Below are 130,434 nucleotides of genomic sequence, written 5' to 3'. Positions count from 1 at the left end.
CAGCTCTCTGGTCTTGGCCATTGTGGAGAGGTTGGAGTCTGTTTGATTGAGTGTGTGGACAGGTGTCTTTTATACAGGTAACGAGTTCAAACAGGTGCAGTTAATACAGGTAATGAGTGGAGAACAGGAGGGCTTCTTAAAGAAAAACTAACAGGTCTGTGAGAGCCGGAATTCTTACTGGTTGGTAGGTGATCAAATACTTATGTCATGCAATAAAATGCAAATTAATTACTTAAAAATCATACAATGTGATTTTCTGGATTTTTGTTTTAGATTCCGTCTCTCACAGTTGAAGTGTACCTATGATAAAAATGACAGACCTCTACATGCTTTGTAAGTAGGAAAACCTGCAAAATCGGCAGTGTATCAAATACTTGTTCTCCCCACTGTATATGTATTGTATCAAATGGTAGGTTACAGTAGCCTGCAATTGTAACATAACAGTTTAACTTTAGTCCGTCCCCTCGCGCGAACCAGGGACCCTCTGCACACATCAACAACAGTCACCCACGAAGCATTGTTACCCATCGCTCCACAAAGGCCGCGGCCCTTGCAGAGCAAGGGGAACCACTACTTCAAGGTCTCAGAGCAAGTGACGTCACCGATTGAAAGGCTATTAGCGCACACCACCGCTAACTAGCTAGCCATTTCACATCCGTTACACAATAGCATATAAATTACTAGCTTACTTGATGGCCAATATATGCAAATGTAACCTATCATTCTCCACTTTCAATGTAATTTTCATTGTGGACTTTTGACCACAGCACAAGCACACGAGGGAGTAACTTCCATTCCAAATTTCTACTCACGCAGTGCTCCAAACCCCAGAACTGTGCATGAGTAAAACTCTTCACTAGATACTGTTAAGAAAAGTCTACATTAGATTTTACTTTAAACCACCTCTGAGAGAAACGCCTAAAGTCGTTTTCCAATGCTTTGTTCCCGTTCTATCAGTTCTAGTGCTTTAATATGTTTTATGGAAACAGAGTGTCTCCATAATGACCAATCTAAATAGCCTACCTGCAACTTGTAAAAAGTTGTCACAACGTGCATTCTCAGCTCCAGCACTCTCTCAACCAGTGCTCTCAACACACACACATGCACAAATCTTGTTGCTGTGATTGCACACTGTGGTATTTCACCCAATAGATATGGAAGTTTATCAAAATTGGATTTGTTTTCGAATTCTTTGTGGGTCTGTGTAATCTAATATGGTCATACATTTGGCAGGAGGTTAGGAAGTGCAGCTGCTGTAGGCCCTCCTTGGTTAGGGACAGAAGCAGCAGATCATCAGCAATTAGTAGACATTTGACTTCAGATTTCAGTAGGATGAGGTCAGGTGCTGCAGACTGTTCTAGTGCCCTCGCTAATTCGTTGATATATATGTTGAAGAGGGAGGGGCTTAAGCTGCATCCCTGTCTCACCTCACGGCCCTGTAGAAATAAATGTGTGGTTTTTGCCAGTTTTAACCGCACACTTGTTGTTTGTGTACATGGATTTTAGAATGTCATATGTTTTTTCCCCAACACCACTTTCCATCAATTTGTATAGCAGACCCTCATGCCACATTGAGTCAAAAGTTTTTTTGAAGTCAACAAAGCATGAGATGACTTTGCCTTTGTTTTGGTTTGTTTGTTTGTCATTAGGGTGTGCAGGGTGAATACATCGTCTGTCGTATGGTAATTTTGTAAAAAGCCAATTTGACATTTGCTCAGTACATTGTTTTCACTGAGGAAATGTACAAGTCTGCTGTTAATGCAGAGAATTTTCCCAAGGTTGCTGTTGATGCACATTCCACGGTAGTTATTGGGGTCAAATTTGTCTCCACTTTTGTGGATTTGGGTTATCAGTCCTTGGTTCCAAATATTGGGGAAGATGCCAGAGCTGAGGATGATGTTAAAGAGTTTAAGTATAGCTAATTGGAATTTGTGGTCTGTATATTTTAGCATTTCATATAGGATACCATCAACAGCACAGGCCTTTTTGTGTTGGAGGGTTTGTATTTTGTCCTGTAGTTCATTCAATGTAATTGGAGAATGCAGTCAGTTCTGGTAGTCTTCAATAGCTGATTCTAAGATTTGTAACTGATCATGTATGTTTTTGCTGTTTGTGCTTTGTTATAGAGCCAAAATCATTGGAAAAGTAGTTCATCCACATCTCCATTTTGGATAGATAACTCTGTGTTGTTTGTTTGGTGTTCCAATTTTCCCAGAAGTGGTTAAATTCTATGGATTCTTCAATTACATTGAGCTGATTTCTGAAATGCTGTTCCTTATTTTTCCGTAGTGTATTTCTGTATTGTTTTAGTGATTCACCATAGTGAAGGCGTAGGCTCAGGTTTTCTGGGTCTCTATGTTTTTGGTTGGATAGGTCTCTCAATTTTTTTCTTAGGTTTTTGCATTCTTCATCAAACCATTTGTCATTGTTGTTAATTGTCTTAGGTTATCTGCTTGAATTTTTTTTATTTGATAGGTCAAATATACCGTTAAGGCTTTCTACTGCCAAGTTTACATCTTCACTATTACAGTGAAATGTTTTGTCCAGGAAGTTGTCTAAAAGGGATTGAATTTGTTGTTGCCAAATAGTTTTTTGGTAGACTTCTACAGTCCTTTCTATAGCATTTCTTTATATTGTGCAGTTCCTTTGGCTTTGATGCCTCATGATTGAGCATAGCTCTGCTCAGGTAGACTGTAATTTTGCTGTGATCTGATAGGGGTGTCAGTGGGCTGAATGAACGCTCTGAGAGACTCTGGGTTGAGGTCTGTGATAAAGTAATCTACAGTACGGCTGCCAAGCGATGAGCTGTAGGTGTAACTACCATAGGAGTCTCCTTTAAGCTTTCCATTGACTATGTACAGACCCAGCATGTGACAGAGCTGCAGGAGTTGTGACCAATTGGTTGTTTTGTCATAGTTGTGTCTAGGGGGGTATATTTGGGAGGGAATACTGTCACCTCCAGGTTGGTGTTTGTCCCTCTGTGTGCCGAGAGTGTCAGGTTCTCTTCCAGTTCTGGCATTTAGGTCGCCAAAGACTAGTACATGTCCCTGGGCCTGGAATTGGTTGATCGCCCCCTCTAGGATGGAGAAGCTGTTATCGTTAAAGTATGGGTATTATATAGGGGGTATAGGTAGCACAAATTAGGACATTTTCTCAGTTGAGATCATTTACTTATTAATTTCTAGCCAGATGTAAATTGTTCCTGTTTTGACAAATGTAATACCGGGTTAGGTCTGTTCTATACCAAATTAGCACACCACCTGAGCATACCCCCCCTGAGCAGTGGTGTCTAAAATACTTCAGTAAAGTACAGTTACCCCCAAAAACTTTGGGGTAACTGTACTTTTCATATTTGACAACTTTTGTTTTTACTCTAAAGAAAATAATGTACTTTTTACTGCATTTCCCCTGACATCCAAAAGTACTTGTTACATTTCGAAAGCTTAGCAGGATAGAAAAATTGTCAAATTCACACACTTATCAAGAGAACATCCCTGGTCATCTCTACAGAGTCTGAGCTGGAGGACTCACTAAATACAAGTGCATTGTTTGTAAATTATGTCAGAGTTGGATTGTACACCTGGATATCAGATTTGTATTTTTGTGTCGTCTGGTTTGGAATGTGAAATTATAAATACTTTTACTTTGTAATTTAACTAGGCAAGTCAGTGAAGAACAAATTCTTATTTTACAAGGATGGCCTACCCTGGTCAAACCCTCTCCTAACACGGACGACGCTGGGGCAATTGTGCACCGCCCTATGGGACTCCCGATCACGGCCGGTTGTGATATAGCCTAGGATCGAACCAGGGTCTGTCGTGACGCCTCTAGCACTGAGATGCAGTGCCTGAGACTGCTGCGCCACTCGGGAGCCCCAAGTGTATATAACTATTACATATACTTTTGATAATTAAAGTACAGTTGAAGTCGGAAGTTTACATACACCTTAGCCAAATACATTTAAACTCAGTTTTTCACAATTCCTGACATTTAAACCTAGTAAAAGAATTCCCTGTCTTAGGTCACTTAGGATCACCACTTTATTTTAAGAATGTGAAATGTCAGAAAAATAGTAGAGAATGATTTATTTCTTTCATCACATTCCCAGTGGGTCAGAAGTTTACATAGACTCAATTAGTATTTGGTAGCATTGCCTTTATATTGTTTAACTTGAGTCAATCGTTTCGGGTAGCCTTCCACAAGCTTCCCACAATGAGTCAGGTTTGTAGGCCTCCTAACTCGCACAAGCTTTTTCAGTTCTGCCCACACATTTTCTATGGGATTGAGGTCAGTGCTTTGTGATGCCCACTCCAATACCTTTGACTTTGTTGTCCTTAAGCCATTTTGCCACAACTTTGAAAGTATGCTTGGGGGTCATTGTCCATTTGGAAGACCCATTTGCGACCAAGCTTTAACTTCCTGACTGATGTCTTGAGATGTTGCTTCAATATATCCACATAATTTTGCTTCCTCACTTCTATTTGGTGAAGTGCCCCAGTCCCTCCTGCAGCAAAGCACCCCCACAACATGATGCTGCCACCCCCGTGCTTCACGGTTGGGATGGTGTTCTTCGGCTTGCAAGCCATCCCCCTTTTTCCTCCAAATATAACGATGGTCATTATGACCAAACAGTTCTATTTTTGTTTCATCAGACCAGAGGACATTTCTCCAAAAAGTGCAATCTTTGTCCCCATTTAAAAAAAATATTTCACCAGGTAGGCTAGTTGAGAACAAGTTCTCATTTACAACTGCGACCTGGCCAAGATAAAGCAAAGTAGTTCGACACATACAACAACACAGATGTGCAGTTGCAAACCGTAGTCAGGCTTTTTTATGGTGGTTTTGGAGCAGTGGCTTATTCCTTGCTGAGCGGCCTTTCAGGTTATGTCGATATAGGACTCGTTTTACTGTGGATATACTTTTGTACCTGTTTCCTCCAGCATCTTCACAAGGTCCTTTGCTGTTGTTTAGGGATTCATTTGCACTTTTCGCACAAAAGTATGTTCATCTCTAGGAGACAGAACACGTCACCTTCCTGAGTGGTATGACAGCTGCATGGTCCCATGGTGTTTATACTTGCGTACTACTGTTTGTACAGATGAACGTGGTATCTTCAGGCGTTTGGAAATTGCTCCCAAGGATGAACCAGACTTGTGTAGGTCTACAATTGTTTTTCTGAGGTCTTGGCTGATTTCTTTTGATTTTCCCATGATGTCAAGCAAAGAGACACTGAGTTTGAAGGTAAGCCTTGAAATACATCCACAGGTACACCTCCAATTGACTCAAATGATGTCAATTAGCCTATCAGAAGCTTCTAAACCCAGGACACAATTTTCTGGAATTTTTCAAGCTGTTTATTAAAAGGCACAGTCAACTTTGTGTATGTAAACTTCTGACCCACTGGATTTGTGATACCATGAATTATAAGTGAAATAATCTGTCTGTAAACATTTGTTGGAAAAATTACTTGTATCATGCACAAAGTAGATGTCCGAACCAACTTGCCAAAACTATAGTTTGTTAACAAGAAATTTGTGGAGTTTTAATGACTCCAACCTAAGTGTATGTAAACTTCCGACTTCAACTGTATATTTAAAACCAAATACTTTTACTTAAGTTTTTACTGGGTGACTTTCACTTTTACTTGAGTCATTTTCTATTATGGTATCTTTACTTTTACTCAAGTATGACAATTGGGTACTTTTTCCACCACTGCCCCTGAGTCTCTTCCCTGTTTTACACCTGGTAGTTTGGTGGATGGGACTACCAGCTCTCTGTAACCTAGAGGGCAACCAATGGGTCCGTCTCCTCTATACCATGTTTCTTGTAGGATGACAATGTCTGTATTTCCAATTTCTTTGATGAAGTCTGGGTTCCTGCTCTTTAGGCCAAAGGCAGATGACCTCAGACCTTGTATATTCCAGGATGAGATAGTAAAAGCTTTGTGTTCCATTGTGTCTAGTGTTGTTTTCGTGTGGTTTAGGCCCGCACCATTACAGTAGGTGTGAGCAGAGCATGTTGAGCATCTGATACATACCTCTTAGGTCGTAGGATGGGGGGGTGCATTAGTGGGGGTTGGGCCTGTGGCTCTGCTCATGGCCTGGGCATATGTGTGGCTGGTCCTTGCTGCAGGGCGGGGGGCATGGGGTGGCAGAAGGGGCATAGGTCTGATCTGGGGGGCCTATATATGGTGTGGCCAGCGTTTGTTTGGGGTGGTCTCAGCTGGTTGGGGTGTGGCTTGTGAAGCTACGGTCTGGGTACAGGTCCTCTTGGCGTGGGTTCTCACGGTGGAGGTCCTTCGGGAGGGGGTCTCGCTGGTCTGGGCGGGGTGTCTGTTGCTTCTGTGTGAGGTTCCGGGTGTTGCGGTTGAGGGTGATGTCCTTCAGGGTCCTGGCAAAAGTTGGGATTGCAGCCTTGTAGAGGTGGACCTGGTCGTAAAGACTGTTCAAGTCCAGGGTGGAATGGTGGGCCAGGTAGACATTAGGTTTTGAGGCACAGTCCCGAGAAATGCTTGCGTTCACCCGCTGTGTGGTGGCAAGGTGAATGTCTTTTCGTGGTAGCAGGGTGGAGATAACTGCTTGTGTGTTGGGGAAAGTGAAAGAATCTTTTTTAATCACTCCCTTGAGTGCTGTGGCCACCCTTTCTTGCTGTGCCCTCAGGTTGTTTGTGCCTTTGTGAATTATAAATGTGGCTGGGGGACCCTAGTCTGTCCTCTGACATCTCCAAGGCATGCCTAGTGTTTGTCCTCTGACATCTCCAGGGCATGCCTAGTGTTTGTCCTCTGACATCTCCAGGGCATGCCTAGTGTTTGGGCACCAGGGTTTAGCCACTTTGTGTTTGGGAAAAAGTTTATTCTCTTGAATGTATTTGCCATTTGAATCAATGAGGAGCACAATTTCTGGCTTTTGTGTGTCCTCAGTGGATGTGTGGAGGTTGTCAAGAGAGCAATGAGGGGAGCTGAGAAGGGGGCAGTTAGGAGGGGGTGGGGTCTGTTGGGTTGGTGGGTCCTGTGTTGTCTGTCCCATTGTGGTGTTGATGTTCTGGTCCGGGTCTGAGGTGGGCTGTTTTGCTGGCTACTCTGGGGGAGTGTCCTGCTCTCTGTCACACCTCAGCTTTCTCACCCCCTCCTTCACTGCTGTTATCTGTCCCATGTGTTCCTCTTCCTCCACTGTTGTTATCTGTTCCATGTGTTCCTCTTCCTCCACCTTCAGTGCTGTTATCTGTCCCATGTGTTCCTCTTCCTCCACGTTCACTGCTGTTATCTGTCCCATGTGTTCCTCTTCCTCCACCTTCAGTGCTGTTATCTGTCCCATGTGTTCCTCTTCCTCCACCTTCAGTGCTGTTATCTATGCCATGTCTTCCTCTCTCTCCTCAAATTCTCTCACCTCAGTTTGGAGTGCAGCCAGCCGTCCATCTCCACCTTCCGGGTCTTGTTGTTGGGGGGGGGGGGGGGGGGTTGTTGTTGTGCTGGTCTGTTCTGTCTGGATTGTTTAGACTAGCTCTCTTAGATCCACCATTTCCCTCTCCAGCTCTGTGAAATTATCCCTCACTGTTGGAGGAGCAGTGCAGTTGTGGGACCTGGGTATGTTCAGTGCTTGGGAGGGGGTGACTATCCTCGTCTGCAGGACAGTTTTGAAGAGGTGTGATCAGACTGACTCAGGACGGGGGAGTTGTCACAGAGAGAGAGCTTTTCCTGCTGTGCTCTCTCTCTGCTCCCGTAAAAGTCCTGCTGGCACTGCTAGAGGATGCCTGGCACCATTACTGTCCCAGACTTGTATATGTTGACAGAGGTTGTTTAGATTTCCTCAATGTCTAGTATTCTGAGTTTCCACACTGGGCCAGTACCCGCTCTTGACATAGGGGTAGTGTGCTCTTATAGCACTGTGCCATGCCAGGGAATGGTTTGTGTGGAAAATTAAGTTGCTTATGTTCCCTTCTTTGTAGCAGTCCGCAAATAGTTTCTCAGGATTGTCCTTGAGCTTCTTTTTGTACTTATTCCATGTGTAACGGATGTGAAATGGCTAGCTAGTTAGCGGGTACGCGCTAGTAGCGTTTCAATCAGTTACGTCACTTGCTCTGAGACTTAAGTAGGGTTTCCCCTTGCTCTGCAAGGGCCGCGGCTTTTGTGGAGCGATGGGTAACGACGCTTCGTGGGTGACTGTTGTTGATGTGTGCAGAGGGTCCCTGGTTCGCGCCCGTGTCGGGGCGAGGGGACGACGTAAAGTTATACTGTTACATTGGTGCCGTGACCCGGATCACTGGTTGCTGCGGAAAAGGAGGAGGTTGAAAGGGGGGTGAGTGTAACGGATGTGAAATGGCTAGCTAGTTAGCGGGTACGCGCTAGTAGCGTTTCAATCAGTTACGTCACTTGCTCTGAGACTTAAGTAGGGTTTCCCCTTGCTCTGCAAGGGCCGCGGCTTTTGTGGAGCGATGGGTAACGACGCTTCGTGGGTGACTGTTGTTGATGTGTGCAGAGGGTCCCTGGTTCGCGCCCGTGTCGGGGCGAGGGGACGACGTAAAGTTATACTGTTACACATGCAGTGTTATTTTTAATATCCAAGGGGTACTGTACTGTGATGACATCTGCACAGGGATACACCATGACACAGGGGGCTTTAAAAGCATCTGCATTTGGGTGTGGGAGGTTGGCAGCAGTTTCACATTGTTAGGCTCAAGAGTTCACACATCTCATTTCACACTTCAGTGCCAATTGAAGTTGCAGCCAGGTCTGTTCTGTCCTAGCAGCTTGGTAGCTTAGTTGCCTTACTTACTAAGCTTAATATAAAACAAAATTACCTGGAGATAAGGCTTTTACTTTTTGGCTTCAGAAGTAAGTTCAGACTGAACATTACTCACTCAGTTCTTCTGTTGGATGGTATTTCCAGGTTTCCGCTGTGTTTCTTCTGCAGGTTTTGGTTTGTAAAAAAAAAAAATCGTGATAGTAAGAATCCATTCAGGTAATTTTGTCCAAAAATCAAAGTTTTAAGTATGGCATTTTTTAGGTTTTACTGTAGAGGATAGTTTCCTGTATAAGTCATTGTGATTTTTTGTTGTTGAAGTTTATCTCCTGAAAAACTCAGGAGCCAATGAGCTCTCTCTCATTCACTCAGTAACAGCCTGGTCATTGCCTGATAGTCAGCAGCAAGTCACAGTGAAATATATATCTATATTTTTAAAGGAAAATGTCATGGTGGCAGTGGTACATTTTCGAAAGTAGCCCAAAAACCTGCCTCCCGCGACCAATACATTTTCACCCACGACATCGTTTTCAAAGTAGCCCAATTTGCAAGAAAACCACAAACATGGCAACACTGAAGCCCTCTATAGATGGGTTAGCGGACGTCGTCACGAAAACGATGTGCGCGCTTCCATGGGGCAGAAGTCAACAAGTTGTTATGATTCTGGATGGCCAAATTGCTTGGAAGAATAACCCTTAAGAAAAAAGATTGCATTCAGAGTATAACTGCAGTACACAAAAAATACTATGTCCAAAATAACACTTTTTTATTTTTATTACTGCAGTACTTTTGCAGTGTAACTGCAGTTACAGTGCAGTCTACCTAAAGTTCAACTGCAGTACACTGCAGTTATTCTGCATCCAAAATACCAGGCAACTGCAGTTACTGTACTTTTATCTTTTTTTGTAAGGGAAGAAAGTACCATGTGGGGTATAGTAAGTGTCTCGTTTCAGGTTGTTCTTGATACCATGTCTTGTTTTGAGGTGTTTTGACTGATTTCATGTCAATAGGGCAAACATTTCTAGCTAGCTAACCAACAACTGTAACGACATATTGGACACAAGTGGTCAATATGCAAATGTATGTTTTAAATAAACATTTGAGATTAAATATAGCTTACATGTTTATAAATTATGTAAGCCAATCCTGTCTGTTTAGACCCATAGTTGTACATGCATTGGTTTTGTTGCTAAACAACCAAGCAGTCTATATAAACCACAGCCCTCTGCAAACACACCTTCTCTGATGTTGTTTTCAAGGCAGTACTTATTTAAAGTAGGTAAGAATATCATGTTACCATTGGTGTATGGAACGGAGAGTTAGGATGACATCACCCTGTCCCCTTAATAATCCTGCCTCCTGAATCCAAGTGTTTGACATGGGGGAGGGAACCAGAAACTATGATCAAACTTTGTCAATGTAAAAGCAACAGTAATTTTTCATACTTGTTATCATACAGTAATTTGATCGGGTTTCATCCAAATATCATGACTGACACTTCATGACCTTAAAAATATGTCCAACATTTTTGTTCAATAGTCCCAAAATATGACATCTATAAAATACATAATGATGCTTATCTGGACCTCTGTCTATTTCCATACCATGGACCACTTTTTGTTGATTATTCACTGAAGAATTAGAGGGAAAAGAAGCCTACAATTGTACATAAACACGTAATTTCTTTATTCAGCCCGATATGGGTTACACTAGATGAAAAAAAAAAGATAATCTAAGAGAACTACTTCCCTTTATGGAGTTAATGACATTTCCAAATCAGCTTTTGACCCTCACCAGACCGCTTCAAACATCAGTTGTTGCATTTACGAGAAGAACACAGCATAATCAAATGCTACGATTGACCTGAGGTTTCCTTTTCAAAACAAACAAAAAAAACTTTTTTCCCTCAGCAGTCATCTCATTTGTTTTTCCACCAAAATATATGGAATGTTTTGGAAAGGTAGGTGAAAAGAATGTTTGGAAAGACAAGTGGCAATCCACCATTTCATGTTCTCTCGAACTGCAACAAAAATGGAAAAAAAGAAAACAAAAACAAATCCTAGGTTTCTGCTCCTGGGGTGTCAGACATGCAGGGAGAAAGGGGTTGAGAAAACACTCCTTTGCTCACTATGTTAGTAAGAGGCGCAGAAAAACAACACTTCCCCTTGTGTTGTGGTGCTTATTTCTCTGCTTCTCTATCATCTCCAACAAACAGAAATCCAGAACTCGTTGCTGTACAGCAGGTAAACTAGCCCTAGCTTGTACAGTATGTGAGCGCTTAAACGCCTGTAAGTCAATTTTGGAAACGAATACATAAGGTTGGCAGTCATACAGAGACAGGAAAGAGGTGTCAGAGGGGTCTTTCTCCCCCACCTTTTTCTTACATTTTCAGAGTTCAAATGTGTTTATATTACGTTTTACACAAAAAAATTTTGCTTCTGCAATATAAAAAATAACTAATTTCATGCTGTTTTAACATCAGCCAATATTTGTTACTTGACAGAGCCCTCTTTCTTGGCTTTTGTGAAAATCTTTTTCTTACAGTACATGGTTACCATCTGCGCATGTGCTTTTACAGTTAAAATATAAACTCAGCAAAAAAAAGAAATGTCCCCTTTTCAGGACCCTGTCTTTCAAAGATAATTTGTAAAAATCCAAATAACTTCACAGATCTTCATTGTAAAGGGTTTAAACACTGTTTCCCATGCTTGTTCAATGAACCACAAACAATTAATGAACATGCACCTGTGGAACGGTCGTTAAGACACTAACAGCTTACAGACGGTAGGCAATTAAGGTCACAGTTATGGAAACTTAGGACACTAAAGAGGCCTTTCTACTGACACCAAAAGAAAGATGCCCAGGGTTCCTGCTCATCTGCATGAATGTGCCTTGGGCATGCTGCAAGGAGGCATGAGGACTGCAGATGTGGCCGGGGCAATAAATTGCAATGTCCGTACTGTGAGACGCCTATGACAGCGCTACAGGGAGACAGGACGGACAGCTCATCGTCCTCGCAGTGGCAGACCACGTGTAACAACACCTGCACAGGATCGGTACCACCGAACATCACACCTGCGGGGCAGGTACAGGATGGCAACAACAACTGCCCGAGTTACACCAGGAACGCACAATCCCTCCATCAGTGCTCAGACTGTCCGCAATAGGCTGAGAGAGGCTGGACTGAGGGCTTGTAGGCCTGTTGTAAGGCAGGTCCTCACCAGACACCACCGGCAACAACGTCGCCTATGGGCACAAACCCACCGTCGCTGGACCAGACAGGACTGGCAAAAAGTGCTCTTCACTGACGAGTCGCGGTTTTGTCTCCCAGGGGTGATGGTCAGATTCTCGTTTATCGTCGAAGGAATGAGCGTTACACCGAGGCCTGTACTCTGGAGCGGGATTGATTTGGAGGTGGAGGGTCCGTCATGGTCTGGGGCGGTGTGTCACAGCATCATCGGACTGAGCTTGTTGTCATTGCAGGCAATCTCAACGCTGTGCTTTACAGGGAAGACATCCTCCTCCCTCATGTGGTACCCTTCCTGCGGGCTCATCCTGACATGACCCTCCAGCATGACAATGCCACCAGCCATACTGCTCGTTCTGTGCGTGATTTCCTGCAAGACAGGAATGTCAGTATTCTGCCATGGCCAGTGAAGAGCCCGGATCTCAATCCCATTGAGCATGTCTGGGACCTGTTGGATCGGAGAGTGAGGGCTAGGACCGTCCCCCCCAGAAATGGCCGGGAACATGCAGGTGCCTTGGTGGAAGAGTGGGGTAACATCTCACAGCAAGAACTGGCAAATCTGGTGCAGTCCATGAGGAGGAAATGCACTGCAGTACTTAATGCAGCTGGTGGCCACATCAAATAGTGACTGTTAGTTTTGATTTTGACCCCCCCCCCCCCCTTTGTTCAGGGACACATTATTCCATTTCTGTTAGTCACATGTCTGTGGAACTTGTTCAGTTTATGTCTCAGTTGTTGAATCTCGTTATGTTCATACAAATATTTACACGTGTTACGTTTTCTGAAAATAAACGCAGTTGACAGTGAGAGGATGTTTCTTTTTTTGCTGAGTTTATATTAATTTATCATTAAATAGTATACCTCTTGCACGGTCTTGCATGCATTGGGGGAGCATTTCGGCAAGCTATACAAGAAGGAGAAGCATGTGGACGGATTTGCTAAGGCTGTGGAATCCGGGCCGAGTCCAGACACTCTTTTGGTCCACCTGTAAATGGATGGCCTTTTTACCATTTCAACCAGGTCAGTCCAGAAGATGATTGATTCTCCAGTGTGTTTTTTAATGAGTGTGTGTGTGTGTTCCTTTACTCAGTTTCTCCAAGGAACTGCTGAGATTACTGAAGCTTTGTTCCAAGCTTCCGTTGTCTGTTTCTGGAGGATAAGCAGACATTCAAACCATTACTACACATGTAAACATGATTAAAAACATCAACTCTATTTGGAGTCACACAGATTCCCACCTAATGTGGTTATTAAAATATGTCCCTTACCTCGCCTCTGACCTGGTCACTGTGTACTCGAACCAAAGGATGTTGGGGATCAGGCTCGTGTCCCGCACCAGAAAGAACTCTGATATCGGCCTGTCAGCAGTCAAGGATGGCGAGAGAGGTGGGACAAAATAAAAAATGGAGACACACTGAGAAAGGGAAAAGTACACAACAGATAATCAAGATGAACACATCAGTAGCTACAGTATACGCTGCCCAAATCTGTGCCAGGCTCTGATGGTTCACTTCTTGCTAAGCCTGTGTGCCCCCTGAGAGGTGTCCCTGTTCTTTACCATGCTGCTATCTTGGGGAATAGCGGTGTCAGCACCTCCTGTGTGAAGAAGAACCAGACTACTCCTATGGTGCTACCGGCCACTCCCCCATAGAAGACCTGACTCCAAGTGTGGTACAACAGGTACACCCTGCGAAAAAGGTACATTGAGCATTTTTTAAATAAAAATTGTGCAATTCTTGTATTTTGATAATTACGGTACAGTTATTAACAGCTAAATGGTTAAGAGTTGGGACCAAATTGACAAATGTGTCATGGTCTAAAAATACATAAAAATCTAGATAAATTAGACTTAGACTATTTTTTTACACTGGGTCTCTCCCTCCCCTCCCTCACCTGCTGTATGACACTGATAAGGCCACGCCCAACAAGGTGATGGACAGTATGTGTCTCCACAGCAGCTCCACACACCGAGCGTTGTTCGTTTGATGCATTCTAGACACAGGGGGCAAAGTGCGTCAGCCGACATCAAATGTTATGTATGGTTACAATGCATAATTATTATTATTATTTAAATAAATGTAGTCTGGGAGAGAATGGTAAGTCACCTCAAATAAAGGAAAAGAAAGAAGTAAACAACAAAAAACCAGATGAACTGGGAATGACTGGAGGGCATCCCATACTCTGTTGTCAGGGTTGTGTGCGCTCCTGGGAAAAGATACAGAAGAACAGGGTTTAACCACACGCTATAACAATCACAAATAGAACAGGGTTTAACCACATGCTATGACATTAATAACAAATATTTATGGGCATTTTTGTCCATCAAAAGCTGAAATTAGTCAAACTCGTGACGGTTAATGTCAGAGATGCCTACGTTAGAAATGCCTTCAACAAGCTGCCACCCATAGTATTGTTGTTTTGTGTATATATTGTATATTTTAACACTATCATATTAAGTGTTTTGCTAGTTTGGGATTTTACCATTTGATAATTATATGATTGATGTGAAGATTATAAATTGGTGTACAATTCGGTCTATGACTGAAAGAAACTAATAAAACCTACAACGTTAAATCGACTGACAACTGAGAATGCTCCCCGTTCTCTCCACTGTGACCCATACAAAAGCGATTGGCTCATTTGTTTTTGACTAATACAAAATCTGTGTCTGGCTGCATCCTGGAAGCATGAACTTAGTAATGCTGTGTACCATTTCTGCATTCTGTCTTGCCTACAGTATGAACTTATGTTACCATTGTTGGGTTCTGAGAATATGAAATATACTTATTCATGTTACTGAGAGAGTGCTGAGGTTTAGAGGGTCTACACCAGAAGTTAATGGTTATAGGAGGAAGGTATATAGTGTGTGCAACTCAGCTTGAAATGTGTTGAGTGCAGGGAAGCGATTACATGTGGCAGGCATTGATAAGGGGAGAGAGCCATGGATTAGTGATGGGGGGGGGGGGGGGTTGAGGTCAAGTCACCTTAAGGGAGAAAGAAGTTTATGGCTCGTATCACACTAGTGAGGAGACTCAGTCTATGAGGAACGGTTAAATATCAGTGCGTGTGAAATGTTTTTGTCTAATGCAGCTGTATTGACCCTCTGGGCAGAATAAACTTGTTTAAGCTTTCATAGTGTGTTTTACTCTGAGAATTAACACAATACACCTACTGTATATTTGATGCACAGACAGACACTGTATTGGCATTATTTGTATGTGTACAGTGCATTCAGAAAGTTCAGACCCCTCAACTTTTTCCACATTTTGTAACGTTACAGCCTTATTCGATTTTTCTTTTTAATAAGGCTGTAAAGTAACACATGTGGAAAAAGTCGAGGGGTCTGAATACTTTCCGAATGTACTGTATGAATGTACTGGGTCACTATAGTAAGTGAATTGTCGCTTTCCTCACCTTCACATGGGCGGGGCTCCCGTAGAATATGCTTCAGCAGCCAATTCACACCTTCGTTCAGGACGAGCCCCCCGAAGGAAGAGATCTAGGGATGAGGAATGGGAAAAGGATTATGTGTGATCATATGCCTTAGTCCACCATGTGTATGAATACAGCTTTTAGATATTTTCTTACAGAAATGTAACTTGCAACATCAGCCTATTCTTTACTATTAATGGGCAATAGACCAATGATAATCTCATCTATATGACCTTGCACAAGCATTTCTTTATGTACAGTGCCTTGCAAAAGTATTCACCCCCCTTGCCATTTTTCCTATTTTGTTGCATTACAACCTGTAATTTGAATGGGTTTTTACTTGGATTTCATGTAATTGACAAACACAAAATAGCCCAAATTGGTGAAGTGAAATTTTAAAAATAACTTGTTTAAAAAAATGTAAATTAAAAAAATATATATGGAAAACTGGTGCATGCATATGTATTCACCCCCTTTGTTATGAAGCCTCTAAATAAGATCTGGTGCAAACAATTACCTTCAGAAGTCACATAATTAGTTAAAGTCCACCTGTGTGCAATCTAAGTGTCACATGATCTGAGTATATATACACACACCTGTTCTGAAAGTCCCCAGAGTCTGCCACACCACTAAGCAAGGGACACCACCTAGCACCACCTACCACTATGAAGACCAAGGAACTCTCCAAACAGGTCAGGGACAACGTTTTGGAGAAGTACGGATCAGGGTTGGGTTATAAAAAAAATCAGAAACTGAACATCCCACGGAGCACCATGAAATCCATTTTTTTTAAATGGAAAGAATATGGCACCACAACAAACCTGCCAAGAGAGGGCCGCCCACGAAATCTCACAGACCAGGCAAGGAGGGCATGAATCAGAGGCAACAAAGAGACCAAAGATAACGCTGAAGGAGCTGCAAAGCGCCACAGCGGAGATCGGAGGTCAGGGACAACGTTAGGACCACTTTAAGCCGTACACTCCACAGAGCTGGGCTTTACGGAAGAGTGGCCAGAAAAAAATAAGCAAACACATTTGGTGTTCTCCAAAAGGAATGTGGGAGACTCCCCAAACATATGGAAGAATGTACTCTGGTCAGATGAGACTAAAATTGAGCTTTTTGGCCATCAAGGAAGACGCTATGTCTGGCGCAAACTCAACACCTCTCATCACCCCGAGAACACCATCTCCACAGTGATGCATGGTGGTGGCAGCAGCATCATGCTGTGGGGATGTTTTTCCATCGGCAGGGACTGGGAAACTGGTCAGAATTGAACAAATGATGGATGGCGCTAAATACAGGGAAATTCTTGAGGGAAACCTGTTTCAGTCTTCCAGAGATTCGAGACTGGGACGGAGGTTCACCTTCCAGCAGGACAATGACCCTAAGCATACTGCTAAAGCAACACTCGAGTGGTTTAAGGGGAAACATTTAAATGTCTTGGAATGGCCTAGTCAAAGCCCAGACCTCAATCCAATTGAGAATCTGTGGTATGACTTAAAGATTGTTGTACACCAGCATAACCCATCCAACCTGAAGGAGCTGGAGCAGTTTTGCCTTAAAGAATGGACAAAAATCCCAGTGGCTAGATGTGCCAAGCTTATAGAGACATGCCCCAAGAGACTTGCAGCTGTAATTGCTGCAAAAGGTGGCTCTACAACGTATTGACTTTGGGGGGGGGTTGATTAGTTATGCACGCTCAAGTTCCGTTTTTTTGTCTTATTTCTTGTTTGTTTCACAATAAAAAATATTTTGCATCTTCAAAGTGGTAGGCATGTTGTGTAAATCAAATGATATTATAATTCCAGGTTGTAAGGCAACAAAATAGGAAAAATGCCAAGGGGTATGAACACTTTCGCAAGCCACTGTATGGCTTAGCGTGTGTCATGTGTCAGTGTGACACGTGTCCTGTCCTCATTTAGTGATCCAGCAGGGAGTTGGGTAACCCCGTATGGGGCAAGGATCAGGGTTACATTACTTACCGTGTGCAGTTCACGCTTGAACACTACGAGGGTGACAAAGCCTATGAGGATCGCTATGGGCAGCAGGCTGGTGTAGGCCAACACTTGTCCAGTCAGATCACCTTTGAGAACAACCAACAAGAAATTCTTAAACACAAACCCCTCGCAGGAAAATGTGAACATTCATTGGAACTTCCATCAGGGCAGTGCCTTCAGGAAAGTATTCAGATTTCTTGACTTTTTCCGAATTTTGTTACGTTACAGCCTTAATCTACACACAATACCCCAGACATTTTTGCTAACTTAGAAAAATAACACTTAAATATCACATTTACAGAAATATTCAGACCCTTTACTCAGTACTTTGTTGAAGCACCATTAGCAGCAATTACTGCCTTGACTCTTCTTGGATATAATGCTACAAACTTGGCACATAGGAGCAAGCTTTGCGGGTACTATTTAATGAAGCTGCCAGTTGAGGCCTTGTGAGGTACCCGTTTCTCAAACAAGACATTAATGTATTTGTCTCTTTCTATTCTGGTTAGAGACAGTTTACGCTGTTCTGTGAAGGGAGTAGTACACAGTGTTGTACAAGATCTTCAGTTTCTTGGCAATTTCTCGATTGGAATAGCCTTCTCAGATCAAGAATAAACTGACGAGTTTCAGAAGATAGTTAATTGTTTCTGGCCATTTTGAGCCTGTAATCAAAACCACAAATGCTGATGCTCCAGATACTCAACAAGTCTAAAGAAGGACAGTTTTATTGTTCTATAAATCAGGACAAGTTTTCAGCTGTGCTAACATAATTGCAAAAGGGTTTTCTAATGATCAATTAGCCTTTTAAAACGATAAACTTGGATTAGCTAACACAACGTGCTATTGGAACACAGGAAAAAAATAAAACCGTTTCCAGCTACAATAGTTATTTACAACATTAACAATGTCTACACTGTATTTCTGATCAACTCGATTTTATTTTAAAATGGACAAAAACAACTTGCTTTTCTTTCAAAAACAAGGCCATTTCTAAGTGGCCCCAAACTTTTGAACGGTAGTGTATATGGATGAATTATAAAGCCACGTACATTTAACAGTTAGGCTATTGATTATAGACCTAATTAAGTTGTGGTTTGCGCTCTCAATTTTCTTAGACAATTAGGGTAAGCCCTATTTGCACGGGACTAGTATTACTAGAGAACGTTGGTTATGTAATTATTACCCCAGAATGACTTATTCCAGAGGATGATTCGGACAGGATTCGTTTTTTCCAAACTGCCCCCTGTAGGTATTTTTTTCCCTTCCAAATAAATTGACCATTATGACCGATGCCTGGAGTTTTTTTTCCCATAGGCGGGAATAAGTCCAGGCGATAACAGCGCTACACTGATAACTAGAGCTTGGTTCCCACAATTCTAAACCATCTTTGGTATAGTGTCGCCATAATATTTGAATTGAGCAAGTATGATCATAATCATTAGGATTTTTTAGCGATCCGTAGTAGACATCCTAAATGCCCCCCAGCCTTCAGATGTGAGCTAAACAGTGCACTTGAGATGTGTTTTAAGGCTTTATGCGAAAGTGAATGTATATTTTCTAAACGTTTAGGCCAGTTGTACGCTGCTTGGCAATATATTAACAGCAAGGCTTATATTAAATAGGCACAATATTTTTTACTTATGGATTTGTCAATATATAATTCATACGAACAAAACATTTTAACAAAATAATTCACTGTGAAAGTTGATACATGTAGGCTATGCGCAGCACTTCATTAAATGTATCGAATCAGTTATTGTTTTCTTGCTCAAACCATGATTAACACCTGTCAAACTCAGACATTTCTCTCAAAACACATGGATGTCGATTCGCACGCGACTAGAGTTATTAGAGGACCTTGGAGTTCGCCAAAAAACAGGTTATTCTGGCTGGAATTGTTACTCTGCACAAATTACTGACATGGCAGATTCGGACGGGACTCAAATTATAGATGTGTTTTGTGCTTGTGCACATAATTACATTCATTACCCGACCACCCCCAGTAAAACGAATCCCTTCCGAATAGGGTTTAAGGCAATGGCTGTTTCATTGTCTCTGCTGCTCTCAATATGCAGGTTAATTTTGCTATTATGCACATGGCAACATAGTGAAAGGCGCCAATTCTACGGCGCACCCTAGATTGTTTCAGTACAGTGGACAGCGACCATATCCAACGCGGGAGAAAACGCATTTGTTCTAAAAAATCATATTTGATTTATTAGTGTTGCACCATTATCTTTACATAATATAACCATATACAATCAGTATCACATGTCTTCGAGTGATTGTGCCATCCGCAATGGATTAGTCTACTGAGACATACGCGAATCAGACAGGTAGGTGTTTTGTTCATCATGGAAAAAAATAAAATGCGACTGCTCAACTAAAGAAATCTCAGTCAACCAACAGCCTTTCGACCAAACAATCGGCGAGTAGACTAAATGGGGTATGTTTTTGGGCAACCTGACCAAATTCACATAGAAATGTGTTATCTGTCTTTCTCATTGAAAGCAAGTCTAAGATACAGTAGATATGTTCTATTTGAGCCATTTCTATGCTTCCTGTTTTGTACTCCAACTTCAAAGAGCTGAAAATACAATATTTTCGTCAATGGAAAATATATTTCCCAGCGGTTTAGATGGAACAATGATTCAATGTACTTGCTTGTTTTGTCACAAACTGAAATTAGGCAAACTATTAACATTTTTGCAACCAGGAAATGCTGGAGCGATTTCTGCGTAGCACATCTTCACGGTTGGTGGAAAATTCTGTGCTATATTAAACAGTACCAAACCTGTAACTCTCCAGTAATGGATACTAAAAATACATAGTAAACTCAGTCTCAGGTGTTAGAATCTGTAGTTAGCATCAAGCAGAAGTTAGTATCAATGTGATAACTGATTATTGAGTTAATATTCAAACACCATAAAGGTAGTTAGCTAAATTGTATGATGAGATACTTTTTTAATCGTTACCCACGTTCCATTAAAATGGGTGATGGTTGGTGTACTGGGTAGTTGGCAAGTTGGCAAGTTATCTAAACCAGCTAACTAGTTAACGTGAAGATGTTCGTAAAATGTATTACACATCAATTTGCGTGATAAATGTAACACGAACCACAAAAGTTTAGTCAATGTTTGAGGCTTGGAAGGCATAACGTTAGCTGGCCAACTACACTACACAGCTACCTTCGCTAGCTACCTTACGGTCTCACAATCAAAACGAGTTGGCTATACTGGGCCAGTAGTCAAGTAGCAAACAAAGATATATTCTAACGAATACATTTCATTATGGGCATGGGTTGTATATGACCATTTTTAAAATGCAACACTTCAATGTAGCAATGAAAGCTCGAGCTAGTTAGCTTGTCATTGTGGTCAACTGCGCATGCGGAACTGTCACACAATTTGGCAGTTCATGTTCGGAGCTGTGTATACGCTTTTTCCAGGTCTCACTATTTGGCAGTTCCCGTCGGTCGTGCCCAGTCAATTGCAAATCATCCCAAGATCTCTTTTAGATTACCAAAGCGTCAAGCATCTATCAGACGAATGTAAGCGAATAATAACGCTTAAATACACTTACCAGCAGGGAACTCTATGTGGGTTAGCGATATCGACCGCCATCGAAATGGTACCGAGCACTGTTCTTCCGACGCCATTTTTCCCGGACACCGGTGACGAATCAGAATGTAATACGTAAATCCGTCCAACCAATAGGATACACGGTCCCTTCCATGAAAATCATCCATTCACAAGAGTAGATCCCATGAAAAAAATATGTATGGCTAATCAGAATGAGTTTTTCCCCAGAAAGGAGCTTTATTACAGACATAAATACTCCTCCGTTTCATCAGCTGTCCAGGTGGCTGGTCTCAGATGATCCAGCAGGTGAAGAAGCCAGATGTGGAGGTCCTGGGCTGGCGTGCTTTAGACTTGGTCTGCGGTTGGACATACTGCACAATTATCTAAAACGACATTGGAGGCAATTATGGTAGAGAAATTAACATTAAATTATTTGGCAACAGCTCCGTTGGCCATTCTTGCAGTCAGCATGCCAATTGCAGGCTTCCTCAAAACTTGAGACATCTGCACATTTTTGAGTGGCCTTTTATTAATCCCCAACCCAATGTGCACCTGTGTAATGATCATGCTGTTTAATCAGCCTCTTGTCAGGTGGATGAATTATCTTAGCAAAGGAGAAATGCTTGCTAACAAGCATGTAAACAAATTTGTGCACAATATTTAAGAGAAATACACCTTTTGTGCATATGTAAAATGTCTGTGATTTTATTTCAGCTCATGAAACATGGGACCAATACTTCACACGTTGCATTTATATTTTTGTTCAGTATATTTAGCTACTGTCCACATCACCAACTAACTAGAATGGTCCAAACACATCAGGCCAGTCGTGAAGAGGGCATGACGAAGCCTATTCCCCCTCAGGAAACTAAAAAGATTTGGCATGGGTCCTCAGATCCTCAAAAGGTTCTACAGCTGCAACATCGAGAGCATCCTGACTGGTTGCATCACTGCCTGGTACGGCAATTGCTCAGTCTCCGACCGCAAGGCACTACAGTGGGTAGTGCGTACGGCCCAGTACATCACTGGGGCTAAACTGCCTGCCATCCAGGACCTCTACACCAGGCGGCGTCAGAGGAAGGCCCTAAAAATTGTCAAAGACCCCAGCCATAGACTGTTCTCTCTACTACCGCATGGCAAGCAGTACCGGAGTGCCAAGTCTAGGACAAAAGGGCTTCTCAACTGTTTTTATCCCCAAGCCGTAAGACTCCTGAACAGGTAATCAAATGGCTACCCGGACTATTTGCATTGTGTGCCCCCCCAACCCCTCTTTTACATTGCTGCTACTCTCTGTTTATCATATATGCAGTCACTTTGACCATATCTACATGTACATACTACCTCAATTAGCCTGACTAACCAGTGTCTGTATGTAGCCTCGCTACTGTTATTGTCTTTTTTACTGTTTCTATTTCTTTACTTACCTATTGTTCACCTAATACCTTTTTTGCACTGTTGGTTAGAGTCTAAGTAAGCATTTCACTGTAAGGTCTCTACACCTGTTGTATTCGGCACACATGACAAACTTTGATATCCTTAAAATGTCTGACCCCATACTTTAATGTACAGTACAAAAGGCTATCGCAAAGAAATGTGGAAGTAGAATTGCCATTCACACTTGACTAATGTCTTGAGGGATCTCTTAGGTGATGCAATGCCAAAATCCAAAGACAGTCACAACTTTCATTTGATAGGGAAAAGTCTAATTGATACATATTTTAATAAGAAAAAACAAAAAATATGCAGATTCTAAAACGTTCAGTTTGTGCTGGCATTGTAATTTCACAACAATAAAAGACACAAAAGGCATGAATAGGACACTTGTAGTGTACAACAAGTAATTTCATACTTAAACGTCTTACTCAGTTTTCTCCTTTGGCCATTTTGAAATCATAAACCTACTAATGTCTCAATGCAGACTTTAAAGAGATTGAATAAGCAAAGAGTTAACTGGCCTGTCTCATCAGCTTACATAAGAGTTCCTACAGCTGAATTTTGAAGTTGAAGTATAATCCATACAGTAGAGTAAACAGTATTAAGCAGTTGATCGTTCACTAAATCTGCGTTGACATTTTCCTAGTTTTGATACCACAATTACTGGTAATTAAGATTATTAATTGATAATTAAAAGGAAGTCACAGGGCATCTAATGCAATCCAACACTATGCTGACTGATGGGACACATTAACAAGACGCAAACAGCAGTACAGGTATGACGAGAGTCCACATGCAAAGGCTGCTGAGGATAGTGCGATTCTGATACTACATATAGATCTATTGTTGGTTCAACCGAGAAGGAAAAGTAAACTAATCTCACAACCCAAAGGCCACCATTTGGGTATCTGAGCAGTAACGCATAACTATTGCATTAATCTCCCATTGGGATGTGATAAGTATTGATCGATTCATATACATTTCATAGTAATTGGAGCATAGGAGAACCCAAAATAGGCAGGACAGTTTTCATTTGTCACTCAATTGATTCGAGTAACGCAATAGAAATATCTGATTCAAATCTAGGTCAGAGAGAACTTGCCCAAATTAGACCAACAAATCACATGTACAAAAACCAAGAATTCAATCTAATACATTGTCTGGCACAATGTCTGCCAATCTTACAATGGGTATTCAATAATGCCATTTCTAGGGAAAAAGCCTCAACCTTGCTATCATTTACACATGTTAAATATATCCAATAACATCAGTACTTTTCATTGCGCAATAACATTTTAAAACTAGGCCTACCAATGACCTATGCCTCAACCGCGCTATCCAACTATTGATTAAAAAAATAAAGGGTTAAGAGCGTTTACATTTATTTTTCCAATAAAGTGCAAAGGAAGGATCTTTCATGTGCCAAAAAAAAAGACAGTTTCAACTCTACTGGTTACTAGAAAAGCTCCAAAAACAGTAATAGGTAATTTTAAGTTAGGCTTCAAGTTTGATATAACAGAAAGGACTTTTATTTAACCGTTCTTTTACCAGGCAAGTTGACTGAGACCACATTCTCATTTACAGCAAAGATCCGGGGAAGAAGAGGGGGGATGAATGAGCCAATTGGAAGCCTGGAATCCAAAGTGATATGCTCCGTTTCATCATCGTTTCACTTCACCAATATACACTACATGCTCGAACATCTCATTCCAACCGAGGACAGACTATTTTTACGCACTTTAGCACTCGCCGGACCCGTTCTGTGAGCTTGTGTGGCCTACTGCTTCTCGGCTGAGCAGTTGTTGCTCCTAGACATTTCCACTCCACAATAACAGCACTTGCAATTGACCAGGGCAGCTCGAGCAGGGCAGAAATCTGACGAACTGACTTGTTGAAAAGGTGGCATCCTAGTAGAGTGCCACATTGAAAGTCACGGAGCTCTTCCGTATGGGCCATTCTACTGCCAATTTTTGTCTATGGAGATTGCATGGCTGTGTGCTCGATTTTATACACCGGTTAGCAACGAGTGTGGTTAAAATAGCCAAATCCACTAATTTGAAGGTGTGTCCACATACTTTTGTATATGGATTTCACAGTTTGGATTCCAGGCTAACAAGACAGCCCCAAAGCCGATTCTGAATACACAGCTGCAATATACTGAACTCTTATATCAAGATCACAATAACCGCATACTATACCACAAAATTTGAATGTACATTGACAATCCCCATTTCAACAAAATGTGTGACAGAGCACAGTACAAGGTAGCTGTGAATTCAAACATGTAAAGTAGTATCGCTCCTGTCTTTTGTTGAGAGCAGAGGGCATGTGGGAATATTAGTAGTGGGAAGCGCTATTCAGAAACAATGCTTTTCTCAAAAACAGCAGAAATGTACTGGATAGACCACATCTCATCCTGCTCCGTTAGGTGCGGTACATACCGGTATCACTGTTTCTTACAGACAAAGCGTGATTACAGACAATAAGAATTTCACTCGATCGGAAACTCACACTCATGCACACACACCCAACTCGACAACAATCATCAGAACTGACAAAGCAGTTCATGATATCCTACACCACCATTCAAAAGTTTGGGGTCACTTAGAAATGTCCTCATTTTTTTGTCCATTAAAATAACATTAATTTGATCAGAAATACAGTGTAGACATTGTTAATGTTGTAAATGACTATTGTAGCTGGAAACAGCCAATTTTTAATGGAATATCTACATAGGCGTACAGAGGCCCATTATCAGCAACTGCTGTGTTTCAATGGCAATCCAAGTTTATAATTTTAAAAGGCTAATTGGTCATTAAAAAACCCGTTAGCGGCCTCCCGGGTGGCGCAGTGGTCTAAGGCACTGCATCGCTGTGCCACCAGAGACTCTGGGTTCGAGCCCAGGCTCTGTCACAGCCGGCCGCGACCGGGAGGTCCATGGGGCGACGCACAATTGGCCTAGGGTCGTCTGGGTTAGGGAGGGTTTTGCCGGTAGGGATATCCTTGTCTCATCGCGCACTAGCGACTCCTGTGGCGGGCTGGGCGCAGTGCACGCTGACCAGGTCGCTAGGTGTACGGTGTTTCCTCCGACACATTGGTGCGGCTGGCTTCCGGGTTGGATGCGCGCTGTGTTTAAGAAGCAGTGCAGCTTGGTTGGGTTGTGTTTCGGGAGGACGCATGGCTCTCGACCTTCGTCTCTCCCGAGCCCGTACGTGAGTTGTAGCGATGAGACAAGACAGTAACGACTAATAATTGGATACCACGAAATTGGGGAGCAAAAGGGGTAAAAAAATTTATAATAACTTTAGCAATTATGTTAGCACAGCTGAAAACTTGTCCTGATTAAAGAAGCAATAAAACTGACCTTCTTTAGACTAGTTGAGTATCTGGAGCATCAGCATTTGTGGGTTCGATTACTGATTTTGGTCAGAAACAAAGATGGCCAGAAACAAAGAACTTTATTCTGAAACTCGTCAGCCTATTCTTGTTCTGAGAAATGAAGGCTATTCCAATCGAGAAATTGGAATAGCCCTGTACTACTCCCACAGAACAGCACAAACTATCTCTAACCAGAATAGAAAGAGTGGGAGGCCCCGGTGCACAACTGAGCAAGAGGACAAGTACATTAGTGTCTAGTTTGAGAAACAGACGCTGCACAAGTCCTCAACTGGCAGCTTCATTAAATAGTACCCGCAAAACACCAGTCTCAACGTCAACAGTGTAGAGGCGACTCCGGGATGCTGGCCTTCTAGGCAGTGGCAAAGAAAAAGCCATATCTCAGACTGGCCAATAAAAATAAAAGATTAAGATGGGCAAAAGAACACAGACACTGAACAGAGGAACTCTACCGAGAAGGCCAGCATCACGGAGTCGCCTCTTCACTGTTGAGCCTGTAATCTAACCCACAAATGCTGATGCTCCAGATATTCAACTAGTCTAAAGGCCAGTTTTATTCCTTCTTTAAATCATAACAGTTTTAAGCTGTGCTAACATAATTGCAAAAGGGTTTTTCTAATGATCAATTAGCCTTTTAAAATAATTAACTTGGATTAGCTAACAACATGCCATTGGAACACAGGAGTGATGGTTGCTGATAATGGGCCTCTGTACACCTATGTAGATATTCCAATAAAAAACTGCCGTTTCCAGCTACAATAGTCATTTACAACATTAATGTCTACACTGTATTTCTGATCAATTTGATGTTATTTTAATGGAAACAAAAAAGGACATTAAGTGACCCCAAACTTTTGAAAGGTAGTGTATTTCCTGTTCTCCAAGCATAACCTAAATTCAGCCTGCATTGTCACACGTCAGTTTGTCACAGAGGTATATGCTACAGTATATTATTAGGATTTCTGGGGTGGTATCCCCCTGCTTGGCATCTTTTTTTACCCCCACAGTACCTCGATACTGACCATTTCAAGTATGAGGACAAGATAGGAATATCGGTGCACTTTTTCTGTACATACAAGTTGATGACTGTTCAATGCCCTGCCTGACCTTACGTACAGTATTAGACATTTGTATTACACAGTCTCTTAAATGAATAGGCGCTTTTTTTCATCAATACGGCGCCTAACACGATTGGAATAAATACGATAAATGAAATGGATGATCAATCAATGGATAGAGGAGACGGAAGCAACGAGTCCTGCAGCAGACTATGACATCACGTCTCAGGGCACGCCTTCAAATTGGCCAAGGGTGTCGGGATAATAAAGAGGGGATCGGTTCGGATCCCCTCCCTCAGAACACACACTTACAGTACATCCATTACATAGACACAACAAACATTTTCTTGCCGGTTGGTTGTTGGTTCTTCACACATTGGGAAAAAGGGATTACTAGTATTGACTGATATACAACTCAGATGATAAAATGTAAGGGGAGAGCTAGAACAAAAACATCCCTCTTTCACATAAGGTCCAACACAAGTAGGGTTCTGTTCGATTGGTGGCTGTTATGTTTAGGGTGCAGTACCACAGACTGACTGGGTGATGCTGCAGTTCAAGCATGTGAAGAACAACCCTCCTAAATCTTGCCTGTTAAGTCCGGCTTTGACCATTCCAGCTAAGTCAGATACAGGGTCATATTCATTATGCCACACAGTAGCAAACCACTTTCTAACTGAAAATGAAAATCAATGTTCTTATTGGACAAATTCATGTAGTACCTCCCCGTTTCATAACATCCCTAATGAACTCTACCCATGTCTCAGTGGTGGTTGGAGGGGCTGGGGCCCGGTTCTGTGTCTCCTTGGGGTAGAGTTCCATTGGGCTCCAGCAGGCTGTCAATGCCCAGGTAGCCCAGCAGGATGTCACTGCGGCGGTGGGACAGGCTCAGGATGTCCTCGGCTAACGATTGGGCCGAGGTGAAGCGCACCTTGTCGTGGTCAAACATATCTTTCAGGTACTGCACTATTTGTTGCTGGGGAAGGAGAAGAGAAAAGGAGAAATAAGCCAATACTGAGTTCAGTACATTGGTGAGGAATGTCCTCATAAGAGATGTCATTTTGCAGATTTATTTAAGAAAAATCTAACTTCTTTTTCCACATTAATTTCCCTCCTGAAAATCTCTGTCGAATTTAGGTAGACTGGGTAGGTCACTCGGTAGACTGTCTACAGGGATTATGATATTTGAGAGATTAAGGCATCGTAGAGATCAGCGTGATTAAACTGGTGATGTAAGGTAAAAAGGACAGACGGAAGGCAGGACGCCGACAGAGACACACACACGTGGAAAAAAAGTAAATTAGTAGAAATTAAAAAAGTGGTGACGTGTGACCTCTAAATACTGCTAGTAGTAAATTGGAGACAAAAAGTTAGGGTTAAAATTCTCACTTTGAAGATGGTGCACACCTCACTGAGGTGCTGTCGCGGCCCCAGGAAGCCAAAGGCCAGTACGGGGCTGACCTGTTCTGATATGGCGTAGAAGTGGGAGATGAAGCCGTCTGGAACCATCAACAGACGCCGCTTGGCCTTCAGAACGGACCAGCACGCAGTAGCCAGAGCCTGAGAAACACACACAAAGTATGGTTTATTACATTTTAACCAATGGTATAGTTGCAGTGAATGCAATAGACCCTGTTTTTCATGTCTGCCTGTGTAACTATATTTATGCTGTGTAATGCTTGTTGTGTTTGTATTGCAGTTGTAACAGCTAGTATCACAAGATCATGTTGACTATAGGATTGTTGGTGTCTGTCTCACCGTCTCCTTGAAGCTGTCAGAGAGCCAACGGTTCCTGAGCACTGCCACAACGGACGAGGGCGGGCTCTCCAGGTCATCAAAGGCATCCATCAGGATGAAGTCCAGCACGATGTCAAAGAAGTTCATAACCACCACCTGGTAAAGGTCATAGATCATACGAGGTCAGGAGCTTTAAAACACAAATAGGTCATATATTCATCAGGGCACACCATAGAAAAACAAGTGTTTTTCTTACTGGTAGAAGAAAAAAATGGTAGTCTACCTGTATCAGTCTGTTTGGTTTGCAATGAATATGGCCCAGCTTCAAGCCACATGTAAAATGTGAGAGTTCATGAGTTGTCAGGCACTAAAGTCAGTCTATCCAGAATGATTTATAGACACTGATTCTTCCTACAATACCTTAAAAGAATCACCAGAATCTCTACAAACACTTTAATTCATGTTTGGGGAAAAAAAGAAAAAGGAAAATAGTGTCTCACCCCTCGCCCCTCCAGTTCCATCCTGCTGACTGGCCAGGTCTCCTCTCTCTGGGTGTAGAGAAGCATGTCCTCATAGGTTTCCAGGAAGGCTTTGGGACTCTACAGGTGAAACAGGAACACAACCAACTCAATAAAAAAGCCAATCAGAGGAGTTCATTACAAAGTAACATGTTCATAGAGAAGAAGAGTGTTGGTGAGGAGCAGTCTGTCCGGTGTACGGTCTGTCCGGTGTACGGTCTGTCCGGTGTACGGTGGGAATGAAAGAACTTACAGCAAAAAAAAACAAAAAACATGTCAACGGACAATAAAGTTACATTGTATTGTCTAGGTTAGTGTTGCCACCTTGTTTGCCTTGGTCATGAGTCCTGTGATCATCTGCTTGCCGGTCTCCATGAAGAACGTCCGGTGAATTTCATCCAGCAACAAAACCTGTCAAAACAACAACAGCCACTGAGGACTTCAGCAAAGATGACCCATCTTAGTCACATCAAATCCATAGAGACATTATCCATATACAGTTGAAGTCGGAAGTTTACATACACTTAGGTTGGGGTCATTAAAACTCGTTTTTCAACCACTCCACAAATTTCTTGTTAACCTGTTAGTGAATAGGGGGCACTATTTTCACTTTGGGAAAAAATCGTGCCCAAATTAAACGGCCTCGTACTCTGTTCTAGATCATACAATATGCATATTATTATTACTATTGGATAGAAAACACTCTGAAGTTTCTAAAACGGTTTGAATTATATCTGTGAGTAAAACAGAACTAATTTGGCAGCAAACTTCCAAACAGGAAGTGAAAATTCTGAAAATGGGGCTCTGTGTCAGCGCCTGCCTATTCAACTGGCTTATATTTATGGATCTGTATGCACTTCATACGCCTTCCACTAGATGTCAACAGGCAGTAGAATGTTGAATGGGGTGTCTAGCTTGATGTGAGACTGAATGAGAGCTTGGAGTGACAGGTCCGCTCTATTGGCAGTATTCAACTGCGCACCAGGGAACCTCACATTGTCTTCTGAAATGCGTTACGTATACACGACGAAATGCTCCGGCTCGGATTTTATTGGACACATATGAGAAAAACATCAAAGTTGGATTTTCAACCGAGTTTGACCAGTTTATTGGGACTTTTGGAATGTTTCGTTCCATGCGCTAAAAGTTCTTGGACATGTGCCCTCCACATGGCTAGCCAAAGTTGCTAATTCGACAGAAGAAATGGACATTCTAAAACAAAACAACGATTTATTCTGGAACTAGGACTCCTTGCACAACATTCTGATGGAAGATCATCAAAAGTAAGAGAATATTTATGATGTTATTTCGTATTTTTGTGGTTTGTGTTGGCTCCAACAAGGCGGAGAATTGTTGGGCGCTGTCTCACAATATTGCATGCTGTACGTTGTACTAAAGTTATTTTTTTAAATCTAACACAGCGGTTGCATTAACAACCAGTGTATCTTTCATTTGCTGCACAACATGTATTTTTTAGTAAAGTTTATGAGTAGTTTTTTGGTTAGATTACGTGACTGTCCAAAATATCTCCGGACAATTTGGTGCATTATGGCTACGTATTCACAATGTAAAACCACGATTTGTACCTCTAAATATGCACATTTTCGAACAAAACATAAATGTATTGTATAACATGATGTTATAAGACTGTCATCTGATGAAGTTGTTCAAAGGTTAGTGATTAATTTTCTATTTGTGGGTTTTGTGAAAGCTATGTTGGCGGTGAATAAATGGCGTTGTGTGTTTGGCTATTGTGGTGAGCTAATATAAATATATATTTTGTCTTCGCTGTAAAACATTTTAAAAATCGGACATGTTGGCTGGATTCACAAGATGTTTATCTTTCATTTGCTGTATTGGACTTGTTAATGTGTGGAAGTTAAATATTTCTAAAAAATATTTTTGAATTTCGCGCGCTGCGAAGCGGAATGTTGTGGGTGTTCCGCTAGCGGAACCCCGGGGCGAGAAAGGTTAACTAACTATAGTTTTGGCAAGTTGGTTAGGACATCTACTTTGTGCATGACAAGTCATTTTTCCAACAATTGTTTACAGACAGATTATTTCACTATCACAATTCCAGTGGGTCAGAAGTTTACATACAAAGTTGACTGTGCCTTTAAACAGCTTGGAAGATTCCAGAAAATGTCATGGCTTTAGAAGCTTCTAATAGGCTAATTGACATCGCTTTAGTCAATTGGAGGTGCACCTGTGGATGCATTTCAAGACCTACCTTCTAACTCTAAAAAAAATCTAAAGAAATCAGCCAAGACCTCAGGAACAAAATTGTAGACCTCCACAAGTCTGTTTCATCCTTGGGAGCAATTTCCAAATGCCTGAAGGTACCACGTTCATCTGTACAAACAATAGTACGCAAGTATAAACACCATGGGACCACGCAGCAGTCATACCGCTCAGGAAGGAGACACGTTCTGTCTCCTAGAGATGAACGTACTTTGGTGCGTTAAGTGCAAATCAATCCCAGAACAACAGCAAAGGACCTTGTGAAGAAGCCGGAGGAAACAGGTACAAAAGTATCTATATCCACAGTAAAACGAGTCCTATATCGACATAACCTGAAAGGCCGCTCAGCAAGGAAGAAGCCACTGCTCCAAAACCGCCATAAAAAAGCCAGACTACTGTTTGCAACTGCACATGGGGACAAAGATCGTACTTTTTGGAGAAATGTCCTCTGGTCTGATGAAACAAAAATAGAACTTTTTGGCCATAATGACTATCGTTATGTTTGGAGGAAAAAGTGGGATGCTTGCAAGCCGAAGAACACCATCCCAACCGTGGAGCACGGGGGTGGCAGCATCATGTTGTGGGGGTGCTTTGCTGCAGGAGGGACTGGTGCACTTCACAAAATAGATGGCATCATGAGGGAGGACAATTATGTGGATATATTGAAGCAACATCTCAAGACATCAGTCAGGAGGTTAAAACTTGGTCACAAATGGGTCTTCCAAATAGACAATGACCCCAAGCATACTTCCAAAGTTGTGGCAAAATGGCTTAAGGACAACAAAGTCAAGGTATTGGAGTGGCCATAACAAAGCCCTGACCTCAATCCCATTGAAAATCTGTGGGCAAAACTGGAAAAGTGTGTGCGAGCAAGGTGGCCTACAAACCTGACTCAGTTACACCAGCTCTGTCAGGAGGAATGGGCCAAAATTCACCCAACTTATACCCGAAACAATTTAAAGGCAACGCTACCAAATACTAATTGAGTGTATGTAAACTTCTGACCCACTGGGAATGCGATGAAAGAAAGAAATAATTCTCTACTATTATTCTGACATTTCACATTCTTAACATAAAGTGGTGATCCTAACTGACCTAAAACAGGGAATTTTTACTCGGATTAAATGTCAGGAATTGTGAAAAACTGAGTTTAAATGTATTTGGCTAAGGTGTATGTAAACTTCCGACTTCAACTGTACCAATAAGTCATCTTCAGTAAGGATTTCAGACCTGGAAGGCTTGTCTCACACAGTGGAGCTTGGCTAGGAAGTCTTGGTCGCCGTAGCATTCTAGCAGCTCAGTTCTGAGGGACGGAAAGGGGGAAAAAGATGGAAATCAGAAATGCGAAGTTATCAGTTCATTTAACGGAAATATGGTTGTGAGTAAAACTAAACAAATAGTAGTATTTATTTTCTTCCAAATACTTAGAGCTGATTGATCTTCGCTGGCGCAATGGAATCTATGGAATAATCCAAAAAGTACAAACCCCAAACCTCTCCCATCTGGCACTCAATCAAGCGCTCAAAAAAATACTGCTACAATTTTTTTTATTTTTTTTACCCCCTTTTCTCCACAATTTTCGTGGTATCCAATCGCTAGTAATTACTATCTTGTCTCATCGCTACAACTCCCGTACGGGCTCGGGAGAGACGAAGGTCGAAAGCCATGCGTCCTCCGAAGCACAACCCAACCAAGCCGCACTGCTTCTTAACACAGCGCGCCTCCAACCCGGAAGCCAGCCGCACCAATGTGTCTGAGGAAACACCGTGCACCTGGCCCCCTTGGTTAGCGCGCACTGCACCCAGCCCGCCACAGGAGTCGCTGGAGCGCGATGAGACAAGGATATCCCTACCGGCCAAACCCTCCCTAAACCGGACGACGCTAGGCCAATTTTGGACCTCCCGGTCGCGGCCGGCTGCGACAGAGCCTGGGCGCGAACCCAGAGACTCTGGTGGCGCAGCGATGCAGTGCCCTAGACCACTGCGCCACCCGGGAGGCCCAATACTGCTACTATTTTAACCCAGGTCCAGTACTTAGCTAGTCCTTACCGGAGCTCTCGACAGGGCACGCTGCCGTCCTGGACCAGTGACAAAGCCTCGTCGTAAAGAGCAGCGGGCCTCAGAGGCTGACACACCTCCAGAGACAGGTTGTCAAACAGCTGCAGAGTAAAGAGGGAGAGGCACAATGCTCAAGATCATAATAGGATACATGGTAGTCATATGAGAGAGATTGTGTGTGTGCGGGAGAGAGAATACGTGCGTGATAGGGTGAGTGAATGAGAGAGAAACTAACTTCTGCCGCTGAGAAGAAGGAATCGTCAGAAGTGATAGTAGTGGCGTCGTCTTCACACATTCTACTCTCCAAGTTTGGCAGGATGAGTGTTCCCTCACTCTCTGACAGGACGACAAAGCAAACAGTCTGAGCCACAACACAAGGACTATGTAAGCCAAATTACCCATTATGGATAAATGCTAAAGCTACTGTCAACATATTTGCACTAGCTGCATGCTAATAAAAACAACAAAAATCAACAGATTTGCACTATCGTAGCATGTCAATTACCAAAGTCTGCCAGCAGGCTATCTGGGGGAATGGTGGCGCCAAAGTCCTCCTGTAGGTGGTAGGCCCTGTGCAGGAGGGTCTCCAGCTTCTCGGCAAAGACCTTGTTATGCGACTCAGACTGAAACCATGAAAACAAACAAATCACTACATTAGATGATGAATTCAAAATCACAGTGGCCCACCTGGGCTGGAGTTGCCCATCCTTTCTCTGAATCTTTAAGGAAATAGAGGCTGGTGGAGGAAGAAATCCGATGGGCTCATTCAATTCCACTCTAGCAATTACAATGAGCCCGCCCTCCGATTTTTTTATGTAATGTTAGGTGGATTTGTGAGTGCTGCTTGCTCTTGACCAGGGCTCAGTTGAGAATGAGATGCATATCTCAATGGGACTCACCTGGTTAAATAAAGGATAAATAAAAGTGTACCGTACCGTTGAGTGCGCGATAGTTCTGTGGCATACCGTGGGCAGGTTGGGGCAGGCCGCTGCCCCCTCCAGGGCTAGGCTGGTACTGGCTTTGGAGGCATTGGAGTGGGTGCGATGCCGGATGTTCAGGGCCTGCTCCCACTTCTGAAGGGCCTCCTCAAACAGCTCCATGCCTGGGGGAGGGAAGAGATGTGATCAGGACAACATAGAACATCTGGGATTTTGGCTAAGGGATAGGTCAGTTTCAATAATACACTGCTCAAAAAAATAAAGGGAACACTTAAACAACACAATGTAACTCCAAGTCAATCACACTTCTGTGAAATCAAACTGTCCACTTAGGAAGCAACACTGATTGACAATACATTTCACATGCTGTTGTGCAAATGGAATAGACAAAAGGTGGAAATTATAGGCAATTAGCAAGACACCCCCAATAAAGGACTGATTCTGCAGGTGGTGACCACAGACCACTTCTCAGTTCCTATGCTTCCTGGCTGATGTTTTGGTCACTTTTGAATGCTGGCGGTGCTCTCACTCTAGTGGTAGCATGAGACGGAGTCTACAACCCACACAAGTGGCTCAGGTAGTGCAGCTCATCCAGGATGGCACATCAATGCGAGCTGTGGCAAGAAGGTTTGCTGTGTCTGTCAGCGTAGTGTCCAGAGCATGGAGGCGCTACCAGGAGACAGGCCAGTACATCAGGAGATGTGGAGGAGGCCGTAGGAGGGCAACAACCCAGCAGCAGGACCGCTACCTCCGCCTTTGTGCAAGGTGGAGCACTGCCTGAGCCCTGCAAAATGACCTCCAGCAGGCCACAAATGTGCATGTGTCAGCATATGGTCTCACAAGGGCTCTGAGGATCTCATCTAGGGTCTGTTCCTATTCCTTACCCTTTCCACCAAAGTGTGCAGTGCACTTGTAAAGCCGATGCTTAAATCAATCCAGTGTTTCTTTACATGCATGAGTGGGAGAGAGTGATTGTACATAAGGGGAAAATACAGTAGGGAGAATGGAACACAACCACAGCTTAATGCCAGTCCTTAGTATTATGATTCATCGTAAAATGACAGGATGAGTAATGCTATCCTGCCAGGTTGGTTTGATAATGACATCTACGTGGTGGGAGGCCACCCAGGTGTTTGGTTGTCGAGGAAAGATAACTGAGTCTAGCTGAATTACAGAGATGTCTTTGTCCAGGTGTTAATGGAAAAACTAACAGTGCAAGAAATACAGCATAGTCAGATGCTCTATATCAATGTCCCACTTCTATTCTTCCTCTACCAAGGGTCCTCATAACCCCTTTCATTGAGCCAAACAGTTATTTTGAATGTCAAATAAGAACTAATTCCACTTTCAGAAATACTTTTCCCCATTGGTGGGCGGGTAGCCTACATTAGAGTTTAGAGTGTTGGGCCAGTAACTGAAAAGTTTCTCGTTCGAATGCATGAGCCGACAAGGTGAAGAATCTGCCCTTGAGCAAAGCACGTAACACTATTTCTCCAATAAGTCGTTCTCGATAAGAGCGTCTGCTAAATGACAAAAATTTTTAAAAGCACACCAAACACTGTCTCAGTTTGCTATGTACAGTCCCCTTCGCTGAATCTTTGAGGGAATCCATGAAGGGGTATTATTACCAGTGATGTACAGGTTCTCTGCGTTTGCGTCCCCCATGGCTCCCGACTCCTCCTCCACAGGCTCTGCCTCCCAGGGAGTCGACGGATTGGCCGACTGGTTCGGAGAAGTCGGGACTCGCATCTGTGACAACAAAAAGACATTAACAAATTGAAATCTTGAGGGGCCATGGACCACAAGGATCTAAAAAGAGTTAAGTGAGGTAAAGGATCCACTGAAGAAGAGTGAAATCAGAATGAACTATGTTAAAATGCTCTTCAAAGACTATAGCTCAGCGTTCAACACTGTAGTTCCCTCCAAGTTCCTCACCAAGCTAGGGACCCTGGGACTGAACACCTTCCTCTGCAACTTCCTGAGAGGCCGGGCCCAGGGTGTGAGTGTCGGCAACAATACATCCGCCACGTGAACCCTCAACACAGGGGCCCCTTAGGGGCGTGTGCATAGTCCCCTCCTGTACTCCCTGTTCACCCACGACTGCGTGGCCATGCACGACTCCAACATCATCATTAAGTTTGCAGACGACACAACGGTGGTAGGCCTGATCACCAACAAGACAGCCTACAGGGAGGAGCTCAGAGACTTAGCAGTGTGGTGCCAGGACAACGACCTCTCCCTCAATGTCAGTAACACCAAGAAGCTGATCGTGGACTAAAGGAGAAAGGGGAGAGTACGCCCCCATCCACATCACTGGGGCTGAGCTCCCTGCCATCCAGGACCTCTATATCAGGCGGAGAAAGGCCCGAAAAATTGCCAAAGACAACAGCCACCCAAGCCATAGACTGTTCACTCTATCATCTGGCACCTGATCATCAACTCTCGGACCAACAGGCTCCGAGACAGCTTCTACCCCCAATGCATAAATCTTCTTAGACATAAGATTGCTAAATAGTCAATTAAAAATGGTTACCCGGGCTATCTACACTGACCCTACACACACGTCATTGACACTCCCACACATACTTATATTCACACACACTGACACACAATTTTACACATAATTTGCTGAGTCTACTCTGTTCTTTATTTTACTCTAATTATGTTCTATCCTGATGCCTAGTCACGTTACCATGCCTTCATGTACATATTTACCTCAAATACCTCTGCACACTGATCTGGTACTCCTTTGGAAAGTATTCAGACGCCTTGACTTTTTACACATTTTGTTATGTTACAGCCTTATTCTAAAATTAAATAAAAATCTCAGCAATCTACACATAATGACAAAGCAGGTTTAGAAATTTTTTAAAATGTATATACAGTGGGGAGAACAAGTATTTGATACACTGCCGATTTTGCAGGTTTTCCTACTTACAAAGCATGTAGAGGTCTGTAATTTTTATCATAGGTACACTTCAACTGTGAGAGACGGAATCTAAAACAAAAATCCAGAAAATCACATTGTATGATTTTTAAGTAATTAATTTGTATTTTATTGCATGACATAAGTATTTGATACATCAGAAAAGCAGAACTTAATATTTGGTACAGAAACCTTTGTTTGCAATTACAGAGATCATACGTTTCCTGTAGTTCTTGACCAGGTTTGCACACACTGCAGCAGGGATTTTGGCCCACTCCTCCATACAGACCGTCTCCAGATCCTTCAGGTTTCGGGGCTGTCGCTGGGCAATACGGACTTTCAGCTCCCTCCAAAGATTTTCTATTGGGTTCAGGTCTGGAGACTGGCTAGGCCACTCCAGGACCTTGAGATGCTTCTTACGGAGCCACTCCTTAGTTGCCATGGCTGTGTGCTTCGTGTCGTTGTCATGCTGGAAGACCCAGCCACGACCCATCTTCAATGCTCTTACTGAGGGAAGGAGGTTGTTGGCCAAGATCTCGCGATACATGGCCCCATCCATCCTCCCCTCAATACGGTGCAGTCTTCCTGTCCCCTTTGCAGAAAAGCATCCCCAAAGAATGATGTTTCCACCTCCATGCTTCACGGTTGGGATGGTGTTCTTGGGGTTGTACTCATCCTTCTTCTTCTTCCAAACACGGCGAGTGGAGTTTAGACCAAAAAGCTCTATTTTTGTCTCATCAGACCACATGACCTTCTCCCATTCCTCCTCTGGATCATCCAGATGGTCATTGGCAAACTTCAGACGGGCCTGGACATGCGCTGGCTTGAGCAGGGGGACCTTGCGTGCGCTGCAGGATTTTAATCCATGACGGCGTAGTGTGTTACTAATGGTTTTCTTTTGAGACTGTGGTCCCAGCTCTCTTCAGGTCATTGACCAGGTCCTGCCGTGTAGTTCTGGGCTGATCCCTCACCTTCCTCGTGATCATTGATGCCCCACGAAGTGAGATCTTGCATGGAGCCCCAGACCGAGGGTGATAGACCGTCATCTTGAACTTCTTCCATTTTCTAATAATTGCGCCAACAGTTGTTGCCTTCTCACCAAGCTGCTTGCCTATTGTCCTGTAGCCCATCCCAGCCTTGTGCAGGTCTACAATTTAATCGCTGATGTCCTTACACAGCTCTCTGGTCTTGGCCATTGTGGAGAGGTTGGAGTCTGTTTGATTGAGTGTGTGGACAGGTGTCTTTTATACAGGTAACGAGTTCAAACAGGTGCAGTTAATACAGGCAATGAGTGGAGAACAGGAGGGCTTCTTAAAGAAAAACTAATAGGTCTGTGAGAGCCGGAATTCTTACTGGTTGGTAGGTGATCAAATACTTATGTCATGCAATAAAATGCTAATTAATTACTTAAAAAATCATACAATGTGATTTTCTGGATTTTTAGATTCCGTCTCTCACAGTTGAAGTGTACCTATGATAAAAATTACAGACCTCTACATGCTTTGTAAGTAGGAAAATCGGCAGTGTATCAAATACTTGTTCTCCCCACTGTATATATATATTTCATATTTGCTATGAAACTTGAAATTGAGAGCAGGTGCATCCTGTTTCCATTGATCATCCTTGAGATGTTTCTACAACTCCACCTGTGGTAAATTCAATTATTTGGACATGATTTGGAAAGGCACACACCTGACTATATAAGGTCCAACAGTTGACAGTGCATGTCAGAGCAAAAACCAAGCCATGAGGTCAAAGGAATTGTCCGTAGAGCTCCGAGACAGGATTGTGACAAGGCACAGATCTGGGGAAGGGTACCAAAAAAAGTTCTGCAACATTGAAGGTCCCCAAGAACACAGTGGCCATATCATTCTTAAATGGAAGAAGTTTGGAACCACCAAGACTCTTCCTAGAGCTGGCCGCCCGGCCAAACTGAGCAATCGGGGGAGAAGGGCCTTGGTCAGGGAGGTGACCAAGAACCCGATGGTCACTGACAGAGCTCCAGAGTTCCTCTGGAGATGTTGTCCTTCTGGAAGGTTCTCCATCTATGCAGCACTCCACCAATCAGGCCTTCATGGTAGAGTGGCCAAACGGAAGCCACTCCTCAGTAAAAGGCACATGACAGCCCGCTTGGAGTTTGCCAAAAGGCACCTAAAGACTCTCAGACCATGAGAAACAAGTTTGTCTGGTCTAATGAAACCAAAATTAAACGATTTGGCCTGAATGCCAAGCATCGCATCTGGAGGTAACCTGGCACCATCCCTATGGTGAAGCATGGTGGTGGCAGCATCATGCTGTGGGGGTGTTTTTCACCAGCAGGGACTGGGAGACTAGTCAGGATCGAGGCAAAGATTAATGGAGCAAAGATCCATGATGAAAACCTGCTTCGGAGTGCTCAGGACCTCAGACTGGAGGCAAAGGTTCACCTTCCAACAGGACAACGACCCTAAGCACACAGCCAAGACAACGCAGGAGTGGCTTCGGGACAAGTCTCTGAATGCCCAGCCAGAGCCCGGACTTGAACCCAATCTAACATCTGGAGAGACCTGAAAATAGCTGTGGAGCGACACTCCATCAAACCTGACAGCACTTGAGAGGATCAATACAGGTGTGCCAAGCTTGTAGCGTCATACCCAAGAACTCTCGATGCTGTCATCACTGCCAAAGGTGCTTCAACAAAGTACCGAGTAAAGGGTCTGAATACTTATGTAAAATGTGTTATTTCAGTTTTTAAACCAGTTTTTGCTTTGTCATTATGGGGTATTGTGTGTAGATTGAAGGGGGGAAAAAACAATTTAATAATTATAGAATAAGGCTGTAACATAACAAAATGTGGAAAAGGGGTCTGAATGCTTTCCCGAATGTACTGTATATAGCACCACATTGATCTGGTACTTACTGTATATAGCTCCACTCTTGTATTTTATTCCTTGTGTTACTATTGTTACTATTTTTTAATTAGTATTATTAAACTCTGCATCGTTGGGAAGGGCTTGTAAGAAAGCATTTTACTAAAGTCTACACCAGTTATAGTCGGCGCATATGAAAAATGTTTCATTTGAGTGATAGAAAGTAAGGAGAGTCAAACGTACAGAGGCTATGCTGTGGGAGGAGCTTGAGTGTTTGCTGGGAGCCAGTGAAGAGATGCCGCTCATGGTTTCGTTGCTCCGTGTGCTGGGGCTCATCATCTGTCGCCCGGGAAACGGACCACCTGGGACGGAAACGAGGCTGTTAGCTAACACTTCTATCAAAAAGGCATTTTGATCACATTAATAACTGGTATTCTAACCGTGATCATGCTGAAACAGCTTTCACATACAGTATCCACACAGCCTTATGGAAACACCAGCGTGTCAACGAGCCAACTTACTTGACTTCATCCGTTTTACTTCCTTGAGGTCAATCAGCCAACCAACAAACACATCAACAAAATGATGAGCCAATTCCACAGCCTGATTGAAACCACCAGTAATCACATTGAAGGGAAACTCACCTCTCCTCAGAGATGACGGTCTCCCTGACCGGATCAACGCCTCTGGTATTCCCACCTGCTTCTGCTCATCTTTCGCAGCGGTTGCCTGTTTCCTTTTCCTGCCGCGTCTCTTCATGTGGTGGGCGGTGAGGGCCAGGGCTACACTCCCCAGAGCTGTGGCGAACAGCACCTTCTTCAGACTGGGAGAAAGCTTCAGCTGAGAGAATATGGACTGACAGGAAAAGAGATTGGGTGAATGGTCACAACAAGCTAAAACAACTTGAAGCATACATGCTTATGTATCAAACATGTATCTTCTGTGTGTCAAATATGGGGGGGAGATTGCAAATAACAGTTACTTGCTAATAAAGAACAAACTTATGCTGTTTTTTGGGCAACATTATTTGCAATGTTTTAGGAGCAGATTCTTACAAACATATTCAATAGTGTACTTGAAAGTGTCTTGGGGAACATTGTTTACCTGCCCAAAGGTGGAGTAGAGAAACACGGGGATCTCGGCCACAGTCATGGCCAAGGCCTGGGCGATGGACATCCCTTCTGCTCTTCTGATTGACATTTAAGTAGAATGCCCACAGAGCCTCCAACAACCCCTTTACATCAACCTCCTAAGGGGCTTCCTTCTCTGTTCTGCTCTGAGACCAGCCAGCCAGCCAGCACAGTGCCTGGTCGTAATTGGGCAGTGGTCAGCCACTTCTGAGTCTGGGTGGGTCCCTCTGGTCCAGCTTCAGACTGTAGCCGCAACCAGTGTACCGGAGTCCTGTCCACACTGGTTTTGGTGCCCCGTCTCTCTTCTTCACTTATCCAAAGGCACCATGTTTCTCGATCCGTGCAAACCTAGGGGGAATGTGAATTGTTGTCATCATTGCTACAATGAAGTGATATCGATCAGTGATAGCTAAATCTGACTACTACACAAATATGTAATGAACTGAAATTAACTGTGACATAACATCGTCTCAGGCTATATAATGTAACACCCCAAAAGCATCGAGAACAGAGTGAAGTAGACACACAGGCATTGCACAGGCCACCACGACAGCTGCAGTTACACTCCTAGCTAGCTAGCTAACGTTAGTTACTAGCTAGCTAGCTAACGTTAGTTACTAGCCAGCATAGCATCAAAGAAGCACGACCAACTAAATATGAGTAGACTTCCTCTAGAAGTTAAACATGTTTAACGTTATTTTTTACTTTGACCAAATATTAACTTAGAGAGACAGCCTAGCGCCAAAGTAGCATTAGCATCATGCTAGCTGACAAGCCGTTCCTGCAGGTTCACAACTTTCAAGGGTTATCATATTTGACAATAAGCTTTGTAACATCAAAGGTCTCTTCGGTTTTGGCTGCGAATGGAATATTACAAACCTGTCCTGATTGCTGACCAACCCCACTAGCCGAACATGCTAGTTAGCCAGCTAGGAACTTTGATTCGCGCACTGACAGCTACTGCTAGCTTCAATCCGGCCTGGCTGTCAGATCACTCAGTCAACGGTCTCCGATGGACTACTAAAAGCTGTCTAACCGTTTATTCAAGAGATTGCTAACCCTTTTATGGATAAAAAAAAAAAAAAAAGATACCTAACACAATAATTCATAGAATAACTACATCCAAAAGCTACTAATGCACATTGCGCATCCAAAGAGCTGTAGAAGGACATTCAGCGCCGCATTTCACACACTACTGTGATATTTGCTTCAGGGCGGACACATTTGTAATTGATACCATGGAAGACCAATGTCTGTTGAGTATATGCGGGCGCGTTCCTGTTGTGGTCAATCACAATTGAGGAAGGAGGAGGGTGTACATTGGATATCCAATCGTATCAAAGATTGGGGCCTCACTCTTGCTTGTTCCATGGCAAAAGTTAGGTGAAAAGTCAAAACGTTTCATCCAAAAATGTATCAATAGCATTAAAGTAATCACATGTTTAGCATAGGTTTTGTGCACACAATTGTGTTGTCAGAGTTGGATCTTTGCATAAAAAGCTATTTTTGTTTTATGTCTTGTGAGATAAGTATCTACTCCTGTCTTAAGTGTAGTGTATGGACATAAATTGTTCCCAGTGCTGGTGTTCGTATTGGTGGTGGTGGGTTTTGACTAGATGGGATAACGGCAGTTTATGTCAGAATTAACCAGAATAGAGAGCAATAGTAATGCCATATTCATCAGATGGGATAACGGCAGTTTATGTCAGAATTAACCAGAATAGAGAGCAATAGTAATGACATATTCATCAGCTAACGTTGCTTTTTGTGAATTTTGAAGCATTTATGTCGTTTTTTTTAAAGCACATAAAAGACATCATAATTCATAAAGATCATGCTAACTGACTAATATTATCTCATATAACAAAACGTATGAGATATCCTAAACCTGCGTTAACCTTATTTTCGGCGTTTATCCCCAACCCCTATTCTTTCCGCATTCATTTTCTCCATTGGAATGGCTGAACGAACCAGAAGTAACTAATTTCCTTTTTTTAGGAAATTACATGCTGGCGAGTGCTATTGACATTTCGGAGCAGGTTAGGAAAACTTACTCCGCAGGTTAGGATAATTAACGTAGCAGGTTAGGATAATTAGGTTAGGGTTAGCGTTGGTTAAAATGCTACAAATGTTAGTGATGCTTATGCTGCAACCAAGAAAGATAATGTGCCTGCTGCTCATTTATTTAATTAGGCAAGTCAGTTAAGAACAAATTCGTACTTACAATGACGACCTACCCAGGGTAGCTCGCAGCTCTATGGGTCTCCCAATCACGGCCGGATGTAATACAGCCTGGATTTGAACCAGGTACTGTAGTGTCTCCTCTTGCACTGAGATGCAGTGCTTTAGACCGCTGCGCCACTCGGGAGTATGATGAAAGGGATGTCTTGAAGAGTATGCCCCTAACACTGTAATACCTCTTAATTATAACTAGTTCAAGTCAATGATTGTACCACGCATCTGTGCTTATAAAAATTCGTTTTTTTGCCTTTTTATATATAATTCTGCAAGTCAACTCTAATAAAGGATAGAAATAATGAGGTTTTCCATAATATTAACTTTTAGAGGGGGATATATGCTTTTAAATCATTATATTACTGCATTGTATTCGTTACATTTTTCATTCACTGAAATATCTTTCCAGTAATAAAATGTGTCCAATATGACGTACACCATCAGGAAATAAGCTATTCAGGTTCTGTTCACTGACGGAACATAATATGAGTAACACCATCACTCACAATAAGGAAAATACTAGGTTAGTTAGCTTAACATGTATCTTCTTATTCCATGTTAACGTATTATAATAATTACAGACAGTCGGTTATTGGTTTGGTCAACGTTTCTGTTAATTGATGTCCTTTTTGGCACTGAATTAGCTGCCACCATGTTATGGCAAAATATTGGTCATGATGATAGTTAACGTTAACTAGCTTGCTAACGCGGTTCGATTGGTTATCATGTCAGTCATTTCGACCGATGCGCACTGAAGTTAACCCCCTACACTGGTTTTAAATGTGCTATTGATTAAACATCAGTTGTCAAATTAACGGTAGACGTTTTTATTCAACAGGTGAGATACCCAACTTATTTCCCACCAATTGTGATGAAATCCATCAGGGGCGGGGCCAGAGGTCTCTAATGGATATGAAGTCTCAGGTAAACATGACATCTTGTTTCATACTCCTCATCATTATTACAGTAACATTTACTTCCTATGCACACTGACTACAGTTTTTTTAGCCTGTTCATCTGATGTCCACAGAGGTTCCACTGGATTTGTCTAGTTATTGTAACACTGTCAGTGTTGTTATGGTACGTCCACATGACCAAATCAGATGGGTCCAACAGCATGGTCAACATTGGTCTCCAAGGATACCTCAGGATCACCCCTGGCAGGAGGGATCAGGTGAGCTGTTGATTTGCAGAGGTCTGCTTTGTGTTTTGCAACAGAGAATTAAAATTGGCATTTCTATTGGTCAAGCCCAGGTAAGTCCCTCCCTGTTTCATTATATTTTATTTTTTTGGTGCCAATTGAACACAACCCATGCCTTGTTCCACTTGCGAACACCTTCAGCTAGAAAGAAACACAAACTATATGTTGATGTAAACACATTAATACATTTTCACCTCATGTGATTTTATGCCCATTCTCTCCCTCCAGTTTTTGAAGATGCACTGCCTCCAGTGTGCCTTGGTGTCCAGCTCGGGCCAGATGCAGGGGGCAGGTCTCAGAGAGGAGATTGACCAAATGGGGTGTGTGATCCGCATGAACAACGCCCCCACGCTTGGCTACGAGAGGGACGTAGGGAGCAGAACCAGTCTGAGGGTCGTATCGCACACCAGTGTTCCACTGCTGATTAAAAACGAGAGCTATTACTTCAGGCACTCTGCGGACACCACCTACGTGTTCTGGGGTCCTGAGCGGAACATGAGGCAGGATGGGAAAGGGCGTGTTTTTAATGCCTTGATGAAGATGGCCACGAAGTACCCGCAGGTCAAAATGTACATGGTGACTCGGGAGAAGATCCAGTACTGTGACAGTGTTTTTCAGAACGAGACAGGGAAAAACAGGTAAATAAATGGCCTCGCCAAGCACTCAGGGGTCATGTTAATTAGGGTACAAGGGTCAAGTCCAGGTAGTTTATTACTTTTTCAGTCTGTTTTCTTCAGTTTGGTGCCAAAATGAACACGATCAAGATGGTTATGCTGCTATTCTTATTATTATAAGTTTTCTCCGTTTCAGAATGAATTCAGGTGCTTTTCTCAGCACTGGTTTCTTCACCATGATCCTGGCCATGGACATGTGTGACAGTATTCACGTCTATGGGATGATCGACGATAACTTCTGCAGGTGAGTTATTTGAAAAAGATGTGGAGGCAACTACCTGTCTAATAGCACATTTATTCTTGTGTAATAGCACATTTATTCTGTTTTGAGATGAATTAAATTTGAATAAAATAAATAGGAACCCTGAACTAGCCGTCAACTTGCCTTATATTACACTGTTTTGTGTTACACCACATTGTTCTGAGAGCTATTGGGATTGATTGGCTGTGTATGACAATTAACCACACCCCTTTCATGCTTCTCTGAAGCCGTGCCGATCACAGTGTTGCTCCCTACCACTACTACGAGGGAAGCCGGATGGACGAGTGCCGCATGTACCGGATGCACGAGCACGCAAGTCGTGGCGGCCATCGCTTCATCACCGAGAAGGCCATCTATGCCCGGTGGGCCTTGCATCACAGGGTGGAGTTCAAACACCCTTCCTGGAACCTGCAGAAAAGGAAACATGACCCCTGAGTGTTGTGCCTGGTGACTTTTTTATCTTTGTTGACCTCTGACCCCGTATGACCCCGTTGAGGGGGAATTCTGTTCAGTATGAGAGTCAAATGATCTTACTCCTTCATGGGGCTGCAGTATTAATTCTAATATTTCTGACAGCCTAAATGGTGTTCAAAACATTGTATTCAAACTGCCAACTTTTTTACATTGGTCAAAGTGCACATATTTCTAATTTTAGACCTTTAGCCTATTGCTAAAGTACAGTATTCTAACCACTATTAAATTAAAACTGCTATTGGTAGGTCTAGTGATGCCAAATCAAATAATATTTTTTGTGTATAACTTGATGCCTTCGTTGTTTGTTTGTCATAAATATGTCTTTTCATTTCTGCACTCTTTAAGATCAAATGTTTTGTCATTTAATGCTTTTAAAGCTTTTATGATGCACTGACTGAATGTTCAGCAACGTATTATGTTTTTTCCTGTTCACTGCTATATGCCCATGTATTTCAATGTAATGAAACATTGTTGGGCTTTCCTATCAGAGTTTAGTCTTAACAACATTTCAAACTTTTACATATATTTATTATGTTATGGTTCAAATGTAACAAGAATCATGAATTTAGTGTCACTGAAACGTAATAATGTGCTGGTCATTTACTATCAGAGAAAGTGACTATCTGATAGCAAAGAGAAACTCTTTTGCTGATTTAATTGGTTTTGCAGAGGCCAATGGAATGATTTGACATGTTATGAGTAGAGACTCATCCCCAAAAAGTGTGCCTTTTTCTTTAACTTCCTATTTTTGTCTGACATTTTACACATGTTGACTTTAAACAAAAAATGTTGTTGCTTGACAATGTAAATGGTTTAATGTTACTTTTATATAAGGTCTGATATGCCTTATATTCTGATGGTCTTAATGATATTTACAAAGCTTGACAATGCTACAATCATGTTCAATGGAAAATCCCTATAGTCCTCTCTTTTAGGAAATATGAAATGCTCTTTACCTGCCTTTTTAAATGAATTAATGTCTGATTCCAAAGAAATGTATTATAAATGTTTACAGTATTGTGGTGTTTATCTTGTTTATTCTGAAGATGTCTGGTTTTCCCAACACTGAAATAAACTATGTACATTTTCAAATACTAGCCTTTGTGTCTTCTCGAAATTATTTATTAAGTTCCTAATAATAATTTTCACTGCGGCGCTGAAATTTTGATGACGCAAGCGAGTCCCCTCCTACGATGGTTTAGGAAGATGGGGGATGCGCCGACAGATCAAACGTCAACGATGCACAGATCTCATATGGATAAAAAAAAAACGAATTGGTAAGCAAACCTCGTATTCATTTCATTTAGTCATTATTCTACAGAAATTGTTTAATGACAGCCATTCCCACTATTATGGCTTAGAATAAAGCTATTTATGGTGTCAACACGAGTCATGTCCGATAGCCTACGTTAGCAGTGAGACAACGAGTTTAGGTCTGCGCCAGAATATTGTCATGTCCCCCAATAGCTTATTCTATATAATTTTTATATTTAGGTTTTGATAGGCTTATAGTTACAGTTGTGTCAGTGCGCTCAAATTAAATATGTGCAATAGATATTCATTTTTATTTAAACCGGAGGTGTTGGTTTTCATGAACCACTGTCAAACGGATAGGGCCAAGATGTTGGACATCAGTTGGAATAACAAAAAACTAAAGAAAATAAAAAATATTGTTGTCAAATTCTTGAGAATGCATTTTAGTATGCAATATGCCGATAACCACAAGACATTATTCTGAGACAATTGTGATGAATTTTCCCTGCTACCCTATCATAGGATTCTTATAGGTCGTTCTAAATTAAACGTCACAATAGGCTATTGTACGTTTGATTTGGCTTCTGGGGTGCAAGGAGACCCCCATCTCCGCTAGAACTAATGACAACTACTATGCTTCCCGTTCTTAAATTTCATTTTTTTGTCTTTTACGTTCGGTTTTGTACACCAGCTTCATACATTGATTCTCTACAAATGCTTGTTTTGTCACTTAGAATGAAAATAGGCAAACTATTAGAATGTTTGCAACCAGGAAGTGGCGGAGCGATTTCTGCATAGTTCCCCTTTAAATAAATGTTTGGCATCCTAGCTAAGCAAACAACATAATTTAGCTTGCTTCATCAGTGATTAACCGAGGTAAAAAAAAGTTTCAGGTAAGATATTCAACGGATATTCGCGCTTTCAAACCTCAATAGCTTTCAAACCACTTGAAAGCTATTGTCATGATGTTTTAAAAATTGCGCACAACATTGCACAGGCCTTATTTTCAAGTTTTGGCCATTAATTCGCTTGGCAAAGCTAATAAACATGTGGAAATGTGACCAGCATTTTGTATTCCTAGTTAAATTAGTTAGGGAGCGTAAACAAAGTAAAAACCTTTTTTACATTCAAGTGTCAATAGCTCCTTGGTCATGTGACCTACTGACTTCAAAACAAGGTTCCATTTTCATCTCACACGTTTAGACATTAATTTTAGAGCCAATCCTTATCCTGAAGTTACGGATCTTTTTTTGCCAACTTCCCTTACCTACATTGTTATAACATGCCAGAGGCTGTTCACCTTGGAGACCTGCTGCGGATATGGGTACGCCACGGCGTGAGATTTACACCCTCTCCCCCGGATTTTCAAGGGCCAGGGAGAGCTCACCAGACGCCGCCGAAACCGCAACGCTTTCCAGGGCTTGGGCCCCTCTCTCGGGGTGAACCCATTTGGCGTCCAATGCCACTTTTGTATGTTTACATACCCTACATTACTCATCTCATATGTATATACTGTACTCTATACCATCTACTGCATCTTGCCTATGCCATTCTGTACCATCACTCATTCATATATTTTTATGTACATATTCTTCATCCCTTTACACTTGTGTGTATAAGGTAGTTGTTGTGAAATTGTTAGGTTAGATTATTCGTTGGTTATTACTGCATTGTCGGAACTAGAAGCACAAGCATTTCGTTACACTCGCATTAACATCTGCTAACCATGTGTATGTGACGAATAAAATTTGATTTGATTTGATTCACAAAGAAAAGAACTCTCCCCGGGGCACCCGCCAGCTTCTCTGGGATCGGTCGCATTACCGCACTGGATGCCTCGCAGTGCCCGTCTCCGCCAGTCCATGGACATTCTGAAAGTAGTTAGAGGTCAGTAGGTCACATTACCAAGGAGCTATTGAAATTATAAAGTTTGAAAAATGTATGTAAAATCGTGTGCGATGAAAATGGACAAACTAAAGGCTGTGCAATATACAAGGGTAGTCTCTGGACATTCTGAACCTTGTTTGAGTTCAGTAGGTCACATTACCAAGGATCTATTGAAATTAGAAACATTGAAAATTAATGTAACATTTTGTGAGATGAAAATGGATAAACTAAAGGGTGTGGAATGTGTAGGCCCACTGAGTGTACATTCTGAACCTTGTTTGAGGTCAGTAGGTCACATGACCAAGGAGCTATTGAAATTCTACATTTTGAAAAATTCATGTAAAACCATGTGAGATGAAAATGGACAAACTAAAGGCTGTGCAATATACAAGGGTAGTCAGTGGACATTCTGAACCTTGTTTGAGGTCAGTAGGGCACATGACCAAGGAGCTATTGAAATTAGAAACACTGAAAAACCTTGCAAATTCATGTAGAACTGTGTGAGATGAAAATGGACAAACTAAAGGTTTTGAAATGTGTAGGACCACTGAGGGTACATTCTGAACATTGTTTGAAGTCAGTAGATCACATGACCAAGGAGCTATTGAAATTAAAAAATGTAAATAAATAATTTAAAATAGTGCGAGATGTAAATTAACAAAGAAAGTGTGTGCAATGTGTATCTATGCCATCAGGTTAGCTAGAACCAGTTTCAACGTTTTAGGAGTAATGGTTAAAGAGCTATTGAAATTTGAAAAATATTATTTGTCACTATGTTGACGGTCCCTAACTGCTGTTGGTGGACGTAAAGAAGACTACAGGCGAATATCCAACCTGAATCTGTATTTTCCTCGGTCAGAGATTAGGTTTTGAGAAAGAACTTGATATCAGTAAATCATCATACTCCTGGTAAAGTTGTCAGTCATCATATAGATGGCAAGCAAATCAAACAATATTTGGATATAATCATCTAGTTTAACTCCAAAAGTTCGCTTGTTAACTAGCTAGCTAGCCAGCCATATTGATCTGATCTGTTTTTAGCTAACCAATTTGGCATGGTCCATCAATAAATATAGCCTATATCGGTATATCATGTCTGTCAGCAGCAATCACAATCTAACACCCTTAAAAAGGGGAATATGTTAGCGATCTTCGCTTGGTAGGCCTACAATGGTTGGGGGGGAAAGTACATTAGGTTTACCTACCACACTAGCTACAAGTTTAGCCAACTGTACAAAGTTTCTACCAGCGGTAGCTTACAAAGTAAACATCAGCTAACCGTCCCATGGCAAATGCTCCCTTCTGCTGCTTGACAGGCAGAGCCCCAAAAATATTTGAAATTAACCTAAACCATGCATACTTGTCAGGTAAAGTTCACTTTTATTTTATATCACTCAAATATCAAAATAATGGTGGCCAATATTGAGAGATATCGTGAAACTACCCTCACGTATCTGAAATTACATTATCAATTGATGTTTACTAATCATTAAAAGTATGCAGCAACTTGCTGTATAACTCTGGTATAGCTAAATGTGCGCATTTGTTTTGCATGAAATAATTGTAAACGTGTAGGTCTGACAATGCTCTTCAAGAGGTGATGATATTACAACCAAATAGTTAACATGTATTTAACAACGGCAAGCAGTTGTCAATGGTTTTAGCGGAGCAGGCAAATCGAACGAAAAACAACTTATTGTGACGTTTTGTTAAAATACTTATTGACTATAAATATACAAGATAGCAGCCTGAAAGATTTTAGCGTGTATTCACTATGGAACATCTGCCTCTTGACAGGGGTGGTGACCAGAAAAGCACAGAACATGCAATGTAGCTCAGCCTGACTTGGAAGCATGGGGCTGAGGCTTGTTGAAAAGGTAAAATCATTCTGAGCATTGATATACTCTCACTTAAAATGTTATTTTTTTGTTGTCAAATTAGCCATCAAATATTATTACTGATGCACTGTGCATAATAGGCCTATCTGTATATTTTGTAAAAGCATTTGGTCACATTATGTGCAAAGATGGTAAATAAACCTGAACTTGAAACAAGTGAGTTCCTCTCAAAATGGCAACTGTTATTTGAACTGCCTTTTAGAGGTTGTTTTTCATTACTATAAACCAGATAGACAACAAAGCACAAACATTGATCTCGGCACCCAGAACCAAATACAGTGTACATGCTGGTCAGCTACTCAATACATTTATGTAACAGTCTGTCACAAGAGACTAACATTGACAGACAACACACCACAAACATTGATGTATATTATATCAATGGTTCCCCCTATCTTTGGCAGCAAGGGCCTCAGAGCCAGAAGATGGTGATCTTCGGAGCCATCTTCCTCCTGATGACCCTCCTCATCCTCTTTAGCTCCAACAGCGGCAACGACATCAGTCCCTTCTACAGTCCCTTCCGGGCGTCCTTGCCTCATCACCCCATCAAGGTCACTGACCTAAAGAAATGGGCAGGGAAGGAGGGCTATGTGGCTGTCTATGGAAACAAGGTAATTTACACTCAGGGTTTGAATTACAGAGAAAATCTATGGAACCTCTATTTAATCCAGGAGACATGGTCAAGAAGGCTACATCTTGTAGAAGAAACAACATTAAAGTCATGGGTTAATTTGAACCCTGTTCTTCTCACACTTGCGGGGTTAAGTTGAAGTAGTGCCAAAAATGCTTAGCACTGACTAAATGTAGTGGGTGGATTATAGTCTCTACCACATGATCCATAGAAACAATAATGCATAGCCCCAAAACAGACACAAATGCATTTTAGGAGTCCAAATTGAGTAAAAAAGTTAAAAACTGTTGCACAGTTCATACAGCTGTGTTCTTATAGCTGTTTTCTGTATGACTGGTGAGCTTTAGTTTTGAACTACAATTTACAATTCAATTTACAATGAACTACAATTTACAAACTCACCTGTGGTGCAACTTCAACTAAAATGTCAGAGAGAAAGATAACACAGGGAGACGAACACCTACCTAGAGGTGACAGCATCCCCTCCCCAATATGCCCCCATAGACACAACTATGACAAAGCAACCAACAAAAGCGGGTCACAATTCCTGCAGCTCTGTCGCAAGCTGGGTCTGTACATAGTCAATGGCAGGCTTCGAGGGGACTCCTGTGGTGCACCTACAGTTGAAGTCGGAATTTTACATACACTTAGGTTGGAGTCATTAAAACTTGTTTTTCAACCACTTCAACCACAAATTTCTTGTTGACAAACTATAGTTTTGGCAAGTCGGTTAGGACATCTACTTTGTGCATGACACAAGTAATTTTTCCAACAAATGTTTACAGACAGATTATTTCACTTATAATTCACTGTATCACAATTCCAGTGGATCAGAAGTTTACATACACTAAGTTGACTGTGCCGTTAAACAGCTTGGAAAATTTCAGAAAATGATGTCATGGCTTTAGAAGCTTCTGATAGGCTAATTGACATAATTTGAGTCAATTGGAGGTGTACCTGTGGTTGTACACTGCTCAAAAAAATAAAGGGAACACTAAAATAACACATCCTAGATCTGAATGAATTAAATATTCTTATTAAATACTTTTTTCTTTACATAGTTGAATGTGCTGACAACAAAATCACACAAAAATTATCAATGGAAATCAAATTTATCAACCCATGGAGGTCTGGATTTGGAGTCACACTCAAAATTAAAGTGGAAAACCACAGGCTGATCCAACTTTGATGTAATGTCCTTAAAACAAGTCAAAATGAGGCTCAGTAGTGTGTGTGGCCTCCACGTGCCTGTATGACCTCCCTACAACGCCTGGGCATGCTCCTGGTGAGGTGGCGGATGGTCTCCTGAGGGATCTCCTCCCAGACCTGGACTAAAGCATCCGCCAACTCCTGGACAGTCTGTGGTGCAACGTGGCGTTGGTGGATGGAGCGAGACATGATGTCCCAGATGTGCTCAATTGGATTCAGGTCTGGGGAACGGGCGGGCCAGTCCATAGCATCAATGCCTTCCTCTTGCAGGAACTGCTGACACACTCCAGCCACATGAGGTCTAGCATTGTCTTGCATTAGGAGGAACCCAGGGCCAACCGCACCAGCATATGGTCTCACAAGGGGTCTGAGGATCTCATCTCGGTACCTAATGGCAGTCAGGCTACCTCTGGCGAGCACATGGAGGGCTGTGCAGCCCCCCAAAGAAATGCCACCCCACACCATGACTGACCCACCGCCAAACCGGTCATGCTGGAGGATGTTGCAGGCAGCAGAACGTTCTCCACGGCGTCTCCAGACTCTGTCACATGTGCGTGTGAACCTGCTTTCATCTGTGAAGAGCACAGGGCGCCAGTGGCGAATTTGCCAATCTTGGTGTTCTCTGGCAAATGCCAAACGTCCTGCACGGTGTTGGGCTGTAAGCACAACCCCCACCTGTGGACGTTGGGCCCTCATACCACCCTCGTGGAGTCTGTTTCTGACCGTTTGAGCAGACACATGCACATTTGTGGCCTGCTGGAGGTCATTTTGCAGGGCTCTGGCAGTGCTCCTCCTTGCACAAAGGCGGAGGTAGCGGTCCTGCTGCTGGGTTGTTGCCCTCCTACTGCCTCCTCCACATCTCCTGATGTACTGGCTTGTCTCCTGGTAGCGCCTCCATGCTCTGGACACTACGCTGACAGACACAGCAAACCTTCTTGCCACAGCTCGCATTGATGTGCCATCCTGGATGAGCTGCACTACCTGAGCCACTTGTGTGGGTTGTAGACTCCGTCTCATGCTACCACTAGAGTGAAAGCACCGCCAGCATTCAAAAGTGACCAAAACATCAGCCAGGAAGCATAGGAACTGAGAAGTGGTCTGTGGTCCCCACCTGCAGAACCACTCCTTTATTGGGGGTGTCTTGCTAATTGCCTATAATTTCCACCTGTTGTCTATTCCATTTGCACAACAGCATGTGCAATTTATTGTCAATCAGTGTTGCTTCCTAAGTGGACAGTTTGATTTCACAGAAGTGTGATTGACTTGGAGTTACATTGTGTTGATTAAGTGTTCCCTTTATTTTTTTGACCAGTGTATTTCAAGGCCTACCTTCAAACTCAGTGCCTCTTTGCTTGACATCATGGAAAAATCAAAAGAAATCAGCCAAGACCTCAGAAACAAAATTGTAGACCTCCACAAGTCTGGTTCATCCTTGGGAGCAATTTCCAAACGCCTGAAGGTACCACGTTCATCTGTACAAACAATAGTACGCAAATATAAACACAATGGGACCATGCAGCTGTCATACCGCTCAATAAGAAGACGCATTCTGTCTCCTAGAGATGAACGTACTTTGGTGCGAAAAATGCGAATCAATCCCAGAACAGCAAAGGACCTTGTGAAGCTGCTGGAGGAAACGGGTACAAAAGTATCTATATCCACAGTAAAACGAGTCCTATATCGACATAACCTGAAAGGCCGCTCAGCAAGGAAGAAGCCACTGCTCCAAAACCGCCATAAAAAAGCCAGCCTATGGTTTGCAACTGCACACGGGGACAAAGATCGTACTTTTTGGAGAAATGTCCTCTGGTCTGATGAAACAAAAATAGAACTGTTTGGCCATAATGACCATCTTTATGTTTGGAGGAAAAAGGGGGAGGCTTGCAAGCCGAAGAACACCATCCCAACCGTGAAGCACGAGGGTGGCAGCATCATGTTGTGGGGGTGCTTTGCTGCAGGAGGGACAGGTTCACTTAACAAAATAGATGGCATCATGAGGGAGGACAATTATGTGGATATATTGAAGCAACATCAAGACATCAGTCAGGAAGTTAAAGCTTGGTCACAAATGTGTCTTCCAAATGGACAATGACCCCAAGCATACTTCCAAAGTTGTGGGAAAATGGCTTAAGGACAACAAAGTCAAGGTATTGGAGTGGTCATCACAAAGCCCTGACCTCAATCCTATAGAACATTTGTGGGCAGAACTGAAAAAGCATGTGCGAGCAAGGAGGCCTACAAACCTGACTCAGTTACACCAGCTCTGTCAGGAGGAATGGGCCAAAATTCACCCAACTTATTGTGGGAAGCTTGTGCAAGGCTACCCAAAACGTTTGACCCAAGTTAAACAATTTAAAGGCAATGCTGCCAAATACTAATTGAGTGTGTGTAAACTTCTGACCCACTGGGAATGTGATGAAACAAATTAAAGCTGAAATAAATAGTTGTCTCTACTATTATTCTGACATTTCACATTCTTAAAATAAAGTGGTGATCCTAACTGACCTCAAACAGGACATTTTTACTTGGATTAAATGTCAGGAATTGTGAAAAACTGAGTTTAAATGTATTTGGCTAAGGTTTATGTAAACTTCCGACTTCAACTGTATAGCTCATCTCTTGGCGGTAGTACAGTATCACCGAGTTCAACCCAGAGTCTCTCAGAGCATTCAGTCAGCCCGCTGACACACCAATCAAATCACAATATATAGTTGAACAGAGCAATACTCAACCAGGGCCAGATGGATTACCAGGACGTGTACTCTGAGCATGCGCTGACCAACTGGAAAGTGTCTTCACTAACGTTTTCAACCGGTCCCTGACCGAGTCTGTAAAACCAACATGTTTCAAGCAGACCACCATAGTCCCTGTTCCCAAGAACACCAAGGTAACCTGCCTAAATGACTACCGACCCGTAGCACTCACGTCTGTAGCCATGAAGTGCTTTGAATGGCTGGTCGTGGCACACATAAACACCATTATCCCAGAAACCCTGGACCCATTACAATTTGCAAACCGCCCTAACAGATCCACAGATGATGCAATCTCTATTGCACTCCACACTGCCCTTTTCCACTTGGACAGAAGGAACACCTACGTGAGAATGCTATTCATTGACTACAGCTCAGTGTTCAACACCATAGTTCCCTCAAAGCTCATCCCTAAGCTAAGGACCCTGGGACTAAACACCTCCATCTGCAACTGGATCCTGGACTTCCTGACAGGCCGACCCCAGGTGGTAAGGGTAGGTAACGACACATCTGCCACGCTGATCCTCAACACAAGGGCCCCTCAGGGTGCGTGCTCAGTCCCGTCCTGTACTCCTTGTTCACTCATGACTGCACGGCCAGGCCAAGCACGACTCCAACAATATCATTACGTTTGCTGACGACACAACAGTGGTAGGCATGATCACCGACAATGATGAGACAGCCTATAGGGAGGAGGTCAGAGACCTGGCAGTGTGGTGCCAGGATAACAATCTCTCAACGTGATCAAGACAAAGGAGATGATTGTGGACTACAGGAAAAGGAGGACCGAGCACGCCCCCATTCTCATCAACGGGGCTGTAGTAGAGCAGGTTGAGAGCTTCAAGTTCCTTGGTGTCCACATCACCAACAAACTATCATGGTCCAAACACACCAAGACAGTCGTGAAGAGGGCACGACAGGGTAGTGCGTATGGCCCGGTACATCACTGGGGCCAAGCTTCCTGCCATCCAGGACCTATATACCAGTCGGTGTCAGATGAAGACCCAAACACTTGCCATAGACTCCAGCCACTCTAGTCATAGACTGTTCTCTCTCTCTCTGCTACCACATGGCAAGTGGTACCGGAGTGCCAAGTCTAGGTCCAAAAGGCTTCTTAACAGCTTCTACCCCCAGCCATAAGACTCCTGAACAGCTAATCAAATGGCTCCCTGGACTATTTGCACCCCCCCCCCCATTGATAGACTTAGTGGGGCAATCTGTAGTTGCTACATCGGACTTATAAATGATATATACAGTACCAGTCAAAAGTTTGGACACTACTCATTCAAGGGTTTTCATTTATTTTGACTATTTCCTACATTGTAGAATAATAGTGAAGACATCAAAATAAAGGAATCATGTTGTAACCAAAGAAGTGTTGAACAAATCATAATATATTTTAGATTCCTTTATGTAGCCACCCTTTGCCTTGATGACAGCTTTGCACAACTTTTGGCAAAGCATGCAATTCCATTAGCGCAGCATTTATTTTTCAACTGGAACCAATCAGTCCTCCATGATAACAAAATCTTAAACAACAGAGTAGGGCTGCCACATAAGTCCTTAGTTTTGGGGTCATGCTCAGGTAAAACTATTTGGCTAATCTATACTTCCATATTTCCAAGTCCTATTCTTGAAGATCAAGGGGTATAACATTTATTGGAATGACTGGAATTCTGATAGACTTTGGTTTTTTAATGTAAAGATATAATTTCATCGTATTATTATATGTAGTAGAAAGCAATGGGTTAGAAGAAGCCTACATAACCAACCCATAAAGTAAAATGTAATATCCATATATGACCAGCTATGTAAACATTAACATTGATTTATCCTGCAATAGATGTTAAATTGGTAACATACATTTTTGTTTTCTTCTAAAGCCTCTTAAGGGGAAAGTAATCTAAACGTAACGGAATGTAATCAGATTACGTTACTGAGTTTGGGAAATCCAAAAGTTACGGTACCGGTAACTTGTAACTTTAACGGATTACATTTAGAAAGTAATCTACCCAACCCTGCTTGGGGGTATGATGTTTGTGCGTCTAACTTTCCTACTCATCATTATTCACAATTCATTCAGGATTATCCGTAATGTTAGAATCCACATTATTGTAGAAGGGTTTAGAAACATATATTCTTATTGACAATAAGTGACTCAAATGGCACAATACATTATTTACCATACATTTCTTTTGGGCACAAAATAATCTGAAACGCAACCAAAACAAGCAGAAAACGCTTCCAACAAATGTGTAGAGTCACAAGCTTGATGTAGTCATTGCGTGCTATGAATATGGGACCAAATACTTAACTTTTGACTACTTTAATACGCATATAAATGAATTTGTCCCAATACTTTGGTTGTCCTAAAAAGTGGTGGACTATGTACAAAAAGTGCTGTATTTTCTAAACGTTTTTTCGAATTAAAGCTGACAGTCTGCATTTTAACCACATAGTCATTGTATCGTTTCAATTTCAAAGGGCTTGAGTACAAAGCCAAAACAAAAAAAGATGTCACTGTCCCAATACTTTGAGCTCACTGTATGTCATATACTGTATATATTTTCTCAGTTGTTGTTTCTGCATTCCCTCTCCAGAGTCTGACCCTGCATTGCCACCACTGTGCCCTGGTGACCAGCTCCAGCCACGTGCTGGGCAGCGGGGCCGGACCAGACATCGACCGCGCCCAGTGTGTGATCCGCATGAATGACGCCCCCCTGTCGGGGTTCGAACGTGACGTGGGGAGCCGGACCACCCTCAGAGTGGTGGCTCACTCGAGCGTGTTCAGGGTGGTTCGACGTCCAGCTGAGTTTCTCAACCTCACGGACCACCAGGCAAATTCTGCAGTCATATTCTGGGGACCACCCACCAAGATTGGTAGAGAGGCTAAAGGAACACTGTACCGTCTGATCCAGAGAGTCAGCATGACCTACAGTAACCTGTCCAGCTTTACCATCACGCCTAGCAAGATGCACAAGTTTGATACACTGTTTCAGAAGGAGACAGGGCGAGACAGGTGGGTAGAATGAAGGAAAGCTGTTATGGTGAAAGAACAATGGGGATAATGCAAAAATCTGTACAAATTCAATATATAATTACCAATCTATTTTGGCACTAATATCAATCGATAATGAGCACAATGCGGGGATTTTCCTGGCATCTAATGATAGACATTTCTATCAACCTCTAAATGCTATTTTTGTTAACGTTTTATTCTACGGTTTCCTTCCACAGAGCAAAGTCTCAGTCCTGGTTGAGCACCGGCTGGTTCACAATGGTGATTGCGATAGAGAAGTGTGACAATATTAAAGTGTACGGGATGGTTCCGCCCAGTCACTGTGGGTGAGTATGAACTAATGAACAATGTTACACATAAGAGGATGAATCAATGATAGTGATCTATCAAGCACTTAAATCTACCAGGCTATTACATTGTGTGTAATCATAAATTAGTTGTGAGCAATTAGTTAATCATCTATACTGATTATTATGGAACCATTGTCTCCAACTGACAGGATTGCTTTCATATAAACAACAGAACATTGTATATTATGGTTGTCTCTGAAAGAAGTCGGACAAATATTGCACTTTAAAACAGCAGGGGGAGAATTTGTCTATGAAGGAACCGTAGGGTTATTGCTACCCAACATATGCTGGTTGTCAATGTAATCATTTGTAATGCCTTTTCTTCCAGAAAAAAGCCCCAGCCCAAGAAGATGCCCTACCACTACTATAAACCCAGAGGCACAGATGAGTGTGTGACCTACCTGCAAAATGAGAGGGGTCGGAAGGGCCCCCACCATCGCTTCATCACAGAGAAACAGGTGTTTGCACGCTGGGCCAAGCAGTATAACATCACCTTCACTCACCCCACATGGTGAGATGACTGGTTCCTTCAACAAAGTTAGCCCAAGGTATGAGAGAGGTGATGCACACATCTGGACCAGGGTCCTGGACAGTGCACGAATACCCTTTTCACACTACTGGACCAAACTGAGCTGAGCCTAGCTGTATTGGCCTGGCCTGGTTGGGCATCTACCATACAGTAGTTGCTGGAACTGTGATGTAAAGGACAACATGAAAATAAAATATCAGAGCCAGCACGTGTATGGTTCAGGTCGGCCCTAATATGTCAATCGGTCAATATTAAGTTGAATATACTTTATTATTCTTATAGAACTACACGTTTCTGTGTCCCCTTCTCCGAATGGCAGCCATTTCTGTAGCTCTGTGATGAACCTGAGCTTAGTTTGTAAACATTAATATACATTCTGAATGTTTTTTTGACAGTGCAAAATCAACATTTTATGGGATTTTGTAAATACGGCATTTCCTGTGTTTGGCAAAGAAGTTTGAAGAGGGCAACTGCCAAAATATTTATTGTAAATAAACAAATTAATTGATATTTAAAGATGTATTTTTACATGTTTATAATGCTTTTGTTAAATGTCCTCAAAAGCACTCGCATAACAAGATAATGTAAACTTCACGAATTTTAAAGGGGCAATCTGCAGTAGCTACATCAATTTTTGAACTTGAAGAATATAACTTAAATGCCTCATGAGCTAAGTTCAACTTTCTTACCCCATCAGAACTGAAAATATAAACTGGTTTTACTCCAATGTTTGTAAACAACCTAAATGTAAACAAACACTGTATACCCTCAAAGCAAAAACTATAATTATTATATCGTGTTCAGTCCTTGCATCCATAGCTCTATGAATGAGTGGTTAAATTTCTCCATCCCTTAGCAAACAGTGGGAGTACACTTGTTGCAACGCTTTGAAGGAATTAATTTGAGACCTTTATATGCTTACAGACAGTATGGCTAAAGTTAAGTGACATGTTGTTTGTAGCATTACCGTATCCAATCAAACCTTTTATGGCTCAGTGTTAATATACCAACATCAGAACACAAGCTTACATTTATAGCGCTGTAGGTTGGCTCGTGCCAAGCCAATGGATTCACACAAAGCCTGTTGAATGTAGGGGTGTGTGAGCTTCTGTAAGGCATTCACACAAATGTGCTGTATTAGATACCAAGTAGTTTTATCCTGTCTAACCACGACACGGACAAACGTTGCCTCGTCGTCATGTTTGACCCTTTACCTCTGACATCCTGAGGCATGCAGCTGTTTGAGTAATTCAAAATAATGTATTGCGGTATTCATTAGCATTACTGAACAGAATATATTGCATTATTTATTGTTAGCATTGTGTTCAGCAACTTATTCTTCATGTATGTTCTGTAATGTGTCTTGAGAACAAATTACATAAACTGATGCATATAAATGACTTAATTCACCTGGAATCCTATACAGAGGGGATAGTAGAAACAGAGCAAAGCTAGTGTTAGCTTTAACTAGCAAAAAGCTACCAAAGAGAGAGGATATAGATAAGGAAACGCCAAGACACTGGGTTCTTCTTTACTTGTGCTGTGATCTCTTACCCTTGAATAAATAAAAGAAACAGCACAGAATAATCCCAGCAATGTCCATTCATTCGATCCCAGAAGTATTTAAATATTAAATCATCGACTCCTGGTTCAGTTAGCTTCACCTAGTTCCCCAAAAAGTGAATTATTTTTTAGATCCTTGAGACTTCCTCTCAGTGATGGTTTGTCAGTAGCCACTTCCTGTTATGAACCGTTCGACTTGTCTGGAAATGCGGCTGTGATTTTCTGCCTCAGGCTGGACATGGAGATCAGGATGGCCTCCTGTGGAAAACATGATCAGAGCAACAGAATATAGACTGGTCAGATTGAACTCCCAGCCAATATGACAGATTAAGGGCCCCGAGTTTTTCCTTTACCAAGTAGGGCACCTGTCAAACTCATTAAATGGAGGGCCGAGTGTCTGGGGGTTTTCGCTGCACCCTTGTACTTGATTGATGAATTAAGGTCACTAATTAGTAAGGAACTCGGCTCACCTGGTTGTCTAAGGCTTAATTTAAACGAAAAAACAAAAACCCGCAGACACTCGGGCCTCTGTGGAATGGGTTTGACATCCCTGATGTAGGGAAACCATGTTCCATTGTCAGTGTCTTTCCTGGTCAGGGAATAACTCCGTGACCTACAGCAGACATGTGAACGACAGTTTGCTATACTCTGTCTTCCCCTGCTACACACTCCTCTCTGTTCCACACTCACCTCTGTGCGGATGGTCCTGCTGCCCTGGTTGGGGCAGGTGTTGAGGTACAGGTCAAACAGGACACCGGGGTCTGTCACCTCCAGGTTCTGATCAGCGTCCACACTGGCCTCCAAGCCCTGCAGACCACCAAACACAACCAACATGTGCCTGGAGAGTGAGAACAGAACAAAGTTTTAGGCCATATATAATCTCGGCTAACCCAGAATTAAAGTCTTGCATTATTGGTCAGCTGCTCGATTAAATTCTGGGTCCTTACATGTTAAGAGAAGGGATTAAGAGATGCTAGAACAAGGAGCTCCACCCTCTATCTTTGCAAGTTACGTACAAGTCTATGTCCCCTCCGCTTCTGAAATTCTAAAGATGCTAACACCTGCGACATTGTGATATGTCCAAATAACCAGTGATGAAAAACCCAAACACCAGAACTACTGCTGCTCATTATCCCACGCATTCCATTCATTCCCCACAGATTCTACGGTACCAGTTGTTGACGTAGATCTGTCCACGAGAGATTCAGTCATATACAACAAAGTTATGTAATATATGTAAACAGGTCTTCCACCAGACCTTCTTGCATTTTGTAGTTCTTGCCCTCATACTCTGAACTTACTTGAATGGAGAAAGAGAAGTTTTGTCAACATCTCTGCCTTTCTCAGATGTTCCAATGGTCAGATCATAGCCCTCTTTATGTGGACACTCAGTGAACACATTACCTGCAATCCAAATCAACACTTGGTAAGGTGAGATTCGTCAAATTGAATGAAACTCTCAACCTCACGAAATTGAAAAGAATGGCTCCAGTTGTGGAAGATATGTAAATAATACACCTACTTAGACTTGAGGCCAGGCGAACACTGTAGCCCCAGTACAGACCTCCCTCTGTTCGCGGCTTGTGAGGCGCCACCACCACCCCTTTGTGTAGTCTACCATCTGTGTAAACACACACACACAAAATACTGAGCAACTATGAGTGAAGCATCATATTTGTATGTGTATGACTGAAACATACTTCTCAGAAGCTCCTATTCATGGAATCAAAGATCAGCTGAGTTGGATGTACAGATGTGGACCTACCTTTATTCTGGATCTTGTTCATGTGGACAGTGACTCTGAGACCAGACTGTAGCTGCTTATCTATCTGCACCTCCTAAAAGTAGCAGAAAAAGACATCAGTCCTCTACTACATCCTGCTGCTGTTGGGGTTCAATATCAGCACACAGCTTTCTCGGTCCGTTGACCTATGGTTCTTCTTATGGCATATTACCGTACTTTATCATCATATCGAGGCATCTACTCACCTTCCACATTCCACAGTTGACCAAGGAGCCTTTTCCTGGTTTGCTAGGCCGTTCGAGGACCACCCCCTCCCGGTACTCACACTCGTCATCCTTCCTCATGTGGTGAGGGCTGTCCAGAGGGTTGAGCAAGCCTGAGTGGGAAGGCACCAACACATGGTTAGGGCAACTATGGCTGTACTAGAACATTCATTATCATGTTTACACCATGACATATGTTCATTATATGGTTGGGAAAATCAGGAATGGAGGTGAAGTTATACAGCTACTCACTCACCGGCATACTGTAAATCTTTATGCATTGGGAAGAATGATTTGCGCAGGTACCTTGGAAAATAATACAAAGGGAAGAGGATTCAAACCTTAGTCAAAGACAGCAGCTGCGTTTGACTTAGTCTGTTATAAGTCAATGTAGTACTTACTGTGGGCATTCCAAGAACTGGAGGATTCTAGCCAGTTGAATACAGGCTTGACCCTTCTTTCCAACACCATTGAATTCTCCCTCAACAGTCCTGTGAAATAAAACATTGTGGATCAGTAGAATTATACTGCCACTGTCAAGACCTAACATCTAAAACAGCATCAAATGACTAAAGACATGAGCCTAAAATAAGATACACAGAAACAGAGGTCTTACTTGACATCCTCATCTTGTTCGTCAAATACGATGATCTCGTCGACACAGAACACGACGCAGGCTCTGGCTATCTGTCCAGCCAGGTATGTGCGGAGTTCTGTAGACTGGGCATTGTCCAGGACAGAACCAGGCAAGGCCACGCTCACTGTGTACGACCGTCCTATGGTTGCAGATACGGGAGTCAAAATCATACATTATTTTATTCTAATGCATTTTTTTAAAGATAGAGGGATCATAGTGGAATAACCAGTGGGGTGAAAACCTAATCAATATTACCTGATTGGTTCTCTCTCTGACTCTGCTGCAGTGCTGCCTCAGTCTTCTCTTCCTCCTCTTGCTTCTGCTTGTCAAGTTGTTTAATCAGCTTGGATTCTTTGATTTGCTTCTTGATCTCTTTTCCTATTATTCAAGAAAAAACATGAGCTGGATTCACAAATCAACTAGTAGGAACGGAAGTCAAGGTGGTTACCTAGTCAGTTGCACAACTGAACACATTCAAACGAAATGTGTATTCCGCATTTAACCCAACCTCTGAATCTGAGAGGTGCGGGAGCTGCCTTAATCGACATTCACGTCATCGGCGCCCCACCTTGCCAGCTCGGGGACTCGAACCAGCGACCTTTCGGTTACCGTTAGGCTAAGATACTAAGCAGTGTAAACTTAGTATCTACATAGGCACATGGCAATAATTCCCATTTCATGTCTTGAGAGTCTGCTTATATACACGGTTGTGATTTCTGATGTAGTACAATACTGAACTCAATCCCAACTGGGGTCAGATTACACATGTCTGTAAAAGTGCGCATGCCCCGATAATCAACCATAGCGATTAGTTTGGCAAGTTTTTCACAAGAAAAAAAAAGGATGCTTACGTTCCGCTTTCCATTTCCTCCAATCTACTCTCTCCTCGCCCTGTAAAGCAACATATACACACCATGTTAGTTAGCATTATGCTAGCTGGCGAACCGATGTAAAATTACGGTTGTTTATCGTAAAAATCCCTAATTTTTCAAAAACTGTCTGACACGAATTGCCTCTTTTACACATCAGAAGACAACGTTTGACGTCCCAGTTTAAAATACCTGAGAAGAGGTCAATTTGGGCTTTTTCGATGCAACGCTGTCCGCCATATTTCTCTGCAACCAACACGTGAAAACAGATACTGACACACTTCCGGTTCTCATAATACACTTTCAAAATAAAAGTAATCTACCAGCCTTTATCAAACATGTTTGCTCTAAACATGTCATTTACACAAACCTGGTAAATGTAGATGATTTCATATAAAGCAGGACTCAAAGTTATCTGCTTCAAAATTCTTTATTTTTACAAGATCAGCATACAGTATTATGCAAATAAGCACACTTGGGACAATTTCTCTTTGAGGAGTAGACCAGCTGATAATACAAAAATCACTATCAGAATGAAGGACATTGTTGGGTTCTGAGAATATGAAATATACTTATTCATGTCACTGATGTAGTGCTGAGGTTTAGAGGGTCTACACCAGAAGTTAGTAGTTATAGGAGGAAGGTATATAGTGTGTGCAACTCAGCTTGAAATGTGTTGAGTGCAGGGAAGCGATTACATGTGGCAGGCATTGATAAGGGGAGAGAGCCATGGATTCGTGATGGAGGGGGTGAGGTCAAGTCACCTTAAGGGAGAAAGAAGTTTATGGCTCGTATCACTAGTGTCCTGCCTAGCAGTAAAGAATGATGTTTATATAGATGGGTAGGAGGAGACTCAGCCTATGGGGAATAGTTAAATATCAGTGCGTGTTTTTGCCTGAATGCAGCTGTATTGACCCTCTGGGCAGAATCAACTTGGTTAAGCTTTCATACGTGTACGTAGAGTTTTTTAAAATCTGAGAATTAGAACCTTACAGCATATTCAATGCACAGCTTTCCCTTGGTCTCATTTTTAAATGTGCATTAATGTCATTCAGAGCAGTTAAACAAAAATATTCAAATCAACAGTAATGTGATAATTATAGTGCACTCTGGATGGTGATCACATCCATGCAGGACGGATTTGATTACTCTAAGTGGTTGATTACTACCGTATCAGGACAGGTTTGGAAAAAAACTAAACGTAAGACAGCCAACTAGAACAATCAGAACTGGGAGTGTGACTGACTACGCCGACATATGCCTTCACGACATTGTAGATATAAAGTGTCCAAAACATTATGAACATCTGCTCTTTCCATGACAGACTGACCAGATGAATCCAGGTGAAAGCTATGGCCATCCACTTCAAAATCAGTGTAGATGAAGTGGAGACAGGTTAAAGAAGGATTTCTAAGCCTTGAGACAATTGAGACTATTGAAAATTTGTGCCATTCAGAGGGTTAATGGGCAAGACAAAATATTTAAGTGCCTCTGAACGGGTTATGGAAGTAGGTGCCGGTTTGTCAAGAACTGCGACGCTGCTAGGTTTTTCACACAACAGTTTCCCGTATGTATCAAGAATGGTCCACCACCCGACGGCCATCCAGCCAAATTGACAACTGTGGGAAGCATTGGCGTCAACATGGGCCAGCATCCCTGTGGAACGCTTTGGATAAGAGTCCATGCCACAACAAACTGAGGCTGTTCTGAGGGTAAAAAGGTGTGCGACTCAATATTAGGAAGATGTTCAGTACACTCAGTGTATGTTGACAAAGGAAAACATTCCTTATAACTTGCTCCTACGGAGGTCTATTCCTACAGTACTACATAGTGTAAACAAATCCAGAGGTGTTGAATATGGCTCGGTTCAACTGCGCAGACCTAAGTTGAGCTAGGGTGGATAAAGGCAAAACAGGAAGGGGTGTCTGTGTGCTTTGTTCATTTTCCGTCACTCCACTTTCTGAGGATATCCTCAGCAGCGTTCAATGTCGAGTCCTCCTTGACGAAGCAGAACCGAATGTAGTTTTGGAAGTCCTTGCGGTGCTCAGGGCTGTAGAAAGCCGAGACAGGGATAGTGGCCAAACCCTGCATTATGAAAAACATATAGGAGGTCAGGATTACATTATGCATCATCCATACCATGTCAACGTTTCTTCAATATTTAGTTCAACCTAAACCTCTCCCCTCTTATTACCTTCTCTTTAATGAGCCACTTGACAAATCTGTAGTCATGAGGTTCACCCTGAGTGCTTGGATCATTCAAGTCAACCTCTTTGGGGAAAAAACAGTTATGAAATATTAAGTGACATTGAACCATTACTTCATATGCCCATATTAACTAAGACAAACTTGATGAAGCTGAAACATTGTTACTCAAACAAGCAGATCCATGAAAAACACACATTGCAATACACAAACAGATAAATGATATTTTAACACAACCAGATACAAGCAAACACACTGTACTGGTACATTAATACTCACTGAGAGAGGAGATGTCTGATATCATGAAGTAGCCTCCCTCGGGCAGAATGGGCTGCAGGCCAACACTCTCCAGACAGGTCGCCAGCTTCTTCCTCTTGTGATTCAGCATCTCAGGCAGCTGCAGGAAGTAACTCTCTGGTGTCCCAAAGAGCTCGTACTCTCTCTGGAAACCTTGGGCCACCGCCTCCTGAGAGGGTGCAAGAGTGTGTGAACGACCCACCCAAAGCATGAGCCGGAGGATGTTGTCTTACCTTTGAAAGTTAACGATTCAATTTCAGATAAGATTCAGACTGAATTTAAAGACAACTTCAGTCAATTTAAAAGTTGTGGGCAAGACATACAGTATGCTCACCTTCCTCATTCAATAAGCAAGTTAGTTAAAGTAAATAAGTCAAGAAGTTAGCGTAAAGGTGAGGTCATATGTCTTTATACACCAACAGTAGTGGTTTAGAAATCAGTCATAAACCTGAGCGGCCGTGGCACAGTGGTACACAGAGTTCTGATGGACGGTCTTCAGGTGCCTTACAATGGGCCCTGCTCCAATAGCCCAGCCAACCTGAAACAAGTATCATTGCAATACAAACAATATGGATCAGATATGTCTTAGTCAATACACACAATATAGATTGCATATGGCACTGTGCCGCAACTTGATCATAGTATTTCAGTGGGTTACCTACCTTCCACCCTGTAGCACTGAAGCTCTTTCCTCCGCTTCCTATCGTGACAGTCCGCTCCCACATTCCAGGAAGACTAGCTTGAATGAAAACAGTCAAAATAAGATTTAGCTGCATCAGGGCATTATTACCATACTGATATAACTGTTGACCATGACTATTACATCATGCTATAGAAACTGTGCCGCTTGTCTCTATTGAATCCACTGTCTCTCACCTATCTTCACGTGCTTGGCATCGTCATAAGTCAGCCACTCGTACACCTCGTCACTGATACACACCACATCGTGCTTTATACACAGGTCTGCAATCACTTGGAGCTCCTCCCTCTTATACACCTATGTGACAAAGATGAGATGTTGTAGGTGAGAAAAGTCAGTGATTAAGGTGTTTCTAAATCAATTGCACTGCCAGATTACGTGATTTACTGTGTTTTTGCACAGATCGTTCACACTACAAGCATGTCACCCGTAATAGGAAATGGATAGATAGCTCAAGGATAACATTGAAACCAGTCTCACCATACAGTGCGGGGTCTCACCTTGCCTAATGGATTGTTGGGAGTGTTGATGACGATGGCTTTGGTGCGTGGGTTGAATTTACTGGCCAACTCCTCAGAAGACAGGACCCAGTCTGCACTAGTCAGGGCCTTGCCCCCCTTCACTCTCTAGGACAACACAACCTCAGCTTTATGTTATCTGGACTTCTCAAATCAGTGAGTACAGTTACATGCACACAATTAAAATTACCTCGACTAATCTGTATCCCCGCACATTGACTAGGTACCGGTACCCCCTGTATATAGCCTAGTTATTTTTTTTATATTCCTTTAAAAATTAAATGTTTTATTTAGTTAATTTAGTAAATATTTTAAGTCTTTCTTGAACTGCATTGTTGGTTAAGGACTTGTAAGTAAGCATTTCACAATAACGTCTACACCGTTTGTATTTGGCGCATGTGACAAATAACATTTTATGCAATTATTGTAGATTTTTATATTCATCTGAACAGTTTGATTAAAACGTTTACATGCTTTGCAAGGAGAACGATTTTCCTAATAATTATGTTTACATGGACCCATCTGAAATCAGGCTACCTGATGTAACTTTGATAAATGCAGAATATCGGCAATCAAAATAAACGTTCTACCACAACGACAATGTTATTTGAGAAGCATAGTTGATTATGAGTTCGGACATTCAAAAGTATGTGGACACCCCTTCAAATTAGTGGGCTCGGCCATTTCAGCCACACCCGTTGCTGACAGGTGTGTATATATTATTATTTTTTATATCGAGCACACAGCCATGCAATCTCCAAAGACAAACATTGACAGTAGAATGGCCTTACTTTACCGAAAAGTTTGGTGGTGGAGGAATAATGGTCTGGGGCTGTTTTTCATGGTTCAGGCTAGGCCTCTGTTCCAGTGTATAAAGTCTGTATGTGAAAGGCTCGCTCAGCTGGTGCTACCATATAGATTAAATACACTGCTGGAATGCCAATTAAGGTGTTTACATGTCTTAATAATTTGAAAGATTGCTCAGAAAACAAGGTGTTTTAATGGGCATTTGCTTACTTCGATTTTGACCTTACACCGATTAACATAAGCAGAGTCAGGTGTTTACAGGACTATTACATAATCTGCCATAATCAGTTTAATATCGAATTATTACTGTGCATGTAAACATTCTCAATGAGCTTTAGGCTAGCACTTACTGTTACACCATAGGAAATGGGCCATGAAAGGTATGTAAAAAAAATAATAATCTAAAAACACACTACTCACTGGCCTCAGTGGCACATAGACACCTTTTCCTCCTGCCATCTTCACCATTGGCTGATAGCAGTCGAAAAAAGGCTCAATAATGATGACCTAGAAGACAGAAGTGACTGACTGATATGATATGCACAGTAAAAACTGCATCTCAGTATTGAGTTGCACCCGTTGTCTAGGTGTTGTTGACAGTCACCTCATCGTCTTCATCGACCAGGGCTTGAAAGGTGCAGAAGAGAGCCTGGTAGGCTCCGACAGTGACCAGGATCTCCTCGAAAGCATCAATCTCATGTCCCACGACTTTACCGAAGAACTTAGCCAGGATCGACACAAGAGGGGGATGGCCCTAGGGAAGAACATAATAAACCACACACACGAATCAACACGTAAGAAGAAGAATTAACACGTACATTACCAAGCGTCTCATTTGTGGTGCTGGGAGTTACTGCCCCAAACACCAACAATGTAAAAACAAAATGTCTTAATTTTTCAGAACAAGAATAGACTGACGAGTTTCAGAAGAAAGTTCTTAGTTTCTAGCCATTTTGACCCTGTAATAGAACCCACAATGCTGATGCTCCAGATACTCAACTAGTCTAAAGGCCAGTTTAATTGCTTCTTTAAAATCAGGACAAGTTTACAGCTGTGCTAACATAATTGCAAAAGGGGTTTCTAATGATCAATTAGCCTTTTAAAATGATCAACTTGGATTAGCTAACACAACATGCCATTGGAACACAGGAGTGATGGTTGCTGATAATGGGCCTCTGTACATATTCCATTAAAAGAAATATGCCATTTCAAGCTACAATAGTAGACAACATTATCTACACTGTACTTCTGATCAATACAATTTTTGGGGTCTTTTCTTTCAAAAAGGACATTTCTCAATGACCCCAAACTTTTGAACGGTAGTATTAAAAATAAAGGAAAACCCTGGAATAAGTAGCTTTGTCCAAACTTTTGACTGGTTCTGTATATATGCCACATACAATTTTACCTCTGCGCATTTATTGTGATCGACTTTTCGGTACAAGACCTTTTTCAAAACAAAAAGACCATGTAAAATCTTCACCATCTTAAATAAGCATGCCCCATTTAAAAAAAAAAAATAGAATTAAGAACAGATATAGCCCTTGGTTCACTCCAGACCTGACTGCCCTTGACCAGCACAAAAACATCCTGTGGCGGTCTGCAATAGCATCGAATAGTCCCCGCGATATGCAAATGTTCAGGGAAGTCAGGAACCAATACACAGTCAGGAAAGCAAAGGCTAGCTTTTTCAAACAGAAATTTGCATCCTGTAGCTCTAACTCCAAAAAGTTTTGGGACACTAAAGTCCATGGAGAACAAGAGCACCTCCTCCCAGCTGCCCACTGCACTGAGGCTAGGTAACACGGTCACCAACGATAAATCCATGATAATCAAAAATTTCAATAAGTATTTCCCTACGGCTGGCCATGCTATCCTCCTGGCTAGCCCAACCAACAGCTACGCACCCCCCCGCAGCTACTTGACCGAGCCTCCCCAGCTTTTCCTTCACCCAAATCCAGATAGCAGATGTTCTGAAAGAGATGCAAAATCTGGACCTCTACAAATCAGCCGGGCTAGACAATCTGGACCCCCTCTTTCTAAAATTATCCGCCGCCATTGTTGCAACCCCTATTACCAGTCTGTTCAACCTCTCATATCATCCAAGATCGGAAAGCTGCCGCGGTCATCCCACTCTTCAAAGGGGGTGACACTCTAGACCCAAACTGTTATAGACCTATATCCATCCTGCCCTGCCTTTAGAAAGCCAAGTTAATAAACAGATCACTGACCATTTCGAATCCCACCGTACCTTCTCCGCTGTGCAAGCCGGCTTCCGAGCTGGTCATGGGTGCACCTCAGCCACGCTCAAGGTACTAAACGATATCATAACCGCAATCGATAAAAGACAGTACTGTGCAGCCGTCTTCATCGACCTGGCCAAGGCTTTCGACTCTGTCAAATCACCGTATTCTTATCGGCAGAGTCAATAGCCTTGGTATCTCAAATGAATGCCTCGCCTGGTTCATCAACTACTTCTCAGACAGAGTTCAGTGTGTCAAATCGGAGGGCCTGTTGTCCGGACCTCTGGCAGTCTATGGGAGTACCACAGGGTTCAATTCTCGGGCCGACTCTTTTCTCTGTATACATCAATGAACGGTAGTGTTCACCCGCTCTTGCTGCGGGTGATTCCCTGATCCACCTCTACGCTGACGACACTATTCTGTATACATCTGGCCCTTCTTTGGACACTGTGTTAACTAACCTCCAGATGATCTTCAATGCCATACAACTCTCCTTCCGTGGTCTCCAACTGCTCTTAAATGCAAGCAAAACCAAATGCATGCTTTTCAACCGTTCACTGCCAGCACCCGCCCGCCTAGCATCACTACTCTGGACGGTTCTGACCTAGAATACATGGACAACTACCTAGGTGTCTGGCTAGACTGTAAACTCTCCTTCCAGACTTATATCAAACATCTCCAATCCAAAATCAAATCTAGAATCGGCATCCTATTTCGCAACAAAGCCTCCACCCACGCCGCACTGCTTTGCTTTAACTTGCCCAGGTCGCAGTTGTAAATGAGAACTTGGTTAAATAAAAGGTAAAATAAAAAATAAATAAAAGTGTCTTGAAAAAAGTATTATACCGAAACATCAACAACAAAAAATGTGCTGAGGTAAAATCAAGTGTGTGGCACACACAGACACTATTGTGTTTTTCTCACGAAAGCGTGTGTGTACTGATGCATTGAACATCCTCCGTTGACTGCTTTGCAGAAGGCCTCTTGGATGTAGCTTGGTGGGGAGAAGTCAGGAAAGCCCTGGCCTAGATTCACCACCTTGTAGTCAGCAGCCAGCTGCGTAAAATCAACCCTGTCAATACAGAACAAGTGATAAACAACAATGTATGATATAAAATGTTGCACACACATGAACTATTTCTGTAAAATTACCATATATTTTTGTCAATTCCCTCGATTCTGCGAGCATGTAGCTGGCGTGCCATGATTAACTGAAATGAAAAATGTTCATTTACATTGTTAAATAGTCAATTGAAATATGTAGATGATTTCACATGGCTCTTTAGAGCATACAACTCCTTATTATAAAATATAATTTATTAGCCACAAGCTGCCATTTCAATAGCCTGACCCTGGACATTGTTTAGTCACCTGGGGCTGGGGAAACCACTCAAATTCATTGACATATCTATGGCTGCAATGATTGACAGTTTGACATGCCAACATTTTGAAGCTATATTGTTTGCTGCTTTCAAGACAACTGGGAACTCTGGAGGGGGAAAAAAATAGCTGACTGGGGAAAATCATTTGAATGGTCAGTCATCCAGCTCAGAATTCCAAGTCGGGAACGCAGGCCTCTTTCCAGAATGGTTCCCAACCCTTTTCATTTACTGTACCAACTGAATTTTGCTCTGCCCGGAGTACACTTTCATGTGCATTTTACCAGTTGGCCTATGTTCTCAACTCAAATAACCCCTGTGGATAGGCCAAGTACCACCAGGGATCCAAGTAACCCTGGTTGGGAACCACCGTTTTAGAGCGCCAATCTGAAGATCACTGACGCCATGATTTGACGTTATTTTTTCAGAGTTCCCTGTTGTCTTGAAAGCACAAAGAGAACATGTAAAAATGGTTACTTATTCATATCGGTAGATACCCATACCTTATGATCAAGTTCAAAAATATTTCCTTTCCAACTATTCACAGCCACATTTGCCGCTACTCTTCTTAGCATGTCAGTGAGGAGTGCAGATTACCTTGAATCAGTTATCAACCATTAGTGTAATGAACCACCCACACAACTCAGGCTACGCATTCAATTAATGATTAGCCACAATAAAACTGGTTAACACAAAATTACTTTTGACCAGTTCAGTTCGACATTTTCAGCTGGAGGCTATGAGTTAGCAATTTATCTTATAACATTTATCTAAATTCCAGTAAAACAAAAATATTACCTGACCTTGTAACAGAATCAACGTTTGAAAATTCGAGCTAGACGTTCGTGTCTTTAACCAATTCGCCGACTGCACTCCTTTAGCTGGGGCAAAAAAAAATCTTAAAACTCCTTCAGCTGGGGGAAGACGTCACGTTACTGCCCCCGAACCTTGCCCCCCCCCCCCCAGTTTTGATTATAACTTCCCGTATAGGCGGGGCTTAATATATAAGTTGTCGCTTGCACCTGTAGTTTTAGGTTGGTTTATTTCACCGGTTCTACACTGGCGAATGAATAATGCACCCGCCAATGAAATTATTTAATAAATAATTAACCATCAGTCGCTACCTTAGTGTTTCATTTGTTTATATAAACACCCATTAATAGGCCTATGAATCAATCAGTCTATAAGAGTCAGTGTGCACCACATATGGCAATAATGTGTTCCCAATGCTATTTGTATGGCGCTTTCAAACAAATGAATACAGGGAAGATAATATGGGCATATTTCTTAAGTTCAATTACGTTTAGCAAAACATTGACATTCAATATAGAGAAATCACCTGAAGTTGGGTATTTTAAACTGAAGTTTACACTTTCAATACAGTACATCCATGGCATGTGTCGACCATTGCGACCAACTGAATAAAAAGTAAAAAAGCAAGCATTGATTTGACAGAGAGCTCTGGTTATTCAAACCTCGAGGAAGCCTGTATTGGGTCTTTGCCCTGTCCAGTGGCTTTTAACATAAGTCCAAAGCATTATGAATATTATGTGGGACACTGGACAAAGCACCATGCCACAAAAAAGCAGTAGAGCTCAATCAAAAAGACATGTTCATCAATTAATCAGTCCATTTTCCATAACCCTCAGCTTGACCCTCCTCCCCATCCACCTACACCTGAGCCTTCTTCAGGTCTTCCGGCAGCACGCGGCCCCTCTTCCTGGCCCGGTCCTTTTTCTTCTCCACTTTGCCCTTGTTGTTCTTCTGGATGTTCCTGCGTCTCTTGTCCTGTCGCCTTTGCATCTTCTCCACCACCGTCTCGCTGCGGTCCGTCCACTTCTTCTTCCGCTGCGAGCGCATCTTCTCTTTCCTCTTGAGCGAGGCCCTCAGCAGGTCCTCGTCATCCTTGATCTTCAGACCCTCTGCCTTGTACAGCACATTGGTCCACTTCATCTTCTCCTCCTGCACCTTGGCCTTGCCCTCATCCTTCTCCCGCAGCTCCTCCAGCTTAGCCTTGCGAGCCTCCACACGCCCCAGCAACTGCTTGTAGTTCTTGCCCACCAGCGGTGTCAGGCCGCCTTTTATCCGGTTCTTCTTCTCCTTCTTCTTCTGCTCTTTGTCCAAGAACCCACCATCGCCCAGCTCCACCTTGTTGAAGACGATGGCCGTCTCGTCCCGCTTGCCCGCAGCTGGTGCGGTGGGAGGAGGAGGGGCCTCTTCCCTTTTGATCTCAGGCTCATACTCTAAGCCAGCTTTCTCAGCGAGCTTCTTAATGAGGAACTCTTTACGCTTCCTCTTCTTGCGCTCCCTCTCCTGCTTTCTCTTCTCTCGCTTCTTCTGCACCTCCTCAGAGGATGGGTCCTTAGGGGTTCCCTACAGGAAGAAAAGGGGATGTAAGGTTAGTTGTAGGCTATATCAACAGACATGTGCATTGCCAAGTCATGACAGTCAACTGTGGATCGTTTATGAGACATTTTACCGCATGTAGACACTGAACAACCGCTTAGACAACCTAACACATACCTGCCCACGAGACTCCTCAATCTTCTCATGAAGTCTCTGCCGTAGAATATCTACCGTGGAGAATTTAGTACCCGGCTTTTCACCTTCAGGGTGAGAACAAAAGTCAGTGAAGAGTACAATAATGTCTCTGACATGGCTATTACACCATTTATATTGCACCTAGACAAAAAACAAAGAGGAAAGGCAAGTATCACCAGAAGATGTTAGGAAGTTGAGCATCATTTGAGGACAGGACATCAATATATAACTTTACCTTTGGGCTTCTGTTTAGTCTCAACCACCACCCCATTTGGAACTGTAGCTTTTGAGACCTGTTCTGCTACACCAGGTGCTCTCTGTGCTGGGGTGATGACAAGCTTCTTGTTAGGCTTCAAAGGTAACTTCTGGTGTTTCGCTATGTTGCTGTTTACACTTATCTGCTTGTGATTGGTTTTGTTTCTCTTCTTTGGAGGGCCAGCCACACGTCCACCTTGAAAAGGGACTTCATTCATGGAGACAACATGTTAGGTTGTACAAGTACAGATGAAAATGCCTATACATTGGAGGGGTGTTTATTGCTAAGTCAGTGATGCTAGACGTTCATTGATTAACATCAGCAACCATCTAAAATGTATTCAAAAACAGTTATCATACAAATTAAAACATGCAGCTAGCTAATAGATAGAACCTGAAAACATTTACCAAATGGCCTATTCCTTGGTTCTTGCTGTTGAGCACATACTTTACTCGCCAATTTCTGAAGGTATGAGTCCTTTGAAGCAAGACTTGCCATTTCTCGAACAAAAAGAAAATCGACAACCACGAATCCGCTAACAATAAATAGCCACTAGCTAATGTAAAGTCCCTCTTCAAACAGAAAGTACGAGCGAGACGTTGCAGGTCATCTTTCTGATACCCAATGGTGAATAAATAACTTTACTTATGATGATCAAAATAAAATTGCAACATTTGCTGTTAAAATGACAACCAAAGACAGAAAGCATAAAAAGTACTAGCTAGCTACAAATGCACGTGTACAGACTGAAATGGGCGTCACATTGAAGTCAGGTTGGACCGGATGTAGTTACACCCAACACAATCCCTCCTGCACACAGTATATGTAAGTTATTTTGCCAGTTGCCTTGTCAAATTGACTATCTCTGTGTGTTCACCATATTTTCAGTAACTATGGGCAGTTTAACATTTATGTTCGCGTGCTCTGCTAAGACCTTGAAGATGATCAAAAATAACGTAAGTTGATATAGCTACAGTACATGGCTACTGTATTTCAAGTATTAATATCTTAAGAGCTAACGTTAACTAGCATTAGCTAGCTTGCTGTTGCATAAATTCCAGTGACCTAACTTACAGTTAGACTGCTGATGTAATGATGTAGGTGAATGCATTTCTCTTTTCAGTCACATGCAATTTATTTCAAGAGGACTCTATTATTGCCACGACTGCCTCTCTTCAAACAATCAGAAGGTAATGTTTCAGACATATTCATAGCTAGCAAACTAGCCATGTGATTCAATGACCGACGCTTACCATTTCATAACGTTATTTCGTAACGGTTATAGCTCTGACACCTTTCCAAACACTCCAGGCAAGTGTATCAACTTAGGTCGACTGTCAAGCTCCACAGCTGCCAGGGCAGCGAAGGGAGAGGACTCCTTCCTCAAATGGCTCCTGCTTCTGATTCCTGTCACCACATTTGGTCTTGGGACATGGCAGGTATGGCTCCATTAAACAGTAGTTCAAATGGCAGTACCTCTAGAATGGATATGACAAATTATACTGACCTAAGCAACTCTTCTACTCAGGTGAAACGTCGGGAATGGAAAATTAAGTTGATTGCAGAACTGAGAAGTCTTACCTCCGTGGAACCCATTCCTCTTCCTATTGAGTGAGGAACACATGCACACAAGTTATCAGACAGATAATTACACATAATTACGTTGTCTTCATTTTTTTAGTTCAGACTGGAAGTGTTTGTAATGTTCTTGTTATGTATGTCTTTGCTTCCTAGTCCTCTGGAGTTGAACAATCTGGAGTACAGGAGAGTAAAGGTGCGTGGGCACTATGACCACTCCCAGGAGATGTACATCTTACCACGCTCGCCTGTCGACCCAGAGAAAGAGGCAAGGGAGGCAGGCCAGCTGTCATCCAGTGGAGATACTGGAGCCAATGTCGTTACTCCGTTCTACTGCAGTGACCTAGGGTAAGAGACACACACACACATCGCAATTGCTGCTACCAGTATGTGTGTGTATGTGAGAGCTCCAAAATGTCAGGACATTATTGTCTCCTTACTGTTGACATTCTTGTATATATTTCACAGGATCATGATCCTTGTAAACAGAGGATATGTTCCTAGGAAGAAGATCAAACCAGAAACCAGGATGAAGGGACAGGTAAATCCCCCCTCCCCCATATTCATTGTCTAATTCAAGACTCAGTTGTCATGGGTGATGATTTTGTCATGGCGCTGCTCTGTAGGTGGATGACGAGGTTGACCTGGTAGGTGTGGTGAGGCTGACAGAGATCCGCAAACCCTTTGTGCCACAAAACAACGTGGAGCACAACCGCTGGCACTACCGTGACCTGGAGACGATGGCTAGAGTCACAGGTGCCGAGCAGATCTTCATCGATGCTGACCTGGGTACAGCTCTCAGTATTACCCTATTTAGACAATACACTTTGATTTAATTGCATGGTATGAGAAAATAAGGTATGTGAAAGACTGGTGATTAACATTCCCTGTAGCTGAGGTTTGGAATAACAGTAAATCCATTTTTTTTTAATCTGAAGTGAGTTGGTAGTGTTTCATTGAGAATGAATGGAAAGCTAAGGTTTGTTAATATTCTTAGCCAGCACAATTCCGGGTGGACCTATAGGAGGACAGACCCGAGTCACCCTCAGGAATGAACATATGCAGTACATTATGACGTGGTAAGTTGTCATTTTTCATATCACTGTCCTTATTTTTTTCTTCACTGTGAGCCTCTATGGCTTGCATAACTAAAAGTAGAACTAGAATCACTTGAGCTGTATGCATATCCAATGAGTGCTTCTCTTCCTCTCTGTAGGTATGGCCTCTGTGCAGCAACCTCTTACATGTGGTATGCCAAGTTCATCAAAAGGATTGTGTAAAACACCCCACAATGGCTTGAGTAGTGTAAATTAATACAATGTTTTTGTCATGAATATATCACATAGCAGTATAGAAGCTGCTGTAGGTACTTAATGTCTTGGTTTTATTTGAAAAATGTACACTTAAACAAATGCAACATGTAAAGTTGTTGGTTTCAATGAGCTGAAATAAAAGATCCCATACATTTTCCAAATACACAAATCATTTCTTTACAAACCGGTTAATGAGCATTTCTCCTTTGCCAAGATAATCCAACCACATGACAGGTGGCATATCAAGAAGCCGATTAAACAGCATGATCATTACACAGGTGCACCTTGTGCTGGGGACAATAAAGGCCACTAATGTAGTCACACAATGCCCTAGATGTCTCAAGTTCAGGGTGTGTAAATGGCATGCGGACTGCAGGAAAGTCCACCAGAGCTGAGCTGTTGCCAGATACATTTAATTTCGCTACCATAAGCCATCATCGTTTTAGAGAATTTGGGAGTATGTCCAACCTGTCAACTGCAGCCCACCTGTAGGCGAGCGGTTTACAGACATCAACATAATGAACAGTGCTCCACAATGGCGGTGGGGCTATGGTATGGGCATGCATAAGCTGTGGACAGACTACATTTTTATAGATGGCAATTTGTGTGCACAAATACCATGAGAGCGAGGTCCATTTAAAAAAATCTGCGATGCACATCTGCATTCCTAGTCATGTGAAATCCACAATTGGCCTAATGAATTTGACTGATCACCTCTAACTCAAATCAATGAAATAGCAAGTGGGATAGTTGTGCATATGAAGCATCGTAATAAAATAGCCAAATGTAGTTGTCATGTTATGATTGGGCGGTTTAAATAAGTTCAGGCCTGGGCTGTGCAATTTCAGGTAAAGCACACCACACGGTTTCTGCTGGGTAATGCCACCTGCTGCACTGCCAACAGTGGCCTTAGGTCAGCAAGTGTAATGCACACCAGTAGTCAGCTTCACTTGTTGTCCAGGAAATTCTCCCGGCATCAAATCATACCAACGTGTCAAACATGATTGGCACCAATGGTGTATGATTTTTTATTTTATAGATTCAATACAAAATGTGCCACTACCTTTGAGTGGCATTGATATTTGAAACTGATGTGATCAGCACAATATCCATTGAAGGTTAACATGCATAACATAAGGGTTCTCATTGGACAAAAAACAAGAGCATATTTCTTGACAGACATTTATTTTGATATCAAACAGTTTATCCGAGCTTGGTGGCCAGTTCCTTGGCCTTAGCCTTCTCAAGCTTGGCAATACGGGCCGTGGACTTTGGACCCATGATACCACCCCCCCAGTGACGACGGATCTAGAAGAGGAAGCACATTGTCACGAGTTAATTCAGTGGGTGGGCAGGTTTAATTAAGTCAGTTCAGGGAGACAAAGTGGTGACTCATGTGCTTTAAGACGGATCCCCCTCAAGTTAAATACATGGTAAACGTAGGTGTAAAGGGTATTTTAAGCAAATTGCATCAGTATTCTTGGTGGGCGTCAGCAAATATACATTCCCATCTGCAAAAGCCAAAAATGAACCCACAAGATAATCCATCCATCTTCAGGACCCAGAAACATTGTGGCTTGACTACTAGTCAATATTGACAAAACAGTAGCTGATCAGACTAGACTAGCCACTCACCTCCTCATATCGGTCATTGTAGTTGGTCTTGATGGCTTCCACCAGCTTGGCAAGGGAACCTTTGTCTTCACTGAAAAAGTAGGAACATGTCATCAGTGCATCGACAAAGTACAATTGACATCCAGGTGAACTGCACGTAAACCTTTGGCTCAGGGTTAAAAAGCTTAAAGCCACACGGTTGTTCAGTTGAAGAAAATCATTCATCATCGCCAAAAGGATTTCATAGATTTAAAATGAGCACAAGCTCAACTTACTAAAGGTAGGCCTCAGTGCATCAATGTTTGGCTTTGCCACTTGTTACTCACGGGTTTGTCTGTGTGAAGGCGACTGAGGTACAGGTCTTTCTGTGCACCAGTCTTCCCAGCCTGGCCTTGCCCTTGACAATGCAGTAAGGGACGCCCATCTTGCGACACAGAGCAGGCAGGAAGACCACCAGCTACAGAGGAGACAAGAAAAATGACAAGTATCAATATCTCTGGACAACACATTTCTGGCTGTGCCTTCTCTTCTCAACTACAATACAGGGCAGCGGTCTTAGCTCAGAATTAAAAAGCTCGTATGTTTTGATCCACATAGAGGATTCAGGTGAAGAAATTCAAGCATCATTGCAAATGACCACAAGTAATAACAGCCTGCGAAAGCTAACCCATACAGCAAGAAACAAGCCTACAAAGTTGAGTTGTCTTACCTCAATAGGGTCCACATCGTGGGCAATGACCACCAGCTGGGCCTTCTTGCTTTCCACCAGAGTGGTGACAGTGTTCACACCTAAGGGAGAATTCAACATTGATATCAAACCCACATTCAACCTTGAGTTGTTGAAATAGTCAAACAATTAATGGCTTATGCTCAGGGTTAAAAAGCTCAATAAAACTACATGATTGTTTCAGGTGAAGAAATTCAAACATCATTGCATCAACGCCAAAGTATGTATAATTTATTTTCTTCAAAAAAAGACTTCAACGTCTGCCTCACCTGCACGGAGAACAGGTGGCCTCCTTGTTGGGGTGTCTCCCTTTCCAGCGGCCTTCTGTTCAGCGCGGGCCAGCAGCCTCTGCTTCTTCTCCTGCTTGGTCTCCGGCCTGTACTTGTGGGCAAGCTTGAACAGCTGTGTGGCTGTGAGGGAAATAGAAAACAAGTACATTAACTGGCTCTGGGACATAGCAGAAAACATGACATGCAACTCAAAATGTCTAAAGTTAGAGATCCACAAGGATAACTTTAGGGTCTTCTAATTAAGGTGCATCAGTGATCTTGGTGGGATGTCAACATTGCTGTTCAGATAGCAAATATTATTCACATCATCTGCAAAATACCCCACAAAAATAATTCAATTCAAGACCCAGAAAATTTCCCCACACAAACAATACACGAATCAACAGCAGAATTGATAAGCGCATGCACTAAGAATTACCAGTCTGGCGGTCTAGTGCCTGGGTGAACTGGTTGATCGCTGGGGGTACCTTCAGACGCTTGTACAGGATGGAGCGCTGCCTCTGCAGGCGGATGTAGCGGGGCCATTTCACAAAGCGTGTCAAATCACGCTTTGGCTGGATGTCCTGACCTATGAACAAACATGGGGGATTAGTGCATCCAATCAGTACTGCGTAATCAGAAAAGTCAAAAGCCACTATAGTCATGGAACAAGTGCATCAGCGATCTTGGTGGGTTGTCTGCATTGTTGTTAAGATAGCAAATATTCTTTACATCATCTGCACAGGCAAGACAGAACAGTTACTTGAAATAAAATACAAATCCCAAAAGGTTCACTTTACTCACCAATGCCATAGTTCTTTGGCCTCTTCTCGAACAGGGGGTTGACCACTTTCTTGGCCTCATGCTTTTTGGCCACAGAAGGAGCTGGTGCCACCTTCTTCCCCTTAGACTTCTTGCCTTTAGGCTGTTAGAAAAAGTAGACTGGTCAGCATACATAAGAGTTTGTTCAAAGACATTTAAACAATAGTGTGGCTTTAGCTCAGGGTTAAAACGTTTTGTTTTTAATCCACATAGAAGATTCGGTTGAAGAAATTCAAAGCATCACTGCAAAAGCCAGAAATATACTGTTCCGTGGTTATAACGAAAAGTTAAATGGAAGCTACACATCGTGACATGTAAGTTGGTTAACCAACACAAACTTTACTGCGAGGTAAGGTTAGTTATGGATACCTAGCCAGCTAAGTTAACCAACTAACTTACATCACTCGTTAACTATCCAAACAGGCATTTGGTAATTTTATGTAACGTTACACAAGGCCAGTATCCCCTTGTCTATGCGAATTGACGGCGCAGGCAGAGGGCACCGTAGTTAGTAAAACGTACTGAAGCGAGGTTAGGCCTACTACTTGGTTGTCCATCTAGTCTTTTACCATGTACACTACCCGCCACAAGCGTGAAGCGATTTACACGTGCATATACTACAGTTCAGCCGCACAGTCGGACTCCGAATACATTAAAATGCTGTACTAGGAGGTCCCGTGTGGATAACTTCACCGGCAATATCACTGCCAATTCATGAGTTATCCGATAAAACAGCTAAATATTACCACACCATACAAAGATAAAATTGGTGCTTGTGCTATGTATACCATATTATATAACTTTTAGCAGATATCATAGCTTTAGAAAGAAGATGACGAGGGATGAAAACATCTAGATTTTCCCCCGAAATAAAATCCCCGTACACTCACCATGTTGGATCAGACAGAAAGGAAGTTCCATGGATTGTGGGTAATTTAAGTACCGCGATAAATGTATGTGACGTCATAAACAATCGACGGCAGTGGTGATTTTGAACGGGATGTGCACCTTTTTATTTTCATAAATATACATTGTTGAAAAGTATTTAGGAGGTACGTGATGTTTTATAATTGATATAGAACTGTATATACCATGCACAAATAGAAGACCTCAGTATTGACCAGTTGTGGTTGAGTTAATCGATTTCTCTTCATTTCTGCAAGTAGCAGTGGGTGCGTGGGTAAAATCACTGGCGAAGGCAGACAAAAAAAACTTATTACAACCTAAGCGTTGTGATATTTGCTCTAAAAAATAGTGTTAGTTAATATGCCTTGCACCCGTGATATACAGGCCTAAAGGCCGAGACAATAAGAAGACACACAGTGGCAGAATAAATTCAACCACACCTTTATCACAAAACCGGAGCGCAACCTCTGCCCGGTTAAGTCCACAAAGCATATTGCATGTTACAAACGCATTCGTGCAAGTAGAAAAAACATGTTGACTCACCCTACTTGTAGAGAAAGCTTATGTCATCCGTCGCTCTTTCATGTTGACGAAACTGTCTATCACGCTGTCATACAGTACAGGCATTTATTTTTGGTTGTCTTAGGCTAAAATGCTAGCTCGCTTGCCTGACTTACTTTCATGTGAAACGTTAGCTAGTTAAACATTAGCCTTCTATCCTCTCAGGCCAGGGGCACAACAATGTATGACTTAATGGTTGGATCAGAATCAAATCCCTATCTCCGTCCATGCCTAATATAGGAAAGGGACTATTTTAGCTAGCTAGCCACTGGAAGACAAAAACATAACTAGTAGACGCGAATTGATAGCAGTGACGTGAAATACAAACTGGCTTCCCTTGACCCTTTATTTTGCTGCACCAGGACTATTCACAGTTGAGCGCACTCAGTTTAGGCCAATGCTGATTGGCTATTATTTTGTCTTTTTTTTTTTATTAACCAAATGCTCGCTGGCTTCCCTTGCATTGAATGCTACTGGCCAGACAGAGGCACTGTTTTGCTTTCTCCGGTGAGATACAGTACATTCAGCCTCTTGCGAATTGAAGGAAAATTATGAAACACAGATAGACAAAAGACAAATAATTGTATTTTTTTTCTTTTTTTGGGGGAAGCCTGGCTTCTCCTGGCATCCACGAATGCCACACCACTGTCAAGTGGAAAAAGTCAAAACATTGGCTTATGGCGCTGGAGATTGGAGGTGTCCTGTGAGAGAAAGGCATGTTGAGGTTGCCAGGGTTAGAGCAGTACAGAAAGTGTTGTATGCTGAAGCAATGAAGAGAGTGGCAGAGGAAGATGGGTACAGGGTGAGGGATCCTGAGAGGATTCCTGTGAGTAGGCAGAGACCAATAAAGCGGTATGGGAATAATATGTGCTTCAGTAAGGTGGGTTTTTTAGTATTCATAGCCATGGTTGTCAACTGTACTGCAGAAATGTAACGTAAGTCACAGAAAACAGCTGCAGAGAAGTACTTGCGACTGTTGGATCTAGGAATACAGGCCTTTCGCTACACACTCAAATGTGATCGCTCACGTGCGCATACACGCGCACACACACACACACACACACGCAATAACTTCTGCTAAATATGTGTATGTGACCAATACAATTTGATTTGATTGTGAGGTTTTACTGCAGAAGAGTTGCAGGGGATATTGAGTGGTAGTGTTCTGTCCTCCCAGACCATTGGCCTGGAGAAGGGTTAGATAGGGTTAAATAGTGGAATTAGGTAGTGTTTTTTTTGTGGGGGCTAATAGTTGGCAGGGTCATTTTAATTTCCCCCAATTTTGTATTGCCGTAATTTAACGTAGGTAGGTTGTTACTATCCTCACAATCCGCCAACCCAGTCCCAAAGAAGACGAAGAAGTCAAGACATTGCATTTGATGATGCGCGTTAGCAATGCCATGTCGTTTTATTTTGCTGGCTAACTACAGTATAACGTGGGCGTATTTTGAATGTTATGTATCTCCTTTATTTGCTTTTAGGGGTTTGTTTACATTCCTGAATACGATGGCCAATCAAAGAGCGCTCCCTCAAAGCAAGGAGAGTCTTCTTCAGAACTACAACAAAAGACTGAAGGATGATATCAGGTCCATTCTAGATAACCTCACAGAAATCATAAAAACCGCAAAGGTAGCTGTACCGTTACAGTAGTGGGTGTGTGTGTGTGTGTGTGTGTGTGTGTGTGCGTGTGCGTGCGTGTGTGCGTGCGTGCGTGCGTGCGTGATCACATTTGAGTGTGTGAGACAGTGTGTGTTTGTCTGTGTGAGCAAGAGAGAGAGAGAGAAACAGACAAAGGAGTTTTTTCCTAACGTTTTTTTTAACTGAAAGAATGACGGTTTAACCCATAAAGTCATTCTATCTCTACTGTTCAACCAAAATGTGTTGTGTTGTTTTGCTCCAGGTAGAGGACGAGACACAGGTCTCTCGGGCTACACAGGCTGAGCAGGACCACTATGAGATGCATGTCAGAGCAGCCAACATTGTAAGTACATGCCAGCCAGACTCCCTCAAGACTAGGAGAGCTTTCCTTCAACTTTAAACCCCTTGCTTAGGGAAGTTAATGGTTGAGTTGAAATTCAACCCTGGGTCATGTTCATTTGGGCCTGCAATGGAAAACATTTGAAAACATGTTGTAACATATTGAACAATTTCAGGTAGTCCCACCCTGTTTCAGTCTGTTTCTTCCCCATTTGTTGCATAATGTACATTACCCTGTATTGAGTGCATGTTACAAGGCAAAAGCACCAGTGATAATCCCAGTGGTTTGTTGTTGTGTCTGAAGGTGCGTGCGGGCGAGTCCCTGATGAAGCTAGTGTCGGACCTGAAACAGTTCCTGATCCTCAACGACTTCCCGTCGGTCAACGAGGCCATCAGCCTGCAGAACCAGCAGCTGCGCTCGCTGCAGGAGGAGTGCGACAAGAAGCTCACCTCGCTCCGTGACGAGATCGCCATCGACCTGTACGAGCTAGAGGAAGAATATTACTCCTCCAGGTACAAGTAGGCTCATACTGCACAGTCGAGGTTCGGTTGGTCCACTCTATCATGACTTATAGCCCCTATTCCCCCTCACCGTCGTGCCTTATGAAGGGTTTATCTTACCCCACCACCTCAGTTATCGCCATTAGTCTTTTAGTGTCTCTGTATATTGCGTCAACTTCAATAGAATATCCAAATGCTGGTTTTAACAACAAAATAGATGGTCGATCTATGGGCAAAGTTATTTTGCAATACATTCACCATGAGAAATCTAATCTCATTTGGTTGAAAATTAAATGATGTGCCTTGTTTGTAATGCCTCTGGAAGTTTTTTTTTATTACCTCATGTATGATAGATTGTAGGTCTCAACATGGTAAATGTTATACCCAATCATAAGTGTGGTTCTAGTGTACACTATATATACAAAAGTATGTGGACACCCCTTCAAATGTGTGGTTTCTGCTATTTCAGCCTCACCTGTTGCTGACAGGTTTATAACATCGAGCACACAGCCATGCAATCTCCATAGACAAACATTGGCAGTAGAATGTCCTTACTCGAGCTCAATGACTTTCAACGTGGCACCGCCATAGGATTCCAACTTTCCAACATGTTAGTTCGTTAAATTTCTGCCCTGTTAGAGCTGCTCCAGTCAACTGTAAGTGCTGTTATTGTGAAGTGGAAACGTCTAGGATCAACAACGGCTCAGCCGCGAAGTGGTAGCCACACATGCTCACAGAACAGGACTGCAGAATGATGAAGTGCGTAGCGCGTCTGTCCTCATTTGCAACACTCACTACCGAGTTCCAAACTGCCTCTGGAAGCAACGTCAGCACAATAACTCTTCGTCGGGAGCTTCATGAAATAGGTTTCCATGGCCGAGCAGCCGCACACAAGCCTAAGATCACCATGCGCAATGCCAAGCGTCGGCAAGAGTGCTGTAAAGTTTGCCGCCATTGGAGTCTGGAGCATTGGAAATGCATTCTCTGGAGTGATGATTCATGCTTCACCATTTGGCAGTCCGATGAATTAATCTGGGTTTGGTGGATGACAGGAGAACGCTACATGCCCGAATGCATAGTGCCAACTGTAAAGTTTGGTTGAGGAGGAATAATGGTCTGGGGCTGTTTTTCATGGTTTGGGCTAGGCCCCTTAGTTCCAGTGGAGGGAAATCTTAATGCTACAGCATATAATGACATTCTAGACAATTCTGTGCTTCCAACTTTGTGGCAACAGTTTGGGAGAAGGCCCTTTCCTGTTTCAGCATCTCAAAGCACCCGTGCACAAAGCGAGGTCCATACAGAAATGGTTTCTTGAGATCGGTGTGGAAGAACTTGACTGGCCTGCACAAAGCCCTGACCTCAACCCAATCGAACCCCTTTGGGGTGAATTGGAACGCTGACTGCGAGCCAGGCCTAATCGCCCAACATCAGTGCCCGACTTCAGTAATGCTCTTGTGGCTGAATGGAAGCAAGTCCCCACAGCAATGTTCCAACATCTAGTGGAAAGCCTCCCAGAAGAGTGGAAGCTGTTATAGCAGCAAAGGGGGGACCAACTCCATATTAATGCCCATGATTTTGGAATAAGATGTTCAACGAGCAGGTGTCCACGTACTGTTGGTCATGTAGTGTATCTAGTTGCTATATTCTTCCTCAGTTGTTTGTAATAGGCTGATGACTGAGAGAACATACAGTTGAAGTCAGAAGTTTACATACACTTAGGTTGGAGTCATTAAAACTTGTTTTTCAACCACTTCAACCACAAATTTCTTGTTGACAAACTATAGTTTTGGCAAGTCGGTTAGGACATCTACTTTGTGCATGACACAAGTAATTCTTCCAACAATTGTTTACAGACAGATTATTTCACTTATAATTCACTGTATCACAATTCCAGTGGGTCAGAAGTTTACATACACTAAGTTGACTGTGCCTTTAAACAGCTTGGAAAATCCAGAAAATGGTCATGGCTTTAGAAGCTTCTGATAGGCTAATTGACATAATTTGAGTCAATTGGAGGTGTACCTGTGGACTTATAATTCACTGTATCACAATTCCAGTGGGTCAGAAGTTTACATACACTAAGTTGACTGTGCCTTTAAACAGCTTGGAAAATCCAGAAAATGGTCATGGCTTTAGAAGCTTCTGATAGGCTAATTGACATAATTTGAGTCAATTGGAGGTGTACCTGTGGATGTATTTCAAGGCCTACCTTCAAACTCAGTGCCTCTTTGCTTGACATCATGGGAAAATCCAAAGAAATCAGCCAAGACCTCAGAAAAAAATGGTAGACCTCCACAAGTCTGGTTCATCCTTGGGAGCAATTTCCAAACGCCTGAAGGTACCACGTTAATCTGTACAAACAATAGTACACAAGTATAAACACCATGGGACCACGCAGCCGTCATACCGCTCAGGAAGGAGACGCGTTCTGTCTCCTGGAGATGAACGTACTTTGGTGCGAAATGTGCAAATCAATCCCATAACAACAGCAAAGGACCTTGTGAAGATGCTAGAGGAAACAGGTACAAAAGTATCTATATCCACAGTAAAACGAGTCCTATATCGACATAACCTGAAAGGCCGCTCAGCAAGGAAGAAGCCACTGCTCCAAAACCGCCATAAAAAAGCCAGACTACGGTTTGCAACTGCACATGGAGACAAAGATCATACTTTTTGGAGAAATGTCCTCTGGTCTGATGAAACAAAAATAGAACTGTTTGGCCATAATGACCATCGTTATATTTGGAGAAAAAAGGGGGATGCTTGCAAGCCGAAGAACACCATCCCAACCGTGAAGCACGAGGGTGGCAGCATCATGTTGTGGGGGTGCTTTGCTGCAGGAGGAACTGGTGCACTTCACAAAATAGATGGCATCATGAGGAAAGACAATTATTTGGATATATTGAAGCAACATCTCAAGACATCAGTCAGGAAGTTAAAGCTTGGTTGCAAATGGGTCTTCCAAATGGACATTGATCCCAAGCATACTTCCAAAGTTGTGGGAAAATGGCTTAAGGAAAACAAAGTCAAGGTATTGGAGTGGCCATCACAAGGCCCTGACCTCAATCCTATAGAACATTTGTGGGTAGAACTGAAAAAGCAAGGAGGCCTACAAACCTGACTCAGTTACACTAGCTCTGTCAGGAGGAATGGGCCAAAATTCACCCAACTTATTGTGGGAAGCTTGTGGAACGCTACCTATAACATTCACCCAAGTTAAGCAATTTAAAGGCAATGCTACCAAATACTAATTGAATGTATGTAAACTTCTGACCCACTGGGAATGTGATGCAATAAATAAAAGCTGAAATAAATCATTCTCTCTACTATTATTCTGACATTTCACATTCTTAAAATAAAGTGGTGATCCTAACTAGAGGTCGACCGATTAATCGTAATGGACGATTTTAATTAAGGCTGATTTCAAGTTTTCATAACAATCGGTAATCGGCATTTTTGGACACCGATCATGGCCGATTATATTGCGTTCCACGAGGACACTGCGTGGCAGGCTGACTACCTGTTATGCGAGTGCAGCAAGGAGCCACGGTTAGGTGCTAGCTAGCATTAAACGTATCTTATAAAAAACAATCTTAACATAATCACTACACATGGTTGATGATATTACTAGTTTATCTAGCTTGTCCTGCGTTGAGTATAATCAATGCGGTGCCAGTTAATTTATCATTGAATCTTAGCCTACTGATTTAACGAGGGCATTTGTGAAAAAAGCACTGTCGTTGCACCAATGTGTACCTAACTTTAAACATCAACGCCTTTCTTAAAATCAATACACAAATATATATTTTTAAACCTGCATATTTAGTTAATATTGCCTGCTAACATGAATTTCTTTTAACTAGGGAAATTGTGTCACTTCTCTTGCGTTCTGTGCAACAGAGTCAGGGTATATGCAGCAGTTTGGGCCGCCTGGCTCGTTGCGAACTGTGTGAAGACTTTCTTCCTAACAAAGACAGCCAACTTCGCCAAACGGGGAATGAATTAACAAAAGCGCATTTGCGAAAAAAGCACAATCGTTACACGAATGTACCTAACCATAAACATCAATGCCTTTCTTAAAATCAATACACAGAAGTATATATTTTTAAACCTGCATATTTCGTTAAAAGAAATCCAGGTTAGCAGGCAATATTAAACTAGGGAAATTGAGTCAGGGTATATGCAACAGTTTGGGCCGCCTGGCTCGTTGCGAACTAATTTGCCAGAATTTTACGTAATTATGATAAAACATTGAAGGTTGTGCAATGTAACAGGAATATTTAGACTTATGGATGCTACCCGTTAGATAAAATACGTAACGGTTCCGTATTTCACTGAAAGAATAAACGTTTTTTTTTCGAAATGATAGTTTCCGGATTTGACCATATTAATGACCTAAGGCTCGTATTTCTGTGTGTTATTATGTTATAATTTAGTCTATGATTTGATATTTGATAGAGCAGTCTGACTGAGCAGTGGTAGGCAGCAGCAGGCTCATAAGCATTCATTCAAACAGCACTTTAGTGCGTTTGCCAGCAGCTCTTCGCTGTGCTTCAAGCATTGAGCTGTTTATGACTTCAAGCCTATCAACTCCCGAGATTAGGCTGGTGTAACCAATGTGAAATGGCTAGCTAGTTAGTGGGGTGCGCGCTAATAGCGTTTCAAACGGTGACGTCACTCGCTCTGAGACCTTGAAGTAGTTGTTCCCCTTGCTCTGCAAGGGCCGCGGCTTTTGTGGAGCGATGGGTAACGATGCTTTGAGGGTGACTGTTGTCGATGTGTTCCTGGGGCGAGGAGAGGGACGGAAGCTATACTGTTACACTGGCAATACTATAGTGCCTATAAGATCATCCAATAGTCAAAGGTATATGAAATACAAATGGTATAGAGAGAAATAGTCCTATAATTCCCATAATAACTACAACCTAAAAGTTCTTACCTGGGAATATTGAAGACTCATGTTAAAAGGAACCACCAGCTTTCATATGTTCTCATGTTCTGAGTAAGGAACTTAAACGTTAGCTTTTTTACATGGCACATATTGCACTTTTACTTTCTTCTCCAACACTTTGTTTTTGCATTATTTAAACCAAATTGAACATGTTTCATTATTTATTTGAGTCTATATTGATTTCATTGATGTATTATATTAAGTTAAAATAAAAGTGTTCATTCAGTATTGTTGTAATTGTCATTATTACAAATAAATACAAATAAATAAATAGGCCGATTAATCGGTATCGGCTTTTTTGGTCCTCCAATAATCGGTATCGGTATCGGCATTGAAAAATCATAATCGGTCGACCTCTAATCCTAACTGACCTAAGACAGGGAATTTTTACTAGGGTTAAATGTCAGGAATTGTGAAAAACTGAGTTTAAATGTATTTGGATAAGGTTTATGTAAACTTCCGACTTATAGGTAGGTATCTAGGTAACACATTCTAAAGCTTTACAGTCAGTATTTGTGGACTGGTGAGTGGGTGTAGTTGTGTGCTGAAATGTGGATAAGATCCTTTAGTAAACTATTCAATCATGTAATTGAAAGATTTGTGTTAAGTCAGAGCAAACGGCTCAGGAAGGGAAATGTAAGAAAACACGTTAAAAATGCTTTCATTGCAAAATACTTGGAATCTACTGAAGAAGAAAAACTGTTACAATCACAAAATCACTGGAAGATCATTTCTACAAGCAAAAGTATTATGTCTTTATAACCCTAATTATAAATTGTGGATGTATAGGTCCATTAACCAACACACCAGGCATTTGTGTTATTTATTTTCTATTGAATGGTTTTAGACTGGAAAGTGCTAGACAAATCTAATCTCTATGAGGGTTCCAGAAACTTTGCATTGAACGGAATCCGGTGTTGTATCTGAATGATTCTGTTCCCAGACAGTTGACCAAGCCAGTAACCGTGCAAACTGTGTTCACAAAGCATGCACTGTTGCACACATATCAACTATGGCAATATGTATTTAGTCTGTGTCAGTCACCTGCATAGACCAATGATGTATATAAACCCTGGATTGCTGATGCAATCTATTGACCATTGAGAGGCTTTGAAGCCACCGGTCGGCCATATTTGCATTGCCCAGTAGGAGCAGTCCTCCATAGGAATGAATGGAATTCTACAGTATTTCAATTAAATGTTTCAAGGACAAAATTGCATGTATTTAAGTGTTTTGTTGTTGTAGTGGCGACAGTAACATTAGTAATCTCCCAAAATTATACTTTGTAAGGACTTAATAGCTCACAATATAATGTAAAAGTATGCATTAAGGTATCTGTAATAGAATAAATGTGGCAAAAACGAATGTAGACATTAATAAATGCATTTCTATTCAATTTTTTACACTGGTGGGGGCGTGTCAAGATGGAGGCACGGTGGCTTCAACACAGCGCCCTCTATTGGTCATACAGTGTGTTTATATATATATATATAGATCATTGGCATAGACCAAGTCTTTTATCTTTATAAACACTGAAAAATAAACTAGAGACAAAACAATGTAATTCTCTGTCTAATTTATTTAACTGTGAGAAATCTAGCTGTCTCTAGATGTTGCTTTTCGGCATGCAAGGTGTTGTATCCCCTCTTTTTCTCTGCCTGTACATTTCCTGTTCTTTGCCCTGCATCAGGATCTAATGCACTTCTGGGAGTAAGATTACACAGCTAGGTGATATAAACTAGGGTTGTCATGACTCAAGTATCGTGATACTACGATACCTGATTTTCCTTGGCAAAAAGGAAAACACAAAGCAGACTAAACTCTTTAGTCCTTTAAAAACCCACTGTATGTGACATATAGTGTGCTATAGCTTGGAAAAGAAACATGGGATTCTGGATGACAACATCAGGCTGCTGGTTTCTGACATTAGGACTGTTTTCCTCAGGAAATTCAGTACGCCTCATGTTTTGATTCCTTCCCACGATACCTCAGAGTATCACATTACTTTTATCGCAACAACCCTAATACCAACAACTAGTGTATCTAACAGTCAGTTACAGATGACCCAACTCTACGTTTACATTTGAGGCATTTAGCAGACGCAATTAGTGTTACATGCCTTGCTCAAGGGCACATCGACAGATTTACCACCTACTCATTGCTCCAGGTCATGTTTCATTGATTGTGTTGCATTTGGAAATGGAAACAAAACAAGCAATGAATGTGTCCAGTTTACCATCTTTGAGACTGCATTGCAGCTGTTAATAGCGAAGACGAAGAGGAATGAAAGACTAGAGACACATTTATTTAGGGAAATGATCACAGCACCAAACACTAGACCTAGCTAACATTGCTCTGCGATCCTTTTAGAGCTTAAGCTTGTACTTCATACTGCTGTTTCCTGCGTTTTGTGTGCATCATTCCTGTGTCTGTCTCTTTATTGCAGGTGTGTGTCTGTACTCTACCAGATGTGTCAGACACACACCTCTCTTCTCTGTGCTTTGCTGATTCTATACCCCTCTATGGTTTTTGTTCTGGTAAAGCTACGGTCAGTGGGACAGTACCGACCTGCCCCTGTGTGAGGCCTACTGGCGTTGGGACAGTTGGGCGTCCCCGGACGGGGGCGCCACCTCCGGGTCAGCCCAGGGGGTCGAGGAGGACACAGACGGACCTGCCTCCCAGGAGACCACCCCCAAACATCACCTCAACGGACACGGGACCACCGCCGCGGCAGACAAGCCCTAAAGCACTGGAGCAGACCACATATGGATGTAGAATGGACCTCTCCCTCCAACACCGTGTCACTCAGATTCTCACAGTGGTACGTAGATTAGTGTTAATGTATCATAGTCTATCCATGTACAGTATGACAAGTCTTCCACTGTCAGTGTGTCTGGTGGAAATGGGGGGCAAGCAAAACTGAACCGAAGACCTTTAATGTTTCTAAAGGGTATTCCTCTGTATACTTTAAGATTACAAGGGAACAGTATGAAGCATTGATAGTATGATGAACACTGTTGATAAGCTAACGTTACACTCCAACTGCACAAATATCACACATACTTTATTCAATCAATAATGGTAATCCATCTAAGGTTGCTTCTCTGATAGTTTATAAATGCTGTAAGCTCTGTAGCAAGGTATCCGACCAAATGGATAGAGTATACGTTTTTTTTTTATGCGTTTGAACAAGATTAGAAATAATGCTTAATGCAACAAGTGTGAAGACTATTAGCTGGCCCAAACAATTTTAAAACTGCGTCTCCCGAAAATCTAACCAAGATTTGTTTTTGCCCTGTCTGTCTAATATCCCCATTACATACACTTGTTGAGATTTAGTTCTAAAGACATTTCAGTTACCCCAGTGGCAGAAACATGGTGCATTACTGATGCCAATTTCTTTATTTAGGTTAAAACTTGTCTAAATGTATGACCATAAGACTGCATGTCATGCAAGTGTATGGATGTTATGTTCTTGGATTACTTTTGTAGCATTGTTTTTGTAATATTGCAATTTCAGTTAGTAAGCTTTTAATTGCATGAAGAATTAGACAAGTGAATAAAACACCATTATAAACTCAAGCCTGTCTCTAATCTTTTAAAAAAAGATTTCTGGAACATTCCAAAAATAGTCGGCTATTACTACTGGTTTTGTTCTGTCAAATGTCAAAGAGAACATGATACATTTATTGTAGAAACCAAGGATGGAATGACATCAAATAATTCTGATTTTACATTTCACATGCTATTGATAGAATACACTACATCAATCGAGTCCGAGACAAAACAACAAAGCAGAAGAGGCTATTTATACAAATGGGCATAGATTTTTTTTTCTAAAGGAAAAACTCATCCTAGCCCTAGACTAAAAATCATGTTCAGTGGAGATTATCCAAATTCCAGTCAAAGGGCAAATCTATCCTCAGTATCTACGGTTCATCTTCTTGAACTTCTCGTAGTGGTAGTCGTCCGTGGCCTTCTCGTTGTTAGGCCTCTTGCGATGGTTGGCTGGTTCCACAGCTGGAAGAGACATGAGAGCAGATCATCTCTAAATAGGTGTATTCTCCAATATTTCAGCAAAAAAAATTACAAATGTTTTCATCTCAGAGATACTGTGTTATGCTATCAGTATTAGCGGTGGCTTCTCTCTAGCAATGTGTTTGTATATGTCCTTTGGTCTAAATGTGATGCAGTGGTTGATGCAGTTGTGTGGATTCTTCTCTTACCCTCTGGTCCTGGTTTCTCTGTGTCACCCACACGGAGAGGCCTGGCCTCTGGCTCCTTTGGTTTGTGTCTGTTGTGGTGTCTCTGTGGGGCGTTCACGTCTTCACGGTAGACTGGAACAAAATACATTCACACAGTTAAAGGCTGACAGATCAGCATGTGTAAGCAGGTGGACGTGATTTGATGTCATGCTACTGAGTCAAGCCTAGCTGTACTGGGCTGGTCCATGCTACTGAGTCAAGCCTAGCTGTACTGGGCTGGTTCATGCTACTGAGTCAAGCCTAGCTGTACTGGGCTGGTCCATGCTACTGAGTCAAGCCTAGCTGTACTGGCCTGGTTACGCATCCACCACTGTTCTTTACAGAAACCATGTGAGAGATAAAATAACAAAGCCAGCAAAGTACGGATTGGGTCTGCCCTGTAGTGTGAAGCAGGAATGAGTCATAGATGACATGAACATAACTCACAGCGGTTGTGCTGGACGTAGTTGACAGCGATGTTGGTGGGGACAAAGGAGGTGCCGTTGTCCTTCTTCTTGTTCCTTTGATCCTGTAGCAGCTTGGCCTTGGCCTCCTCCGTGAAGATGATGTTCTTTATCTTAGCACTAAAAAACAGAAATAATGCTCTTTATCTAAGCTTCAAGATGTTCTAAACAAACACAGCTGTTGTGCAAGGTTTTCAGTCACTGGATTTGTTGTGGTAAGATTACAAGACATTGCTATAGTTGCTACAGACATTAATACAGATTTAACAAGAGCAAAAAACACCAAGAGTGTTTCCCCTAGGAGTTTTCAGCTGCAGAAACATTGAGACCCTGGCCACTCACTCAATGCCAAGGTCAACCTCGGGGATCCCACTCAGCATCTGATTGGACAACATCTCTTCAGTCTTCTTGGCCGAGTTGACTCGGATGTTCTCCGGCAGCTCGTACAGGAGGTCCTCAGCATTCTTCACTTTTACCTTCTGCTCCTCCGCTTCCACCAAGCCCTTCTTCTTCTTCAGCTCTGTCTCAATGTATTTCATCCTAGCCGGGGGGAGAACATTTAAAAATATACAGCAAAATATAGAACTTCAAAATTGTGAACTGAGACATCAGTGAGATCTCATCAGACAATAGTTGTGCTCTAAGATAATAAGAACTCAGCAAAAAAAAGAAATGTCCCTTTTTCAGAACCCTGTCTTCCAAAGATAATTAGTAAAAATCCACAGCTCTTCATTGTAAAGGGTTTAAACACTGTTTCCCGTGCATGTTCAATGAACCATAAACAATTAAAGAACATGCACCTGTGGAACGGTCGTTAAGACACTAGCAGCTTACAGACGGTAGGCAACCAAGGTCACAGTTCTGAAAACTTAGGACACTAAAGAGGTCTTTCTACAGACACTGAAAAACACCAAAAGAAAGATGCCACGGGTTCCTGCTCATCTGCATGAACGTGCCTTAGGCGTGCTGCAAGGAGGCATGAGGACTGCAGATGTGGCCAGGGCAATAAATTGCTGCCCGAGTTACACCAGGAATGCACAATCCCTCTATCAGTGCTCAGACTGACCACAGTAGGCTGAGAAAGGCTGGACTGAGGGCTTGTAGGCCTGTTGTAAGACAGGTCCTCACCAGACATCACTGGCAACAATGTCGCCTATGGGCACAAACCCACCGTCGCTGGACCAGACAGGACTGGCAAAAAGTGCTCTTCACTGACGAGTCGCGGTTTTGTCTCACCAGGGGTGATGGTTGGATTCAAATTTATTGTGGAAGGAATGAGCGTTACACCGAGGCCTGTACTCTGGAGCGGGATCGATTTGGAGGGTCCGTCATGGTCTGGGGCGGTGTGTCACAGCATCATCGGACTGAGCTTGTTATTGCAGGCAATCTCAACGCTGTGCGTTACAGGGAAGACATCCTCCTCCCTCATGTGGTACCCTTCCTGCAAGCTCATCCTGACATGACCCTCCAGCATGACAATGCCACCAGCCATACTGCTCGTTCTGTGCGTGATTTCCTGCAAGACAGGAATGTCAGTGTTCTGCTATGGCCAGCGAAGAGCCCGGATCTCAATCCCATTGAGCACATCTGGGACCTGTTGAATCGGAGGGTGAGGGCTAGGGCCATTTCCCACAGAAATGTCTGGGAACTTGCAGGTGCCTTGGTAGAAGAGTGGGGTAACATCTCACAGCAAGAACTGGCAAATCTGGTACAGTCCATGAGGAGATGCTTTGCAGTACTTAATGCAGCTGGTGGCCACACCAGATACTGACTGTTACTTTTGATTTTGACCCCCCTTTGTTCAGAGACACATTATTCCATTTATGTTAGTCCCATGTCTGTGGTACTTGTTCAGTTTGTGTCTCAGTTGTTGAATCTTATGTTCATACAAATATTTACACAAGTTTGCTGAAAATAAACGCAGTTGACAGTGAGAGGACATTTCTTTTTTTGCTGAGTTTATTTTTGTTTAATGTATTTTTCGTATGTCGTCAGCTCATGGGGATCCTAATAAAATGTAATAAATTGTTTGGTTTGTTGATAGCATACATGTCGGCATCCTCATCTCGTCTGTTGGTCTCGGCAGAGAAAGAGGTGCCCAGATTAAGGTCCCCTGTGTCGTCATCGGTCCTGAAGGTGGAGAAGAGACATACACATCATAAATACTGACAAAAAAATGGTCTTACACACTTTAAAAGCCTCAAACTGGTAGCAATAAAAGCTTACATGTCTCTGGCCCGGTCTTTAACTTTTTTCATGTCAACAACACCTCCGGTCTTCAATTTAAAAGGGTCATTCTGTTGAGCAATGAAAGTTGAGAAGAATGTAGTTAGTATAAGATAAGATGCAGAAACACAAACACATTCAATGTATCAACAACTGAACAATAACACTATGTAAACAAGGGAAAAAAACATACATCACCCCCTTCGTCCAAGCGAAGTTTCTCCCCCTCCAACAATGCAGACACGCTGAATAGTACAACATAACAGAAAGTTAATCATAACTTTTCAGTTTCGTTAAGGTACAATTTCTCAACTATTAAATTAATTTTATAATATGCCGGTTTACTTCTTTTTAGAATATATGCTAAATTGTACATGCCTCAGTAGGCGCAAGTAACTGTCTTACTCCATCTTAACACAATAAGCTTGCTCATTTGAGTCTTTGTAAACAAACTATGATTAAAGCTATGTCTATCTCATGGATTGAGATAATGATTCAATTTATCCAGCCGCATCCCTCTGCTTTATAGCAGCAAACCAAGTTATGAGCCTGTAATTAGGCTGAAAACCCAATTCAGTCTTTAAAAAAAGAAATGTTGATAATCAAATATTATTGGATAGCTAGCTGTGATATACACTTCTGGCTAAGTGCAATTAGCTAAGGTACACAACAGAAACGTGCTGTTTAATTGTAAACTGTACCTACCTAACTCCAGTCTGTCTTTTCCGTAAACTCTGAAGTTCTTTAGCTTCGTCCAGTTTCGATCTGAGTAGAAAAAAGAGATTTGACTAATGTCAATATCAAGAACAGGAAGAATTGCTATCCGGCAATCGAATAGTCATTAGCCAGCTAGAAGCTAGCCATCATACACGTCGTGGCTGGCTTGCGAACTAAGGTAAGTTATATTGAAAACGTCTCAAACGTTACCTAACTTCAGCTGTTATCTCGTCTTCCTCTTCATCCGAAGAGCTTTCTCTTCTCCTTCTAAAGTTTTTCCCCGACGGCATTATTGTAGTTTTCGAAAGGGTGGTAGCAAACGTTGTGTGCACGACTTTACAGTGTACGCAGCTGCTCTTTTGCCAACAATAATAACACAGGGGACAGATTTCGCTGACGGACCAATGCGCCACTTCCCCCAAAACCGGACGTGACGTTATACTTGACGTGTATTGTGACGATTGAAAAAACATTTAAAAAAAAATAATACATATATGAATATATATATTTATTTCTTAACCCTCCTGTTGTGTTCGTTTCATGTTAATTACTTATGTGTTCCCGGTCCAAAATGACCGCCCCATTATAGCTGATTATAAATATTTTATAATACATATATTATCACCTAATGTTGCGTTAGATCTTTTTTATCAACTTCGTGACCATTACACGTTTTGAACTTCTATTTGCTATTTATGGCCTGTAGGCCTCATTGACCTGAGCTCATACAACTCGTTTTTGAGTAAAGAAAAAGCATAATGTATGGATTATTTTGACTATAACAAATACTCAGATGAAACATATTGTGCTATTTATCACAGACTACTTTGAGTCAAAGTTTAACAAGGACTCTCCTCCTCACCAGTGTCAAAGATATGATCAAGAGCTTCACATACAGTATATCGTTTGGTCATTGTGCTGCCACAGAATGAATTGTGAGCAAGGCCTCAAAAAAGCTTTATATACTGTACAAGAGCTGCGAGAAAAGTTCTATATATTATTGAAACAATGTTGCGATTGTTAGTGAGAACGCCAACAGGTGTGGTTCCCGTGGGGGATGGATTCTATTGGGGAAAGGTTGCCATGGAAGCCAAGAAGGGGAGTGAGGTGTGTGTGTGTGTGCTCAAACACACATGCATGTGGGAGTCTTGGAGAGGAAGTGTGTATCTGATGAATGGGCATGAGCCAGAACTCAATTTTATACCCTAATTGTAGTCTCACCCATTCATTTCTAATGACAGGTCATTTTTGACCGGGAACACCACAGGTGTACAAAAGTTAAATAATACACCCAAAATGTAATGAAAATCATCAAAATGTATTTTGTATGTTCAGATGTCCTGTGTGGACAAAGTCATGGAAACTTATGACAATCAGATTAAATGAACTACATTTTTCAGAGAGAGAACTTGTAAATCGGTCCAATTCGACCGAATTCGGAACACAGCAGGAGGGTTAAACCTGTGTGCTTGGTTATGCACTTTGCTTAATATGCATTTTGAATGTATAATTCCACTTCCGTATATGTTTGTACAATTTGAAAACCTTTGTCTCCCGAGTGGCGCAGTGGTCTAAGGCACTGCATCTCAGTGCTTGAAACTTCACTACAGACACCCTGGTTCGGATCCAGGGTCTATCACAACTTGCCGTGATTGGGAGTCCCATAGGGCGGCGCACAGTTGGCACAGCGTCGTCCAAGTTTGGCCGGTGTAGGCCGTCATTCTAAATAAGAATTTGTTCTTAAAGTATTGGTCCAACTCTTTATAGAAAACAAGGAAGAGTGTTTTTCTATTAGTGAATTTACATTTTGCCATTAGCACAATTACATTTAAGGTAAAAATAGTTACGGAAATTGGCATCACATTTTATCATTCTACGGTGTATCCTTAGCTCAGTTGGTAGTGCATGGCGCTGGGTTTGATTCACACGGGGGACCAGTACGAAAATGTTTGCACTCGCTACTGTAAATTGTTCTGGATAAGACTAAAATGTAAACAAGTCTTCAAGAATATTATACAACTACAAATGTCTTGCCATAATCTCTTTACGTGTAGACAGTGCCAAAATCAATGCAAAGCTGTTTCTGGACGCTCAACACAAAAAGGACAGTAATGTCTTTGAGTTTCTTCAGGTAATGATTCGCAGGGTAATACATTCTGAAAGAGACCTATTTGACCTTGTTAAAAAGCAGGTATTTGTGTGGTAATAACGATACCTTTTTCCAACAGATATTATTGACAAATGTATTCCAGTAAATTGTGTCATAAAGAATCGAAACAACATCCCGATGAAATAAAGCAACAAGCTGCTAGTTCTTGCTGACGTGGAGCATAACAACACTGACGTTAAACCAATGTGTGAGTTGGGCGGGGGAGCAAGTGGGATGGGGTATCTCTATTCCGTACAACAGCCACAGTAGCTAGCCAGGATACCATCGCTAGCTAGGTGTTTACCTATTTTTAACGACGTTTCCCCTTAAATGAACGTATCTGAATATTGTTGTGACATCGCCTGGTGTTGGTAAATAGCATTTGTTGAGATTCATGTATTTGTTGTCGATGTCATCATCGATTTCTGATGTTAGTTAGGCGTGGAAAAACAGGGCCTTCAGTTTGCAGCAGAGCTGTCAGATGTCGGTGTCTCTTTAGCCAAACCATAGTGCAGGAATTGATTTAATAAAATAAAAAAAGTGTACCTGTGTTGGCTGATGTGCGATAGTTAGATGAATTAATTGATTATCCATTTCTAGAATGTCGATGGGTTGTCAGGTAGCTAGTTACTAGTAAATGCAGTAATTTCAAAGCTTTGAGTGAGTAGAGTAACGTTAGCTTGCTAGCTAAACCAAAGAGCATCATTGTCGGCTACAGTACGACTAATTCGACATACGTTTTGTAATAGTCTACTCTTGCAGAGTCAGACACACCCCTTGATTGAAGTGTGTCTACTTGTTGTAGCCACTTACTGATGTCAGCTTGCTTGAATGTATTGTTTTATCTACCCAAACAAAATGTCAGATTCATATTTTTTTGTATTATTAGCTAGATCTTTAGAAGAAGTTGAATAAACATGAGTGACCTGGGGGACATTTGTCCCCACCTGGAATCCATAGGGGAGGTCACCAAGGAGGACCTTCTGCAGAAATCCAAGGTAAGAGAAAAGGATGGTTTCTAAAGAGATTTTCCCAGTCGAGCTTGGGACTATAAGGTCCTATTTGTATTTTGTTCAAAATTGTACTGTAAATACCTAAATTCATATTGTTAAAGTTCAAAGAATACAATATGAAAAATGCTGACACCATTATAGTCAGGGGTTGGAATTTTAAAGACAATTATCTCAGAATCATCTTTTTGCAGATATAGCCTTATATCCCCAAGCTCTCGCAGTGTCAAGCATCTAGAATATGTATGGAATGGGTGCAATGTGACCAAAGTCATGTCTTTTACTCTTGAGTCATGTCTTCTAGATTTGCCTTCACATATTTTTCTGGTCTAAAAGGCCCTAAGTCCCACAAAATGTACAATACATTCTGGTGGTCTGACAAAATCACACAGGAGATGGTGCTGTATAATTGTTTTGTGTTTTGAAGGGAACCTGCCAGTTATGTGTAGCAGGAGGTCCCAACCTCTGGGCCTGTCTTCAGGTAAACAGCAGAGTCTGCTTTTCTTCACTGTTTCAGATATTCTGTGGACCATGATATATATATTTTTACTTATATTTTTTATTTTGTTCAGAGCGAGTGTCCATATGTTGGCTGTGGAGAATCCTTTTCAGATCACAGCACCCTACACGCTCAGGTGAATTCTGCTCAGAGCTTTTTTTCTTTGGGTTGCGAGAGATGCCATTTCAAGATCACTTTATTGGCTCAACCGAAATTTGACTTCCACCTCCTCAGAGAGACACATATGCAACAGCATTTAGGATTTAATACCAGCAACCCTGCGGTTGCCAGCTCACTTCCTGCCAGATTTTTCCCATCGGACCCGGGATTTGAACTTGCAGCCCTTCGGTTGCTGGCTCGCCTCCCTAACCGCTAGGCTACCTGCCACCCTAGTATTTCATGCAACAAAAATGTTTTTCAAAGCTTATTTTGTGTGTGAGTGTGTGTCTCTGTGTCTCTCCCCCCTAGACTAAGAAACACAACCTGACAGTAAACCTGACAACATTCAGGATCTGGTGCTATGTGTGTGAGAGGGAGGTGTTTCTAGAGCAGAGGCCTGCAGTGGTATCTGCTATGTCTGCCACACACACTCCCCACCACTGTAAAGCTATGGACAACCAGGTACGCCATCGCACAAAGGTCAGCTCAGCTATATTCAACTATACTATGTTTACGTGCCATTTGGGCACTGGTCTAAATTAGTGCACTATATAGGGAATAGGGAGCCATTTGGGATTGGCCCTATATCAACTATGGCTAACATCTTTTAATTTAGCAAGGGTTCATAAACTATTCAGAAGGACTGCATTATGTACTGTGTATAAAGAATTTATTTATTATAAAGTTTTACTCAACTATGTTTAATTTTGATCAGCTCACATTGACACTTGTGAGCTGAAATGCAGCCGATTCTATGTTTTTATATTTTAATTGGCTTCCCACAGGCACACAGACTTATGTTCTTATTCGTTTTTTTTAATGACGACAAATAATTTCCCCAGGATGCAGTTCATCAACCAGTGAGTCACCACCGCCCGTTGAAGGCGGTGCCCATCGCGGTGGCAGAAGAAGAGGGGTCAGAGTCGGAGGAGGATGACCTCAAACCTAGAGGTAACCTCTGACCCCCCCCTCTCGTCATCATGGCACCCAATAACAGTAAAGAATACAGTGCATTTGGAAAGTATTCAGGCCCCTTCACTTTTTCCAGCTCAGGTGCATCCTGTTTCCATTGATCATGCTTGGGATGTTTCTACAACTTGATTGTTTTTACAACCACCTGTGGTAAATTCAATTGATTGGACATGATTTGGAAAGGCACACACCTGTCTATATAAGGTCCCACAGTTGACAGTGCAAGCCATGAGGTAAAAGGAATTGTCCGTAGAGCCCTGAGACAGGATTGTGTCAAGGCACAGATATGGGGAAGGGTACCAAAAAACCTCTGCAGCATGGAAGGTCCCCAAGAACACAGTGGCCTCCATCATTCTTAAATGGAAGAAGTTTGGAACCACCAAGACTCTTCCTAGAGCTGGCCGCCCAGACAAACTGAGCAATCGGGAGAAGGGCCTTGGTCAGGGAGGTAACCAAGAACCCGATGGTCACTCTGACAGAGTTCCTCTGTTGAGATGGGAGAACCTTCCAGAAGGACAACCATCTCTGTAGCACTCCACCAATAAGGCCTTTATGGTAGAGTGGCCAGACCGAAGCCACTCCTCAGTAAAAGGCACATGACAGCCTGCCTGGAATTTGCCTAAAGGACTCTGACCATGAGAAACAAGATTCTCTGGTCTGATGAAACCAAGATTGAAGTATTTGGCCTGAATGACAAGTATCTGGAGGAAACCAGGCACCGCTCATCACCTGGCCAATACCATCCCTATGGTGAAGTATGGTGGTAGCAGCATCATCATGCTGTGGGGATGTTTTTCAGCGTCAGGGACTGGGCTTACTTCCGGCGCCGACAGAGATGGCCGCCTCGCTTCGCAGTATTTTGTTTTTTTACGTGTTATTTCTTACATTGGTACCCCAGGTAATCTTATGTTTCATTACATACAGTCGGGAGGAACTACTGAATATAAGAGCAACATCAACTCACTATCATTAAGACCAGGAATATGACTCTCCCGAAGCGGATCCTGTGTTTTGCCTTCCACCCAGTACAATGGATCGGATCCCAGCTGGCGACCCTAAACGACGACGCCGTAAAAGGGGCAAACGAAGCGGTCTTCTGGTCAGGCCCCGGAGAAGGGCACACTGCGCTCCACTCCCTAGCATACTACTCGCCAATGTCTAGTCTCTTGACAACAAGGTTGATGAAATCCGAGCAAGGGTAGCATTCCAGAGAGACATCAGAGACTGTAACGTTCTTTGCTTCACGGAAACATGGCTCACTCGAGAGACGCTAACGGAGTCGGTGCAGCCAGCTGGTTTCTTCACGCATCGCGCCGACAGAAACAAACATCTTTCTGGTAAGAAGAGGGGCGGGGGGGTATGCCTTATGATTAACGAGACGTGGTGTGATCATAACAACATACAGGAACTCAAGTCATTCTGTTCACCTGACTTAGAATTCCTCACAATCAAATGTCGACCTCATTAACTACCAAGGGAATTCTCTTCGATTATAATCACAGCCGTATATATTCCCCCCCCAAGCCGACACATCGATGGCCCTGAACGAACTTTATCTGACTCTATGTAGACTGGAAACCACACACCCTGAGGCTGCATTCATCGTAGCTAGGGATTTTAACAAGGCTAATCTGAAAACAAAACTCCCTAAATTCTATCAGCATATCGATTGTGCTACCAGGGCTGGTAAAACCCTAGATCATTGTTATTCTAACTTCCGCGACGCATATAAGGCCCTCCCCCGCCCTCCTTTCGGAAAAGCTGACCACGACTCCATTTTGTTGCTTCCAGCCTACAAACAGAAACTAGAACAAGAAGTTCCCGCGCTCAGGTCTGTTCAACGCTGGTCCAACCAATCTGATTCCACGCTTCAAGACTTCGATCACGTGGATTGGGATATGTTCCGCATTGCGTCCAACAACAACATTGACGAATACGCTGATTCGGTGAGCGAGTTCATTAGAAAGTGCATCAGCGACGTAATACCCACAGCAAAGATTAAAACATTCCCAAACCAGAAACCGTGGATTGATGGCAGCATTCGCGTGAAACTGAAAGCGTGAACCATTGCTTTTAACCAGGGCAAGGTGACCGGAAACATGACCGAATACAAACAGTGTAGCTATTCCCTCCGCAAGGCAATCAAACAAGCTAAGTGCCAGTATAGAGACAAAGTAGAGTCGCAATTCAACAGCTCAGACACAAGAGGTATGTGGCAGGGTCTACAGTCAATCACGGATTACAAAAAGAAAACCAGCCCCGTCGCGGACCAGGATGTCTTGCTCCCGGACAGACTAAATAACTTTTTCGCTCGCTTTGAGGACAATACAGTGCCACTGACTCGGCCAGCTACCAAAACCTGCGGGCTCTCCTTCACTGCAGCCGAGGTGAGTAAAACATTTAAACGTGTTAACCCTCGCAAGGCTGCAGGCCCAGACGGCATTCCCAGCCGCGTCCTCAGAGCATGCGCAGACCAGCTGGCGGGTGTGTTTACGGACATATTCAATCAATCCTTATCCCAGTCTGCTGTCCCCACAAGCTTCAAGAGGGCCACCATTGTTCCTGTTCCCAAGAAAGCTAAGGTAACTGAGCTAAACGACTACCGCTTCCGTCATCATGAAGTGCTTTGAGAGACTAGTCAAGGACCATACGACCTCCACCCTACCTGACACCCTAGACCCACTCCAATTTGCTTACCGACCCAATAGGTCCACAGACGACGCAATCGCAACCACACTGCACACTGCCCTAACCCATCTGGACAAGAGGAATACCTATGTGAGAATGCTGTTCATCGACTACAGCTCAGCATTTAACACCATAGTACCCTCCAAACTCGTCATCAAGCTCGAGACCCTGGGTCTCGACCCCGCCCTGTGCAACTGGGTACTGGACTTCCTGACGGGCCGCCCCCAGGTGGTGAGGGTAGGTAACAACATCTCCACCCCGCTGATCCTCAACACAAGGGTGCGTTCTGAGCCCTCTCTTGTACTCCCTGTTCACCCACGACTGCGTGGCCATGCACGCCTCCAACTCAATCATCAAGTTTGCTGACGACACTACAGTTGTAGGCTTGATTACCAACAACGACGAGACGGCCTACAGGGAGGAGGTGAGGGCCCTCGGAGTGTGGTGTCAGGAAAATAACCTCACACTCAACGTCAACAAAACAAAGGAGATGATTGTGGACTTCAGGAAACAGCAGAGGGAGCACCCCCCTATCCACATCGACGGGACAGTAGTGGAGAGGGTAGTAAGTTTTAAGTTCCTCGGCGTACACATCACGGACAAACTGAATTGGTCCAACCACACAGACAGCGTTGTGAAGAAGGCGCAGCAGTGCCTCTTCAACTTCAGGAGGCTGAAGAAATTCGGCTTGTCACCAAAAGCACTCACAAACTTCTACAGATGCACAATCGAGAGCATCCTGTCGGGCTGTATCACCGCCTGGTACGGCAACTGCTCCGCCCACAACCGTAAGGCTCTCCAGAGGGTAGTGAGGTCTGCACAACGCATCACCGGGGGCAAACTACCTGCCCTCCAGGACACCTACACCACCCGATGTCACAGGAAGGCCATAAAGATCATCAAGGACAACAACCACCCGAGCCACTGCCTGTTCACCCCGCTATCATCCAGAAGGCGAGGTCAGTACAGGTGCATCAAAGCAGGGACCAAGAGACTGAAAAACAGCTTCTATCTTAAGGCCATCAGACTGTTAAACAGCCACCACTAACATTTAGAGGCTGCTGCCAACATACTGACTCAACTCCAGCCACTTTAATAATGGGAATTGATGGAAATGTATGTAAAAATATATCACTAGCCACTTTAAACAATGCCACTTAATATAATGTTTACATACCCTACATTACTCATCTCATATGTATATGTATATACTGTACTCTATATCATCTACTGCATCTTGCCATCTTTATGTAATACATGTATCACTAGCCACTTTAAACTATGCCACTTTATGTTGATATAAGTCGCTCTGGATAAGAGCGTCTGCTAAATGACTTAAATGTAATGTAAATGTATACCCTACATTACTCATCTCATATGTATATACTGTACTCTATACCATCTACTGCATCTTGCCTATGCCGTTCTGTACCATCACTCATTCATATATCTTTATGTACATATTCTTTATCCCTTTACACTTGTGTGTATAAGGTAGTAGTTGTGGAATTGTTAGGTTAGATTACTCGTTGGTTATTACTGAATTGTCGGAACTAGAAGCACAAGCATTTCACTACACTCGTATTAACATCTGCTAACCATGTGTATGTGACAAATACAATTTGATTTGATTTGAGACTAGTCAGAATCGAGGGAAAGATGAACAAAGCAACGTGCAGAGAGATCCTTGATGAAAACCTGTTCCAGAGCGCTCAGGACCTTAGACTGGGGCGAAGGTTCACTTTCCAACAGGAGAAAAACCCTAAACACACAGCCAAGACAACGCAGGAGTGGCTTCGGGACAAGTCTCTGAATGTCCTTGAGTGGCCCGGACTTGAACCCAATCAAACATCTCTGGAGAGAACTGAAAATAGCTGTGCAGCGACGCTCCCCATCCAACCTGACAGCTTGAGAGGATCTGCAGAGAAGAATGGGAGAAACTCCCCAAATATAGGTGTGCCAAGCTTGTAGCGTAATACCCAAGAAGGCTCAAGGCTGTAATAAAGGTGCTTCAAGAAAGTACTGAGCAAAGGGTGTGAATACTTATGTAAATGTAATATTTAAGTTTTTTATTTGTAATAAATGTGTAAACATTTCTAAAACTGTTTTTGCTTTGTCATGATTGATTGAGGAAAAATAAAATAATTTAATCAATTTTAGAACTAAGCTGTAACAAAATATGGAAAAAGTGAAGGAGTGTGAATACTTTCCGAATGCACTGTATATTGTCCAACATATACACAGTTCAACTGATCCCCTTAGCCTGTACAGGGGGATACCTAGTCAGTTACATAGCTAAATGCATTCAACCCAAAGTTTTCTCTTTATGGGTGACAACCATAGCCATCAGATATGGTCTGCATTTTAAATGTAACATTATGTTACAAATGTAACATACGATCACATATAGAGCTCTGAACAATCGTTTTGTTCATCCTTTTCTCTAGATGACACGCTTAGCAGGTCTATTCCTTAGTGAATTATGCCAAGCTGATTTTGTCAGGGACCTCCCAAATTATCTGAGAGCCTGATGAGACAAACTCTGGGTTAGGAGAAATATAATTGCTTTGGGGCCTAAGAGTACGTACCAGACAATGGTAATAGACTGACGGTCAATATTAACTGACAGGGTTCATGTCATGCATTTTCACTAACAGATGTATCTTAATTTGATCACTCTGTTGTTGCAGATAATTTTTCATGTGCTGCAAGAAATTAAAATGACCCTTGTGGTTTACATAAATTCACTGAAAGCCTGCAGTTCTTTCTAACTAGATCACACACCTAAACTATAGCCTACTGTAGCCTAGCAAAGCTAATTTCCCATAATAAATGATCACTTAGAGTAATCGAATCATCCAGGAATATTTTACTCCTGTGAGAAACTGGTCAAATGAAGATCCCACATGCTGTATGTAGGCCTGTTCTCCAAATGTTAGGTGTAAACAGTGGAGTGGCTTGTATCGTAGCCCTACCATATAATATTGTAAATATACCTGTATGACGTTATTAGCTTCTTCTTTTTTTACCTACATCTTTCTCAAAGGTCTGACAGGGATGAAGAATATCGGTAACTCCTGCTACATGAACGCAGCTCTTCAAGCCCTGTCCAACTGGTGAGGTCACTTCCTGTCTCGTTTCGTCATTTAAAGCTGAAAGTGTGTGAGCATATGTTTATTCGTCTTCCAGTTCTTCCACGATTCTGCAATAGCAGAATTTTTTGCAAAATCAACAATTCCCTGCGTTCAGTGGGGTCTTTCTCTAACGTACTGAATCGTTCAGTGGGGTCTTTCTCTAACGTACTGAATCGTTCAGTGGGGTCTTTCTCTAACGTACTGAATTGTTCAGTGGGGTCTTTCTCTAACGTACTGAATCGTTCAGTGGGGTCTTTCTCTAACGTACTGAATCGTTCAGTGGGGTCTTTCTCTAACGTACTCTTGAGTGTACAAAACATTAGAAACACCTTCCTAATATTAAATTACACCCCCTTCTGCCCTCAGAACGGCCTCAATTTGTCAGTACATGGCCTCTACAAGGGGTCCAAAGCGTTCCACAGGAAACACACTCAAACCAGTGCGCCTGGCACCTACTACTATACCCTTTTCAAAGGCTCTTAAATATTTTAGTCTTTCCCATTCACCCTTTGCATGGCACGCATACATAATCCATGTCTCAATTGTTACTCACCGGTTTGTGTCAAGAACTGCAACGCTGCTGGGGTTTTCACTCTGAACAGTTTCCTGTGTGTATAAAGAATGGTCCACCACCTGAAGGTCATCCAGCCAACTTGACACAACAGGGAAGCATTGGAATCAACAAGGGCCAGCATCCCTGTGGAACACTTTCAACACCTTATAGAGTCCATGCCCGACAAATCCAGGCTTTTCTGAGGGGGCAGGGGGTGCACAACTCAAAATGAGGAAAGTGTTACCAATGTTTGCTATACTCAGTGTATTATCCGAGGGCTTGCATATTTGACCAATCACCCGCATAAACAGTAAAATCATCGCAATGTTATCACGTAAGACTGACCAATTACTGCAGTACAAGAAGAGGGCTCGCAATTTCAACCAATCACTGCACATTTATTGCAAACAAATTGGACAAAATCATTGCATATTGCAATGCAAAATGTCATAATTGTCGAGGCAAAATCAATCATTTTAGCCTGCAGAAAAATCTCAGTGGAATCCTGTAGGGACTGCTCTTCTCAGCAGAAGCCAGTGTGTTAGTTTTCATAGATTGGATCTCCAACTGACCAGTTCTTTCTTTCTTCTCCGTCCCTCCCCTAACCCCTCTAATCCATCTCCAGTCCTCCTCTCACTCAGTTCTTCCTGGACTGCAGTGGACTGGTGCGGACAGACAAGAAACCTGCGCTGTGCAAGAGCTACCAGAAACTAATCTCTGAGCTCTGGCACAAGAAACGGTAGTGTACCAATGGACATGCTAATATGTTGAATGTTACAGTCTGTATGTACCATTCAACATGCACATTTTTGGACTAGATATTCACAAGAATGCAGCAAAATTCTGTTTTTAAATGATACTGTCTGACCTATGTAATAGAAGAAAATACATCTTACCCCAGGACACTTTCACAAGGGGGGCTATCCCTTAACATCTTAACGTATGTTTAATGAGTCTACTTGCTTAGTCATGGTCTGCTACACATTCTGCTTCTTCTTCATCCCCTCACTCTCACTTTCTTTCTCTCTCTGTATCTCTCTCTTTCCTCCACGACTCTCTCTTTCCTCCAGGCCCAGTTATGTGGTCCCCACCAGTTTGTCCCAGGGAATCAAGCTGGTCAACCCCATGTTCCGTGGCTACGCCCAGCAGGTAGGGGCAAGCTCCCAGCAGGTAGGAAACAAAATGATGACCTGACCCCTAGCCCTACCCCCCTCTGGCCCCTCTCTTTAACCCCTGACCTAACCCACCTCTACCTTGTCCCATACCCCCAAAATAACCACTGTTGCCACAAACCAAATGGACCTCCAGGGACAGTGAAGTTTCATAGGTTGATTGTTGTGTTGCTGATTGCCTAACCCTGTCAGTGATACCTGGAAGTAAGGTGCCAAGACAGTGAAATGGGGAAGATCTCAATTGCATACTCCTCGCGTCCTTTTTCCGAGGAGAGAGGACATGAAGAGTATGCAATTGAGATCTTCCCAAATGCACCCTATTCTCTGTGTAGTGCACTACTTTTGACCATAGCGTTATGGATTTGGTCAAAAGTAGTGCACAATATAGGTAATAGGGTGCCATTTGGGACGCTGACATGCTGTAACTAACACACAGTAACTAGAGGACATTTTGATGTTACTGCTTGGCTTAATGGGTGTTTGGTTGATTGGAATGGGATTGTGTGTATGTGACTTTTGGTTTTGATTGCTGTTGAAAAATACAATGACAAAACTGCTGTGAAATTAGTGTTGTGTTGAGCCTGTGTGATCAGCATGCTTTCTCTCTGTTTCTCTTAATGCGTCACCTTCTTTCACCATCACACACACTCTCAATGGCTTTCTGTGCCTAAGCGCTGCAGGGAACAAACTTCCAAAGAACTGTACACACACACACACTTTCCCTGCTTCGTAGTCCTCCCACACCAATATCCCCTCTCTCTTTCTACTTGATAGAGCAGCATCCTCCTCTCTTCTACCTATTTGTGTGTGTGTGTGTGTGTGTGTGTGTGTGTGTGTGTGTGTGTGTGTGTGTGTGTGTGTGTGTGTGTGTGTGTGTGTGTGTGTGTGTGTGTGTGTGTGTGTGTGTGTGTGTGTGTGTGTGTGATCTGAGTGTATAAGACAGTTCCACACACTCTCCCTCTCGCACTGTATACTACTACATAGGATACCCAGGAGTTTCTGCGCTGTCTGATGGACCAGCTCCACGAGGAGCTCAAAGAGCCATTGGCAGAGTACGGCAGGGGGGGTGAGGGGGACGAGCGGAGGGACGGGAGCGACCGCTCCCCCGCCGAGGACGAGTTCCTCTCCTGCGACTCAGGCGCCAGCAGCGACCGGGGAGAAGGAGGAGGGCTGGGGGAGGCGGGGCTGCTCATCCAGGATGAGTGCGGGGTGTCGCCGAGGGTGGGAGGAGGGGGGACAGGCACTGGGGGGCGACCAGGGACAGAAGGGCCCATCTCGGAGAAAGAGAGGCTGAAGGAGAAGAGGGTGTTGGGCTCACCCCTCCACGGAGGCTCCCAGGAGATGGACGAGGACGCAGATGTGGATACGGCGGCGGCCGAGAAGGGGTCTCTAGAGAGGGGGGCGGAGGAGGAGGAGGGGACCCCCCCTAGACCACAGAGCCCTAGTCAGAGTCAAACACAGGGGCAGATGCAGAGCAGCAACACTCCAGGTATGGGCTTTGTTATTGTTGGAGCCAAAGCACAGAAAGAGAATCTGTACGCATATTTTAATTCACAGGCAATAAAGATTAAACAAGTGTCATTTTAGATTCTGAACCCAAATTTGAGTCACACCTTAGGAATGTGACCAAAATAGCTGTTTTTCGACCTGTGAAACATTGTCAAGGTGCGTCCGTTTCTCTCTCAGTCTGATACAGAGAGACTTATACATGCTTTTATTACAAGCAGGCTTGACTGTTGTAATGCTCTCCTGTCTGGTCTACCCAAGAAATCCATTGGTTAACTGCAAAACATACAGAATACTGCAGCGCACAGGTACTGACCAGGACCAGACAGAGAGCATACATTATGCACCGGTTTTAAATTCTCCGCACGGGCTGCCTATGAGTTTTAGAATTCATTTGGAGATTATTCTATTGTTTTTTAAATCAATGAACGATTGTGCACCCCAAAACATGTCAGACATGATTTTAAGTTATGTACCCAGTAGGTCCCTCAGGTCCTCTGGCACTGGCCTTTTAACTATCACAAAGTCTAAGACCAAGAGGCATGGAGAGGCAGCCTTTAGTTACTATGCCCCCTGCGTCTGGAATAGCCTGCCAGAGAACCTGAGGGGAGCTAAAACTGTAGACATATTTAAAAGAGATCTTAAAACACACCTTTTTAGCTTTGCTTTTCCTTAGGGTGCTCTTTAGTCATTCATTTTTTGTTATTCTTTAGTTTGTTATCTTCTTGTTTGTTGTGTAGTAAATATTTATGTTTTTATTTTCATTGTTTTTTTTGTGAATCGCATTTTGTTGCATCCATGTCTGAAATGTACCATATAAATAAAGCTTGATTTTGATTAGATTTGAGATTTTTGGTAATGGTGGAAGTAGAAAATGTAGTGTGTGTGTGTGTGTGTGTGTAGTGGTGACCGGTTGTAGTGATTTGTGAGTAATCTCTTAAAAGCCACCTCTTCCTCTTTCCTCTCCTACCCTCCTCTACCCAGAGCCAGACAACGAGGCATCGATGCAGCAGCGCCCCCAGTCTCGCCCCTGCAGCCCTGTCCGTACGGTCCAGGAGCTGCAAGCGAAACTCTCCTCCAGCCCCCCTCGCTCTAGCACCCTCCGCTCTGCAGGGCCCACATACTCCTTCAAGAAAGGTATGGGGGGTGTCCTCGTCCATACACAGACACAGACACGCACACCACTGACACACACACACACACACACACACACACACACACACACACACACACACACACACACACACACACACACACACACACACACACACACACACACACACACACACACACACACACACACACACAGTCACGTGTGCACACACTCTCCCACACAAACACAGAGACACATCTTACCGCCTCACACACACACAAACTATTTCACTCCATTTCCCATAATCTACCTCTTAGCCCAGCTGATCCTGGGTGCCAAGAAGAAGAAACAGTCTCTCTACCGCAGCGTCATCTCAGACATATTTGACGGCTCCATCCTCAGCCTGGTCCAGTGTCTGACCTGTGACAGGGTGAGCTGTGCTGTGTGTGTGGACCACCACCAGGGGGCGACACTCCCATAGGAGCTCTGCTTTACTACCTCTGTTGGAACCTCAGTACTGTCACATGAATATTGAATGTTGACCTCTTTTAACAGAAGTTTTGGTCCATTTCCTCTCATCGCCCCCTCTCTCTCTTTTCTTCTCCTCTCCCTTCCCCCCTTTAGGTTTCGACCACTGTGGAGACCTTCCAGGACCTGTCTCTGCCCATCCCAGGTAAGGAGGACCTTGCCAAGCTACACTCCTCCATCCACCAGAACCTCCCAGCCAAGACCGGGGTCTCTCTGGACGTCTACGGCTCCCAGGGCTGGATCACCTACATCATGGACTCCATACGCAGGTCAGGGGGTCAGGGGAAGGCAGCTGTAGGAGCTGGGGCTGGAGGTAGAGGGCTGGGGATGGGGGTAGAGGGCTGGGCTGGGTAGAGGGCTGGGCTGGGGATGGGGGTAGAGAGCTGGGGATGGGGGTAGAGGACTAGGGGTAGAGAGCTGGGGATGGGGGTAGAGGACTAGGGGTAGAGAGCTGGGGGTGGGGGTAGAGGGCTGGGGTAGAGAGCTGATGGGGTAGAGAGCTGGGGATGGGGGTAGAGGGCTGGGGGTATAGAGCTGGGGCTGGGGGTAGAGGGCTGGGGCTGGGGTAGAGAGCTGGGGATAGAGGTAGAGAGCTGGGGATGGGGTAGGGGTCAATGGATGGGGCTAGCATTGGGGCCCGGTTCAAGAGGGTGCAACATTACAGAACCTTCAGATAGAAATGTATTGTGTAGAACAGATGTGATTGACTGTCATCTAGAACAAGGAATGGTGTCAGCTCTATTCTTTACATTTCTATCTGCAACAGCCAGTTGTGCAATGTAAGACTTACCATTGCCATGATTCATTCCAAGGGAATAACCTTACCTAGTATGTAACGACCTTGTAACAAGTATTAAACCACATGTAACAGCTACATACTACTTGCTATTTATTCCTGTATACCCCCCCCCCCCACTCCCCCCTCTGCAGGTTTGTGGTGTCCTGTATCCCCAGCTGGTTTTGGGGCCCCATGGTAACGCTGGAGGACTGTCTCGCAGCCTTCTTTGCTGCTGATGAGCTCAAAGGTAAACTCAAAAATATACAGTTGTCCAATAAAATGCCTTAACATCCCTGATCTACTGGTCGTTACATCTTGTTAACTTTAAACTGGTTCAGAATTAGGAAGAAGTGTATGTTATTTTATAGAGCCCACAACATTGACTCCACAGATTTGCATGTCTGCAAATTGAGCGTTATCCCTCTTAGAAATACCAAGGCATTTGGATGGGTGATAAGTTGTCTTTTAAAAGCATATAGATTAGTTAACTAAGAAGCTGAGAATAAAACTGGGTTTCTTCACTAGAAATAGATGGTGCCTCTCGCTTCATAGTAGAAAACAGATCATTAAATCAACGTTCCTGTCGGCCCTGGATTACTGCGACATTATTTATATGAATGCAGCTGCCACTGCGTTAAAACCATTAGATACTGTTTATCACAGCGCACTCTTTGTGATGCAGGGCTCCCTTGCCAAAGAGACATTGGTCTCAATAGGATTATTGAGCTTTAATAATTAATTTTTTGCTTTAATGAATAAAAATAAAAAAACAAAACCAAATCTCGGCGTGAAATAATTTCAGTCATTTCTTAATTAATTGTTTTGCAGGGGACAACATGTACAGCTGTGAAAAGTGTAGAAAGTAAGTATTTTGGAGAATTTGTAGTTAGGAGATTAATCTGCCTAGTTGGTAATACAGATCACATTACAGCACACATTTTAATACTCTTTCACTTATCTTGCAGATTGAGAAATGGTGTTAAATATTGCAAAGTACTTCAGCTACCTGAGGTAACGCTCTTATCTTTGTCCCCTTCTGTTATCTCAGACTTTGACATCCTGCATAGAAGATAAAACAAGCTTTATCAAAGCGACTAAAGATACCGAAGTTGTGTAATGTTGTTGATTTTCATCGTTAAGATAATGCATTTGTTTCAGGAAATCTACATGAAACATTTTGTGTGTGTACAGATTCTGTGCATTCACCTGAAGCGTTTTCGTCATGAGGTGATGTACTCCTTCAAGATCAACAGTCACGTGGCCTTCCCATTGGAGGGACTCGAGCTCCGACCTTTCCTGGCCAAGGACAGCCTCTCCCAGATCACCACTTACGACCTGCTGTCCGTCATCTGTCACCATGGCACCGCAGGCAGTGAGTAACAGTTGACTGACTGTACTTACTACCTGACGTTTAGGGAACATGGTTGTTAGGCTTCAAGGTTTTGATTCAACTCAAAATGTGAAACTCAAAATGTGTGTCAACTCATGTAAAAATGTGAGTTTATCACATCCGGTAACTTTCAGCTGCAGGGTACTTAAAGGGAGGTCATGGTACATAAATAGATAGCTGCACACTGATGAATACTGTTGATTTCACAGCATACCTTTATCTACATTTCTGCAATTCCTTCCTCTCCCTCTCTGTCTCTCTGTCTCTCTCTCTCTCTGTCTCTGTCTCTCTCTGTCTCTCTCTCTCTCTGTCTCTCTCTGTCTCTGTCTCTCTCCGTCTCTGTCTGTCTGTCTCTGTCTCTGTCTCTCTCTCTGTCTGTCTCTGTCTCTGTCTCTCTCTCTGTCTCTGTCTCGCTCTCTCTCTCTCTCTCTCTCTCTCTCTCTCTCTCTCTCTCTCTCTCTCTCTCTCTCTCTCTCTCTCTCTCTCTGTCTGTCTCTGTCTCTCTTTCTGTCTCTGTCTCTGTCTCTCTGTCTCGCTCTCTCTCTCTCTCTGTCTGTCTCTGTCTCTCTCTCTCTCTCTCTCTCTCTGTCTGTCTCTGTCTCGCTCTCTCTCTCTCTCTCTCTCTCTCTCTCAATTAAATTCAATTAAATTAAATTCAATTCAAGGGGCTTTATTGGCATGGGAAACATGTGTTAACATTGCCAAAGCAAGTGAGGTAGATATTATACAAAAGTGAAATAAACAATACAAATTAACAGTAAACATTACACATACAGAAGTTTCAAAACAATAAAGACATTACAAATGTTATATTATATATATACAGTGTTGTAACAATGTACAAATGGTTAAAGCACACAAGTTAAAATAAATAAGCATAAATATGGGTTGTATTTACAATGGTGTTTGTTCTTCACTGGTTGCCCTTTTCTTGTGGAAACAGGTCACAAATCTTGCTGCTGTGATGGCACACTGTGGAATTTCTCCCAGTAGATATGGGAGTTTATCAAAATTGGATTTGTTTTCAAATTCTTTGTGGATCTGTGTAATCTGAGGGAAATATGTCTCTCTAATATGGTCATACATTGGGCAGGAGGTTAGGAAGTGCAGCTCAGTTTCCACCTCATTTTGTGGGCAGTGTGCACATAGCCTGTCTTCTCTTGAGAGCCATGTCTGCCTACGGCGGCCTTTCTCAATAGCAAGGCTATGCTCACTGAGTCTGTACATAGTCAAAGCTTTCCTTAAGTTTGGGTCAGTCACAGTGGTCAGGTATTCTGCCACTGTGTACTCTCTGTTTAGGGCCAAATAGCATTCTAGTTTGCTCTGTTTTTTTGTTAATTCTTTCCAATGTGTCAAGTAATTATCTTTTTGTTTTCTCATGATTTGGTTGGGTCTAATTGTGCTGTTGTCCTGGGGCTCTGTGGGGTGTGTTTGTGTTTGTGAACAGAGCCCTAGGACCAGCTTGCTTAGGGGACTCTTCTCCAGGTTCATCTCTCTGTAGGTGATGGCTTTGTTATGGAAGGTTTGGGAATCGCTTCCTTTTAGGTGGTTGTAGAATTTAACGGCTCTTTTCTGGATTTTGATAATTAGTGGGTATCGGCCTAATTCTGCTCTGCATGCATTATTTGGTGTTCTACGTTGTACACGGAGGATATTTTTGCAGAATTCTGCATGCAGAGTCTCAATTTGGTGTTTGTCCCATTTTGTGAAATCTTGGTTGGTGAGCGGACCCCAGACCTCACAACCATAAAGGGCAATGGGCTCTATGACTGATTCAAGTATTTTTAGCCAGATCCTAATTGGTATGTTGAAATTTATGTTCCTTTTGATGGCATAGATGGCATCTCTCTCTGTCTGTCTCTGTCTCTCTCTCTGTCTGTCTCTGTCTCTGTCTCTGTCTCTCTCTCTCTCTGCCCCCCCCCCAGGTGGTCACTACATAGCGTACTGTCAGAACGTGATCAACGGTCAGTGGTATGAGTTTGATGACCAGTATGTAACAGAGGTCCATGAGACGGTGGTGCAGAATGCTGAGGCCTATGTGCTCTTCTACAGGCGAGACTCTAACCTTCATACCACATTACAATGATAATAACAATGTATTTCTGTTTTGCAGAACTAGTAATGTATGTGTGTGTGTGTCTGGTCATGTGTGTGTATATGTGTGCCTGCATGCGTGTGTGTGTCCCCACAGGAAGAGCAGTGAGGAGTCAGTGAGGGAGAGGCAGAAGGTTGTTGCTCTAGCCAACATGAAGGAGCCCAGCCTGCTGCAGTTCTACATCTCCAGAGAGTGGCTCAACAAGTTCAACACCTTCACTGAGCCAGGGCCCATCAGCAACCACACCTTTCTCTGCCAGCACGGAGGTCAGTACTGTACTGGACCTACCACCAGAACCCATCCTGAACATCAACCAGACTCAATCTAGACCTGGGCTCACTTCAAGTAGTACTTGTTTTCTTTCAAATACTCTAAGATGTGCTTGATTGAGCCTCCTGGCACATTGGAACCAATAGAGTAGTCCCAAAAGTACAAACTCCACCCATCTGGTCCAGTGGAGGCTGCTGCTGAGGGAAGGATGGCTCATAATAACAGCTGGAATGGAGTGAATAGAATGGTATCAATCACATAAAAAACATATTGTTGATGCCATTCCATTTACTCCATTCCAGCTATTATTATGAGCCGTTCTCCCCTTAGCAGCAGCCTCCACTGATCTGGTCTGAGGATCTAGGGATTCTATTTCTATGCCCTCACCAACCCCACCATCAGATGCCAAGCACAACCACTCTCAACCCCCAGCACAACCACTCTCAACCCCCAGCACAACCACTCTCAACCCCCAGCACAACCACTCTCAACCCCCTGCACAACCTCATTGAAATAATCTTCTTCACATGTTTTGTCCAGGGATCCCACCCAACAAGTACCACTATATAGACGACCTGGTGGTGATCCTGCCGCAGAATGTATGGGAGTACCTGTACAACAGGTAAGATGAGACTGTCTGTCTTCCTACCCACTTGTCTGTCTAATTGACTGTCCATCTGTCTCTGTCCATCAGACGGTCTGTCTAACTGACTGTCCATCAGACGGTCTGTCTAACTGACTGTCCATCGGACGGTCTGTCTAACTGACTGCCCATCGGACGGTCTGTCTAACTGACTGTCCATCGGACGGTCTGTCTAACTGACTGCCCATCGGACGGTCTGTCTAACTGACTGTCCATCGGACGGTCTGTCTAACTGACTGTCGGTCTGTCTAACTGACTGTCCATCGGACGGTCTGTCTAACTGACTGTCCATCGGACGGTCTGTCTAACTGACTGTCCATCGGACGGTCTGTCTAACTGACTGTCCATCGGACGGTCTGTCTAACTGACTGTCGGTCTGTCTAACTGACTGCCCATCGGACGGTCTGTCTAACTGACTGTCCATCGGACGGTCTGTCTAACTGACTGTCGGTCTGTCTAACTGACTGTCCATCGGACGGTCTGTCTAACTGACTGTCCGTCTGTCTAACTGACTGGCCATCTGACTGTCCATCTGTCTCTGTCTGACTGTCCGTCTGTGTCTCTGTCTGACTGTCCATCTGTGTCTCTGTCTGACTGTCCGTCTGTGTCTCTGTCTAACTGATTGTCCACATGTCTAACTGATTGTCCACATGTCTCTCTATCTAACTGATTGTCCACGTCTAACTGATTTTCAACATGTCTCTCTGTCTAACTGACTGTCTAGCTGTGTTCGAATACTCATACCAACCGCACTAAGCATACTATTTGTGACGTGAATTGAGTATATAGTATGCTTATTGGTCATAGTATGGATATAGTTAGTATGCCAAAAGATCCCGGATGTCACACTACATTCGCCAAAATATGAAGTATACACACAGAGGACACTATTTCCATACTTTAGGGCCCATAATGCAATTCTTCAGAAAATGGGCGTGGCTTCAGATCGTTTTCATATTTGAAAAAATGGAGGAAAATATGCAGCTGAAGTACGAGAGCGGATACAAATTCATTGCTTTAACTAATTATGACAAATGTTAAGAAAATGTTGAGCAATGTAATAAAGTAATGACTTTTCAAATAAGACAATTTGTTAGCTACGCTGTTCTTACGAACCACATAGCATATGATTACAGCAGTATGTACCGGTATGTTGTTAGCTAGCTACCTAATGTTATTTGGCTACTTATACATCAAACTTGCCAATATTTTAACTATAGGTCATCTAACTAACTACCCAACGTTTATTGACTTGATTATTCCCGTCGTTCTTAGCTTAGCTAAATGGTATAGTCGTTGTGCGTTCTCAATGGACATTCGGTGCTTTCGTAAATTCGCTCTGGCCATCTACTCTGATTTCATAGCACTCTCGTCTGAGTGTACCAGAGCGCAGAATAATGATTTTACTAGAGCTCAACACCCGTTGAATATGGCCGGTGTCAATAAACGTGCTGTTGCCAGCAGCACAGTTGCAGTCACTAACGCTCTGGAAAACATGAAAACTGCCTAACCAGCTCTGCTAGGGCGAGTAAAATGGCCAGATTGGTCTCATTTGTGTCTGGAAGTAGCTAGCAAGCTATCCAATGTTAGCTTGGGTGCTTGACTGCCGTTGTAATGTCAGAACGCTCAAATCAACCCTACTCCTCTGAATTTACAAACGGACAATCTGACAACGCTCTGAATTTACGAGCGCACTCTGGCACTCCAGCTTGAATTTAAGAACACACCCTAAGTTGTAAAATGTCTAGCTAGTCATTTGTTATGCTAACTAGCTAGCGAGAGGTTGCATAGCAACAGCATCAACTTCCGATAGACAGGAGAAGAGCTAGTACGCTCAACTGAAAGGATACTGTTTGTTTACAGTATACTAAAATGAACTAATCGTATGTAGTATACAGTATGTTAGTATACAGTATGTTAGTATGGGTATTTGAACACAGCTTCTGTCTGACTGTCAATCTATTTCTCTGTCCATCTGTCTCTCTGTCCATCAGACTCTCTAACTGTCTGTCTGTCTGTCTGTCTCCTAGTTTTGGAGGAGGCCCAGCAGTGAACCACCTGTACGTGTGTGCTATCTGCCAGGTGGAGATAGAGGCTCTGGTCAAACGCAGAAAGGTGGAAATAGACACCTTTATCAGGGTAAGAGGGATGGGTCACTGTGTGTGCGCACTTGCCTGTAAGTGTGTGTCCTGTATCAAAGGCCTCACCTGTTCTCCCGGTCTGTCTCCAGTTGAATAAAGAGTTCCAGGCGGAGGAGGCTCCTACAGTCATCCTGTGTATCAGCATGCAGTGGTTCAGGGAGTGGGAGAACTTTGTCAAGGGCAAAGACAACGGTACGATCCTATGAGAATGGTTGATTTCTAATCAGAGGCATTACAGTACCAATGGAAGCTAAAGATCAGGATGACTTAATACACTATAATTATCGCATTGTATCCTCCCATATACACACAGTGTTTTAGAGTAGGAGTGCTGTTCTAGGATCAGGACCCCACCTGTACCTATAATCTGATAAATTATGATCTAATAGACTAAACTGATCCTAGATCAGCACTCCAACTCTGAGACGATTTATGAATACTGGCCCCGGATATGTAGAGGGAATAAATGCAGTGTGAAATGTTCTTTAGTAACGACACTAAAGCTCTTGGGGGTGCTTGTCATTGTCTTCTCAGAACCCCCTGGTCCTATTGACAACAGTAAGATTGGTGTGATGAAAGGGGGACACATACAACTAAAGCAAAGTAAGCAGTATATGCTGTTACATGTGTCGATTGGTCGGTCTGTCTGTGTGCTTGATCCTGTGTGTATTGGTCTGGGCCTGTGTGTGTTCATTTGTATGTGTTAATGTGCGCACGTGTGTGTGTTCATTTGTACGTGTTAATGCGCGCACGTGTGTGTGTGTGTTCATTTGTACGTGTTAATGTGCGCACGTGTGTGTGTTCATTTGTACGTGTTAATGTGCGCACGTGTGTGTGTTCATTTGTACGTGTTAATGTGCGCACGTGTGTGTGTTCATTTGTATGTGTTAATGCGCGCACGTGTGTGTGTTCATTTGTACGTGTTAATGTGCGCACGTGTGTGTGTTCATTTGTACGTGTTAATGTGCGCACGTGTGTGTGTTCATTTGTACGTGTTAATGTGCGCACGTGTGTGTGTTCATTTGTACGTGTTAATGTGCGCACGTGTGTGTGTTCATTTGTACGTGTTAATGCGCGCACGTGTGTGTGTTCCTAGGGGCTGACTATGGTCAGATCTCAGAGGAGACGTGGCAGTATCTTCTCAGTATCTACGGTGGAGGGCCTGAGACTGCAGTGAGACAGACAGTGTCGGCCCCAGCCCTCGACACAGACAGCCTGCACAGAGAGAGGAAGATAGAGGCAGAGACCAGGGCACTCTGAGAAACACACACAATGGTGAGACACACACACTTAAACACGTTGTGTTTACACACACACACACACACCCAAACACACACACACAGGTGTGTTGTTTTATAAACACACGCACAAGCAAACATACACACGCACCCAAGGATCATCTCTGCCCACTGACGGTTTCCCACATCCATACACAAGAACCCAAACATCAGCATAGGTTCCCACTGGCAAACACACACAACCACCCACCTCAGGTCTCAGGATGATGTAGCATAAACATTCCTGTCTCTACTAAACACTTCAGTACTAGACCTTTTGGTACCGCTACAGTCTGGTACCGCTACAGTCCACTCACTCTGTTCGCTCAGGTCATTCTCCTGTAACAGTCTGGTACCGCTACAGTCTGGTACCTCTACAGTCTGGTACCGCTACAGTCTGGTACCGCTACAGTCCACTCACTCTGTTCGCTCAGGTAGCTCAGGTCATTCTCCTGTAACAGTCTGGTACCGCTACAGTCTGGTACCGCTACAGTCTGGTACCGCTACATTCTGATACCGCTACAGTCCACTCACTCTGTTCGCTCAGGTCATTCTCCTGTAACAGTCTGGTACCGCTACAGTCCACTCACTCTGTTCTCTCACGTAGCTCAGGTCATTCTCCTGTAACAGTCTGGTACCGCTACAGTCTGGTACCGCTACAGTCTGGTACCGCTACAGTCCACTCACTCTGTTCTCTCACGTAGCTCAGGTCATTCTCCTGTAACAGTCTGGTACCGCTACAGTCTGGTACCGCTACAGTCCACTCACTCTGTTCTCTCACGTAGCTCAGGTCATTCTCCTGTAACAGTCTGGTACCGCTACAGTCTGGTACCGCTACATTCTGGTACCGCTACAGTCCACTCACTCTGTTCTCTCACGTAGCTCAGGTCATTCTCCTGTAACAGTCTGGTACCGCTACAGTCTGGTACCGCTACAGTCCACTCACTCTGTTCTCTCACGTAGCTCAGGTCATTCTCCTGTAACAGTCTGGTACCGCTACAGTCTGGTACCGCTACAGTCCACTCACTCTGTTCTCTCACGTAGCTCAGGTCATTCTCCTGTAACAGTCTGGTACCGCTACAGTCTGGTACCGCTACAGTCCACTCACTCTGTTCTCTCACGTAGCTCAGGTCATTCTCCTGTAACAGTCTGGTACCGCTACAGTCTGGTACCGCTACATTCTGGTACCGCTACAGTCCACTCACTCTGTTCTCTCACGTAGCTCAGGTCATTCTCCTGTAACAGTCTGGTACCGCTACAGTCTGGTACCGCTACAGTCCACTCACTCTGTTCTCTCACGTATCTCAGGTCATTCTCCTGTAACAGTCTGGTACCGCTACAGTCTGGTACCGCTACAGTCCACTCACTCTGTTCTCTCACGTAGCTCAGGTCATTCTCCTGTAACAGTCTGGTACCGCTACAGTCTGGTACCGCTACATTCTGGTACCGCTACAGTCCACTCACTCTGTTCTCTCACGTAGCTCAGGTCATTCTCCTGTAACAGTCTGGTACCGCTACAGTCTGGTACCGCTACAGTCCACTCACTCTGTTCTCTCACGTATCTCAGGTCATTCTCCTGTAACAGTCTGGTACCGCTACAGTCTGGTACAGTCCACTCACTCTGTTCTCTCACGTAGCTCAGGTCATTTTCATGACGCCATACAGGTAACTGACAAAATAAAGGAAACACTTGAGTAAATGAGGGATACAAAGTATATTGAAAGCAGGTGCTTCCACACAGGTGTGGTTCCTGAGTTAAATAAGCAATTAACATCCCATAACGCTTAGGGTCTTGAATAAAAATGCTGGGCAGGCCATTATTTTGACTAGCATGGCTATACCCTCATAGGATGACAATGCCCCCATCCACAGGGCACAAGTGGTCACTAAATGGTTTGATGAGCACCAGATCTCAACCCAATTAAACACTTATGGGAGATTCTGGAGTGGCGGCTGAGACAGCGGTTTCCACCACCACCAACAAAACACCACATTTTTAAGCTTTATGTCGGTCTTTCCTTTTTGTAAGTTACCTGTACATTCTTTGTGGGTCTCTGTGTGTGTGTGTAGGTAATGTACTTCATGTAATGTATAAACAGTTTGTAAATCAGGTCAACTGTGTTTGAGATCCCAGATACTGTAACTAGGTAGAGAGAGAGAGCGATAGATAGAACATCATTGCCCTGAAGGGGAATTTGTCTTGCACAATAAAACATCAAAAGCTAGGCAATTCTACTAGAGGTGTGAACGTTAAAACATTTAAACCAAATTCAATCGGTAACGCTAAGAAAAAATCCCTGACGGAAAATATTCTGTTCCCCCCCCCCCCCCCCCCCCCACAAAATGAAAACCACAATGCAGTTATCACAAAACTACCACTAACAGGTCCTAATCATCATCAAAATGGACTTTGTTTTTTACAGATATGCCTACAGAACACAACAATGCTGTAACGTTAATAGGAGGGGATATGCATCTTTCAAATAATTTGCCACGGATATAAAGTGCTCCGCACGTCCTCGTCGTTAACCTTTGGGGGGACAAAAGCGCTGATTACAGAAATGATTGCAGTTGATATGCAGCCATTGTCAATGGCCTAGTTGAGTTGCGAGGTAATTTGCTAAATGAAGAACTGCAAGTGCGTCTTCCTCATCAATATCACTGGGAGTTGAGACATACAGTTAATAGCATTAGAATGCAAAAATGTGTCCCTTTTTAACCAGTAGATAACGTGCCAAATGCAGCTTTCTTTTTCCCTGTGTTTGACTTCACCCCTACCTGTTTTTGTCTCATATTTCAGTCTGGAACCTGCCTATGTTTAGGTGGGGTTGTAACCCAGTGGCGGTTGGTGCCTATTTCAATGAGCGTGGCCTTATTTCTATGACAGCATATACAGTGGGGAGAACAAGTATTTGATACACTGCCGATTTTGCAGGTTTTCCTACTTACAAAGCATGTAGAGGTCTGTCATTTTTATCATAGGTACACTTCAACTGTGAGAGACGGAATCTAAAACAAAAATCCAGAAAATCACATTGTATGATTTTTAAATAATTAATTTGCATTTTATTGCATGACATAAGTATTTGATCACCTACCAACCAGTAAGAATTCCGGCTCTCACAGACCTGTTAGTTTTTCTTTAAGAAGCCCTCCTGTTCTCCACTCATTACCTGTATTAACTGCACCTGTTTGAACTCGTTACCTGTATAAAAGACACCTGTCCACACACTCAATCAAACAGATTCCAACCTCTCCACAATAGCCAAGACCAGAGAGCTGTGTAAGGACATCAGGGATAAAATTGTAGACCTGCACAAGGCTGGGATGGGCTACAGGACAATAGGCAAGCAGCTTGGTGAGAAGGAAACAACTGTTGGCGCAATTATTAGAAAATGGAAGAAGTTCAAGATGACGGTCAATCACCCTCGGTCTGGGGCTCCATGCAAGATTTCACCTCGTGGGGCATCAATGATCATGAGGAAGGTGAGGGATCAGCCCAGAACTACACGGCAGGACCTGGTCAATGACCTGAAGAGAGCTGGGACCACAGTCTCAAAGAAAACCATTAGTAACACACTACGCCGTCATGGATTAAAATCCTGCAGCGCACGCAAGGTCCCCCTGCTTAAGCCAGTGCATGTCCAGGCCCGTCTGAAGTTTGCCAATGACCATCTGGATGATCCAGAGGAGGAATGGGAGAAGGTCATGTGGTCTGATGAGACAAAAATAGAGCTTTTTGGTCTAACTCCACTCGCCGTGTTTGGAGGAAGAAGAAGTATGAGTACAACCCCAAGAACACCATCCCAACCGTGAAGCATGGAGGTGGAAACATAATTCTTTGGGGATGCTTTTCTGCAAAGGGGACAGGACGACTGCACCGTATTGAGGGGAGGATGGATGGGGCCATGTATCGCGAGATCTTGGCCAACAACCTCCTTCCCTCAGTAAGAGCATTGAAGATGGGTCGTGGCTGGGTCTTCCAGCATGACAACAACCCAAAACACACAGCCAGGGCAACTAAGGAGTGGCTCCGTAAGAAGCATCTCAAGGTCCTGGAGTGGCCTAGCCAGTCTCCAGACCTGAACCCAATAGAAAATCTTTGGAGGGAGCTGAAAGTCCGTATTGCCCAGCGACAGCCCCGAAACCTGAAGGATCTGGAGAAGGTCTGTATGGAGGAGTGGGCCAAAATCCCTGCTGCAGTGTGTGCAAACCTGGTCAAGGACTACAGGAAACGTATGATCTCTGTAATTGCAAACAAAGGTTTCTGTACCAAATATTAAGTTCTGCTTCTCTGATGTATCAAATACTTATGTCATGCAATAAAATGCAAATGAATTACTTAAAAATCATACAATGTGATTTTCTGGATTTTTGTTTTAGATTCCGTCTCTCACAGTTGAAGTGTACCTATGATACAAATTACAGACCTCTACATGCTTTGTAAGTAGGAAAACCTGCAAAATCGGCAGTGTATCAAATACTTGTTCTCCCCACTGTATGCTCTCTCACCTCCCCTCACCTTTTCCCTCTGCTTGTGGACATCAGTGCACATCAACTTTCCAAGCCAAACAATATCATACCATATCATAACCGCTACACACAGCCTACATCTTTGTCACCATATTAGCGTCGTAGTCAACATAGTTACTATAACTAACGTGTTAGTAAACCCAGCAAGAGTGTGTGTAGAGGGAGCGGTCAGATCGAAATTGAGAGACACCTACCGAGGGGAAAAGTGAATGAAGGGAGAAGAACTGGGATCACTTGGCTATGTTTATTTTTTGTTGTGAGTTGCTAATGCACATAAAAAATGGAAGGAACACTGAGTCAATGTGAATTCACGGTTGTGTTCGGGACAATTTAATCTGTCGTTTTTGTTCGTTTTGGACTTGGGTAAAGTTTTTTTTCAGTTCGGGCACACAAATGTTTTTCTTAAAGCAAGCCGAAGTCGGTAGCTGAAGTCTATGTCCCTTCATTTGTGATTTGCCAACAGTAGGGATTCTTCAGAAAAGTTGTCATTCAATGACAGATGACTTGTTTTCATGCTCATTTTTGCATTGAGAAATACTGTACCAAACATCTTAGTTAGATGTAAAATTGCGAGACTAAGATATCCTCAGGAAAAGCGTTCTGAGTTATATTAATTCTGACTATTTTGAGGAAGTGTATACTGGCTACGGCGTCTCAAGATGGACAAACAGTACTATTGACGCTTTTCTTTCCAATTTACAAGCAAAGGTCTTTTAAGGGGCTATGCGAGCACACTCGTTCGGTTAGCCTAGCCGAGCTCAGCTAGGCGCCAGCCAAACAGAAGCATGCGGAAGCCTTAAGCCTACTGTATGACTGCGGTAGAACTTCATTGCCCCCTAACAGTCACACCACGCAATAGGATTTCTCATGGAATTTTATCACATTTTCTTGTAGTTTTAAAGGAAACTCCCCAAAAATGCCATTTTAAACATTTACATTTTTCAATTTGTCACATCCCTAAATTCTACAAAAAATACTTTACATACCAGAATACACAAAGTCAATTTCCATATGCCCTTGGTGTATTTTCCTTTTTTATCAGCATTTTTTTTTCCTTCCCTCCCTTCTAGGTCGTCTGTCTGTCTGACTCCTACACCTGGGTGAAGAGAAGCACCTGGGTGAAGAGAAGGACCTGGGTGAAGAGAAGCACCTGGGTGAAGAGAAGCCTTGTCAGGAGCACTTTGTAAAACGTAGAAACGCGTCTCATTCTATTACCTGTGCAGAAAGACATAGTTGTCAATTATCATCCTATCGTAGTGAAAAGGTCTTATTTATTGAATAAATCTTAATAAGATTTTTAAGTGAAAAATATAACATTGCGTGACACCATGTCTCTGAAGCTGTTAGCAGCTATGGTTGGTTGGCTGGTTAAGTCTAAATCAAAAGAGCTGCTGTACTAGTGTAGTAGGTGTGTCATCGTTAAAGGTGTTCAGACGAGAAGTGGAGGGAGGTAGTGGTGTTTGGGACCATGATGCCGAGGAGTGTGACATCGTCAGTGTTAATTGCTGCTTGACGACTCGGGTCAACATGTACATTCTTCTCCACACAGGACATTCAGTGACGACACGTCGGGCCACTCATTTTTCTTTTCACGAGACAACAGAAGGACTGATGTAAAAAAACTAAATGTAAAGAAATAAAAGGATGTTCAGAGTTGAATGTTCTGCTTGTTTCCGAGGAGGACTACAGTGTTTTCCGATTGGCGTGACTCGTGCCGTCTCATCGCATAGTCAATTGACGTTACAATTGATTTATTTAAGTCATACAGATTAAAGCTAATCCCATCAAGACCCCCTAATAGTGTATGTTTACAGACAGTATGAACAAGCAGATGAGGGGATTCTCTCTCTCCATTCCTTAGTGAGTGATTTCACAAGGTTTTGAAGTGTAGGAGATGAGCTTTGTCCCAGATCTGTTTGTGCCGTCTTACTAACTTTCTATGGTCTAGTTGGCAAGATGGCACAAACGATTCTGGGACCAGGCTAATAGGAAACCGCAGCAGATCTACAGGGGAGGAGGGGACCCTCAGGAGAGTAGCCCCAGGTCAGGATATCAGGCTAGTAGGGAGGAAAGAGAGGGGGGTCCAACCCCCAGTCCCCCTGCAGGGATAGAGGTAGAGGTGACCAGTGTGGAAGAATGCGAAGGGCTATATCTGTCAAATCTCTATCACGTCTCGTACTTCGCTCCATATCCCAGAATTCAACACTCCCCCAGGTCACCAGCCTGCACCTGCCTGCACTCGTCTCTCTGCTTGGGGAAATATCATATTCACCCTTATCCCTCTTACCATAAAGGTTCATTAACCTGCAGTGTGCATGTTAGTACTGCACGCTAACACAGATGTTCAAACTTGTTTTCCTTTTCTTTGGTTGGCAGGAGGATGTTGTTGTGTACCATCTTAGTAAAAACGGTTCCAAAAGGGTTCTGAGGCTGTCCCCATAGGATAACCCTTTTTAGTTCCAGGTAGAAACCAGATGGAGCCCAAAAAGGTTCTACGTGGAACCCAAAAGGGTTCTTCCTGATACCAAAAAGGGTTCTTCAAAGGGTTATCCTATGGGGACAGATGAAGAACCCTTTTGGGTTCTAGATAGCACCTTTTTTTCAAACAATGTATAAGAGGGAGATGATGTAATCCAAGCGGGCATGTCATTATGAGCTTCACCTGAGTTCTGATTCCTTCAGTATGCCAACTAGCCATTTAAAGGTTAACTAACATACATTCAAGCGTGTCTGTCTACTGTAGCAATGCTATGTAATGGATGCTGAATGACAGTGTTGGAACCTAAATGTGAAAGTTTGAGTGATTCTGTGCTGGTAATTGGTATGTCGGTGTCCAAAGAGAAGAGAAGTAAATGTTTCCCCCTTTTTTTTTTTATATATATATTTTTTGGTATTCCTTTGTTTTTGCCAATTCTGTAAAGAAGTGAAACCTCCAAGTGTGTTTGTTTTAGCAGAGAAGTGCAATGAAAACCTTTCTGACTGTCTATCTGTGCTCAGACACCTTAGAGTTTATTATTATTATTATTATAGGCTGCCAATGGGTTGCTGAAGCGTTGTAACTTATGACAGTTGACTATACAGTGAGGGTCCCTGTGGTACATTTCAGCGGTCTGTGATTCTTTTCTGAATTCCTGATTTGTGTGTCTACGTTGGGTTGTGTACGCACACTTGCGTGTAAGTTTCATTTTCACTGGTAAATGGTTGAACATAAAGATGTTGCTGTGGTGGGATTGACTGCATAGATAATGACTCGCCTCATATCTTTTTCCCAAAACAATAATAGGAGTTAATCAACTGCTG

At 42.9% G+C, this 130,434-nt stretch overlaps 12 protein-coding genes and 6 non-coding genes across 36 annotated transcripts; 5 read left to right on the top strand and 13 right to left on the bottom strand.

The window, feature by feature from the left end:
• Nucleotides 1–10,400: 10,400 nt before the first annotated feature.
• dolpp1 (dolichyldiphosphatase 1) lies at nt 10,401–21,553 on the bottom strand. Of its 2 annotated transcripts, XM_071351781.1 has the most exons (8): nt 20,997–21,553; nt 17,400–17,500; nt 15,400–15,484; nt 14,091–14,190; nt 13,879–13,977; nt 13,544–13,672; nt 13,254–13,343; nt 10,401–13,134 (listed from the first exon to the last, which is right to left on the bottom strand). In XM_071351781.1, the coding sequence occupies exons 1-8, from the start codon at nt 21,160–21,162 to the stop codon at nt 13,098–13,100; spliced, it is 807 nt and encodes a 268-aa protein (XP_071207882.1). In that variant the 5' UTR covers nt 21,163–21,553; the 3' UTR covers nt 10,401–13,097. The 2 variants fall into 2 exon arrangements, with proteins under 2 accessions (XP_071207882.1, XP_071207883.1); XM_071351782.1 differs by lacking the exon at nt 10,401–13,134 and having other exon boundaries at nt 13,254–13,399.
• Nucleotides 21,554–22,531: 978 nt separating this feature from the next.
• On the bottom strand, nt 22,532–42,473 carry miga2 (mitoguardin 2). Of its 2 annotated transcripts, none has more exons than XM_071351779.1 (15): nt 42,159–42,473; nt 41,254–41,627; nt 40,794–41,004; nt 40,393–40,511; nt 36,003–36,123; nt 34,372–34,538; nt 33,942–34,059; nt 33,672–33,772; nt 33,428–33,537; nt 32,610–32,682; nt 29,463–29,549; nt 29,121–29,219; nt 28,642–28,776; nt 28,273–28,443; nt 22,532–27,859 (listed from the first exon to the last, which is right to left on the bottom strand). In XM_071351779.1, the coding sequence occupies exons 2-15, from the start codon at nt 41,347–41,349 to the stop codon at nt 27,647–27,649; spliced, it is 1,821 nt and encodes a 606-aa protein (XP_071207880.1). In that variant the 5' UTR covers nt 41,350–41,627; nt 42,159–42,473; the 3' UTR covers nt 22,532–27,646. The 2 variants fall into 2 exon arrangements, with proteins under 2 accessions (XP_071207880.1, XP_071207881.1); XM_071351780.1 differs by having other exon boundaries at nt 34,402–34,538; nt 42,159–42,472.
• A 1,495-nt stretch (nt 42,474–43,968) lies between these two features.
• st6galnac4 (ST6 (alpha-N-acetyl-neuraminyl-2,3-beta-galactosyl-1,3)-N-acetylgalactosaminide alpha-2,6-sialyltransferase 4) lies at nt 43,969–47,222 on the top strand. 2 transcript variants are annotated; one of them, XM_071351771.1, is made up of 6 exons: nt 43,969–44,037; nt 44,353–44,438; nt 44,545–44,688; nt 44,944–45,353; nt 45,526–45,633; nt 45,879–47,222. In XM_071351771.1, exons 2-6 carry the CDS (start codon nt 44,421–44,423, stop codon nt 46,084–46,086), a joined length of 888 nt encoding a protein of 295 aa, XP_071207872.1. In that variant the 5' UTR covers nt 43,969–44,037; nt 44,353–44,420; the 3' UTR covers nt 46,087–47,222. The 2 variants fall into 2 exon arrangements, with proteins under 2 accessions (XP_071207872.1, XP_071207873.1); XM_071351772.1 differs by lacking the exon at nt 43,969–44,037 and having other exon boundaries at nt 44,523–44,688.
• Nucleotides 47,223–47,291: 69 nt separating this feature from the next.
• On the top strand, nt 47,292–61,052 carry st6galnac6 (ST6 (alpha-N-acetyl-neuraminyl-2,3-beta-galactosyl-1,3)-N-acetylgalactosaminide alpha-2,6-sialyltransferase 6). Of its 4 annotated transcripts, none has more exons than XM_071351766.1 (6): nt 47,292–47,402; nt 51,064–51,143; nt 51,569–51,775; nt 58,355–58,773; nt 58,992–59,099; nt 59,452–60,168. In XM_071351766.1, exons 2-6 carry the CDS (start codon nt 51,120–51,122, stop codon nt 59,636–59,638), a joined length of 945 nt encoding a protein of 314 aa, XP_071207867.1. In that variant the 5' UTR covers nt 47,292–47,402; nt 51,064–51,119; the 3' UTR covers nt 59,639–60,168. The 4 variants fall into 4 exon arrangements, with proteins under 4 accessions (XP_071207867.1, XP_071207870.1, XP_071207868.1 ...); XM_071351767.1 differs by lacking the exon at nt 47,292–47,402 and adding an exon at nt 49,171–49,266 and having other exon boundaries at nt 59,452–61,052; XM_071351768.1 differs by lacking the exon at nt 47,292–47,402 and adding an exon at nt 50,156–50,175 and having other exon boundaries at nt 59,452–61,052.
• spout1 (SPOUT domain containing methyltransferase 1) lies at nt 60,947–65,036 on the bottom strand. Its single transcript, XM_071351762.1, has 12 exons — nt 64,921–65,036; nt 64,711–64,750; nt 64,115–64,237; nt 63,839–63,998; nt 63,624–63,713; nt 63,479–63,528; nt 63,205–63,335; nt 62,981–63,053; nt 62,738–62,836; nt 62,517–62,619; nt 61,906–62,053; nt 60,947–61,473 (listed from the first exon to the last, which is right to left on the bottom strand). The coding sequence occupies exons 1-12, from the start codon at nt 65,020–65,022 to the stop codon at nt 61,396–61,398; spliced, it is 1,197 nt and encodes a 398-aa protein (XP_071207863.1). The 5' UTR covers nt 65,023–65,036; the 3' UTR covers nt 60,947–61,395.
• A 103-nt stretch (nt 65,037–65,139) lies between these two features.
• kyat1 (kynurenine aminotransferase 1) lies at nt 65,140–73,827 on the bottom strand. 5 transcript variants are annotated; one of them, XM_071351757.1, is made up of 13 exons: nt 73,681–73,809; nt 73,381–73,474; nt 72,651–72,709; nt 72,423–72,570; nt 69,860–70,009; nt 69,676–69,762; nt 68,431–68,556; nt 68,107–68,227; nt 67,893–67,969; nt 67,679–67,768; nt 67,213–67,399; nt 66,923–66,999; nt 65,140–66,813 (listed from the first exon to the last, which is right to left on the bottom strand). In XM_071351757.1, the coding sequence occupies exons 2-13, from the start codon at nt 73,450–73,452 to the stop codon at nt 66,667–66,669; spliced, it is 1,341 nt and encodes a 446-aa protein (XP_071207858.1). In that variant the 5' UTR covers nt 73,453–73,474; nt 73,681–73,809; the 3' UTR covers nt 65,140–66,666. The 5 variants fall into 5 exon arrangements, with proteins under 5 accessions (XP_071207858.1, XP_071207859.1, XP_071207860.1 ...); XM_071351758.1 differs by having other exon boundaries at nt 73,676–73,806; XM_071351759.1 differs by lacking the exon at nt 73,381–73,474 and having other exon boundaries at nt 73,681–73,820.
• A 175-nt stretch (nt 73,828–74,002) lies between these two features.
• On the bottom strand, nt 74,003–76,473 carry surf6 (surfeit 6). Its single transcript, XM_071351763.1, has 4 exons — nt 76,082–76,473; nt 75,654–75,881; nt 75,401–75,483; nt 74,003–75,250 (listed from the first exon to the last, which is right to left on the bottom strand). The coding sequence occupies exons 1-4, from the start codon at nt 76,170–76,172 to the stop codon at nt 74,549–74,551; spliced, it is 1,104 nt and encodes a 367-aa protein (XP_071207864.1). The 5' UTR covers nt 76,173–76,473; the 3' UTR covers nt 74,003–74,548.
• A 24-nt stretch (nt 76,474–76,497) lies between these two features.
• On the top strand, nt 76,498–78,728 carry surf1 (SURF1 cytochrome c oxidase assembly factor). Its single transcript, XM_071351770.1, has 9 exons — nt 76,498–76,630; nt 76,798–76,864; nt 76,986–77,113; nt 77,203–77,285; nt 77,409–77,600; nt 77,721–77,793; nt 77,879–78,041; nt 78,250–78,331; nt 78,469–78,728. The coding sequence occupies exons 1-9, from the start codon at nt 76,568–76,570 to the stop codon at nt 78,530–78,532; spliced, it is 915 nt and encodes a 304-aa protein (XP_071207871.1). The 5' UTR covers nt 76,498–76,567; the 3' UTR covers nt 78,533–78,728.
• A 1,005-nt stretch (nt 78,729–79,733) lies between these two features.
• Nucleotides 79,734–82,964, bottom strand: rpl7a (ribosomal protein L7a). Its single transcript, XM_071351775.1, has 8 exons — nt 82,888–82,964; nt 81,980–82,100; nt 81,615–81,764; nt 81,176–81,316; nt 80,889–80,968; nt 80,506–80,636; nt 80,201–80,270; nt 79,734–79,873 (listed from the first exon to the last, which is right to left on the bottom strand). The coding sequence occupies exons 1-8, from the start codon at nt 82,888–82,890 to the stop codon at nt 79,769–79,771; spliced, it is 801 nt and encodes a 266-aa protein (XP_071207876.1). The 5' UTR covers nt 82,891–82,964; the 3' UTR covers nt 79,734–79,768.
• LOC139544691 (small nucleolar RNA SNORD36) lies at nt 80,345–80,412 on the bottom strand. The gene has a single exon (XR_011668930.1). It is a non-coding gene; the product is annotated as a small nucleolar RNA SNORD36 (small nucleolar RNA).
• On the bottom strand, nt 80,735–80,811 carry LOC139544689 (small nucleolar RNA SNORD36). The gene has a single exon (XR_011668928.1). It is a non-coding gene; the product is annotated as a small nucleolar RNA SNORD36 (small nucleolar RNA).
• On the bottom strand, nt 81,045–81,116 carry LOC139544690 (small nucleolar RNA SNORD36). Its single transcript, XR_011668929.1, has one exon. It is a non-coding gene; the product is annotated as a small nucleolar RNA SNORD36 (small nucleolar RNA).
• LOC139544703 (small nucleolar RNA SNORD24) lies at nt 81,442–81,510 on the bottom strand. The gene has a single exon (XR_011668940.1). It is a non-coding gene; the product is annotated as a small nucleolar RNA SNORD24 (small nucleolar RNA).
• Nucleotides 81,849–81,917, bottom strand: LOC139544702 (small nucleolar RNA SNORD24). The gene has a single exon (XR_011668939.1). It is a non-coding gene; the product is annotated as a small nucleolar RNA SNORD24 (small nucleolar RNA).
• On the bottom strand, nt 82,171–82,246 carry LOC139544692 (small nucleolar RNA SNORD36). Its single transcript, XR_011668931.1, has one exon. It is a non-coding gene; the product is annotated as a small nucleolar RNA SNORD36 (small nucleolar RNA).
• Nucleotides 82,932–94,475, top strand: med22 (mediator complex subunit 22). 3 transcript variants are annotated; one of them, XM_071351776.1, is made up of 5 exons: nt 82,932–83,049; nt 84,946–85,093; nt 85,365–85,445; nt 85,746–85,954; nt 93,437–94,475. In XM_071351776.1, exons 2-5 carry the CDS (start codon nt 84,971–84,973, stop codon nt 93,636–93,638), a joined length of 615 nt encoding a protein of 204 aa, XP_071207877.1. In that variant the 5' UTR covers nt 82,932–83,049; nt 84,946–84,970; the 3' UTR covers nt 93,639–94,475. The 3 variants fall into 3 exon arrangements, with proteins under 3 accessions (XP_071207877.1, XP_071207879.1, XP_071207878.1); XM_071351778.1 differs by lacking the exon at nt 93,437–94,475 and having other exon boundaries at nt 85,746–86,250; XM_071351777.1 differs by lacking the exon at nt 84,946–85,093 and having other exon boundaries at nt 82,959–83,049.
• Nucleotides 94,476–94,542: 67 nt separating this feature from the next.
• Nucleotides 94,543–98,988, bottom strand: c18h9orf78 (chromosome 18 C9orf78 homolog). The gene is made up of 9 exons (XM_071351765.1): nt 98,755–98,988; nt 98,533–98,592; nt 98,021–98,072; nt 97,828–97,898; nt 97,651–97,731; nt 95,944–96,141; nt 95,585–95,721; nt 95,120–95,230; nt 94,543–94,913 (listed from the first exon to the last, which is right to left on the bottom strand). Exons 1-9 carry the CDS (start codon nt 98,832–98,834, stop codon nt 94,816–94,818), a joined length of 888 nt encoding a protein of 295 aa, XP_071207866.1. The 5' UTR covers nt 98,835–98,988; the 3' UTR covers nt 94,543–94,815.
• A 1,799-nt stretch (nt 98,989–100,787) lies between these two features.
• usp20 (ubiquitin specific peptidase 20) lies at nt 100,788–128,787 on the top strand. 7 transcript variants are annotated; one of them, XM_071351751.1, is made up of 25 exons: nt 100,788–100,901; nt 101,583–101,691; nt 102,131–102,184; nt 102,276–102,338; nt 102,671–102,841; nt 103,204–103,312; nt 109,068–109,137; nt 110,334–110,447; nt 110,779–110,878; nt 111,865–112,369; nt 113,371–113,523; nt 113,797–113,909; nt 114,104–114,276; nt 114,938–115,032; nt 115,614–115,647; nt 115,751–115,796; nt 115,977–116,157; nt 118,101–118,227; nt 118,367–118,536; nt 119,081–119,162; nt 121,214–121,322; nt 121,414–121,516; nt 121,859–121,927; nt 122,421–122,599; nt 128,205–128,787. In XM_071351751.1, exons 2-24 carry the CDS (start codon nt 101,611–101,613, stop codon nt 122,582–122,584), a joined length of 2,886 nt encoding a protein of 961 aa, XP_071207852.1. In that variant the 5' UTR covers nt 100,788–100,901; nt 101,583–101,610; the 3' UTR covers nt 122,585–122,599; nt 128,205–128,787. The 7 variants fall into 7 exon arrangements, with proteins under 7 accessions (XP_071207852.1, XP_071207854.1, XP_071207851.1 ...); XM_071351753.1 differs by lacking the exon at nt 100,788–100,901 and adding an exon at nt 100,904–100,989 and having other exon boundaries at nt 102,671–102,823; XM_071351750.1 differs by lacking the exon at nt 100,788–100,901 and adding an exon at nt 100,925–100,989.
• The last annotated feature ends 1,647 nt before the right edge of the window (nt 128,788–130,434 follow it).

This window comes from Salvelinus alpinus, chromosome 18, assembly GCF_045679555.1.
Source record: "Salvelinus alpinus chromosome 18, SLU_Salpinus.1, whole genome shotgun sequence".
NCBI classification, from domain to species: Eukaryota; Metazoa; Chordata; class Actinopteri; order Salmoniformes; family Salmonidae; genus Salvelinus; species Salvelinus alpinus.
This window is presented reverse-complemented; position numbering and strand designations above follow the sequence as displayed.

Coding starts and splice junctions, on each gene's coding strand:
- spout1 (XM_071351762.1), bottom strand. CDS start 65,022: ATGAGAACCGGAAGTGTGTCAGTATCTGTTTTCACGTGTTGGTTGCAG. Junction 64,751..64,920: donor CCAAATTGACCTCTTCTCAG/GTATTTTAAACT, acceptor GTTGCTTTACAG/GGCGAGGAGAGAGTAGATTG. Junction 63,529..63,623: donor CAGTTCTTGGAATGCCCACA/GTAAGTACTACA, acceptor TTATTTTCCAAG/GTACCTGCGCAAATCATTCT.
- rpl7a (XM_071351775.1), bottom strand. Junction 80,969..81,175: donor GCCACCTGTTCTCCGTGCAG/GTGAGGCAGACG, acceptor ATTCTCCCTTAG/GTGTGAACACTGTCACCACT. Junction 80,271..80,505: donor GCCTTCACACAGACAAACCC/GTGAGTAACAAG, acceptor CTACTTTTTCAG/TGAAGACAAAGGTTCCCTTG.
- miga2 (XM_071351779.1), bottom strand. CDS start 41,349: ATGTCAATCAGAAGAGCAGAAGGGATGTCCATCGCCCAGGCCTTGGCC. Junction 28,444..28,641: donor CTGACAGCTTCAAGGAGACG/GTGAGACAGACA, acceptor TGTGTTTCTCAG/GCTCTGGCTACTGCGTGCTG. Junction 27,860..28,272: donor AGGTGTGCACCATCTTCAAA/GTGAGAATTTTA, acceptor CTCCTTCCCCAG/CAACAAATAGTGCAGTACCT.
- surf6 (XM_071351763.1), bottom strand. CDS start 76,172: ATGGCAAGTCTTGCTTCAAAGGACTCATACCTTCAGAAATTGGCGAGT. Junction 75,882..76,081: donor ACCAAGGAATAGGCCATTTG/GTAAATGTTTTC, acceptor CCATGAATGAAG/TCCCTTTTCAAGGTGGACGT. Junction 75,251..75,400: donor TTGAGGAGTCTCGTGGGCAG/GTATGTGTTAGG, acceptor TTCTTCCTGTAG/GGAACCCCTAAGGACCCATC.
- dolpp1 (XM_071351781.1), bottom strand. CDS start 21,162: ATGGATGATTTTCATGGAAGGGACCGTGTATCCTATTGGTTGGACGGA. Junction 15,485..17,399: donor TCAAGCGTGAACTGCACACG/GTAAGTAATGTA, acceptor CCTCATCCCTAG/ATCTCTTCCTTCGGGGGGCT. Junction 13,344..13,543: donor TTCCCCAAGATAGCAGCATG/GTAAAGAACAGG, acceptor GACTGCTGACAG/GCCGATATCAGAGTTCTTTC.
- c18h9orf78 (XM_071351765.1), bottom strand. CDS start 98,834: ATGCCGTCGGGGAAAAACTTTAGAAGGAGAAGAGAAAGCTCTTCGGAT. Junction 98,073..98,532: donor AAAAGACAGACTGGAGTTAG/GTAGGTACAGTT, acceptor TGTACTATTCAG/CGTGTCTGCATTGTTGGAGG. Junction 97,899..98,020: donor GCTTGGACGAAGGGGGTGAT/GTATGTTTTTTT, acceptor ATTGCTCAACAG/AATGACCCTTTTAAATTGAA.
- usp20 (XM_071351751.1), top strand. CDS start 101,611: ATGAGTGACCTGGGGGACATTTGTCCCCACCTGGAATCCATAGGGGAG. Junction 102,339..102,670: donor ACAGCACCCTACACGCTCAG/GTGAATTCTGCT, acceptor TCTCCCCCCTAG/ACTAAGAAACACAACCTGAC. Junction 112,370..113,370: donor GCAGAGCAGCAACACTCCAG/GTATGGGCTTTG, acceptor TCCTCTACCCAG/AGCCAGACAACGAGGCATCG.
- st6galnac6 (XM_071351767.1), top strand. CDS start 51,120: ATGGGGCTGAGGCTTGTTGAAAAG. Junction 51,776..58,354: donor TGGCTGTCTATGGAAACAAG/GTAATTTACACT, acceptor TTCCCTCTCCAG/AGTCTGACCCTGCATTGCCA. Junction 59,100..59,451: donor GTTCCGCCCAGTCACTGTGG/GTGAGTATGAAC, acceptor CTTTTCTTCCAG/AAAAAAGCCCCAGCCCAAGA.
- kyat1 (XM_071351757.1), bottom strand. CDS start 73,452: ATGCTAAGAAGAGTAGCGGCAAATGTGGCTGTGAATAGTTGGAAAGGA. Junction 72,710..73,380: donor TTTTTGAACTTGATCATAAG/GTATGGGTATCT, acceptor TTTTCATTTCAG/TTAATCATGGCACGCCAGCT. Junction 72,571..72,650: donor GGAATTGACAAAAATATATG/GTAATTTTACAG, acceptor CTGTATTGACAG/GGTTGATTTTACGCAGCTGG.
- st6galnac4 (XM_071351771.1), top strand. Junction 44,689..44,943: donor CCCCTGGCAGGAGGGATCAG/GTGAGCTGTTGA, acceptor CTCTCCCTCCAG/TTTTTGAAGATGCACTGCCT. Junction 45,634..45,878: donor ATCGACGATAACTTCTGCAG/GTGAGTTATTTG, acceptor GCTTCTCTGAAG/CCGTGCCGATCACAGTGTTG.
- surf1 (XM_071351770.1), top strand. CDS start 76,568: ATGGGCAGTTTAACATTTATGTTCGCGTGCTCTGCTAAGACCTTGAAG. Junction 77,286..77,408: donor CCCATTCCTCTTCCTATTGA/GTGAGGAACACA, acceptor TTTGCTTCCTAG/TCCTCTGGAGTTGAACAATC. Junction 78,332..78,468: donor ATGCAGTACATTATGACGTG/GTAAGTTGTCAT, acceptor TCCTCTCTGTAG/GTATGGCCTCTGTGCAGCAA.
- med22 (XM_071351776.1), top strand. CDS start 84,971: ATGGCCAATCAAAGAGCGCTCCCTCAAAGCAAGGAGAGTCTTCTTCAG. Junction 85,094..85,364: donor AAATCATAAAAACCGCAAAG/GTAGCTGTACCG, acceptor GTTTTGCTCCAG/GTAGAGGACGAGACACAGGT. Junction 85,446..85,745: donor ATGTCAGAGCAGCCAACATT/GTAAGTACATGC, acceptor TTGTGTCTGAAG/GTGCGTGCGGGCGAGTCCCT.